The 121,896-nt window shown below is 37.2% G+C and overlaps 3 protein-coding genes and 1 long non-coding RNA gene across 16 annotated transcripts; 2 read left to right on the plus strand and 2 right to left on the minus strand.

Moving 5' to 3' along the window:
• Positions 1-20,378: 20,378 nt before the first annotated feature.
• Positions 20,379-92,311, minus strand: RPS6KB1 (ribosomal protein S6 kinase B1). Of its 6 annotated transcripts, none has more exons than XM_074320399.1 (17): positions 92,078-92,311; positions 85,210-85,259; positions 84,070-84,190; positions 82,795-82,863; positions 75,539-75,686; positions 73,453-73,510; positions 71,902-72,002; positions 70,001-70,091; positions 69,726-69,816; positions 69,128-69,235; positions 68,784-68,846; positions 68,526-68,603; positions 65,818-65,925; positions 63,268-63,380; positions 45,307-45,897; positions 43,778-43,821; positions 20,379-20,398 (listed from the first exon to the last, which is right to left on the minus strand). In XM_074320399.1, the coding sequence occupies exons 1-17, from the start codon at positions 92,216-92,218 to the stop codon at positions 20,394-20,396; spliced, it is 1,980 nt and encodes a 659-aa protein (XP_074176500.1). In that variant the 5' UTR covers positions 92,219-92,311; the 3' UTR covers positions 20,379-20,393. The 6 variants fall into 6 exon arrangements, with proteins under 6 accessions (XP_074176500.1, XP_074176497.1, XP_074176498.1 ...); XM_074320396.1 differs by lacking the exon at positions 20,379-20,398 and adding an exon at positions 20,632-20,681; XM_074320397.1 differs by lacking the exon at positions 20,379-20,398 and adding an exon at positions 22,893-22,936.
• Positions 45,321-56,020, plus strand: RNFT1 (ring finger protein, transmembrane 1). Of its 5 annotated transcripts, XM_019736365.2 has the most exons (10): positions 45,387-45,455; positions 45,775-45,868; positions 46,842-47,295; positions 47,480-47,556; positions 48,668-48,768; positions 49,661-49,814; positions 50,452-50,610; positions 51,313-51,378; positions 54,433-54,534; positions 55,158-56,020. In XM_019736365.2, the coding sequence occupies exons 3-10, from the start codon at positions 46,896-46,898 to the stop codon at positions 55,290-55,292; spliced, it is 1,194 nt and encodes a 397-aa protein (XP_019591924.1). In that variant the 5' UTR covers positions 45,387-45,455; positions 45,775-45,868; positions 46,842-46,895; the 3' UTR covers positions 55,293-56,020. The 5 variants fall into 5 exon arrangements, with proteins under 5 accessions (XP_019591922.1, XP_019591924.1, XP_019591920.1 ...); XM_019736363.2 differs by lacking the exon at positions 45,775-45,868 and having other exon boundaries at positions 45,321-45,455; XM_019736361.2 differs by lacking the exon at positions 45,775-45,868 and having other exon boundaries at positions 45,422-45,561.
• Positions 92,312-92,519: 208 nt separating the features above from the next.
• TUBD1 (tubulin delta 1) lies at positions 92,520-111,847 on the plus strand. Of its 4 annotated transcripts, none has more exons than XM_074320403.1 (9): positions 92,520-92,632; positions 93,515-93,733; positions 95,281-95,428; positions 96,199-96,415; positions 97,147-97,378; positions 100,151-100,315; positions 107,946-108,086; positions 109,387-109,570; positions 111,147-111,847. In XM_074320403.1, the coding sequence occupies exons 2-9, from the start codon at positions 93,562-93,564 to the stop codon at positions 111,247-111,249; spliced, it is 1,362 nt and encodes a 453-aa protein (XP_074176504.1). In that variant the 5' UTR covers positions 92,520-92,632; positions 93,515-93,561; the 3' UTR covers positions 111,250-111,847. The 4 variants fall into 4 exon arrangements, with proteins under 4 accessions (XP_074176504.1, XP_074176503.1, XP_019591960.2 ...); XM_074320402.1 differs by having other exon boundaries at positions 92,561-92,695; XM_019736401.2 differs by having other exon boundaries at positions 92,563-92,699.
• On the minus strand, positions 107,949-117,339 carry LOC109449787 (uncharacterized). The gene is made up of 5 exons (XR_002137752.2): positions 117,224-117,339; positions 114,906-114,974; positions 114,392-114,441; positions 108,316-108,373; positions 107,949-108,082 (listed from the first exon to the last, which is right to left on the minus strand). It is a non-coding gene; the product is annotated as an uncharacterized LOC109449787 (long non-coding RNA).
• Between the last annotated feature and the right edge of the window lie 4,557 nt (positions 117,340-121,896).

Consider the following 121,896-nt stretch of genomic DNA (forward strand, 5'->3'; position numbering starts at 1 on the left):
AGTCCTAGAAACATAGAACCTACCAAGACTGAATCATGAAGAAACAAAAAATCTAAACAGACTAATAATGAGTAAGGTGATTGAAACAGTAATCAAAAATCTCCCAACAAAGAAAAGCCCAGGCCAGATGGTCTCTCTGGTGAATTCTACCAAACACTAAAGAAGAATTAAAGCCTATCCTTTCAAACTCTTCCAAAAAACTGAAGAGGAGGAAACACTCCCAACCTCATTTTACAAGGCCACTACATTTTACAAGGACACTACATAAAGGAAACTATAGGCAAATACCCCTAATGAATATAGATGCAAAAGTTCTCAACAAAATACTGGCAAACTGAATTCAACAGCACATTAAAAGGATCATACACCATAATCAAATAGGACATCCCTGTAATAGGAAAAAGGGAAATTAAGTAACAACTAGCACTCTCTCACACACACCTTCCCTAATTATTTTTTTAACTTATGATAGTCAGAGATGGTTGCTATTTCTTCCAACAAAGAATCATGTTTGATTCAATGAGGAAACCTTGATGAAATAACTTGAGGCAGCATAATGTAGCAGGCTCTGGCATCAACATGCACCCCAGGTTTTCTGTAAAGCAGAAACCTGGGAGTCACCTGTATCTTTTTTCTCCATCCATATTTAATCAACCACCTAATACTCTTTATCCTACTCCTTTCATATTCTCAATTCCACCCCTTCCCTTCATTCCCCTATCATTGCCTTTGATCAAGCTTTTGCCATTTTTCCATCTGATCCCGCCAATTCCGCTGCTCTCATGTGGAGCGCTCTTTCTAAAATCTAAATCTGCATAATACTTCTTCAATATCCCTGCAAAATGCTTCAATTAATTCTTCTTAATAATAAAATCCAAACTCTCTTGTGTGGCATACAAGGCTGTTCACTATGTGGCACTTTCGGTCTCGTCGCTAGACATTCCCTATTGCACATAACCTATGTGCTCGGTACCTTGGATATTTCCTCATCTCTCAGGCCTGCTTTGATGAGAACCCATCTATGCTTACATGTAATATTCAGGAAATCTAGAACTACAAGTGGTTCGATGTGACAAGGAAGGAGATTGCAGGGCACCATGCTCTCCAGACAGATAAGAGACTAGTATTGTCTTTTTTTTAAGGGACATTTTGTGAATGGAAGATGTGTCATAGTGACTAGATTATTATTCATTCTCATTTCTACCCCCAGTCCTAAATACTGTGCCAGACACTGATAACAACTAAACACTAGTCAAATGACAGGTTACTAGAAATCATGGAGATGACAGTGAATGATCGTATTCTCTGATCTACATACATTTCAACATTCTTCAATAATTTAAGTCAAAGTAAGTCATCTGTATGAGCTCAAATTACTAGTATAGTCATAAATTACAGACATATACATGAAGGTTATTTCTCGTTTTGCCAAAAGCAAAAAAATGTACCATATTTTTTAAAGCACCATATACAGATATCAACTAAATAGGCAATGTAATAGCAAATCCTTACACTCTAATAAAAAAATGAAAATGAAGTTAATATATGCAAATAATATTAATGATGAATATGAAATGAAACAATATTTTCTCATCAGGATGATATTGGGTAAAATGAAAGACATTTTATGGTATGAAGACATTTATTGCATAAGTTTTAACATCAGGATGAAGTCCAATATGTAATATAAAGTCAGATGAAGTGTGATTAAACTAAAAGGCAAATACTTGAATTAGACATCATAAAGAAACTTCCATGCGGATGTAAGCTACAGCACTGGGAATATAGTCAATAAGATTGTAATAACTATGTATGGTGTCTGATGGGTACTAGACTTATTGGAGTGATCACTCCATAAGGTACATAAATGTCTAATCACTATGTTGTAGACCTGAAACTAATATAATAATTGTATGTCAACTGACACTGGAAGATAATTTTTTAAAAGAACCTTCTCATGAAAGATCATTACAGGAATGGATTACTGAGTATGTTATAGATTCTCACTGGATGGACAATTACCTGTCTAAGATGACTTAATTATGGTTCTGCCTAAAGGCATGAGGCTAAGTTGATGACTTCTACACTGGGATTTATCATTCTATTGAATAAAATATAAAACCTGCATAGTTTTAAATTTAAATTTATTATGAAACATATAATGGAATGCATCCATGTAAAGATCAGATTGTTGATTTACAGATGGAAATCTATACCCTGGATTTTGTGGAATCCAGGTTCAATGCAGTTTTTATAGAATATTTCTCTATAAAATATCTGATATTAAAAGAATAATAAATTTGATAGTTCTTATCAATCTAGTACTTATTTCACTTAAGCTATACTACATTGTATTAACATACTCGTAGTATCACACAAATTATTTATGTTAGTCTTTTACACCCAAATATAAAATTATTAATTTAGAAATCTACCCTTTCCAATAAGGCAATGAGGATATGTGGGGTAAAATCAGAATTACCCATTACTCATTCCACTTATATAATTGTTTGATGCTGGCAAGTGTGTAATTATTTGCAAGTCAGTTTCAGAAGAAAAAAATTATTCATTAATCACTACATTGAAAATAAAGAGTCAAAGATGTATGTTTAAAAATTTGTTTTATGGGCACCTATTTACAGGCATTAAAATGCTAGCACAAATGGGTCTGTTTAACAATCATAAAAATGATTTATACACAGTTCATAGAAAGAGAGACTATACTACAAATCATTCAAAATCTTTCAACTAAGAAATAGTATTGTGGTATATTTTTTCCCAGTCATAATATGTGTTTTTACTTAATATGTAGTTTATTTTATATATGAATATAATATGTATATTTATATTCATAATATGTATTTTTAAACAAACATCACACGGGACATTTTCTTCACTTTGATATAATTTCAGATTTTGGTATAATTTCAGACTTACAGGAAAGTTGCAAAAATAATACAAAGAACTCCCATCTACCCTTCTCCCAGATTTCCTGAATGTTAACATTTGACTACACTTGCTTTATCCTTCCCTCTTCCTTTCTCTCATTCACTTTCTGTCTGAACCTTTTGAGAGTAACTTAGAGATATGATGCCCCTTTACACCTCAATAGTTCATTGTGTATTTCCTAAAAACAAGGAATTCTCTTGCAATAACCATAGTACAATGATCCAATCAGGAAATTAATATTGATACAATATACCATATCTAATCTTGTTCATGTTTTGCCAATTCTCTCAACAACATCCTTTATAACAAAAATAAGTCCTCGGTCATGCTTTGCTTTTAGTTATGTCTTTTCAATTTTCAGTCTTTCTTAGTGTTTCATGACATTGACATTTCTGAAGAATAAAGACCAGTTATTTTGTATAATGTCCCTTAATTTGGAGTTGCCTGATCTTTCCTCGTGATTAGGTTCAAGTTACGCTCTCTTGGCAAAAACAACATACGAGTGATAGATGATGTTATGTTTTCAGTATATCCTGTTAGGAGGCACACGATGTCAATCTGTCCGATTATTGGTGTTGACCATGAACAGAGTTTTGCATCCTATGTTTGCATTCACAATATAAAATTCCTCATGTCTTTCAAAATTCATGGAAACATCATTTCAGTGTCTATACAAATATTTCAATTATGGATATGTCATAATTTGTTAACTGATCATATTTCTGTTTCATGTATCATTGTATTGGTAACTAGAATTATACGACAATGGAGTTTAGTAGATGCCTCATGTTAATCGAAATACTTCTAGTGTTTTGCCATTAAGTATTTAATTGGCTGTTGATTTGCAATAAAGTTTTTCAAATTGTTAGAGAAATACTCTTTTTAGGTGTGATTAAAATCAAAAGAACCAAGAAATATCTGCTTCTGCTTATTCAATTAATTCATTCATTCATGACCATATACCTATAATGGCCTGCCCCCTATACATACATAGCACAGTGTGTGTGTGTGTGCGTGAGCTATATTTGTTGATGACGCTTTATTCTCTTACCCTCTGGAAATTGTCTCTTATTTATTCCCTTGAAACCTGCCATTCATAAACTGACCCCTCAGCTTCTCCTCAGAACAAATATATTTCATCAGCAATTTCAAGTTCTACCCTCTCCACGCTGGGCTCTGTCTAGCTGCTCACCTTGACAGAGAGGTGAAAGAAAAGGACTTGGTAACTATCTCTTTTTCTGCAGCAGACAACAATGCGTAGAAACTTGTACCTGAGGTTAAAGGTTCAGCAATTCCAAGAAAGTGCAGAGCAAAAGGACAAAACTCTTTTATTAAGTACAAAGCTCTTTTATCTTCTTTTGGACAGCTCTAAGAGTTTTGGGGAGTATAAGAGAGTTTTTGACACCCTCAGACCTACATAAATGATGTTCCACTAGAGTGCCTTCGAGAGCAGGGTTCCCTAGAAAACACCAAGCTGTTGTTGCATTATAGTAATTGCTACTAATCACAATTAAACTATGGAAGTGTTTGAAAGATTTATTTACATATGCTTATGTATGTAACCAGTGTACTGAAGAGTTTCAACTCGGGGTATAAATGTAAATCTTTTTTTTTTTTTTTTTTTTCTCATGGGCCCAACTGTGCTGTGTTGAATCTCTTCCTTTAACATACTGGACAAATTCTGTAACTTTCTGATTCCTTGTGAATGTTAAACATCTAGCCCTTTAAAAATTCCTGTTATACCCTTCAAACTTAAGTGTTTCATTTAGAAACACGCAATATTTGGGACACACTTACACTAAAAAATTACTCATTGTTTATCTGAAATTCAAATTTAATTGGGTATCCTGTATTTTATTTGTTAAATCTGGCAACCCTAATTTTAACTTCATTTCTTCTTCACCCGCGTCACTTCAGAGCAGGCCTGACCCAAAGCTGGAAGGACGTGGAGTGAGGAAGAGGTGTGGTCTGCTTGCTACTCTTCCCTTCTCACCTTTCTGGTCCTGCTCCCCTGCTGTGGGTGGTGGCAGGAAGGGTGAACAAGGAAAACCTCTCTTTCTCAAACTGGGTAAGGAAGTAGGTTGTCATTATCTCTCTGGTAAATGCTAACTGGTCAAGAATACTGTGCCAGTACACTTCCTCCAAGAAGTAGACGAGACAGAGTTAGATAATAACTCAATAAATAAGAGGTTTATTGAGGAGTAATACCTGTAAAAGATAAAGGATAGGGCGAGGGAAACAGAATCTGGCAGGGAGAACCTCAGACTGTCATGCAGATCTGAGGAAGTCTCAGCTAAGCAATAGGGAGCTCTGGAGCAAAGACTGCACATTAGAGGAGTCTTGTACTGGGCAGAAGTGCCCAGGTCTTAGTACACCTTCTGTGCTCTGTCAGTGAGGAAGGGGTGGGGTATCCAGGAAAGGCACAGACCCCAGCTCAAGTGCTGCAGTTCATCCTGAAGATGATGCAGCTGGAGGCTGCAGCTAACTGCACACCCTGCAGTGAAAAGCAGTTCTTTCTTGAATGCAGATCTGGACAGCTCACCATGATGCCGGCCACAGCATCTTCTGTGTGGCAGGTGTCCAGCCACCCTCCTGAGGCTACTGTATAGGTGGGGTGGTGGGGCCTTATCACAACTCAGCTACTGGTCTTGAGAGGTCTGCTCCCATCTCCCTCAGCCTCTTACTGTGGGGGTACCTTCATCCAGGGGGTAGCTCTTTTAGACGAGTAGCTGCCTTCTGCAGCTCCCCATCCCTTGGGAAATGCTCACATCCTTGTCCTGATATCGGGAAGTGCAGGCTGCTCCATTGGTCCCTGTCTCTGTCTTTCCATTTGCTCAGATGGGCACAGGTGATATTTCAGGTGTGCTGTCTAAGCAGATGTGGCTATCTGGGATACCAAAATTCCAATCACCCCTTCTTGTAGGAACCCCCGTCAAAACAGTTTACAAGAGACCCACTATGCATCTCCCATTTTATTTGGCTTGCTATGAGTTAGGGAGGGACTCATGCTTTACCACAAACATTGCACTCCTCACCCGGCCCACAGCTCTCTTCTTCTATGGTGCTCAAGAGATCGCAGGTGTGCTTTCTTGAGTGAGTGACAAAGGAGTGGGGTTTGAGAACATGCTTCAGGATTGTATGTAACCGAGGTATAAAAACTGATATGAAAGTCCTTCTTTGTGCATATTGTAGCAGGAAAAAAAAAGAATTGAAAACCACTGCTATAGAGACAGGATATATAAATAGGCCAGAGAAAGAGATAAGATTCAGGATCTTAAGTACCCTCTTAAGCTTTGGGGGAACAAATAAATAAGCAACTAGAGTTAATCAGAATAGTGGTCATTTGTAATTTGCCTCCCAGCATTTATTATTCCTTTTCCAAGTCACACTAGGGTTACTGAGACAGCTTCATAGGTTATGTACTGCAGTACTCCAGGACAGGCACCAACCACATTGCAGACTGTGTGAACAGTGACCCTTGGAGTCGTGCAGGGTGCAGCCTGCACAGCACTCACAGTAGATCTGGCCACAGCCCTAATTTCACCCCGTCATAGTCAACATGACCTAATAGGATACTACCCTTGACCCTTGAGTTAGAGCACATGACCAGGCCTAAGGCCTCCATCCCCTGACTCCTGGGTAGTGGTGGGCACAGGAACTAAACTTGAACTAGTCCAATCAGAGTGCATCTCAGGACTCTTGATAGGAATATACATCCTTATGACATAATTTTCCAAATGAAAACCCTTTTTTTTTCACACTACCAGTACCTAAAGAAGACAGCAACTGTAAATTAAATGTGTCAGAATGAAGGACGTATGTTTTTCTTGAAGCAATGATGATGGTATCATTGTTAACTTAGTGAATCCCTTGTTTGGTCTCTCTCGTGCCTACTGGATACCACTGAGATTGGGTCTGGTAAACATGGTCTTAGAAAAAACGTTTTCTCTAACCAAAATGGAGACTGAACTGTCATTGCCACAGTCCCTAAGTAACAAGTCAAGGCTAGAACAAATAGATCATAATGTGTCAGAGACAGTGAGTTCCCATCACTGCACATGATCAAACCCAGGCTGGGTGATTGCTTATAAAGTACGTAGTAGAGGGGACTCAAACATCCACAGGGAACATAGACTATTACGTTACCCAAGTGATGTCCTCAATGTGGTCTTTTCGTAGTAAAGATATTCAAACATATGCACACAAGCAGAAACACAATATTCTAAAAATGAAATAGATTGTGCTATCAATCTACTCCAAAATTTTTTTGGAAGCACAAGAATGTGAAGATTCTTTCCTTTGCAGGGAATCATTCAACTGAATTGTGATGCCAGTATGTCAAGATTATGAACCAGGTTCTTGGGTGGTTGTCTTTAATTTTGTTGAGATGGTCTACTTCTTTGTTGTGCATTATGTTATTTGTCTGTTACTAATTTTAAGTTTTATGACGCCTCCTCCCATATATTTTCCTCATGCAGCTATCTAAAAAGTACATACACAAGAGTGACTAACTTTTCTTCTCATTTATATCTTTTGATTCACCATTTACAGATTTATGGTTCGTTGATTTTCACAGTTTGAAAATTAATGTTAAATCAATACTTTGTATAAATGTATTATTATTTTACTGTAAATTATTTGCAATAGATTGTTTGACTGATGTGGTGTAAAACTCTACTATATATAAATGAAAACATTAAGCAAGTTGAAGGCATAAAATCAGCTAGCACCCTAATATACAAGCTCATGAGTGAGAAACTATACAGCATTTTTATGTAGCATTTGGGAAAATGTGCAGCATGGAGATTTTGAGTATTAATTCTACAGCTATACTAAATCTAACATGTCAGCCTCTATCTACAACCCAGCCAGATTTAAAGTGCTAAGTTTTTGCTGCTGCACTGATTGCTGAATTATCCAAGATGGTGGTGTTCCAGGAAGCTTATCTTCATAAAGCAAGTATAGATCACAGCATTATACATGAAACATGTATATTTCCCATGTAGCAACAATATTTATTCAAATGTCTGTTTAAAATGAACTCAAAATGAATCATAGACCTAAATGTAAGAATTAAAACTATAAAATTCACAGAAGAAAATTGCTATAGACTGAATGTTTGTGTCCCCTCAAAATTCATGTTAAATCCCAACACCCAAAGTGATGGTATTGGAGGGGGAAACTTTGGGAAGTGACTAGGTCATGAAGGTGGGACCCTCATGAATGGGATTGGTGCCCTTATACAAGAAACCCCAGACAGCTTCCTTGCCCCTTCTGCCACATGAGGATACAGTGAGAGACAGCAGTATATGAACCAGAAAACAAGTCCTTACCAGACACTGCATCTGCCAGCGCCTTGATCTTGGACTTCCCAATCTCCAGAACGTGGAAAATTAATGTCTGTTGTTGATTACCCACCCATAAATATCTATTGTTGTCTATAGTATTTTGTTATAACAGCCCAAACAGATGAATTAAAAAATATAGCAGCAAATCTTTGTGCTCTTGGCTTAGGCAAAGTCTTCTTAGATATGACACCAAAATACAAGTGATAAAAGAAAAAATACATAAATCGGGCTTTATTGAAATTCAAAACTTTTATGCTTCAAAGAATACTATCAAGAAAGTAAAAGACAACTCAGAAAATGGGAAAAAATATTTGCAAATCATATACCTACAATGGATTTGTACCTAGAATATATAAAGAACACTAAAAACTCAATTTAAAAAAAAAAGAAAGAATCCAATCCAATTTAAAATTAGGTAAAAGATCTGAATAGACACATCTCCCAAGAAGACATACAAATGAGCAATAAGCACATGAAAAAATGCTCAACATCACTGGCCATCAGGAAAATACAAATCAAAACCATAATAAGATACCATATCACATTCACTAGGGTGGCTATAATTAAAAAGACAGATATGTTGAAGACAATGTGGGGAAACTGGAGCCTTCATGCATTGCTGGTTTGGAAAACATTTAACAGTTCCTCAAAAGGTTAAACATATAGTTACCACATGACCCAGCTATTCTACTTCTAGACCTATTTCCAAGAGAAATGAAAATGTATGTCCATACACATGTTCATAGCAGCATTATTCATAATGGCCAAAAAGCAGAAACTATTCAAATGCCCATGAACTGATAACTGAATAAATAAAATGTGGTCTATTCATACATGGAATATGAGGTGTGATCAAAAAATACAGTGACTGTTTAAATTTTTTAAAAATGATTATAGTAGGGGCTGGCCCGGTGGCTCAGGCGGTTAGAGTTCCATGCTCCTAACTCCAAAGGCTCCTGGTTCGATTCCCACATGGGCCAGTGGGCCCTCAACCACAAGGTGTGCCAGTTCAATTCCTCGAGTCCCGCAAGGGATGGTGGGCTCTGCCCCCTGCAACTAAAATTGAACATGGCACCTTGAGCTGAGCTGCCGCTGAGCTCCGGGATGGCTCAGTTGGTTGGAGCATGGGCTCTCAACCACAAAGTTGCCAGTTCAATTCCTCAAGTCCTGCAAAGGATGGTGGGCAACACCCCCTGCAACTAAAATTGAACATGGCACCTTGAGCTGAGCTGCCGCTGAGCTCCGGGATGGCTCAGTTGGTTGGAGCGCATCCTCTCAACTACAAGGTTGCTGGTTTCGACTCCCCCAAGGGATGGTGGGCTGTGCCCCCTGCAACTAGCAACTAGGCAACTGGACCTGGAGCTGAGCTGTGCCCTCCACAACTAAGATTGAAAGGACAACAACTTGACTTGGAAAAAAGTCCTGGAAGTACACACTGTTCCCCAATAAAAGTCCTGTTCCCCTTCCCCAATCAAATCTTTTTTAAAAAAATTATTATAGTAAAAGACACATTGCCATTAATTCCCCTCAAAATACTCCCCCTCGCTTCAAACACATTTATCCCATCGTTCTTGTCACTTTCTGAAGCAGTTCTGGAAGTCTTCTTTTGTGAGTGTCTTTAGTGGCGCTGTCATGGCTGTCTCGATGTTCTGAATCAATTCAAAATGTTTTCCTTTTATGGTCGTTTTGACTTTGGGGAAAAGCCAGAAGTTGCACAGTGCCAGATCCGATGTAAAAGGTGGTTGAGGACACACCATAATGTTTTTATTTGACAGAAATTGCCATACCAGAAGCGATGTGTGACATGGAGCATTGTCATGATGGAGGATGAAGTAAAGACACTCATGAAAGAGGACTTCCAGAACAGCTTCAGAAAGTGGCAAGAACGATGGGGTGTGTTCAAAGTGAGGGGCGCTACTTTGAGGGGGATTAATGGCAATTTGTCTTTAGTGTAATACATTTTTTTTATTTAAACATTCACTGTATATTTTGATCACCCTCGTATTATTAAACAATAAAAAAGAATGAAGTACTGACACATGCTACAACACAGATGAATGTTGAAAACATGCTAAGGAAAAGAAGCCAGTCACAAAAGATAACATTTTATGATGCCATTTCAGTCCATAGAGACAGAAAGATTACTGATTGCCTAAAGCTGGGGGATGGATGAAATTGGAGTGACTACTAATCGGTACGGGGTTTCTTTTGGGGGCGTTGATAATATGTTCTAAAATTGACTATGACAATGGTTGCACACCTCTGGGAACATACTAAAACTCACTAAATTATACACTCTAAATGGGTGAATTGTATGGTATATGATTTATACCTCAAAAAAACTGTTATATTCGAAAAACTGTTATGTGCCTGGCAATGTTCTAGGTGCTGCAAATGCAGTAGATGACATATGTCTTCCATTTTCGCCTCCCTAGAGGCTGACCTAACACTCTACATCAAAAGCGTGCTCATGCCTTGGTTGAGTTTGGCCAACAGGGAGCCCCGGCAGGAGAGCAAAGTGGGATCAGGATATTTATTCTTTTGGGTCCCTCACTGAGAGGGCAGCTTGGGCCTGCTGTATCTCTCCAGTGAAGGTCACTTACCTTCCAAGGCAGCCAATTTGCATACTATCTCTTTCAGGTTCTACCAACTACTACTATAACTATTCCTCTAGCCATTTTGGGTCGAAAGATGGTAACATCACAGCTGCTACCAGGTCCAGGATATTTCAGTAGTCTTTGTGGTTTCCTTATACTTGCATCTTTGTAAAAACCTCTTAATAAATAAATAACCATTTTGCAAATAGTTATTTACAAATAACCATTTCTGAAAATAACCTTTCTGGAATTATTTTGAGTGTGCCATCTGTTTTCTATTGAGATCTTTACTAAACCAGACAGACAAAACCCCTGTTATCTTAGAGCTTTCATTCCAATAGTCAAAGAAAATAAATAAATAAATAAATAAATAAGAACATTCCAGGCAGAGGGAACAGAAATTGCAATGGTGCTGTTTCAGGCTGATGCATGGCATGTCTGCTGTGCATATAGAAAATTGTGACCTACATGGAATGACGCAATGGGGAGTAATAAGAAATGAAGCAGCAGAGTGGTGGACAGGGCCAGATCATATAAAGTCATGCATACTATTAATTTTTTATTTGCCTGATATACTTAACTAAATATAGACAAAACACAAATAAAAACACAACTTTTAGTATCTGTAATGTAATTTGTTGTTTGTATCCTTGATTTAAAAATCCCACGCTTTGTATTATAGGATTGTCAAGTACTTTCAAGGAATGGAAAAGGCTTAATTTCCAATTCATAAAAGACAAATAAATTCAGATAATCAAATATATAGCCATGTCTTTAACTGAACATAATTTTATATATATATATATATATATATATATATATATATATATATATATATATGTCATTAAAATAGACAAATCAGAAAATGAGATTCATGATATACTTTCTTTCCCACCACCTAGCCCATTAAAGGAGAGATCTTTTTCATTCAGAGCCATGGGTTTTGTTTCATTTTTCACTTTGTTGTTGTTGTTTTTTAAGAGTTTATTATTTAAGGAAAAGAAACTCCTTTGAAAAAGTAGAAATGTGGAACTGGCCAAGTTGTATGGGATGCCCTAATGAAGCAACTCTTCCTGTGACAATGGTAGTACTTACATTGAAGAAAATTTGCCTTTAAATTTTGCCATATTCCTACTAATATGGGGGGCTGCATCTACTTTTTTTAAACATTCTTTTATTATTATTATTATTATTATTATTATTATTATTAAACTTTTATTTATTTTTAGTGTGTTTTTCCAGGACCCATCAACTCCAAGTCAAGCAGTTGTTTCAATCTAGTTGTAGAGGGCACAGCTCACAGTGGCCCATGTGGGGATCGAACCGGCAACCTTGCTGTTAAGAGCACCACGCTCTAACCAACTGAGCTAACCGGCTGCTCCGGGTATCTACATTCTATATTCTCATCATAGCATCTCGCTAATACAATTTTTGTGGATGTTTATAGGCCTTCTCTCTGGAAAATCTGCAGGCTTCCTAGTAACTCTATGTTTATATGAAAGCCAAAGAACTAGGAACATAACAGAGATGGGGAAAAGACAGGATCGTATCCAAAGAAATCAGTTAAAAATCAGCTTTAAGTATAAATAAAGCACAATTAACATTTTGTGTAGCAAAAATTTATAAAAGTAAATATTCTAACTGTTTGTTCCTACATCTTATAAATAAATTATATCACGCCACGGCTAAAGATTTTAAATAGAGTTAACAGGATGAGTCAAAATTCTCCAGGATAAATTCACTGACAAGGAACTGCTGTACAATCTTTTTAAAAATCGTAATACCCAATGTATTTACTTTAAAGAATAGGTCATATAGAGTCACAACCGCTTCGGGCCTTAATTTTTCCAGCTGTAAAAATATAGTACTGGTTTTTGACTTCTTAAGTCTAATTCCTAGCCAACAAATGTTTATGCACTTGCAGTTTCTGACTGATTAGAGCGCCCTCATGTGTGTCTTTGTTGCAATGTTTTAGATATATGAAAATAATCTCAGCAGCCATACAATGATGTCTTTATTTTCCCATTTATAATACCTTTAAGTATCACTCAGTAAATTCTAAGGAGTGTGATAATCCTACTACAGTTCACTGTCAAACATTGCATATGCCAAATTTTATTCTAAAGTTATGAAGTTACTGTGCTGGTTTAAATTTTAATGAATTAAAGGTTTTTTCCCTTAAAATTCGTAAGTTTTTCATTATAATATTATTTTATTATTATTCCTGAAAGAAAACATGTAGCCAATTAAGTCGTTAATTATATGTGATAGCTTGTCAGTACCTTTTTAGGGGTGGATAACAGCTCAAGGGGCCAATTCTAACACAGTATTTCCAAATAAAAATTGACTTGTCTAAGTCATTGCAAAGAAATTTCTTCCCACTCAAAAAGGCTAGATTGGAAGGAACCAAAAAGAATCTCATTTTTTTGAAAATGACATAAAATAAAAATTCTCAAATGCAATCATATTTTAAACGGCATTTATCCAACAAATATTTATTGAGGACCCACACTATGTTTGCCAGGAATGAGATGTCAAACTGAAGGAAACCAAAACTACTAAAGTAAAGCAAAAAAGTACTGGGTTTTTTTCCTTCTATAAAATGACTTAGTAATAACTGCCTTACCCAAGAGAGTTGCTGTCAAGATCTAATAACATGACATATGTAACCACATTTTCCAAAGAGAGAAATGTTATTAAAATGTTTACAAGAGAAACCTTGGTGATTCCAAAGACATAGTTTAGGGGTTGCTGTGTAAAATCCTTGAATGTGAGACTCTGCTCTAATTTTTTTTTTTAGTTAAAAATTTTCTTCAAATTGTCATGACAGGAGAGAAAACAGGAAGAAAGAATTATGTCTCCTAAGAAAAGAGGACTGAACAATTCTTCATTGCCTCTTACCCTCTTTTTCTTGGCAAGGCAAGGCATGGATTGGTTGGTGATGACACCAGTTAAGTCAAGAAGTCAGACTGGCTATACTAGACTAACCAGAATGGAGCAATGTTGCTACCCTGGCAGAAGCCAGAGTTTTCACCTTCCAAAAATCCCTGAAACCAAACACTAGCAATTCACGATATTCAAATGAAGGTAGCAAATGAGATGATTCTTAGTGACTCTGATTCTAGGCCCTGTGAAAAACTGAATATACTGTTTTGGTGTCCTCCCACCAATATCAACAGCCTCCCTTCCTACTGTCCTCTACCCATTCAGAATCTTCCACTGCACGCCCCCACAGTTCTCCAGGCCCCACAATTATCTCTTCTCCATGCCCCAATTTAAATTCCCATGTTTTCATATACCCTATTGTTCAACTGTTTCCAACCTTTTAAAGTTTGATGACATACTCCCTCTGGTTTTTAAACTTATTATGTAAATTATTTAACATATCAAAAGTAGATAGTGTATAATTACTCCCCCACACACCCATCACCCAGCTTTAACTACTATCAACATATGGGGAACCGCAAGCAGTGTGACTTAGTTAAAACATAGCGCTAGAGTGGGCAGTGATTAGAAAATCAAACAAAATTTCTGAAATGAAAAATATTTGAAAGTACAAAATCAATGGAAAAATTAAGCAGCTGAATAATTCAGCTGAATAATTTGTGACCTAGAAGACAGACCCAAAGAAATTACCTAGAATATAACACAGAGACAAAGAAATGGAAAGGAGGAAAGACTATGGGTCATAGATGATAAAGTGCAAAGGTCCAATGTACATCCAAGGTTCCAGAAGGAGAAAGTGGAGGAGAGGCCATATTTGAAATATTATGACCGAGAATTTTCCAGAATAAATGAAACTCAAATTCTTAGTTTGAAGGAACTAAATAAAAATAAATCTACTTCGAGACACATCATAATGAAACTACAGAAAACCAAAGACAAGAAAAAGATCCTAAAACAGCTAGAGAGAAATACAGCTTACCTACCAAAGGAACAAATGAAAATGATAGGACATTTCTCAACAGCAACAGTGGGAGCCAAAAGATAGTGGAATAATATCTTTAAAGTCTGAGAGGAAAATAATTATCAACCTAGAATTATTTCCTTGCAAAACTACCTAAGGAAAGATCTTGAAATAATGATATTTTCAGAGAGAATATGGAAAATACCAGCAGCTAGGAAGTATCAAATACCCTAAAATTTCTAATGAGAAATTCTGAGGAACTGAAGTTTGTAAAAGTTGTGATAATTCATAGTCTGAGAACACAAAAGGCTACGGGGACAATGGCTCTAACCACAATTACCACCAACACCTCCTCAACCTTTACTCTCTGGAACATTCTGGTTACACTGGAGGTACATGGATCACTTTAGCAGATTTCAGGGAGGGGAACACTTCTGCTCCATCTCCTTGTGTTGCCAACCCAAAAGGCTTTCCTGGACTGCTCAACTCTTAGGAAGAGTGGTTAACACAATTGGTCAGAGTCAAGGCATTCATTGGGCCATATTTGCTTCTTATGCCTCACTCAGGTCTCTCTTCTTTTCTGCCTCTCACTGAGGCCTCCTCTGCAGGCTGTGCCATGTTAGTTCATGGAGAAGGGAGAAAAAGTTCAACATAACAGAATTCCACAGTGGGAGTCACTGGATTCTCATTCCTTGTATATAGCTCCCTCAATCTCTAACATCAAAGGGAGGAGGGGATGCAGCCTATAGATTAATACCATAAAAATACCTCAGAACTCATCTGTGTTCTCTAACATCAAAGTTCATCCTTACCCTAAGGTGAAGATTAGTTGCTGTCCATGGGAAAAGAACAAAAGGCTTCCCTGCCATATCCAGACACATAAGAAATAACCTATCTTCTCTAGGCTCATTTCCCTTACCTCAAAATGGAAGAAAAATACTGAAGTCACAGGGACTTGAAGGTTAAACATCTTGGCGAAATCACCTAGCACTCTGAAGAGGCTAAATGTTTACTGTATTAGTATAGAAACCAGACAAATAGCAAAAACCAAATCTGGACACAGGCACACACTGAATTTAATATATGATAAAACCAGCATTCCAGATCAGTGGGAGAAAGATGGATTGTTCAATAAATGTAATGAGACAACTGGTTAGACTTTTTTTAAAGCTGAATCATTACTTTCATTACTTTATGTCAAAATAAAGTCCACATGTATCAAAATTTAAAGACAAAATATGAAACCATAAAAGTACTAAGGAGAAAAATGGGTGAATATTTTTACAATCTTGGAGTGGAAAAGGCCTTTTCAAGCATATGTTACTAAATTCAGAAGCTATAAAGGAAAATTTTTTCTAAATTTTGGCTACATAAAAATCAAACTTAGACCTTTTAAAAAAACATAAATACTTTTAAAAGAGATACATACCATCATCTTGAATAGGAAGAATTAAAATTGTCGGATGCCAGTTCTCCCCAAATTCACATATAAATGCAATTCCAATCAGAATACATTGATTTTATATCAATAATGTACTGATTGAGACATTGTTTTACTGGACAATAATTTTAACATTCTATAGAAGAATAAATGAGAATACTCAAGAATATTTGGAAAAGGAAGACCAACAAAGGGAGATTTATCTTACCTTAATTAAACTTAAAATGAAGCTACAGTAAACAAAACAGTATGATATTGGCACAGGAATAGACAAATAGATCAGTTGAAAAAATAGAGTTCAGAAATTGATTAAACTATGTATGGGAATCTAACGAAGGACGAAGATGGTTTTGTTTATTATACAGAGCTAGCATAACTGGGTACAGTAGTCCACCCTTATCGTAATTTCATTTTCCCAGGTTTCAGTTATCTGAGGTCAACCGTGGTCTAACATATTAAATGGAAAATTCCAGAAATAAACAATTCATAAGTTTTAAATTGAACACCGTTCTGAGTAGCATGATGAAATCTCATGCCACCTCTCTCTGTCCCACCAGGGATGTGAATTATCCCTTTAGCTAGCGTACCATGCTGCATACACCACCTGCCCATTAGTCACTTAGTAGCTGTCTTGGCTATCAGCAGATCAACTGTCTTGGTATCACAGTGGTTGTGTTCAAGTAACCATTATTTTACTTAATAATGGCCCCAAAGTACAGGAGTAGTGATGCTGGCTATTTGTGTATGCCAAAGAGAAGCCATAAAGTGCTTCCTTTATGTATGTATAGGAAAAACATAGTGTGTGTGTATGTGTGTGTATACATACGTATATAGGGTTTCGTATGTTCGATGGTTCTAGCATCCACTTAGGGTGTTGGAAAATATCCCCAGTGGATAACCTAGTTCTTATGGCAGATACTGCTAGTTGTCTTCCCAATTTCCATTCAGAACCCTGATCTTGTTTAGGACAGCAATGTGCCCAGTCAAAACTATTCACCTCCCTAGACTCTGTGAGCTCAATCAGACATAATTGAGCTAATGGGTAGAGCTTCCAGGAAAGCTATTGTTTTCTTGATAAAAAGGAATCTGCCTCTTGCCCTTCACCCTGACACCTTCTTCTTGACTGTAACATAAATGTGATACTTAAAGAGTACAGAAATTATCTTGCATGAGAAACAAAATCATAATCTAAGGATTGTGAAACAGAATGGAGGAGTCTGGATCCTTGATGGCATGGTGGAGCCACCACACCAGTCCTGATCTTTTACTTCTATTCCTCATGCCACAGTAAAAAACAAAAACAAAAAAACCTAACTGTTTAAGGCATTATAGTAGGGATTCTATTATGTATAGCTGATTACAAATTGTGATCGATTCAGATTCTAACTCATATCATGTACAAAAATGGATTCCAAATGAATTACATATCTAAATATAAAATAATAAAAATATGGAGGTATAGAGAGGCCTTAATTAAAAGGAATCATAAAGGAAAGTGTTTGACTATATGAAAGCTAAATTTTTCTCTATGGTGAAAGCAAAAATAAAATCAAAAGAAACAGCAGACTAGAAAAATATTTATAACAAGTTACAGTCTCTAACATAAAAAGTTTTTACAGATTAATTAGAAACAAATGACCAATAGAAAAATAGAAAAGGGGATACAAATAGACAAGTTGCAGATGAGGAAATTCAAATGGTCAATAAAAATACGAAAAGATGCTGAGCCTCACTAGTCAAAAAAATGCAAATAAAAACAAGAGTAAAATAACATTTGTCACTAATTGGTAAAAATTATAAAGAGTGTTAATATCTGCTATTGGAAAGGACGAGTAAAGGAAATTCATATGTGCTGGTGTGAAAATAAGTTGCATCAACCAATTTGGAAAATATTTGAGCTAACAGTCTGTTTGGGGGAATCTACTCGTATTCTACAGAAATAAAAGCATCAACATGCAGATAAACACTCTGAGGACAATCCGTATTACTGTGGCTATCATAGACTGTTGTAATGACGGCCTTTGTTCACACCTCATGGTACGCTTTTCCCATTTGCAATGTGATTTGCTGTTGTTCCTCCTATGGAAATGTCAAGTCTATTTTTCTACCTCTTGAATCTTGGACTTGGCCATGTGACTTTCTTTGGCTAATGGGATGACACAAACATGACTTAAGCAGAAGCTTAAAAGAACAGCACTCTGGAGCTGGTTCGCTCTTGCTGCTAGAAACCCTTCCACCACATGTGAACACAAGCCCAGACCAGCCTCCTGGAGGATGAGAGATCATGTAGAGAAGGCCCTAGTTATCCCAGCAATCCTAGCCGAGGCCCCAGATACATAAGTGAGGCCATCCTAAACCATCCAGTCCCAGGTGAACTGGCACACACTAAAACTGACCAACTAGACCTCAGAATTGTGAGAAATAATGAATGTTTGTTCTTTTAAGCCCCTGCTTAGATGACCTGTTTCACAGCAAAATATAATTGATAAAGTAGTGAAACATACAAATAAAACAAGCTACGAAAAAAATGAATGTACCCCACCTGTGTCAGTACAATCTTTGCTCTGCACAATCGGACTCTTGACACAATAAACCATCCTCTCAAAAAAAAAAAAAGAATGTAATCAATGGGGAACGGTGAATAAATTGTTTCACATTCCTACTGCAGACTGTTATGCAACTATTAAAGTGTTAGGATCTTCATCTGTTAGTTCAGGGCAGCATTGTCCAATAGAAATGTAACATGAGCCACATGTGTAACTTTAAGTTTTTAGTAGCTACATTAAAAACAGTACAAGGAAACAGATGAAATTAATTTTAATTATATATTTTGTTTAACCCAATATATCTAAAATACTATCATTGCAACATGTAATCAATAACAAATTATTTGTGAGATATTTTATATTCTCTTTTTTTGCACTAAGTCTTAGAAATCTGATGCGTATTTTACACTTACAGAACAATTAAGTTCAGACTAGCTACATTTCAAGTGCTCATTTAGCTACATGTGGCTAGTGACTACCATACTGGATGGCAAAGCTCTAGGGGACAGTCTACAATACAGATTCAAATGTATGATCCCCCCATGCACAACCCTTTCTTCTTTTTCAAGAAAAGCCATGTAAGTGTACATAAGCATGTAGAATGGGGTAGAAGGATGTAACCCAAGTTGTTAAAATTGTTTTGCCTGCTAGGCACTTGAGGTTAGGAAGAAAAGGAGATTATAGTTTTCTTTATATATTTTTGTATCAGTTAGCTTCATATAAAGGTATATTAATTTTTTAATTATTTTTGAAAGCTAATGTAAAAGCTAAAATAAAATAAATAAAATTAAAATAATAAGATAAAAAGGAGGACACATGAAAAGTTACTAACTGTGGTTACTTCTGGAGTCAGTATAAAGGAAGAATTTTACTTCTTCAAAACAGGTCTTTTTGGACTATTGCATTTCTTAAATTCTAACCACCAGTTACTTTTTTGCAATTTTAAAAAGTTACATTTTTATGTAAAATATTCATTTTAAATATGTAAGTCCACATATATTTATTAAGTGTCAACTCTGCTAGGCCCAGATTCATTAAGCCACAACGATATTTAACCAACAGAATGTGTGAAAAATATTTTTGAACATGGAAACTTTTTGGTATTCCTTCTTTTATTCTAAATAAGGCCAGTCTCCTGCTCCCAATTATTATTCCATCAGGGAATGAAATACAGCGGATCAGCTTGGCACTTAGAAACCTTATGTTGCTTAACAACCAAATATGCAATCTCTTAATCCCTTTCCCCACTTCTGTACTGTCATTTTTTTGTGGGGGATAGAACATGAATATACCAAACATCCTAAATCTTTTATCACCAGTTTATAGGACCCCTTTGGTATTATTTGCCTAGCAAATCTCCACTCCCATCCATATTGTTATTGTGAGAGCAACCATAACGCAAAATTAACCCTGCATCCCTGGCCACAATTCTGGAGGTAGGCATTTGACTCAAGCTGGGTGTGTCAGAGCACATCCAGGAATATGTGGACTTTGGACCCAAGAGTTGAGCCAGTCTCTCTCCAGTGGCTGCTGAGCTAGAAGTAAAAAATTCTGAAGCTATTGGCAGTCTTGTTCCCTTTGGGTAGAATAGGGAGGCAGAGACAGTCAATCTGCAGAGAAAGAAAGAAAAGAAAGTTGCCCAGAAAGGAAGAGAGATGGAAAAGGAGCTCTGATGACTTTTATACCTTTGGTGTCTATTTTTCCAGAAGTTGACCTATGTCTGGAGATATTTGCTACTTCATAGACCAGCATCATTGGCATCACCTGGGAGCTTGTTAGACATGCAGAATCTTGGGCTCCATCCCAAACTTACCTAAATCAGAATCTGCATTTTAACAAGATCCCCTGGTGATTGGGGTTATTCACATGCACATAAAAGTTTGAGAAGTCCTGCTGTAAAGGAAAAGAAAGTGATAAAGTTGGAGAGATCAGTAAGACTAGTTTGCTGTTTTAGTTTTCAATTCTAGTCCTTTGTAGTAAATGAACACAACTAGTGTGCATAATTTCTAGTATACAAGGTGTGACAATTAAGTTCGCAAACATGCCACCATGCGCTTATACTGGCAGCACTGTACATACAGCTCGGTAAGGTTTCATAACCTTGGTATGTCAGTGTCTCACAACTGTATTCATGTCGACATGTGGCGGTGTCTTGCTGAGTGGCGTTCATTATTGTTGTTGCATGTTTTTGTGTGCTGTTGCAAGAATGTCTGAGCTTGAATTACAGCAACAAACAAACATGAAATTTCGTGTTAAACTTAGCAAGAGTGGAAGTGAAATCAGGGACATGTTAGTCCAAGTTTATGGGGATAATGCCATGAAGAAAATGGCAGAGTACAAATGGATTAAACGTTTTTCTAAGTGGAGAGAATGTGTCACTGAAGAAGAGATGTCAGGGCAGCCAGTAACAAGCAGAATTGACAAAAACATTGCAAAAAATTCATCGAATTGTGTGTCAAAATCATCGGCTGACTTTGAGAAGCATAGCAGACCAAGTAAACATCAATAAAGAAACAGTTATGAAAATCTTAACTGAAAATCTTAGCATGAGAGAGATGTGTGCAAAAATGGTCCTGAAGGAGCACACCAATGAACAAAAGCAAAGGAGAGTCAAAGTTTGCCAAGATCTTTTGGAGAGGCAAGACAATGTTTTGGGCCGTGTTATCACTGGTGATGAAATATGGGTATACCAAGATGACCCTGAAACAATACATCAAAGTACACAATGGAAGTCAGCCAATTCTCCATGACCAAAAAAGTTCCATCAGTCCAAATCAAGAGTCAAAACAATGCTGCTAACCATTTTTGCTATCAGAGGGATTATTCATTATGAATTTGTACTAACTGGACAGAGTTAATCAAGTTTACTATTTGGAAGTGCTGAAAGGGCTGTGTGAAAAAGTTAGACGTAAATGACCTGAACTTTTTGCCAACAGTTCATGGCTCTTGCATCACAACAATGTACCAGCTCACAAGGCACTGCCTGTAAAGGAGTTTTTAGCCAGTAAACAAATAACTGCATTGGAACACCCTCCCTACTCACCTGATCTGGCCCCCAATGACTTCTTTCTTTACCCAAGGATAAAGGAAATATTGAAAGGAAGACATTTTGATGACATTCAACCTATCAAGGGCAATATGGGGAGAGCTCTGATGGCCATTCCAGAAAGAGTTCCAAATTTGTTTTGAAGTGTGGACTAGGTGCTGGCATCGGTGCACAGCTTCCCAAGGGGAGCACTTCATATTCAGCAATGAGGTATGTAGCAGTTTTTATAGGATGAGTTTGCGAACTTAATTGCCAGACTTCGTGTGCTACTTAAAGACTCTGATAAAAGTATTTATTCAATCCAGGGAGCACTTCTACATTTACAAAGCTTCCAGATTATTACTATGACAATCATAACTTTAAGGTACACAAAATCCAGTTATCTGAACTTTGTGGTGGTATAGCTAAATGGAAATTTATTTGTCAGCATGAGAATGGATAAATAAACTGTGGGGCATCCATACAATGGCTACTACTCAGCAATAAAAAGAAACTATTGATACACAATAGTATGAATGAATCACAAACAGTATGAAGGACTGAACAGTATTAATGAATATCAAAAACATTATGCTGATGAAAAGAAGCCTTCATAAGAATACAAAGTTCTATAACAACTAAATCTATAGTGAAAAAATCAGAAAAGTAACGGTTTGGGGCAAGGGTTAGGGACAGGAATTGACTGAGAAGGAACATACAGAACTTTCTGTGGTGATGAAAATATCGTTCTATATCGTGATAAGGGTTAGGGTTACACAGGTGAATGTATTTTTCAAAACTCACCAAATGTATATTCAAGATTTGTGCATTTCACTTTGTATTAAAAAGTTGTAAAAGTTGAGCCCTAGTTAATAACACATACGCTGAAGTGTTTAAATGTGAAGTGTACTGATATATGCAGTTTGCTTTGAAATGCACAATAAGATGGTTTGATGGATCGATGGACTAACTGGTTATGGTTAGGAATGGCTAGTTATATGATATAGCCAATATACCAAAACATTACCTGTAGAATATAGACCAGGTGGGGAGGAGTACATGGGTGTTTACTGCACAATTCTTTCAACTTATCTCTATATTTGAAATTTTTCATAATAAAATGCTGGGGGAGGAAAGAAAGTTGCAGAAAAACATAACATCATTGTAATTTCTTTTAAAAAACATAAAATGTTGTAGAGAACCTATTTGTATATGCACAGATAAAGATATGAAAGCTACACACAATGGCAGAAATTGTCAAGCTGATCCTAAAATTCATCTAAAAATGCAAGAGACCCAAAATAGTCAAGGCAGTTGGAGAACTGACATTTCCTGATTTCAAAACATACCACAAAGCTACAGCAATCAGGACAGTGTAGTGCTGGTATAAAAACAGACATGCAGATCAATAGAACAGAATTAGAACCCAGAAGTAAATCCTTACACTTATGGTCAACTGATTTTCAACAAAGATGTGAAGAAAATTCAATGGGAAAGAGATACACTTTCAATAAATTGCATTTCCACATGCAAAACAATTAATCTGGACTCCGATTTCACACTATATACAAAAGTTAACTCAAAATGGATCATCTTAGTAAGAGCTGAAATTATGAAACTCTTGGAAAACAAAAAGAAATTTTGTGACCTTGGGGTAAGGAATGGGTTCTTATATATGTAATTAAAAGCACAAGCAACGAAAGGAAAAAAATAGATAAATTGGACCTCATAAAAATAAAAAAAAATTTAGGTAGAAGAGGGTAAAGGGGGTCAAATATATGGTGATGGAAGGAGAACTGACTCTGGGTGGTGAGCACACAATGTGATATATAGATGATGTTATTATAGAAATGTACACTTGAAACCTATGTAATTTTACTATCTATTGTCACCCCCAATAAGTTTAATTAAAAAAAATAAATTTAAAAAAAATTTTAATAAATAAAATATTTAGTGCTCCAAAAATACCATCAACAAAAACAATCTGCAGACTGAGAGAAAATATTTGCAAATTATAGACCTAATATGGAACCTGTATCCAGAATATATAAAGAAGTCTTAAAGTCTTAAAGTCAATAAGAAGTCCAAAAAAAGCAACTGAAAAGACATTTCTCCAAAGACATACAAATGGCCAATAAGCACATGAAAAAATGCTCAACATAATTAGCCATCAGGGAAATGCAAATCCAAACCACAATGAGATACCACTTCACACTCACAAGGATGGCTACAATAAAAAAAAGACAGATAATAACAAGTGTTGGAGAGGATGTAAAGAAATTAGAACCCTCACACACGGCTGGTGGGAATGTAAAATGGTACAGCCACTTTGGATAATATTCTGACTGTTCCTCAAAAGATTAAAATAGAGTTACAATATGACCTAGCAATTCTACTCTACGTATACATTCAAGAAAAATGAAAACATATGTCTACATTAAAACTTAAACTTGAATGTTAATAGCATCATTGTTCCTAATTGTCAACAAATGCGAAACAACTCAAATGTCTATGAGCTGGTGAATCAATAAACAAATATAGCACATCCATATAATGGAATATTATTGAGCAATAAAAAGAAATGAAGTACTGAAAAATGCTTCAACATGGATAAACCTTGAAAACATTATGCTAAGTGAAAGAAGCCAGTCACAAAAGGCCATATATTGTATGATTCCATATATACGAAATGTCCAGAATACGCAAATCCACAGAGACAGAAAGAAAGTTGATTAGTGGTTGTTACTGGGTAGGAGGATGGGGAAATGAAGAGTGACTATCAATGGGCACTGAGTTTCTTTTTGGAGTGAAGAAAATGTTGTAAATTTATAATGATGATGGTAACACAACTCTGAGAATACACTAAAACCCACTGAACTGTATCCTTTAAAAGGGTGACTTTTATGTTACGTGAATAACATCTCAATAAAGCTGTTATTAAAAACACATAGCGTTTGTTGTCTGCTACACAGAGGTGACTTTCAGACTTGTTCTGGTAGCAAAGCACAGGGTTGAGGACTGCAAGTGCAGTAACTGTGGCTAAAGAAACACCAGCAGTTTCTAATTTTATGCTGTCCTATATTTTGCTATGACTTTCATAGTTTTTGATAATGGTATATGAAAGGCCAAAACAGAAATGCCTTTTATATTTTATTACAAGAGCTAAACTGGGAAATAAACTCACCAATTGCTTTTTTAAAAAGGAAATGAGCTAAAAACAACATAGATGTAAGTGGAGCTTAAATAAACCGTTGCTCAGTAAGATGAATGTGTTCACAGGGGAGGGAAGAGTTTGGTAGTAAAAACAGTTTAAAGTGTTACATTATTTTAAAAAGCATTTTGTTTCATTTACTGTCCATGGTCAAATATTTTAAAACAGATGGTGAATCTGTTGGATAGTAAAAAGAAATGAAATCTTGTTTCTAGTTTCCTATTCCTTCCAGTTTATCTCTTTATTGTAAATCATTTTCCATTGTGGGAGGATATTAAATTTAAATAAAATTGAAATGAAAAAAAGCACGTTGCTATGTTCATAAATTCATGTTTCTTAGCACTGCTACCACTTACAGCCATCTTGTGAAAAATATTTCAAATTAATCTATTCTTTCTGGATCTGAATAAATTGAGTTTCTTTTCTTGAGCAAACAGTTCTTTCTAGAAACCTATTTATAAAAAGAAATTTTAAAATTATATAATTATGATATACGTGTAAATATTTAAAATAAATTTTAATACTCTTTAATGAGAAAAGACCTAGAAATGGTAAGCTTTTGAGGAATGGTATTAAATTTAATTTGTAAAGATAAATAACAACTAAGATATACAGTACTTACCATGTTCATAGACTGTTCTAAATGCTATGTGTATATATGTGTATATATGTATGCATACATGCATATGTGTAAGAATGTTTATGTGTGTGCATGTTGCGCACAATTATGTAAATAAAATAAAAATTCCTCACAACCACCCCATTAAGATCAGACAACCGAGGGGGGTGGGGGGTGGGAGATGAGGGTAAGGGGGATCGAATATATGGTGATGGAAGGAGAACTGACTCTGGGTGATGAACACACAATGGGATTTACAGATGCTGTAACACAGAATTGTACACCTGAAATCTATGTAATTTTACTAACAATTGTCACCCCAATAAAATTAATAAAATAAAATAAAAAAATAATAAAATAAAATAAAAAAGATCAGACAACCGAGACACAGCAAGGTTAAACAATTCTTCCAAGCTGAATCCAGGGAGTTGGGCACCACAGCTCATGTTTTTCATAATTACTCTATGCACATACCAAGATATCTGAGGAGAACATTAAACAGCCATAGATCCTTCCTATCTGTTGTTCTGAACTGCCCTCCACAAAACACCAAGTGCTTCCTTTGGACATATGACACATCTAAAGTTCTTTGTAAAGTTCTTCTGTAAGAAAGGAGGGAAATAATTTCTGTTTTAGGACCCTCTTTGATCTATGACAAAACTGTCTAAATCTAATGAATCCAAACAAATTTTCAGTTTAAAGCACATTACAATCAAATGTAAATACATTTTTTAAAATGCATTGGGGATGCTACTGGGGGGTGACTAGGGCTGAAAGTGGAACCAGGAAGCCACCAAGGACCAGGAAGCAGAAAGACCAGCACCCAGGATCAGAGTGGCTGTCCGGGATGGAAGGGGAGGGGTCCCCTCTCACATGTGATGCCACCACAGTCCCCCATCCACCTCCTGAACACGGTTCTGAGAATGTGCCAAGAGTCTTCCCAGCCTTGCCCAGATGGGCCTGTATATAGGGCCCATGTGTTATTAATAGTAAATAGAGATGTCTACTACTTTTTGCTACTCCCTCCACACCCACTGTCCAGGCAGAGGGAGAAGTCCAAACAAAGCCCAAGCACCACAAATGGAAGTTGTAAAGTTGCCAAAAAATTCTTGTAAGGTTAATAAATCCATATATGTATTTTCAAGATGGCTAATATATGATAGAAATAAATTTTTATGTTAGAAATGTTATCCACTTTGATAATTTGGAAGTTTAGCTAAAAAAGCAAAGGAAAACATATTTTAAGCTTATAAAGGTATTTGAACTTCATACATCTAATTATCTTGGAACAATTCCCAAAAGACATCTTTATTTGGGGGAAGAGATAAAAATTGCCTCCCTGTACACTGACTGCAGAACCAAACTGTTTCATGACATTTTTCCTAAAAGCATTCTTTTAAAAACACGTCCACCTGTGCCAACTTCAACTGATTGATAGTGAATGCTTGGAATTCTTTGTTAAGAAAGACTCTGAAGTTGAGTCCAGGCTGAAAAACAATAAGTTTGATATCAATTGTCAGTATCTGCCATACGTGTGGGCTGGTAGAGTGGTAGTACAAGTGCTATGTATTTACATTCCCTGAATTAATGGATACTATTTCTGTAAAAAAAATAAAAAATCTATTGTTGTGTATACCCACAGCTGAATGTGAAACTTAGAATATACATATGTCAACCCAATAAAGACCACTTTTAATAAAAATAATACCATCTCATTATGCCCCCAAATGAAAAACTAACACTTCAAATGTTTAGAGAATGAACTGCGGATCAACCACACCACATAATGGTGAAAGAAGGAAAAAACAAAAATTTGTGTTCAAAGGAAGCAACTTGAGGCCAAGATTTAAAGAAAGAGATATAACCAGGCAAGAGGAGAGGAATAAACATTCTATGAGGGAAAGAGGACAGGTACAGAGGAAAAGAAAAAGCAGTTTTTTTGTCTAGGGTAAAGAGTATTAAGAAAAATATCTGAAACTTGAAAATACTGGGGTCCTTTCAATTGAATGCTGGATATAATTTAGCAGACCCTCTGGGAATTATCTGATTATGAAGATGTGTGCATCTTAATTTGACTTTCTCTTGACTAGGCTATTTTACAACTTTACAGGGGTAGTCGTTAACTTGTAGATAACGGATAACAAAGCAACTGCTCTTCCTGTCAAAGAGCAATGCAAATGATTCCTGTCCATAGCAATACAAATACAAATCTCCTGGTAGAAATTTAATTGTTTCACATCTGGTAAAAAATACAACCCCAAATATTATGTCTCTTGCCTTGTAAGAATTTGCACCTACTAACAAATTTATTTCACCACTCCTTTCACTATATAAATTCTCTGTTCCTCAACTTCTTCTATGAACCAATCTTAGTATCTTATATTTTCTCTCATTAATGAATGAGAATTAAGTCTTTGAAATATTTTCCTTTTATATTTGAAGAGTCATGTTTTTAACTTTTTTTGATACGTATTTCTTTTTATTATTATTATTTTATTAATTTCAAGTGTACAAAGCAACATAATAGTTGGACATTTCCTTTCACAAAGTAATAACCCTCCTCCCCCAAGCTACTACCCCTCTGACATCTTATATAGCTGTTACAATACCATTGACTATATTCCTTATGCTATACACCACCTCCCATGACTGTGTGTGTGTATATATATATATATATATATATATTATATGTATATGTTATATATATATTTAATTATAGTTGACATGCAATATTATTCTACTTCAGCTTCAGGTGTACAGCGCATTGGTCAGGCATCTACACAATCTATGAAGGTGAAGGGATTTGAAAGTGCAAATTAGTAGACACAATATAGTCATGGGAATATGAAATACAGTATGGGAAATATAATCAATAATGTTTAAAGATTATGTACGGTGCCAGATGGGCACTGGACTTATCAAGGGGATCACTTCATAGACTTTGTTTTTAACTTTTGAAAATTATATTCTAGCAAGAGCTTGTGTAGGAAAGTAAAAACAAGCTAGATAAGCGGGAATACAAAGAGTTGTGTAACAGGAGGACAGCAAAGGAGTACCACCATACAGTTAACAAATACCTACTCTGTTCTAGGATGACGAAATGGTGACTGAGGTTTTTACTAATTACTAAGGTTGGACTTGTGCCTATGTGGCTGACTGTGTAGGTGGGCCCTTTTCAAAAGCAATTTCTGTAAGGTTCATGAAGAGGTAGGAACTTGCTTATAAAGGAAAGCTAAAGAAGTGGGAAACCAGTAGAATAACAGTAATATGGAAGCCTAGGGAAGAAAGACTCCAGATGAGAACAAGCCATAGTGTAGAATGCTGTAAAATGTCAAGTAAGATGAGGTCTGAAAAGTATCCATTCATTCATTTATTCAATAAATATTTACTGGCTACTTAGTATACGCCAAGAACTGTATTAGGCATGGGGATACAGTAATAAACAAAACCAAAATAGTCGTTGCTGACATTGAGTAGAGTGGAAGAGACAGACATTAAATAGCTAATTTAAGAAATAAGTGTTTAGAGATTCCAGTGCCAGCCAAGGAACAGTCCACTAAAGACTGTCTTTACTGCTGATTATAATTAAACACTTTGGATGAAAAGCAAAATGCAATTATCTGAGCACTTGGAAAAGTAAACAAAGGCAATATTAGAGAGAAAAGTCTAACTTGGAGAAGGGGTCCATACAGGAGTCAATTTGTGTGTGTGTGTGTGTGTGTGTGTGTGTGTGTGTGTGTGTGTGTTACTTGAGGGTGGGTGCCCAGTGAAGCTGTGGCAGTGTTAGCACTGGCAGCTAAATCTCCTAGAGAAACCCCACTTTTGTAGACAGAGGAACTAAGAAAACGGGTCCCCGGGATTCAAAGAGTTGTGGAGGAGAAATCCCCACTTTTTTCTTCTCTCTTTCTCTCTTGCTATGACACAGGCAACTAAAACTCCTAGAGAAACTCCACCATCCTAGCTATAGGATAAAGGCAGGAAGTTAAGCAAAACCCCAGAGGAGAGAGCTGGAGAACTAGTTTTCCTAGTTTCATATACAAACCAGAATACCCCCAGAGCTCATTTCTGAGCTATACATACACAGAACACCCCAAAGCAGCACAGCAAAATCCTTGACAACTGAACAACAATATAAAGCAATGCACAAGTCTGAGACTAACCCCTAAGTAGCATGGATGTAGGACAGACCTAAAGCAACACAGCACAGGCTTTGAAAACTGTCCTGACATTGAAACCCATAGGGGAAAAAAGGCAAGATAGACCTTTCAGTCTCAATCCAATCAGGAAGATTGACTGCTGAAAACAACAACAAAAATCAATCTTCAAAGAATTTTAATAGGCCCCAAAGTATCACAAAATAATATTCAAAATATCTAGGAAAGGAAAGGGGTTCTTCCAATGGATATCAACATGTCCTACCTTAAGGTACCCCTCAAATTTCCAAAGTCATTTCCACAGAGCTGTGTCTCATATGGGCATCTCTGTAATAGGCCAGGTTTCCATTGTTCTTCATTGTCCATCATCCATGAGTTAGTAAAACACAAAATATAAAGGCTTTCATCATTATTCAATTCTTCCATCAATGCTAAGAAAATAGCATGTAATTCAGCCCACCTCACTGATTTATTTTTACCTTCTTTGATCAGTGTGGTGGCCTTTTACACAGAATGTCATCCAATTACCTTACAACCACCATCCATAAATCAAGCAGCTCTTTGTTGGTCAGTTGAGAGCTGTTTACAGGGCACTGTTCAAGTAATGACAGAATCTGGCAGGTCCTCACACAGCTTCAAAGTCAGTCCTAGGGGAAAAGAGGCTCCCTGCTTGTATGTACATCATATTTTCATTCCACAGGTAGCATGACCCTGTATAAACCTTTTCCATTTTATTACTCTTCTAGGCACTGCCCTCCCCAACAGTGCTTTCCCGATGTCATCCAAGACAGCATTTCAGGTGTCAAGATTATGTTATGTCCTTGAGTAATACGGACAGTTTTTTGTTTTTAATTTCTTTTTCCCCCCATTAGTTTCAGGTGAATAGGGGCAGTTTTAATTAATGCCTGAACAGCAAGCTAGTAATTGCCCCTCAAGTGGGAATTCTCTAGACCAAAGTCCCAGTCGTCCATGCTAGGAGATGCTCACAGGCTTTTGAGATAAGCCCCAGTCTGTGCTCCACATACAGCTACTGCACAAGGAATTTGTCCACATAAGCACTCCAGCTTCTACTCTATACTGTTTGGACTCAGGCAAACTTATTGGTTCCCATTTAGCATGTCCAATTAATATTGCTTGAAGGGCAGATTTACATGCCTTGTGTTTTACAATACTACATAAGTGAAATGTTCCCCAGTCAGATCTAATGTTCATCGCCATAATACAATCAGGTAAAAGAGATGCAACCACTTGACATAAAGCCTGTTCACACATACCAATTTGCCTCTAAATTTTAACCTTAACACCTATCAATCCTTACATTCCTAGCTATAGCCTCCGTTAGGACTTTATCAATAGGTTCTGGTTTTACAATACTAGCTAAGGGAAGCATTCCCCAGTCAGACTAATATTCATTCCCATAAAACTTTAAGATAAAGGAGACACAATTTCTTATATCAAGTCTATGTAAACATTCCAATTTCTATAATCTTCAACTCTTACATTTCTACATTTCCTCAATCTGATTATAGTCCAAGTTACGGCTTCATAAATGGGTTTCCATACCATAGTGCAGGGGGCTCTGTTGTAAAGGAGTCCCAGAATTTTTTCTGCCCTGGACCATTTTACCCACACAAGGGCATATAGCCTCGGGGGCTGGGCCAGATGAACCTGGCACCTTGGTAAATCTTTACCTTGATTAATCTACCTAACCATCACCCGAGGCAATTCTAGTTAGGGTTTCTCTTCATAATCTGTGCCTTTTGGCTTTTTAAATTACCCCAAGCTGGGGTAAATGGAGCAGACTTGTTTGGGGCCTTTTAACGTTGGGAGACTACCAAAGGGTCCCATTGGTCCACTCAACTTTGATAGTTCTGTATAAACATCTTTGTTTCAACACCATCAATGTCCACCACATTCATCCCATTTCTCAATAACCACCTAAAGACTTCCACTCTGCTGAGACAAGTCCCTTCCTTGACTCTTCCCTTTGTCTCTCCCCCATTTTCTTATCAATTACTTTAATGATCTTGGTTTGAGTAAGACCCATATTGAGAAGCTGACACCAAACAGCTTCTCAGACTGTTGTTTGATTTTGCAGCACTAATTTGCATTTCCTCACATATCTAGTAAGCCAATTCCTCAGGAATAGGGTCTACCACGATTTCTAAATTCCATTAATAATTGTTACCTTTAGTAACTGATTGAAGTGCAACTGCAGTTTCATACCGCGGGTGACTAAGTAGCCATCCAGGGATCAGACTTTCCTCATCCACCACCCTTTCATCTTTTCACAAACCACGTGTTTCCTTGAGCCAAGCACCATTTTAGCAAATCCCATTTCTCTGACATCAACTAAAGGAAAATTGTCTTCTGACACCAAGTGTGTGGGGTTTTTCCATCACACCAACTAATTTTCCAACTCTCTAGACACTAATTGGGTGACCTATAATTTAATTCAACTCCAGGTAGTTAGTGTCAACAGACTTGAGGGCTCAGTCCCACAAGATTGTCCTCAATCAAGTATCTGTCACAAGTAACAGGTCCCCAGAGTATGCACACTTTTTTGTCTGAGTTGGCTACAAAGTCAGAGATTCCCATAACCACCCCTTGAAGTTTGATAATTTGCTAGAATGGGTCATCAAACTCAGTGAAACATTTACTTACATTAACTGGTTTCTTATAAAGGATATTGTAAAAGATACAGGTGAACGGCCAAAAGAAGAGGTACACAGGGTGAAATTTAAAAGGGTCCCATGTACAGCAGCATCTGCCCCCATGAAGCAAAGACTGAGAGAACTGAAAAGCTTAATAGACAAATTTATAATTATACTTGGAGACTTCAATACTTCTCTCAGCAATGGATAGAACAAGTAGAGAGAAAATCAGCAAAGACTGGGAAGACCTGAACAACACTATTAACCAACTTGACCTAGTAAAACATTTCTAGAACACTCTACCCAAACAGCAAACACTCTTTTCAAGTGCACCTGGAACATTTATCAAAACATATGATATTCTAAGTCATAATACAAATTTTAAATAATTGAAGTCATAAAAATTATGTTTTCTGAATACATCACAATCAAGTGAGAAACCAATAATAGATATCTGAAAAAGTCACAAATATTTGGAAGTTAAACAACCCATCTAAATAATCTATGGGTCTAAGAAGTCACAGGGAATTGTAAAATATTTTGAACTGAGTTAAAATAAAAATACAACATATCAAAATTTGTGAGAATCAATCAAAGCAGTGCTTAGAGGGAAATGTATAAAATTATATGCTTACGTTAGAAAAAAATAAAGATCTCAAATCAATGATCTAAACTTTCACCTTTAAAAACCAGATAAAGAAGAGCAAATTAAATCCAAAACAAACACAAAAAGGAAATAATAAAGAGGAGAAATCAATAAGATTAAACACAGAAAAATAATAGAGTAAAAGAAATAAAACCAAGGTAAGTAAAACCAAATTTTATTGAAAAATATCAATAAAACCTATAAACTTATAACCATCCTGACCAAGGGAAAAAACGACAAAAATTACCAAAATCAGGAATGAAAGAGGTAACATCGTCACAGACATTATAGATATTTAAAAGATAATAAAGGAGTATACAAACAACTTTATGCCAATCCATTCATAGGCACAAACTATTCAAAGCTCACTCAGAAAGAAATATATCATCTGAATAATCTATTTAAAAATTAAAATTGCAGTTTAAAACCTTTCCCCAAAGAAAATTCTAGGCCAGATGGCTTCACCAAAACATTCTACCAGATCATAGAGTAAAAAGTAATACTAATTCCATACAATCTTTTCTGAAAATAGAAAAGAAGGAAACATCTCTGATTCAGGCTAGCATGACCCTGTTACCAAAGCCAGATAAAGACAGGAGAAGAAAAGCAATATCTTCCATAAACGTAAGTGAAAAAATCTACCACAAAATATTAGTATATCAAAAGCAGCATATAAAAAAGATTATACATTACAACCCAACGGGGTTTATCCTGGAAATACAAGGCAGGTTCAACATTTAAAGATTAATTGACATAATTCACCATATTAACAGATAAAACTGCATGATTTCTCAATAAAGGCAGAAAAAGCATTTTTAAAAATTCAATATCTATTAATGATAAGAAAAAAGAAACCTCAGTATAAAACTAGGAAAAGAAGAGAACTTACCAAACTTGAAAAATGACATCTACAAATGAAAAAACTATAGCTTAATAGTGAAAGACAATGCCCCTACCATAAGGAACAAGGTAAAGATGTCTACTCTCATCATGCCTAGTCAGCATGTTACTGGCAGTTCTAGCCAACACAATAAAGAAAGAAATAAAAGGCATACATATTTGAAAGGAAGAGACTGTCTCTATTTGGAGACAACATTATCTAAGTATAAAATACCAAGGAATCTACAACACAGCTCCGAAAACTGGTAAGAGAGAAATGGGTAATGTCATTCAAAGCCACAGCTTTTACTCCAAATTTTCTATCTACAGATCTTTATATCAAACTCTCAATTGGGTGTCTTCATCTCTACGTGCCAAGAACTCCTAAGACTTAGTAGTTCCAAAACTTAACTTGTTATCTCACCAAATTGGTCTTTAAAAAATATATTCCCCAGAGAGATCTCACTTCCCGCAAGGGATGATGGGCAGCGCCCCCTGCAACTAAGATTGAACACTGCACCTTGAGCGATGCTGCCTCCTGGATGGCTCAGTTGGTTGGAGCGCGGACTCTCAACCACAAGGTTGCCAGTTCTAGTCCTCGAGTCCTACAAGGGATGGTGGGCAGCACCCCCTGCAACTAAGATTGAACATGGCACTGTGAGCTGAGCTGCCGCTGAGCTCCCAGATGGCTCAGTTGGTTGGAGTGTGTCCTCTCAACCACAAGGTTGCCGGTTTGATTCCCGTAAGGGATGGTGGGTTGCGCCTCCTGCAACTAGAAATGGCAACTGGACCTGGCGCTGACCTGTGCCCTCCACAACTAAGACTGAAAGGACAACTTGAAGCTGAACAGCACCCTCCACAACTAAAATTGAAAAGACAGCAACTTGACTTGGAAAAAAGTCCTGGAAGTACACACTGTTCCCCAATAAAGTCCTGTTCCCCTTCCCCAATAAAATCTTTAAAAAAAAAAAAAAAAGATCTTTGTGCTTACCTCCTGTCATGACCACATCAAAATTACAACTAAACTACAGAACAACCATCAATTGAGAATCACCTGAAGTCTAGCTATACCAAAATCCTACAACTAAGGACATACGGAAGAAGACACCTCAAGACTGGTAGAAGGAATGGAGATGCAAAACAAGCCAGTCCCACATCTGCATGTGACCATTAAAAATCAGAAGGGATATTTCGACTGCAGTGGTCCTCTCCAGAGAAGCAAGGGGTCATAGCCCCACACTAAGCTCCCCAGCCCAGTGCAGTGGAGAGAAGTTCTCATAATTTCTGGCTGTGAAAACGAGCGGAGATTGTGGCTGAAAGAGAGAGGGCAACTGCAGTTCCAGGAGATTCTCTTACAGGGCCCATGCAAAGACTTACTCACTGATGGACCCATATTCTGAGCTCCAGTGCTGGGGCAGCAGCTCAAAAGGCACCAGGAACATATAGAGAGGAACTGACTTGTCTGGCTTCAGGGCAAGACCTGGAGGGGCAGCTTTCTCCTAGATGGAGGAGCTGGCAGATGCCATTGTTTCTTTGTTGAGCCCTCCCCTATCCCAGGGTGCAGATGCAGGCAGCTGCCATATCTGATTCCCCATCAACCTGACTAATACTATTCATTTGGCCTGAGACCCCACCCCACCCAACTTATGGGCCCATTCATGCCACTTCCAGTGGCTTTTCCACATAAACAGTTCATGTTAGCTCATGCTCATGTTAGAGACTTTCCTAAAATCTCTCAAAGGTTCACAAAACTCAAACAAGCAGCATCTGGCTTTGGCATGTCCCGTACCTCTGGCTGAGCAGTCCTAAGCCAAGCACTAGTAACAGCTGACATCGGTTGATGGCTTGGCCTCTCAAGGCACCTCCAAGCCCGACACAAGTGGCAACCATCTGTGGATTGCTTTGTGGCTCATGCCAGGTAGCCCTGGGCAGGGCACAGGCTGCGGCTGAACTTGGCTGCAGTGAGGACCCTCCTAGGAGGCTCTGGGACTGGCATGCCCGGTGGCCAGCTTTGGACCCAGCCAGAGCATAACCCAGCTGCCTCTGGGGACGAACCACACAAATAGCACACTGAACAGGCACTAGAGCCCTGCTAAAGTGAATCACGCTCTGTAGAGTCAGCCCCTACAAAATAACTCCTCCACTGTAGTCACGGACAGTCCTCAGAATCAATCAGCTCACGGATTAATCCCTCTCACTGATGTGCAAATAGCAACCAAGGCTCAACTACAACAGGACAGCACACACACACACACCCACAAGGGATACACCTAGAGTACTTGATTCAAGTGACCAGGAAGACTGTGGCACTGAGCCCCACAGCACGCCTACTACATAAGGTCACTCTACTAAGATCGGGAGACAAAATAGCCTTACCTAATATATAGAAACAAACACAAGGAGGCAGCCAAAATGGGGAGACAAAGAAACGTGTTCCAAAAAAGTAGCAGTACAAAGGTCCAGAAACAGAACTAAACCAAATGGAGAAAAGCAATCTACCAGACGCAGAGTTTAAAACACTGGTTATAAGGATGCTCAATGAACTCAGAAAGAATTCAAGAAAGAGACAGGAAACATAAAAATGGCGATAGAAAACATAACAAAGAACCAGTCAGAAACACATAATACAATAACTGAACTGAAGAATACTTTAGAGGGAATCAACAGTAGATTAGATGAAGCAGAGGCTCAATAAGCCATTTAGAAACTAAGGTCGCTGAAAACACCCAAACAGAACAGCAAATAGAAAAAAGAATCTCCCAAAATGAGGATAGTTTAAGGAGCCTCTGGGATATTAAGCATACCAACACCCACATAATAGGGGTACCAGAAGAAAAAGAGAAAGAGAGCAAAAAACTGAAAATCTATTTGAAGACATAATGACAGCAAACTTCCTTAACCCGGTGAAGGACATAAATATATAAGCCCAGACAGCACAGAGAGTCCCAAACAAGATGAACCCAAAGAAGCCCACACCAAGACACATCATAATTAAAATGTCAAAGTTTAAAGACAAAGAAAGAGGGGAGGGGGTTCACACAGTGTGAGGGATATAAATGATAAACGTCTAAGTATTACTTTGTCTTGTGTACCTGAAACTAATAAAAAACAAACAAACAAACAAAAAAAACAAAAAAGAAATCACAGCATCCACCCAGCCCAAGGTTGGCCAATAGTATCCATAACTGGAAGTGATTGCCTGGCATGACGTGGCATGGAAGTTGGAGTCCCATCTAGGCTCTGCAGGAAGGACTGCTGTGATCCATTAGCAATGTCTGCCCTGAACAGCTGCAGGAACTCCAGGTCTTTAGGGCAGCTGCTGGGAAATGCCAATCCAAAAGGAATACTAAAACATCCCGGGGATAAACTGGTTAAATATAATTTGTCCTACTCCCACCAAAGCAGACAGCATCCTGAAATGAAAAATTTAAAGCCCATCTCTGCTGAGGCCCTTTGTAACTTTTTCATGCAGTCTCACTGAGCTAAAATGCTCAATGTAAATATCTCATGATGTAGTGCCTTTTTCTCAGCAGAGTAAATTAATTTTGTTATATACATTTTTAGAGTGGACTAAAGAAACCTGAAGAGAGAACAAGAACATATGAGAAAAAAAAGGGGGGTGGGGAGTATTTCAGAGATTTTTTTCAGTGATTCTGCTTTGCCTTGTTGAAGTGAATTAACAAATACATTTTTTATTAATAATGAAAAAAAAATAAAGACAAAGAAAGAATCTTAAAAGCAGAAAGAGAAAAGCATTTAGTTATCTACAAAGGAGCTCCCCTAAGACTGACAGCTGATTTCTCAACAGAAACTTTGCAAACCAGAAGGGATTGGCACAAAAATATTCAAAGTAATGAAAAGCAAGGCTCTACAACCAAGAGTAGTACTCTACCCAGCAAAGCTATCATTTAAAATTGAAGGACAGACAAGAAAAAGCTAAAGGATTTCTCCAACATCAAACAAGTATTACAAGGAAGTTTAGAGTGACTTCTTTAAGATGAAATAAAAAATCAAAAATATGAATAATACAATGGTAATAATTACATGTCTATCAATAATTACTTTAAATGTAAATAGATTAAATGCTCCAATCAAAAGACATAGGAGGGCTGAATGGATAGACCCTTACATATGCTGCCAACAAGAGTCTCACTTCAGATTGAAAGACACACACACAGAGTGAAAGTAAAAGGATGGAAAAAGATATTTCATGAAAATGGAAAGCAATAAGCTGGATAGCAATACTTATACCAGACAAAATAGACTTTAAAATAAAGACTATAACAAGAGACAAAGGACCTAGTAATCCCTTTTCTGGGTATTTATCCAAAAAAATCCAAAACGCTACTTCAAAGGTATGTGTGCATCCACATGTTCATTGCAACATTGTTTAACAGTGGCCAAGATGTGGAGGCAGACTGGGTGTCTGTCAATGAATGAGTGGATAAAGAATAGGTGATACATACATACAATGGAATAAAGCCCACCATGGAAGGGAATGGGTTCCTGTCATCTGAGGGGACATGGGTGGACCTGGAAGATAATGTACTGAGTGGAGTATGTCCAATAGAGAAAGACAGATGCAATGTGATTTCACTTATAAGTGGAATCTAAACAGCAAAATAAACAAACAAATAAAACAGAAACAAGGGGCCGGCCCGGTGGCTCAGGCGGTTGAAGCTCCATGCTCCTAACTCCGAAGGCTGCCGGTTTGATTACCACATGGGCCAGTGGGCTCTCAACCACAAGGTTGTCAGTTCAACTCCTCGAGTCCCACAAGGGATGGTGGGCTCCGCCCCCAGCAACTAAGACTGAACACGGCACCTTGAACTGAGCTGCTGCTGAGCTCCCGGATGGCTCAGTTGGTTGGAACGTGTCCTCTCAACCACAAGGTTGCCAGTTCAACTCCCACAGGGGATGGTGGGTTGCGCCCCCTGCAACTAGCAACTGGCAACTGGACCTGGAGCTGAGCTGCGACCTCCACAACTAAGACTGAAAGGACAACAACTTGAAGCTGAGCTGCACCCTCCACAACTAAGATTGAAAGGACAACAACTTGACTTGGAAAAAAATCCTGGAAGTACACACTCTTCACCAATAAAGTCCTGTTCCCCCTCCCCAATAAAATCTTTAAAAAAAAAAAAAAAAACAGAAACAAACTCATAGATACAGAGAACATTTTGATGGTTGCCAGACAGGAGGAGGGTCACACGGTGGTGAAAAAGGGGAAGGGATTAAGAAGTATAAATTGGTTGTTACAAATCAGTCATGGGATTTAGGGTACAGCATAAGGAATATAGTCAATAATATTATGATAACTATGTATGGTGTTACTAGATGGGCACTACATTTATTGGGGTGATGGACTGGAGGGGTCTTGGACTCCAGGGTGAAACAGCTGCAGGGATCAAGCAGTACAATTTTGTAGTTACAGAATGCTCCCCTACTCTTATGGCCAAATCTGAATCTGATTTGTCTGGTGAGCTCCTCAACTCTGCCCTGCAGACTTACTGAGACCCTATCCCACCCAAATCCCCTAACGCCAGAGGCACTTTCTCCAAGAGTGACCAGGCCCATCTGCATTGCACTCTTTCTTGAAAAACTATCAGAGTCCAACAGACCCCAGGTGGGCAGCAACTGGACTCAATGTGCTCTAAGACTTTTGCTGAGTCACTTCAGGGTCAGACTGACACCAAACCAGAATCTACATTAACCTGGTATCACAATTCTTCCCATTCTAGTGACTCCCTGAGACCCTGCCTCACCCAACTTGCATACTGCACGAGGCTTTATCAGTGACTGAACCTTAAGGGAGCTGACAGGGGGCAGCAGGTCTTGGGGTGTCCTGGCATTTTGTGGAGCTACCCCAGGCCTGGTACTGGTGGCAGACATCCTTGGTTCACAGTGTGGCCTCTTCCACGCACCTCCAGGGTTAGCACAGGCAGCAAAAAACTACAGATCACTTTGTAGCTCTTATCAGGTAGTCCCCGGCGGGTCACAGGCAGTGAGTGACCTGGGCCTGCACCAGAGCCCCTCACAAGAGGCCCCAGAACTAACATACTTGGAGTCTGGCTTCAGACCACAGCAGAGCACCACCCAATTAGTCCTACAAGCGGCACACACAAAGGGTGGTTTCAACAGGCACCAGAGTCTGATGGAGCATATCCCACTCAGTGGGGTAAGGCCCCTGACAGCAGCCCATAAGCTGTGGATGTGGAAAAACCCCACAGCCAATCAGCCTGAGGGTCGTCAGTCCCACCTATTGATGTGCCAATAGCAACCAAGGCTCATCTATAACAGGAAGGCACACAAAACCCACAGAATGGAAACTCCTGGAGCACCCGGTGCAGGTCACCAGGGAGACTGTGCCACTGGGCCCCACAGGTCACCTAATACATAAGGCCATCTGGCCAAGACTGAGGGATGTAGCAGATCTACCTGATGCATAGAAAGAAATAGAGAGGCATCCAAAATTAGGAAATAAAGAAATACATCCCAAATAAAAAATTAGGAGAAATCCCCTGAAAAAGAACTAAGCAAATCGAGGCTAGCAACCTACCAGGGTTCAAAATAATGGTTATAAGAATGCTCAAGGGGCCAGCCTGGTGGCTCAGGTGGTTAGAGCTCCATTCTCCTAACTCCGAAGGCTGCCAGTTCGATTCCCACATGGGCCAGTGGGCTCTCAACCACAAGGTTGTCGGTTCAACTCCTCGAGTCCCACAAGGGATGGCGGGCTCCGCCCCCAGCAACTAAGGTTGAACATGGCACCTTGAACTGAGCTGCTGCTGAGCTCCCGGATGGCTCAGTTGGTTGGAACGTGTCCTCTCAACCACAAGGTTGCCGGTTCAACTCCCACAGGGGATGGTGGGTTGCGCCCCCTGCAACTAGCAACTGGCAACTGGACCTGGAGCTGAGCTGCGACCTCCACAACTAAGACTGAAAGGACAACAACTTGACTTGGAAAAAAATCCTGGAAGTACACACTCTTCACCAATAAAGTCCTGTTCCCCTTCCCCAATAAAATCTTTAAAAAAAAAAGGAGAAACAAACTCATAGATACAGAGAACATTTTGATGGTTGCCAGACAGGAGGAGGGTCACACGGCGGTGAAAAAGGGGAAGGAATTAAGAAGTATAAATTGGTTGTTACAAATTAGTCATGGGATTTAGGGTACAGCATAAGGAATATAGTCAATAATATTATGATAACTATGTATGGTGTTACTAGATGGGCACTACATTTATTGGGGTGATGGACGGGAGGGGATTTGGAGGGCAGGGTGAAAAAGGTGAAGGGATTAAGAAGTACAAATTGGTAGTTACAAAATAGTCATGGGGATGTAAAGTACAGCATAGGGATTATAGTCAATAACAAGATAACAACTATGTATAGTGCCACATGGGTACTAGACTAGTCAGGGGGATCACTACTTAAATTATATAAATGTCTAACCACTATGCTGTACATTTAAATTAATATAATATTGAATGTCAGATGTAATTGAAGAAGGGGAGGGGAAGGTGAGGGGGAATAAGAGGTTCAAATTTCCATATATAAAACAAGTCAAGGCAATGTAATGTACAGCATAAGAAATATAGTAAATAATATTGTGATAGTGTAGTACAGTGTCAGATGGTTGCTGGACTTATCACGGTGATCATTCTTTAGGTATATAAATATTGAATAACTATTGCGCATACCTAAACTAATATAATATTGTGTATTTTAGTAAAAATATTTTTTAAATTGTATATATATATTAATATTCCCTATTGTCTTTGGTAATGCCACCAATTTACTTGTAGTAATATTTATAGTTTTCCAATATTGATTTATCCATCCCAAGGTATAAAATGGAGATTCATCTTAGACTTCCTCTTACCCACTCCACATCTGCTTGGTCATTTAGAGTTAACTTTTGTTATGAAACAAACTGCTCCAAATCTGGAGACTTAAAAACAAAATATTATTTCCTGTGATTCTGTGGGTTTAGTTGATTCTCCTGGTCTGAAACACCTCAGCTGAAACTGGATGGTCTAGGATGGCCTCACACATATGTTTGAGGCCTCAATTGGAACGCTGAGATGGTTGGGACAGCTGGGGCCTCTCTCCAAGTAGCTCCTCATCTTCTAGGAGGCCAGTCCTGATTTGATTACATGGTGCCAGAAGGGTTACCAGCAATAAGAGGGCAAGTCCCAGTGTGCAAACATTTTTCAAGCCTCTGCTAAATTACAATTGCTTTTATCCCAATGGCCAAAGCAAGTCATACGAGAGTCACCTGACTCACATATGAAAGTCACGTGAGTTTCAGGGAGAGGACTACCCAAGTGTATGGATATAGGTAGGTTTGGAAAACTGGCTCAAGAAGGGGGCATAACTGCAACAATCTACCAGACTTAATCCTACTGATTCTATCTCTTTATAATCTCTCCAATCCCATTCTTCTTCTTGAATCCCATTTCACTGAGGTGTTGAAGATTTTTTCATCTCTTACCTCAAGTACTTGTAATAGTCTCCTAACTGAGCTTGCATTGCTGTAAGCTATCAGCATGTACATTTTCTGGAAAATACAAATCTGGTCATATAACTCTGCTGCTTAAAACTCAATAGCTTCCCTTTGACTATTAAACTATAGAATAAATTCCTACATGAGACCCAAAAAATTATTTCATATTCTAGCCCCTACTTTCTTTTACTAGTCCCTCATATGCACCCTCCTCTTTCAGAAACAAACATGAAGTCCTTCAAAGGGCCATGGAATTTCAATACCACAACTTTACACATAATGTTGTTTCTATCTGGAATGTCCTATTACTGCTTGTGTCTTGACAAATTTCATCTTATTCTTCAAGATTCATCTCAAATACCACAAATTCAATGAAGCATTTCTTGCCTGAAACAGTTAAATGCTCCCACTTCTTGCTTTTCCATTGCATCTCACACAACTTTCAATTATAGTGTTTACTCGGACATAATTATTTGTTTGGAGACCTGTCTCACCACTATTTCACTGTGGGATGGGGACTGTGTCTTTTTTAATGTATATCTCTCCAAATTCTCATACAATTCTTGACATCTAGTAACTATACAGCAAATCCTTTTTTAAATTAAAGTGTCCATTTCCAACATTCTAGATGCCAGTGGAAAGAAAACTTATCAGGTAAGTCTCAAATCTTATCATCAATTCAGTACTCTTTACTTCTTCAAACGTTACTTTCAGTCAAGTTATTTGAATGGAATGCAGTTCTAAGTGCACTAATAAACTTTCAATATGTACTAATATACCTTCAATGTGTTATGAATACATTAAAATGAGAATTTAAACATTACATTAAGGTGTGTAAATATACTAAATTTACAAATATACCAAATATGCCAAAATTATCAATGTACTAAAACATACTGAGGCTCTATTGCAACTGTAGCTGGATTATGTGAGATTGAGTCTCTTTTTTGTTTCCTGAATTCTCACACATTTTAATGTTTAAAGTAAAACACCCATGTTGCAGTTAGAATGGTAGATTATATACAAATAAATCTCCTTGAAAAGTTCACTTCAGTTGGCCCGCAGCCTTTGCTATAGACCAAATGTTTGTGTCCCCCACAAAATTCACAGGTTGAAATCCTAACCTACAATATGATGGTATTAGGAAGTAGGGGTAGGTCATGAGGGTAGTGCCTTCATGAATGAGACGACTGATAGTATCTTTATAGATATTCCAAAGAGCTCCCTCTACTCTTCCACCATATGAGGACACAGCAAAACTACATTTGTCTATGAACTAGGAAGCAAGTACTCACCAGACACCGAATCTGCTGGCGCGTTGACTTCCCAGGCTCCTGAACTGTAAGAAATAAATTTGTTCTTTTTAAGCCACCGAGTCTATAGTATTGAAGCCCAAATGGACTAAGACTGCCTTACTGACCCACAGACCTAATTTGTTGGGAAGACTTACACTAGCCAAATTCATGGAGACTTATGAATTTTAAAAACCCAGTTATCTTACTCCACAGTGAGAAACAGATCTAATACCGGTGGTGTGGGGCCAGGGTGGGGGGCTTTCCAACCAAGGGAAGTAGTTTGGTAATAGAACTAATAATGATTTAAGCACAGTCTCAAAGTGGATAACCGAGGTTAAACTGTGGATTCAGCTTTAATGTAGGAGAAATTAAGGTACACACACTTTCACGGTTCCGGAGCCTCAAAGAGCCAGCAAGCTAACTTGGGCAAAGTTATTGTGAATGGTTTTAACTCAGGTAGTGACCAATAAAAAGACAAAGTAGCACACTTTCCACCAGATATTCAACTCATAACGTGTGTATATGTACGCAAATTTATCCTCTCTAGTGAGGAAAGACTGAAGTCCTCACTCCTCGCCTAAGTTAACTAAGCCCATATGGCATGAAATATTTAATTTCAAGAATTGTAGAAAGACTATCAAGTTATTTACTTAACGTGAATTTCTATAAACTAACGGTATAAAGCTTGGGGTTCAAAATGGAAAGGCTATTGGTTGTGGGGGATGGGAGAGACTCATGGACTACATTTATCATTTAAAGAATATTTTGGCGGGAGAGGAAAGAGGCAGGGTTTACTGTTTCTTTTGCGTAAGCTTTTTCTTAATAAGCCTTTTGTTTTAGAACGGATTTCGGTTAACAGAATTATAGTGAAGACAGTACAAAGTTCCCTATATCCCGTACAAGACAAGGCTTTTAAAATCTCACTTCTACTTCCATCCCCTACCTAAACTCTCCCTCACTTCTTTATGCTTCTGAACTCCCTTCAGCGTTTGACAGGGTCTAGTGCATATAGTGCAACTTTTGGACTGGAACGAAAACGCAGTTCTGTTCAAACTTCACCGCCCAGCCACAACTAGGGCAGGAGTTAAGCTCGCGAAACCCAACGCGGAAACCCTAACGCTGTCGCTCCGCCCGGCCCCCCTTTTCCAGAGACGCGCAGAAACCCTTGCCAACGTGGCTCCTCCAACTCGGGTCACGGGAGGCGACCGCGAAGCGAGGCCGGGGAGATCCGGAGCCTCTAGAGGGGAGGAGCCCGGGACCCGTGCCCTGAATCCTGAGGAACGAGCCGGGGGCGGGACTAGGACAGTTCCCGACATCAGGCTCCTCCTTTGAGGGCAGGTTCTCGAAGTCAAAACATTTTTAACTTCAAAATGTCCAGACCGCTGAGACGTGTGGTGGATTACACATATAGACGCACATACGTGTCGGCGGTTTTGCTTACTGCTGACCTGTGCAGGCCGTCTCAGGCGCAGCCCACACCTCCCCACAGCCAATCCCCCCACGCGGTCTCGCGCCCCTCGGGCACCCACATCGCAGCCTGTCCCTCAACGCGTCGCGCAGGGGCGGACACGCGCGCGTGAGGACGTCCGGGGAGCGCGCGCGTCGCCGCCGCCGCCACCACCACCACCAGCACCAGCACCAGCACCACCATCGCCTCCGAGCTGGGCCGGAACTGCAGGTAGTGTGTTTTAGAGGTGATGGCCCTGACTGAGGGCCGAGAGGCCGCGTTTCCCGCTCCTTGTGCAATCACTGCCCCCGGCTCCGTCTGTTCATCGTCATGAGAGGTCAGGCCAGGGGGGCGCGGGCGGTGGCCGCCGAATGGGCTCTGGGGAGAATAACTGAAGCACTCGAAGCTCGAACGTGGGTGGAAAATTCTGTCCTGGGGATTCCGGAAGTGTTTTCGTTTACTTTTCTTCCTTCCTTTTTTCTTCCCCTTATTGCTCGTGCAGGCAGGAAAGTGCGAGGGTTCTATGTTTTGTTTTGTTTTGTTTTGATAGAAAAGACAGTTGCGCCCAACCTCGGTTTTCAGAGGTTTAACGAAGTAAGTAGTACCCGTGGCATCCGAGCATCGGTGAAAGCTTTTGGTGAAAGGTACTAAAAACCAAACCGCCGTACTGTAACTGAAAAAAAAAAAAAAATTTCAAACCTAGAAATGAACTAGAATGACACAGAACTTCCCCTGACATTAACCCTAGCTTCCTCCTACAGAAAAGGCAGGCTGGGATAAGGCTCTGCGTTTTGTGAGCTGGGATTCCAACTATCGACGCCTGCCCACACTGGTCATTTAGGGATCCTTCCCTGCCAGTGTCCTCTTTCCTGCAACACACATGCACACACACCCACACACCCACCACGGTAGCATTTTTATTGGGCATACTGTATAACTATCCTTATTCAAACCAAAGAGGCACCTAGCAATTACGTGGTGACTCCCCAAGTCTCCCTATTAAAAGTATTTGGGTAATACTTTTTTTTTTTTTTGGGGGGGGAGGTAATACTCTTGGTATTGATCACTGGAAGCCTTTTTAGTAACTTTGGGAAAGCTATTTCAGCATAAAACGAAATTTATAGGTCACCTAAGTGAAATGTTTATTAGTTCTCCATGATGATACTGAATAAGACATTAAGATTTAATTATTTTCCTAGCCTTTCCAAGCATTAAAACACATGATTCTTATGAAATGTAGAGATGAAACTGCTCCAGTTGGGCAGAGTGAATGTATTGAAGTATTCAAATGTGAATGAGTACTTGTACATTATTCCCATCTAATGGTCACCCATAGTTTGACTATTTTGCTGATTCCTTCTCTCATTAGAAAACTGGAGGCATTTGAAGCTCAACTCCTTTTGTAGAAGATGTTCCCTAAAGGATAGTTTGTGTAGGACAGCAGACCCTCTGCATTAAGTAAAGGAGGAGTCTAGTAACAACTGATATAGCCTGAACATAATTCATCTAGTATGATTATCAGCATCTCCTTTAGTGAATAAAAGATTGCTAGTGAGCAATATATTGCTTGTATTTAACTGTTCACATAGAATCTATTTTCTGCTCTTTGATTTTTAGGAGACAGAGCCCTGGAGCAAAGAAATCTGGATCACAAGAAATTATTCAAGGGTCATGCAAGCCAACTATAGCCAACTGCACAGTCCTCCAGGAGCTGCAGGCAGTGAAGATGCCTCAGCCTCCCAATGTGTCCATACAAGATTGACAGAAAGTTCTTGTCTTCATTCTGGAGATGTGCATATCCAGATAAACTCCATACCTAAAGAATGTGCTGAAAATCCAAGCTCCAGAAATATAAGGTCAGGGGTCCATAGCTGTACCCATGGATGTGTACATAGTCGCTCACGGATTCACTCCCACAACGAAGCAAGGCAGCCTGATGATACTGCCATGGAGTCTGGAGATCATAATAGTAGCTCCTTCTCAGAATTCCGATATCTCTTTAAGTGGCTGCAAAAAAGCCTTCCATATATTTTGATTCTGGGTGTCAAACTTGTTATGCAGCATATAACAGGTAGGTTATAATAAAATACTGAATTGTTTCATTGCTAAATTCAGTAAATTTTATTTTTTATTGGAAATCTAAACTATGTATTTCAGTTACTTATTTTCTGCTTTTAAGATTGTGTTTCCTTTAAATTCATTTCATTGTGTTGTTGTTTTTTTCTTTCAATTAATTGGAACTTATTTTCTAACAGGAATTTCTGTTGGAATTGGGCTGCTTACAACTTTTATGTATGCAAACAAAAGCATTGTAAATCAGGTTTTTCTAAGAGTAAGTATAATAAACAACTAAAAATTACTAAATGTTTCTCTGTAGATTATATACTCATTTTTGAGAGAAATAGGAATTAAGAGTTTTCTTTGGCAAATTTAAATATATTGTAACATCCATGATACATTGTTATCTAAATGACCTGGAATAAATTATCTGTCCTAATGCTGAATTATTTCACCTTATTTTCATTGTATGTTGGGTTCCTGATAGAAAACGAAAAAATAGGATTAAAAGGTTTAGAAAGCACTATTTGATCTGATTTGTCAAGCGCCTTCATGTTTTATTAGTTTAACTATAACAAGTAATATAATCATTAAAAACATTAGCTGTTTTAGTTACACTGTAAAATTTAAAAGTTAAACAAAAGGTATATTGAGTAAATGGATATTGAGGTTTTTATCTCTCATAGTTAAAGAAAATTAAGGACAAGAAGTTTTTCCATAACTTATGAGTCCTATTCATATAAATTATTGGGAAAAGTAGAATTAGTTTATAAAATTTCACCTTCAAGCAACTTTAAAGAGCAGTATCTGTGTAAAGCATCATGCATTCTGACCTGGAAATTTGTAGTTAGAAGCTATCAAACCATAAAAATTTAATTCAGAGTTTAAAACTATTATAGTAAAACTTTTAATGAAATTAGTAATTAAAACTTTATTTTAAAAAACAAATCATATTAAATTCTTATGGAATGTCTGAGAATTTAAAAAGTATACTTATAAATCCTGATAACTTAAATGCATTTTTAAAAATTCTGTTTTGTCAGGCAAAAATAGGGAACTGCAGAAGTAAAGTTTACATTCGGGTGGGTCCTTTACGTCAGCTTGTAGATTTGGCTTTTTTGAAACATAGGTAATGTTTTTATACAATGAAGAAACATGTATTTTAAAATTTGTTTAAAAATGAGTTCTATTTTGTTCACTAAAGATATATAAAATAGTGTGGTGATGTACAATTTGACAGATATTCTATTATTTTTAATAAGATTAGTCATCTTAAAACATTCTAAGCTAATAAACTAGTCATTAAAGTACAATATTTAGTTTAATGATATTTAAAATTCTGGCATAATTCAAAGTAACAAATCGTAAAATTGTTTATTTTTCAGGAAAGGTGCTCAAAGATTCAGTGTGCTTGGTTACTGGTATTCTTAGCAGGATCTTCTGTTCTTTTATATTACACCTTTCATTCTCAGTCACTTTATTACAGGTAATTAGAGGTCCAAGTACACAATCACATTTTTTATGCAATCATGTATTCCATAGCACTTTGCATATATCTTACTTGTGTATATTTATTGTTAGAGTTCAATTTTTACCTATCCATCTCCTTCCAAGATTGTAAGCTCTGAGTGACTTATTCAGATTTGTATACCCAGTGCTTTGGCTCATAGCAGGTGCTCAATAAATATTTCTGACACTTAAATTTTTACTTACATAAATTAGTAGTTATTAAGTACTTTTAGGTTGTTGTTGGTAGTCTTTGTTTTTTGATTTTTATTATTTTTTGACAAATAAAAATATATACTTCAAAGTTGTACCACATGATGTTTTGATATAGGTATACATTGTGTGGTAAGAACACTTGATCTTTGTTTCTGGAAGTAAGGATAAGACTTGCTACAGGACAGTAGTTGATAAGTTTCCATGTTAGATAGAAGTGTTCTTAATTTTTGGCTTTAATCAGATAATTTTAAGTCTTGGTTTCAGTAGAGTTGGAGAGATATGGACAATCTGTGATACAGTTTGTAGGTGGAGCCAGTACCACTCAGATTGGATTGGGAGTTGGTTGAGAAAATGGCAGATATCTAAAATTAGTGAATTTTTCAGATTATAGGCTAAAAAAGGTATCAACCATGACAAGCTAGGAAGACTGTCCTTTTTTCTATTCTATGGAGGAAAGATTTGAAATTAAAACATTTTAAAAGTCTCTTTAAAATAAGCAAAATGATCTTCCATTTTGTTTATGTGAACTCTTAACATTTTCCAAATTCATACATTTACACATCAAATTAAAATATTCAGTAGCAAATTAAAAACCCCTATGAATTCTTTATTATTGTATGTTGTTCTGGTAAGTTTTGATGTTTTTCTCTTGGTAGCTTAATTTTTTTAAATCCTGCTTTGGACCATTCAAGCTTCTGGGAAGTACTTTGGATTGTTGGAATTACAGACTTCATTCTGAAATTCCTCTTCATGGGCTTAAAATGCCTTATTTTATTGGTGCCTTCTTTCATCATGCCTTTTAAATCCAAGGTAAGAAACTAACATGTTTTATTGGAACGATGTTAACAAACCACGTTAATTCTATTTAGTCTTCATTTAAATAATTCCTTCATTTATAATTTTTCACTTTGCTAAATAACCTAATTTTAATTATCTATGTTATCTCAGACTGGCAACCATTTCCTCAGACTTGAACCTAAATATTAATCTATTCCAATAAAATCAGAATTATATTTGCTTCAGAATCACCTAAAAATCAGTCCCCACATCATACGTGGAAAAGTATTATTTAGATTTGAACTTCTGCTCTCCTTCAGGGCATTATCAATTCATAATTGATAACTGTATGCTATTATTCAGTGTTTTTACCATATTCAATAAAAACTAATATAAATTTTTCTAATCAGTAAAAACATACATAAGTTTTACTTGTATACATAAAACATTTTCACTGTCATTCTTTAAAAATTATTCGAAAACAAACCACTCAGTGATTATGTGAGAACCAGGTTGAGGTTGTGTCTTAACAACTGTCATGGAGATGAATTTTATAGGTATCTGTGATTGTGCCATATTCTCATGATGTTCAGTCCAATATGAAGTGTTTGTGATATGTATATAAGAAGCTTGGGTAGCTTAATTTGTTATATTTTTCCTCCCTTTTTAGGGTTACTGGTATATGCTTTTAGAAGAATTATGTCAGTATTACCGAACTTTTGTTCCCATACCAGTTTGGTTTCGTTACCTTATAAGCTATGGGGACTTTGGTAATGTAACTAGATGGAGTCTTGGGATATTGCTGGCTTTACTCTACCTCATACTAAAAGTAGGTAACATTATAAATCTTGTCATTGCATAATGACTCATACAATGATTACAGAGTTTACATACTACTTTTCTCTTTAACTTTTAGTTTATCGTCATATCACTAGTTTGAAGTAATAGTAGGTTCTGTATCTACTTAGAAATGGAGAAGTGGAAATACATATCTTTACCTTAATCCAGTGGTTCTCAAATTTTCTTGGCAGAGTGGACTTCCACATATAGCATGGATTTTCTAAACCAGGGGGACAGGGTGAATAGAACATACCCATCTGCAACAGTAGCATCTGTCATACACATAATTCTCAAACTAGTGGGGTATCTTATCCTGTTTCCTCTATGCCTGCTTCCCTGAACTTAATTACTTTATGAAACTTTAAAATCTAATTATGTTAAAAACATGTGAACCAGGTAGAATTGCCTTGTCTGTTACATAGTTAACTTTCTATTTGTCTTGACCAAATTGTAATTCTGGGTATTCATACATACTTTTTTTGGTTAAGAGTGGCTGAAATCTATAAATTGAGTAAAATATTCCATAATTGGATTTTAAATATATTTAGATTGAAATGATTAGCTGTGCTATGCAATGAGCATTAATTTAATATCTGTATTTGATATTATGGGACTTAAGCTTTGATCTCTGGGGTTAGCAGATAAAGCTCTTTGAATTAATGAATTACCTCTTATTTATTTCCTCTTTTAGCTTTTGGACTTTTTTGGACATCTAAGAACTTTCAGACGGGTTTTGCAAATGTTTTTTATACGACCCGTAAGTATTTTTTAATCTGTTAAGAGGAAACACTTTTAACCTTTTTTTCTTCATTATAAGAATTTAACTCAGCAGTTTCACTAGTGTGGATTTCATAATTACATTTTTGTGGGTTTTTTTTTCCTAGTACTTTGGCACTTGGGGCTATGAGAATGATTTAGGAGTTTTATCTGTTATCAATTTCTTGACCTACACATTAACAGCCACCTGATAGTTAATGCAGTGCTTATGTATTTGAATGTGCCTCTTACCCCTTAAAATCACTTGACAGTCTTAAGGTTTTATAAACATTCCCTTAAAAATCTTGTCATGAACTTTTGTTCTTCCTTTTTTAATCCACAGATGGTGGCTTTGTGTAGTTACATTAACTCCTTATTCAGCTTCTATGAAAGCACTTCCACTGTAATTCATTGTGTATATGGAAAAGTTCATTACCAAAATAATGACCCTTGAAATTTTCTTACTGGAAAAATTTCCCCACCAATGCTCAATTCTGTGTTCACAATTAAGTTCACAGCATGGAATTTAACAATAAATTGAGACTCCAATGTCAATTATAAACTTACGTTATTCTACTGATGTTACAAATTGCAGAGAAAGGATGTCATAGGCTCATTTGCTATTTACCGTATCTTTCCGTGTATAATGTGCTCCCACGTATAATGCGCGCACCCACGTTTTTGGCCCCAACTTTCAGGGAAAAAATCTTTAGTTTTAATTTTTTAATTCAAATGTTTATTTGTTTACATTTAGGTACTTGTTTTTTTGTATTATAAAGGAATTGTAGCACTTATTTTTTAACATGTTATGGTACAAGAAATTTTATGTAACAAATAATTACAAAACACAAGGACACAAGGTACAAGAAATTTTATGTACCATTAACAAATGTATGATATTTATGCATCCTATAAGGCCAAGAACTCGTTGTCGCTTACAAGTTCGTCATAAGTTAACAATACCTAGTATCATATTCCAGGGTATTATTTTGCATATGGATATCATTATTGATTTCTAGAGTTACACTTTTAACTCATACGCATAAATAAAAGAATTAAAAACATTTATATAGATATGGAGTTAGTACTACCCATGTATAATGCGCATCCTTATTTTTCCCTCACAAATTTGGGCAAAAAAGTGCACATTACACACGGCAAAATACGGTAGTAGCCTCAAAGGTTCTCAGTACTTAGATATGGTCACCAGATTTCAGAGTTTGAGCCTCAGTTTTGCAGTCAATTCATTACTTGAACAATTATTTGGTTGGGACTCGGGATCTGATTTAAAAGAATGCCAATCTAGTCAAGTATGTTGGGGAGAAAAAAGCATTATATCTACAAAGTAGACCACACTAACTGGCCAAGGCACCCTTTCCCTAAAATAAAGTTAGTAATGTAGTAACAAGTTTTGCTACATACTATTCAGAGTTGTTTATTTAGACAAGACACAATATAATTGAGAGTTCAGCTTTGATCAAGTTTATTCATTATGTATCAGCCATTTTACCATAATTTAGTAAGGCTTATGTTGCAATAGCTTGATATTCCTTCTCTGTGAGGCACAGAGAAACAATCAGTCATCGATACTCTGATTTATCCCTGAGTCACTCATGTTACTTAACTTTGCCAGGGAAATGGCAATCGCCACCAAGATAAACCTTCAGTTGAAGGGAGTCTGCAAAATGCCAGTCAAGAGTGCTATTTTAAAAGCTTGTCAGCACAACTATTTGCAGTATACTCTGCTAAATGAGAGTTTACTGAAGGGGAATTGGAACTAAGGTCATCATCCATCTGTAACTTGAAAAAATCTTAGTTTTTAAAATTTTTATCCTTTTTGAGTGTGTTTGATTTTGTTAACTCTCAATATTTAGTACAATTTCATACAAGTTAGGTCATAGCTTCAGGTTCTTGAATCAAGTCATGCCTTGCTCTCATTACCATGTTCTCACTTCTCTTCAGCCACCTTTTCCCAGTCATTTCTACAGAAAGCTGATCTCATTTGTAATATTTTGTCACATCTAGTAAGTAACTAAATTCTGCTGAATTGTGAGGAAGTTATTAAGATCTTGAAGAAATCAGAAACATTTTTAACACCTTAGAAGAAAAGGAAATTCAAAGAATTGTATTGTTCAGCCAGTTAATTTTGACAGTATCTCTACCTAAGTGACATTTTGCAATTACAGTTTTTATAAAATTTTATTCTTTCCTGAACTAAATGCTCTTTTGTGATAACTGATAATTAAAATTATTTTTAGACTTAGTGGCAGGACTTTGTTTGGTGGTCCCCACACCTTCACATTGAATTCACCTGCAGAGCTTTCAAAAATTACAGATTCCTGTTGTCACATCCCAGTATGTCTGGACCTATTGAATCAATCTCCAGCATGGAGCACAGAAATCTATTTTTAAAGCAATATCTCCACGAGTTATATTCAGTCAGCCAAGCTCTGGATTGACTTTTTTGAACCACTGCCATAAATAAGTGGGCTCAATTTGGCAATACAGGGTCACCTGATACATTAATATAGACTTAATTATAGTTCAGATTACTTAATCTCTTAAGCCAGTATTGAATCAGTGAATTTAGAGCACTGTCATTTTTGGGGAATCCAGTGAATCTAAAAATCTTTCAAGATTCTATTATGTATTAATGAGTTCACTTTGATTCAGTCCATCAAGACGTGGTTCTGCATACATAGTTGAGCTTTGAAATGTTTGTATCCTTTGGGAGAGTTTTCAAATGCCTACCGTGTTTCCCCAAAAAGAAGACCTACCTGGACCATCAGATCTAATGCGTCTTTTGGAGCAAAAATTAATATACGACCCGGTCTTATTTCACTATAAGACCAGATATAATTAATGTAATATAATATAATACCAGGTCTTACATTAATTTTTGCTCCAAAAGATGCATTAGAGCTGATGGTCCGGCTAGGTCTTCTTTTCGGGTAAACAGGGTAGTTCCAGAGAGATTTGAGAAATACAGCATCACCTCCATACTGGAAGAACAGGAAAGAAATTTGTAGATAAACAAAACTTCTTATCTTCACAGAGTTACGGAGTGACTGCCAGCAAGAGACAGTGTTCAGATGTGGATGATATTTGTTCAATATGTCAAGCTGAATTTCAAAAGCCAATTCTTCTCATCTGTCAGGTAATTATATTTTTGAGCAACTTAAATACAACACTTTTCTGTCATTTGCAAATCTCACCTATTATAAGGGAAAAAAAAATGACAGTGTTTAACAGAAAGTATTCAAGGCACATACTAGTAATTTGTGATTAGGGGTTTGGTAGATATGCTAAATCTTGCTCCTTATGTTCTAATGGTTTTCATGCAGAGAAGTGTTTATGAAGGGGAAAAATAATTCAAATGGCAAACTAGTTACCAATGTGATTGGAAAACAGGCTATTTTTAATAACTGGATACTAGTCTTTTAGAATATCAGCATTTGTTACTGAATTGTGTAAGGCCCTTTCCTATACTTTATGGCAGAGGATGAATCATTATACTTGATCTTCAAGTTATCACCTAGGGATAGCTTATGTTTGATTAAAAGTGATTAAATGGATAGTACATTCAAAAGAACTAGGCTCTGCCCCTAAGACCATTGCGTTCTTGAATGTCATCCTCTCTCATTTTCTCATTTGTAAAACGAAGGGATTAGTGCTCTCCAAAATCCCTTTTAGCTCTGAAGAGTATGATTGTTTACAAAGTGATGAATTTAAAATGAAAATGTTATCAAGAATAAAATGTAGTTCTTAATTCTCTTACAGCATATATTTTGTGAAGAGTGCATTACCTTATGGTTTAACAGAGAGAAAACATGTCCACTGTGCAGAACTGTGATTTCAGACCATATAAACAAATGGAAAGATGGAGCTACTTCATCACACCTTCAAATATATTAAGTTGTATAAACTATTAAGGCCACAAAACACTGATTGTATTTGGTTACAGTGAGTATTGATAAAGACATTAGAATGGATTTTCAGGGCTAGAAGAAAATGTTTCCAAATAGTTTTAGAATATTGTCATAAGACTTAAAATATTAAATGAAAGAACCCTATGTTTTAAAAAATATGTAAGTAATGTTCAACCTGATGCATATGAACATTTATTCTATCCTAATTATTTGACAGGTGATTGCAGTGTTAAATTGTGTGTTTTCTTGTTAATGTTACCAAAACAGCAATTGGATAACTAGAATGAGTAGATCTTAGAGGAACTCAGGTATTCTTTCCTGACAATGTTTCCAGACTAAAGAATATTTTTCATGTTTTAAGATACACATTATCTGAAAGTAGAATTTTCTTTAGCTTGACTTTTATAATTCCCATTCTAAAAATTCTTAAAATTTTCATAAAATTTGTATTTTTAAATGAAAGTTCTAAATGCTATATTTTACCTATAACAATCAGATTTTCTAAGTGAAGATTAACTGAGGATGATATATTTTAATACTGTGTTCTTCTCTGTAGTATTATTAGTAATCAGTGAGAATAGATGATTTAAATTCATTTTGTTTATGAACCTCATACATACAATCCTGCCATCAACTTTAATGTTCATGCTCTTGCTTCCTGTATAGTGCCATGTACTGTCTTGAAGTAACTATTAAAATAATTGATACAGATAATAACTGGCTTCACTGATGATTTGAATAGTGTAACAAGACAAACTCAAATCTTAGAAAATAATTCCCCTTACATAACTAGTCTTCTCCAGAAATTTTGAATCACCATTACTTAGGAGATTAAAGCATGCACCCAGAGGCAACCTAAAGCCTTAGTGTGGTTTGTTGGCCTCTGAGTATTTGTGCACTGTGGTGGGAAAGGGAATGAGGCACTTTCCCCTTGAAACCTCTAAGGGGGAAACAAGATCTATAACAGAAGTCTGAAGCGTTGCTTATATCTAAGTTTGGAGCACAGGGCCTCTACCCATTTTCTCTATTATCATCTATCAGTTTGTATACAAGGAAGACATAGTGGGAAGAAGTAGGAGGTAGAGGTAGAAAACAAACTTGTAGTGTTGATAAGACAAAGGCTAAACCAGCATATAGATTAGTAAGGAGAATGACCAACCAGCTACAGGTTAAGTCACTTTCATGCCTATATGGTCCCCAAATTGGAATTAGAATGTTAGAAAGCCTGTAACTTTTTTCCTCAGGTAAGTACTGCCAGGTTGTAAGTATACCTGTTTCTGTTCATTCAGTGATGATGTATTTAACTGTTATCTACTTGGAGAACCATTGCAAATATTGAAACAAGCTTATCTGGCCTTGTGTCACCTTCCTGACTTTGTGGTAAAGCTAATAGTTGTTATTTAGGTATACAGCAAGGGACAGGTGAGAAAGGCAATTTGGGACTCGAATTTGGGTATGAAAGACAGATGAACTGACTTCTTGTGAAAAACACAAGAACAGCATCTTACTACATGGGTTGTAATACCCACTTATTATATCTACTTACCCTATGGCTATAGGGTTAGCTTTGATTCTTAATATGATTTAATAACAAAGGAAGTCACTGGGGGATAGTGGTGTTTTTTGGGTTTTTTTAAATGAACAAGGAAGCAGTTCATATATAAATTTAATGCGGGAAAATGTAATAGAAGAGCCATGCCATCCAATAACAATGCTGATGAACTGGAAACATTACTTCTATTCCTTCACCTCAAAAACAGGAACAGGGACTCAAAAACCCATTTATTCTCTGTATATCACACCTGAAAGACTGTTTCATCAGCACTAAGAGTTGCTACTATGTTTTATTAAAAAAAGTCAAGTCAATTTGAGAACTTCTATAGAGAAATCATCTTGGCAAGTGTGATAGAACTGCCTCATAAATAAGAAGTGGCCTATACAAAACTTTACCCATCTTACGCTAGACATGAGATGTCATCAAACAATACGGTGAGTGTTTAAATAAAATTATTACAGTAAAAGACACATTGCCATTAATCTCCCTCAAAATATTCCCCCTTGTTTCAAACACTTATTCCATCGTTCTTGCCACTTTCCGAAGCAGTTCTCAAAGTCCTCTTTCATGAGTGTCTTCAGTTGCACTGTTATGGCTGCCTCAATGTCCTGAATCCTTTTGACTTTCAGGAAGAGCCAGACATCACATGGTGCCAGATCCAGTGAATAAGGTGAATGAGGACACACTGTAATGTTTTTGATAGAAATTGCCATACACCAGAAGCCATGTGTGACATGGAGCCTTTCCGTTGTGATCACAAAATACGGTGAATGCTGCTGAGTGCTATCCAACAGAAAGGCAGGGATCTTCAATATGGGAAGCAGCATGTTGAACCTTAGTATCTGTGTGACAAGTTTCAGCTTGTTTGGTGCAGTCAGTCAGGTGTGATCTATGATTGAGAGGTGTGTTGTAAAGTGTGCCGTAAATCATCCTCCATCATGACAATGCTCTGTCACACATCACTTCTGGTATACGGCAATTTCTGTCAAATAAAAATATTAGTGTGTCCTCATCCACCTTATTCACCAGCTCTGGTACCGTACACCTTCTAGCTCTTCCCGAAAGTCAAAATGATTCAGGACATCAGCAACCACAACAGCGCAACTAAAGACTCATGAAAGAGGACTTCCAGAACTGCTTCAGAAAGTGGCAAGAACGATGGGATAAGTGCGTTTGAAGTGAGGGAGAGTAGTTTGAAAGGGGTTAATGGCAATGTGTCTTTTACTGTAATAATTTTACTTAAACATTAACCATATTTTTTTAATCACATCTCCTGTAGTGAGACATTACTTGAAAATCTGCATATAACTTTTGACTCTACAGTTGGCCCTTCACATCTGCAGATATGTATTTATTGAAAAAAATTCTGTGCATAAGTGGACAAATGCAGTTCAAACCTATTTTCTTCAAGGATCAACCGTAGTTTATTAAATATGAGAACCTGAACACAACTGGCATGTTAATGAAAAAAATTATTGAAACCATTTGTGCATCTGATAGTTATCTCTTCCTATCTAATAAAAAAAAATCACTTCTATGTTCATTCAAATTTGCATTTAATTTCTATTTACAGTCATTCAATCCGAAATCAAATACTTAATACAGTAAACTAAATACAAGATGAAAAGCAGAAAAGGTGTTACCCTCATAGCACTCCTAATAAGGCAGCTGAAGAATTTATTTACTCTGATAGACGCAAAGCCAACTTGGGATAGGAAAAAAATAATAAAGAGCAAACAAACACAATGAACCCATCTTTCAGATGTACTTCAGATAATCCACTGAGATAATACTTGTGTTGCATTGGTAAATTAAGAATCACACAAGAAAAGTTTTATATCAATCAGCAATAGATCATAGGTCATGGTGCGACAAATTCTTTTATGATTGCTTTGTCTGGCTTACTAGTGTCTGCTCCTATGAAAGAAGGTAAATGTTTGGACATTGATGTTTTTATTTAAGAAGTTACCCATTTTCAAAGCCTCAAAATCCATTCTTCATAAATTCAACATTTCTCATGGGAATAATCTTAGATCTAGCCCTTGTAAGCTAGGAACCATATGACTAGTAACCAAAATAGTTAAGTTCTATATTAAATATAAAATCCAAGGCTCAGTACATCAATACTATTGAAGATACATCTTGTTTATAATCATTTATTACTTAATGAATGTTGAATTTATGGAGCATAATACATGCATTCTTCCCCCCACCCCCATTATCTTCTATCTCAAAAAATAGTATGGAAAAAATCCTTGAAGGATTCAAACTAGTTAACACCATAAAGGGGAAAAAGAAATAACAATTTTCCTAAAAATCTGGTTCAAGTTCAATAATTAATACTTTACATTGTTAATCACAGCTGGTTTATAAATCCCAGTTTATTCTGTAATGCTACAAACCTTATAAAATCAAAATTAGTAAAACTTCAGTTCTCAGTGATTATATTTTAATTAAAAAAACAGCATGTATATAAAATAAAAAAATATCCTGTAATAGCTGATTTTAAAGAAAATAATCAAGTGATGAAAGAAAAGCACTTAATCTCTTTTATACACTTACCTGGAAGAAGCATAAAGAACCCTCTTAGGAACTCAAGACTAGTAATATTGACATCATATATTTTAAACTATGCTTGGATTTTTACAAATAAATATAGGGTAAGCCATATTGCATAGGTGTGTGCTTTCTGTCTGTGACACTACAGTGGCACTTGACATGTTTTCACAGTCATAGTAGGAATATCCATTTATGAAACACAATTTCTCAATAAACTTGCCACAGCATAGGAAGTTAATTTCACTTAATGTTAAGTTTGAAAACCTGTATTTGCCTGGATGGTAGATGTGCAATTAATGCTTTTTATGCAGGAAAGTTGCAGTGTTTGCCACTATTGCTGGCAGTGCTAATTATGAAAATGGTTTAACTGGGGTGGTTATAGCCAGCCAATTACAGTGCAAATGTTAGCAAATAGGACTGAGGAGGAATATTTTGGTGTAAAAATTTTGCTGGAATTTGGTCAGGCAGTCAACACTACAGTTAGTAAACACATTTGAAAACAAGTATTAGAATAGCACAAGCCATTTACAGTCTGAAATAAAGCCTATATATATATATCACCATAGCTTTTCGGGGTCTGTTTTATTCAGACACCATAAACTGTCAGAGAACAAAGATCTGTACTTTAAATACAATTTTTGCAGTTATTTTAGCTTCTCATTTACAAAGTTCTCAGTAGGCTGCTGCAATAATGGGATAGGGGGTGAGAGGGAATGATTAAAAAAAAGTTTTCTGTCCAAAAATGAACTGTTATCAATTCTTTCATTATTGCCACAATTGAAATGGTATATTTCCAATCATTTTTCAGGATTCTGTTTTTGCTTAGTGTCATAGGATTTCATCTCATCTTACTTGAATTGCCATTTAAATAAGCAAAGCTTTGCTCTTTTCTGACTGACTTCAACATGCATAAAGAATTTTATGGCTTGGATCCTATGGCTCAGAAAGGTTTGGAGAACACAGCAAGCAGCATTTATTTAAAAAAATCATAGGGTTGCCAAATACTACAAACTGACTGCACACTCAGACTGAAGACATTAGAAAAGACAAAGAGCTGATAAGACTCAACTGCAGCTGCATGATCATCTATTATACCAGTATGCACTGAAATACATTTGTATAAAGCTCTGCAGATATTATACCTTTTCACCAGCTAAAGTCATGGAAATGCTCTCTTTAAGGCAGGAAGTATTTACGAAAGGTAAAGTTACCTTTATTTTTATTCTTTGTACCTGTAAATCACTTATGTGGATTTTTGTTACAATTTCAAAAACATAGTGTCTTGTTAACATGTTTCCTAAATTAAGCCACTAAGTTTTCTTATTCACTGTGGAAGACATTCATCAAAAGGCCATCAAATATTGTTACAATCAAAAAATGTAGCCCCAATATAGGAGAAAAAAACCTTTTTCCTTTTAAAACTTGAAGGAAATGTAAGGAAGGTAGGTAGCAAAAACAGTAAAAAGAAGTAAAACCTAAAACCTTAGCAATTTGCTGTGAAGAGATTAGATAGAGAGTGGAACATGGCAACACCCTCCTCCCCTGGATCTCCCTAACTCCCTCAATTTGCCGCCCTCAGTATGCATTTTATCCTGACTCTCTTCAGTCCTTCTTCAGCCACACGCTGAACACATTTGGCGTCTTGAACCAAATACTGGTATAAGAACAGGTGGTGATATTTTTCCAGTGCAATGCAGGCCCAGTACAAGGATGAAATGTAGGACATACAACTTATGCCCATTCCAAGGCTTCCAGTTAAGCTTAGCACATAGCAGTACTGCAAATAGAAATGATTAAATAGATTTTTTTTCCAGACAGGTATTACAGACAGGTATTGCAACTGGGTTACTGAAAATAAACCCCAGGTCTACCCCAATCCCTCAAACGAGCCACAGCTGTGGTTAACAATGATTCATTTGCATTTTTATTATTTCACCAAGAGAAGAAACAGAAGTTGTCTGACTTTCTTCATACCAACCAATAATTTTGCATTTTAAAGTTTGGGATGTTTTCCATAATGAGCTGAATCAAAAATCTATTTGAAAAATATATATTTATATAAAAAAAAGATTCAGGTTGTTTGCAAGTAAAACATCAATTGGTAAGTTTCTTTTGTCTTTGATTTCATGTTGCTGGAAAGTTTGACCAAGCTTGCATGCTAATTTGTCCTTAGTTGCAAGTTTTACAGGCAATTTCATACTTTGCCTAATGAAAGGATAACTCTTCTTCGACACAATCAGAGCTCAACAGTGATTCAGAAGCAACATCCTACCCTAATACTGTCAGTTTTGAGCCATCGACATGAAAATCCTTGATAAGGTTGAGAAGATGTCGCTAGGAATCAATTAATTGATGTGCCTAAGAGTTCTGCAATACTATTTTGCTTAAGTTTTTCTTTTTTTTTTTTTTGCACCATTGATTGATTTTTAAAAATCTGTCTTTATTTTTCCTCCGTCCAAAGTGTTCTGTGTAATGACACTGACTCTTCAAGACTGTCATTTTGAGTCCTCTTGTTTCACGCTGCAGGATGCTCACAAATCCTCTCCCCACTTTTTTTTGCCTTAAGTTAATTAAAAGCATTGCTCCGTCATAGATTCATACGCAGGTGCTCTGGTCGTTTGGATATCATGGGAAAAGCTTGTTTTTTGTATGGCCCGGAGTTCGGCTGTCGTATTGGAAGTGGGGCTGAAGCTTCCCCACTCATTGTCACATCCATCTGCTCTATTCCACTTGTTTCCATTGGGTATTCCACAGGCGTCTGAGGATTTGCTGTGCTGGCTGAAGCACCTCTTCCCCAGAAATCCCCAGGAGAAAATTTGACTGGGCTTTAAGACAAGGAAAATCTATCATTCATTTGTCTCTAAGATTATTTCAACAAGAAATATTTCCCTTACATTTAAAGGGAATGAGGTAACATGCCATTTATTTTGATTTCCGTTTATCTTGTGTGGATTAACACAAAAGCAAAAGTTGAGCCATCTCTCTCCTCTAGCCTAATTGCTAGTTTCCTAACTGCGCTCTCTCTCTAACCTCTATTCTTGCACGCATAAAATCCTCAAAGATACTTAATTAAAAAAAAAAAAAATCAGTTTACTTCCCCACTACAAAATCAGTTATCTCCCCTACTTAAAACAGCTTCCGATTATATTTAAAATATTTCTCCAAACCTTTGCCGTTCTAGTCCTTATTCACCACACTTTAGGAACATTGAGCTCCCTTTCATTTCCAAGAAAAGGCCAAGTTTTTTCCTCCCTTAAGGCTTTTGCACGAGCTATTCTTATACCTGTAACACCCCTGTACTTTCGTTTTTTTGTATGGCTCACTCTTTCTCTTCACTCTTAAATATCACATCACCAGGAAGGCCTGTCTAACCACCATGAATAGCAGCCCCCTTGTTACTCTTTACTCTCCACCACCACACTGTTTTTTTCCATATAGCAGTTGGCACTACTTGCAATTACATCTTTTTTGCATTTCTTTCTTTGTTTATTGTGACTCCCTCTCACTCGGTTGTAAGCATCACCAGGACAAGGACAATTCCTATGCGAATCATGTGTCCCCAGCACGCAGCACAGCCCCTGGTACACAATAAATGTTGAGTCACTGGGTAAAGAAGACATTTGCCAACGTAGCAGCTTACTTTTAGGAGGGAAGGTAAACTCGATAGCATAGTATCATAGATTAGTCACAGACTAGTCACTTGCAATATTAAGAAGGTATAGATGCTGTGCTTATGTCAATCAAAGAGAATATGATGACAGATCTTTCATTTATGTAACTTGGCATAAATTTCTTAAGCAGGCTCTTCTGGTTTAAAATAAATAAATAAATAATAAAGTCTAAATACCTGACAGGTGTTCGTGGGCTGCCAATAAATCTTCGAGGTGATCGGATTTTTGGTTCAAAGGAAAACTTTTCTTTCACACTTTCAAGTACAGATGGAGCCACATATGTAAAACCCTGAAAGATAGTAACAGTGGACTATAGAAGGGCACTGTGTCATATACACCAAGAAAATGTGGTTGTTCGGTCTCTGACACACCAGCACAATCATGCAAGCCTAAAATCACTAATCTCTATGCTCTCCCATCAACGCGAGCTCATTTCACACCTGTTAACTTCTTTCCAGCTATTTCTTGAGGCACAGACCTCAAGAGAGAATGCTATTGCGCTCAGACCTGCAAATAAAATTTCACTCTATTAAAAGCAGGAAAAAAACAGGTAAATGTAGGCTCCAGTATTAAAAAGTTAAATACCAAGATAAATGCAAAGAAAATTCTGGTGTTTCTAGCCATATGCAGATAAGCAACTAAGATTATGACCTGCCGTTTCTCATTATTGGGGCAAAGTAAAATAGAATTCTGTAACCTAGCACATGTGATTTTTCTGGTTTATACCAATGATTGGATAGATTTGGTATTTTCTTGATGAAGAAGTGTCAGAATTGTGAAAACCCTCAATTGCAATAGGCAATATGCAGTTTTGTTAGCTTTAGTTCTTTCTTGGACGTAGCTATTAGGCTACCAGCTGTCATCTCTTGCAGTCGATGTTCATTTCTTTAACAATCAGTCCTCCACCTTTCTCCCTTTCTATTTATTATTCTAGCCTATGAGTAGGCATTATGAGTTACAATAAAGAGACTCAATAAGGCTCTGGGAGAAGTCCTAAAGAGTGAGGTGCAATTCTGCACAGCATATGCTTTATGACAGCTACACGTAGACTTTCAGAAGCCATTTCCCCACATGTTCTTGTGGGCTAAAGCTGTAACTACCAAGAAGACCAGATTGTGCCTTAATCATCTTTGAATTTCTTTTAATTCTGTGAGAAGAAGTTAAATATTTACTGAGCTAAAGTTGCTACGACCCCAAGCTCCAGGTAAGTGGATGTAACTATTTTTTATTAATTTTTAAAGAGATCCACTTTATGTATAGAATTCTGGCTACAACCTAACAAATGAATTGTTCTTTAGGTAGCCAATTGAATTAATTATGAACAGCTCAACAATAATTTGACAATGAAAGCTTAGCTACATAACTTTTGCCACCACAATTTTGGATTTCTTTTTAGCTAGGTAAGATGTTTCTAGACTGTTTTTTATGGTGGAAAAAAATTGTTAAACTAGTTGAAATTCTGCAATGCCCAAATGAGGACAAGGTCTATATGTTAAATTAATGGTCTAAATTCTACATCAGTAGAAAACAAAATTCCACATCATAAGAGAAAAAAATAAAGCAATGCCAGAATTAAAATGAATAATGCCTATTTCCCTAACTGAACATGAGAGATTTTACTAAGGAGGATACAAGGACTTGGTATCATGTAGTTATAAACTTTACGATGTGCATTCATCTTTCATCTCATGTCATTCAAAATACTATAAAGTTTTATTTTGCGTATATGCTCTATTCTTATATCACCATATAATCATACATTTATAGTTTTTTCTATTCAATGTTTACTCAAAACCATACTGTACCACAGTGATTTAGGAGTAATTTTGACCCTACATAATTTTTGCATTCCTTGCTAACTTGAGAACTTACCCTCCACCCCAAAATATACAACATTGCTTTCTGTTATACTGTGAGCAGTATGAAAAAAAGTTTGAGAATTAAGTTAGTGACAAATCTAGTGAACTCAGAAATAGAGGAAAAAAAAGAAACAACTTCCAAATGATTACTTTCCCCATATTCCATTCTCTCTAGAGGTAGTCCAAAAACAAATGACAAAGGAAACAAAAGTTACAAAATGAGGTAGATGTTCATGTGACACATAAGTATAGTAATAAAATAAACATAAGAATACTTGTGCAAAATAATATGCAATGATGGTCATCAGATATAAATCTATCATTTCTGTTGATCAAAATCTAAGTTTTGCTTTTCTGAGGAAACAAGGTATAAATCAATACAGATACTTATATGTTGAGGATTAATTTATTAATCATCATATGTGAATAATTTGATGTCAAATATTCATAATTAACAGGCTAAAAATCCCCTACAGACTTATGTTAATAGTACCAAAATCTATAGCTCTTTCCGGACTAAAATAGTTACAGTGAGTTGTTTTCCTACTGCTATGTGGCTTTCAATTGAGATGCTGAGCCAAACATCATCTTAAGTCAGTGATCCATCCAAACAAAGGAATCATTCACTCTGAAGAATCATACACTCCTACTGTAATTGCTAAAATGGAATGTTGAATTATGAGAATTTTTTAACATCAGTCAGTTACAAGAGAATAACTTAGGAACAAAAAAAGCCCCTCAGGTTATCTACATGAAACTGCAAAGCAAGCAAATTGAATTTTCTTATTCAAAATGGCTTTTCTTATTGAAAAGGACCCATCTTCATACTTCAATTTCCCACGGCTAAACAGAAATTCTTTCACTTACCAGAAAGACCTGGTTGGCACTTTCACTGAGAGTTGAGTCATCTGGGCTGTCAACAGGTGTCTGACGTGTAAACTTTGAATCAAACTGACTCACGTCCTCTTCAGATTGCTTTATAAAAAAAATGATTACAAAATGAAGATTGTTTATATTATACATATCAAATGCATTACATGAATCAGACAAGACTCTAGGATACAGCTCTTTCACAGGGTTTGACTGTAGTATCAGACTAGTCTTAGCAGGCACAGACTGAGGAATAAATACACATGGAAAGTATGAAATTACAACATCAAATTTTAAACATGTATCAAAATAGATTTTAGTACACAGTTATCATTCCTATTAAAAATCTGAGTATTAATCTTCTCCTCTCACAAAGCCTCAGTGTGCCCAGTCCACTGACTAAATCCCTTTTTAGAGATAATTTGATCAGTTGGCCACTGAAGGTGTGTAGTAAACCTGAAAAACTACTGAAGCAGAGTTTTAAACACAAAACACATTTTTGCTCTAATTAAAGTTTCTTCCCATAACTTACTTCATTCCTTTAGAATTCTCAAGGAGCAAAAATAATATTCTACTTTGCAAGAGTATATTATCTTGTGAAAGAATATTTTTTGCCTAAATCGAACCACCAGATCTGTTCAATTCCTTCTCTCTGGTGCATCACACTAAGTGGTTGTGTCAAAAGAATTCAGGAACCAATATAATTAAGCACAAAGTGTCCAAAAATGGGAAATGCTGAACACCAATGAAAAGAAACTGCAGTGGACTGAAACACAAATGTGTTTAAAGGCATGAGTTCACAATTATACTAAAAAAAAAAAAAATCACGTAATTCATCGATCAATTTTAGAAGTTATAGAAAAGTAATTCATTATTTTGAAATTTAGGAAAGAAACAAACATATCCTGCTTTTCCTGTATGAACTGTACCTCAGGTAACCAAACAACTGATGTAAAGTTTCTCTTTATGGAAGAATTCCAGCTAATAAGTAATGAACAATAGTATTAGAATAAGATAATTTTATAAACCCCTAATGAAATCCTAGAACTATGCCAGTTTCTCAAACTCAGCACTACTGACATTTTGGGCCTGATAATTCTTGTAGGGGACTGTCTTGTGCATTACAGGATATTTAGCAGCATCTCTGGCCTCTACTCCTAGGTACCAGTAGCACCATCTTCCCAAGTTGTGACAGCTTATCTCCAGACATTGCCACATTGACCCTGGCTGAGAACCACTGGTATAGGCAATGACCAGTGACCACTAACATCACTAAAAGAAATACAAATACACATTATGTCTCTTGATCAAAACATACGACACCAAAAGTTGAATCAGATCAAGCATCGAAATCTAACCACCAGTTTTTGGAAATACAGGGAGCAGAAGAACATGGTCAATGACACCACAGGGTTAAAATCAGCAAAATCAAAATGTGAGAAACCCTGCAGGACAAATGGTTAAGTTTTTTCAGTAAGTCCATCCTCAGGGGAGGAACTGAGGAGATAGCTATAGATGGAAACAGACCCAAGAGACATTGTAACAAAAACTGTATAGGCCTTGATTGAATCCATATTGAAACCAGCCAATAGAAAAAAAAAGAAACAAGAAAATCGTCAGCTTTTTAACTGTGATGATAGCATGGTGGTTATGTTCATGTTTAAACAAGATGACCTGGTAATTTTTAAAGCTGGGCAGTTGGTACCTGAGGGTTAATTATCCTCCTTACAATTATATATGTTGAAATTTTAAAGCAAGTCACCTTGTGCTTCAAGGACCAAATCATCATCATCGTTATCTTCTTTCCCTCTACTTTCATCCCAAGAAACAGAAAAAGAAACTATATTTTCTCAAATTCTGAGGTAGGAGAAAGACAAGAACTAACAAAATAACTCATTTACTCATAAACATACTGTTATAGTCTGAAATGTGTCGCCCCAGTATTGTGTCCCTTCATATGTTGTGGTTCTAACTCCCAGTAACTCAGAATGCAAACTTATTTGGAATGAGGGTCATTGCAGATGTAACTAGTTAAGAGGTCATAGTGGAGTAGGGAGGATCCCAATTCATGGTGACTGGTGTCCTCCTGAAAAGGGCAGATTTGGACACAGACCAGCACACAGGGAGAATGCCACGTGAAATGAAGGCAGAATCAGGGTGATGAGCCTACAAGCCAAGGAACACCAAGGACTGCCAGCAAACCACCAGAAGCTAGTGGAGTGGCGTGGAACAGTCTCCTTCACAAAAGGAACCAACTCTGCCAATACCTTGATCTGGGACCGCTATCCTCCACAACTGTGACACAATAAATTTCTGTGGTTTAAGCCACCTAGGTACTTTGTGGCTGCAACTCTAGCAAACATATATTCTGTAGTTTGAAGAAAAAAAATCCCAGAAAATCAAATATAAATTAGGGTTGAATTAAGCAAAAGAAAGCAAAAAAATAAAAAAATAAAAATAAAAAATAAATAAATAAAGTCCTAAGTACTTGAAATATTTGTCTTAGGCAAGCAACCTAAAAATAATTAATATGGTCATCAATTGCTGTCAGTAGTTCTTGAAAAGACTACAGGATAAAGATTCTGTAAAGAAGAGAGGATAGACCAAAGTTTACTGAACACTTTGTTATTTCTAACTTCTCTTAGATTATCTTACTCTAAAAAAGTACCAGGTCCCTCAAATTATACACTTTCATGTATACATACCAACAGAGGTTTAAAAGGGGGCTCCACCTTCCGAGCCAGCAGTTCTTCCCAGTTAATATGTCTGAAGAATGGATGAGCCTAGAAAAAAAGAGCAGGAAGAAAAGTCAAGGGGAATAGACTTCACTGGATTGACAACTGCCTGTTTGAAGTCACCAATCATAAAATAAGCTATACTTATAAGTAACTATGTACAACCGTCACAAATACATAAAATTAGCATCATCTTCCCCTCAAACTACCAAACATGCCAATCCCTACTTGAACTTCTCCAGCATCCCCAGGACCAGCTCCAAGACGAGAAGCAGCATTTCTTTTCAGCAGCTTTAGGAGGGAAGAAAAACACTAATGAATTTTAGTCATATTTATTCTTTTTTCTTTATAGCATTTGCTTGTCTATTTTGCATTGGGAAATATGATTTATTAATAACTACTACATATTGTTTGGGAATAAGAAAATAAAATCTTTGAACAAACAAATTTGTACTTTCCCTACAAAAACCGCAGGTGCTTTTGTTCAGTATCTGTGTATGATTCTTTATTCAAAATGTTATGTTCAATTCTATGTAAATCCTAGTAGTTGAGTACCTATTTAAGAACCCTACCTTTTTAAGCAGATCTCTGGCTTCTTGTGTGAGGTAGGGAGGCAAATTGAGTTTACATTTGAGGATTTTGTCAATTGTTTTCTTTCTATTCTCCCCAGTGAACGGGGGCTAAGAGTAGAAGAGAGTGAGAAAAATTAGCATATAAATAACAGAATTATCCATTTCCTGAATTAGTTAGTTATGCATAGAGATCAGAAATGTATGTTGTGATATGGGGGCTGCTAAAAAACCTATAACTTTTAAACAACAGGAAAGAGGAAATAGCAATCCTGGGAGGAACTCAGTTTCTACCATTAAATTTTGAGATAATGGGCGAGCCATGTTGATTTTAAGCTTCATTTTCTCCATTTATAAATTAAAAGCAGTAGCTATTTTACATCTATTTCACAGGACTGCCATGACATAGATCATTTAAATAGAAATGTTTTTAAAAAAATACAGAGCCCCGCATTACTACTAATAAAGCATTTTTAGTGCTTAATATTAAAAAATAACTCCATGGGTAAAACTATCAGGAAGCACAGGAAAGGTCTCTTGCTATATTGTGATTTGGCAACACTCAGCACATAATACATGCAGCTTTTAACTGTGCACCTACTGCTCCAGTCAGCATGTCATACATTAATGCTCCCAAACTCCACCAATCCACAGCACGATTGTGGCCGCTTCTCATCAAGATTTCAGGGGCCCTACAATAATAAAAATAATATGCCTAAAAAATTCATCCATTTGCATATCATCTGAATTAGACCTTTAGAAACAAAATACGAAGCCAAATGATGCTACAGAAACTGTAGCATACTATTACTTAAACCAGGTCAAAGTTAGCTATTACCCCCACACAAATTAGATTTCTTTCAACATGCAGCTCACATGTATTCTATGGTTCCACAAAATGTGTGTGTGACTGTTCCGTCATGAATAGATTCTTTGCAGAGTCCAAAGTCTGTTAGTTTCACATGACCTACAATGAAAGATTACAGCATGGTTATTCTGAGAATTCTAGGTATGTGCAGTGTTTGAACATATCATATGAGACAATCCATCCTTCCATTTAACTGTTCCTGTCTTTTTCTTTTTTTGTGTGAAGATATCAAGAACTAGTGAGGTGCCATCCATAAAAATAGAATGTTAACTTTCTAATGTTAGGGCAGAGTCATCTTTTGCCGCTGATATTATCTATCTGGTAAAGGGAAAATAGAGAAAAGAGTGAAACAGCATATCTAAAGCTCCAGCTTTACCTATACGTATACCATCCTGAGAAAGTAAATCCTGGGAAAACTTGATGAAGTTTGGTTTAAGTACACAGACCCTAATAAAGATATTCTGCACCTTTTAAACAAAGGTGTGACACTACTTCAAATATATAGCTTTTACCACAGTGAACTGTGACTTAACAGTTCTTTCTAAAATGGTCTCAGAAAGTCACTATGATAAATTACCTTATTCTGCCAATGCTACTAGTTCAGAAAAAGAAATGAAATTACTACATGGCATGAGACCATCATCTCTGATCCAGAAAAGTGAAAAACTCACCACTTTACACAAAGAACATTCAGTTCAGGTTAAGCTGTCCTGAACTGTCATTAGCTATCCACTGGTTCAACAACCCCAGGGATCCTACTACATATTGCAGGTTTATTTCAGAAAAAAGAAAAGGCTATGCGACCTGTTGATTCAAATGTAAATGAGTGCTTTACTGACATGTTGATTCAAATGTAAATGAGTACTTTACTGACACAGAAGAAATGAGTTTATTTTCACAGAACCACCTGACACACTCAAGTTTATGAATCAAAGAAGTTAACTAGTCACTTCTCTATTCTATCCTTTGCCTTATAATTCAGAATCAGAATCCATGTTTGGGGGAATGGATGCAGAATTAGGAGGGAGGCAAATTCATATATTCCCTTTATGTACTTGGGTAAGTATAGCATTTCTCCTTAAAAGAAAGGGAGGGGGCTGGGGGGAAAGCACAATTTGAAACAATTATAAAAGCATCTGTTGTCCATACACCATTTTCTCCCCAAGAATTTAAAACTGTTAACTACCTCATGTACTATTTTGTAGACATCTAAGGATTAGCAGCTGCCTCCAGCTGCTACCCCAGGTACCCACTTTGGCTGGTTGCTCCTTTGGGGTATGAGTGAACTGCCAAGTCTGCCCAGCCTAGATTACTCTCGTATAAACTGAACTGTGTGTAGCAGCATGCAATTAAAATCAAGGCCCACTTCGCTGTACCTACAGCTATATAGAATATTAGTCTGTCTGATTTTCATGTCTGTTGTCACAAATAAACAGCAATAAACTGATGCCTACTAAACATTTATTTCCAAGACTACATCAAATATTCTAATCCTGTCCTTTTTCTATAGCATCAATAAAAATTATCATAAAAGTATTGCTTCTAATATTTATATATTTTCATCATTAAAGACAACTCAACCTGTAAAGATTCACTTTCCAACTTAAGGAATAACCCAAAATTTGTGTTTGTACTGGCTTTATGCAAGGATTTCTAGAGTGACAAGCTATAAAACGTAAGGATTAAATCAAAAAAGGTAGCTGATTGGCCAGTTATTCTCAAATCCCTTTAATCTCATCAACCATAAATACCTAAATACTTAAATCTAAGTATCATGGTGCCATAAATTCTGAGGGAGGAATTTATAATAATAGACACATGAACATGGGGCTTTAAAAATGACCATGACCTGCGTGGGAGGATTTTAAGATGATTATTTACTATAGAATTGTTTACAGTATATCTCCACCTTGGTGATTAAGCATGATATTCTCCGGCTTCAGGTCTCTGTAGATGATCCCCTTTTGATGTAAATGCCCCAAAGCCATGGAGATTTCTGCCAAGTAAAAGCTGGAAACAAAAGTGATTTAATAAAATTAAAAAGAGTAATCTACTCAAAGCAGTTTATGTATGGAGCAAAATACCCTGGAAGAAATAAACATGCACCAAAGACCAAATTAGTGGCGGGGGCAGTGTGAGGGTCGGTATGGGGGGAAAAGATAGCATAGGATGCTGCCAAAAGGCATGGAGACATTTATGTTTCACTCATTTAGTGAAACTATATGTTTTATTTCATCATTAGAACATAGTCCTAAAATTGCAAAGAAGTCCAGAATATGCCAAACTGTTACTGGTCATGTTTTGTTCAGTCAGTGTAGAAATTGGGCCAGTAGTCATTCAGATCAAAACAAATTTCTCCCACCCACCCCCAATTTTAAAATCCCATAGAATAAAAATTTTGCTATTCTCAGAGAGCAAATCTTAGTTTTCAAAAGATATCTTATAACCTGACCCTTTGAAGCCCACTCATCCCTTACTTAACACAGCTGCATATTATATACAGCTCATGCCCACGGTATCTGCCCTCCCTCTTGCCAGCCAGCCCACAACTATAAACTGTGTGACACTCAAATTTATCTACCTCAAAAGAATAAAGGGCTGAGTCAACCCTGTCTGGATTCGAAAAGCACAAGGCACTGCAATACTGGCTGCATAACAAGGTTGCAATCCTGCAGATTACTCCAGAATGGAGAGGGTGTGTCCTAGAGGGCTGAGGCAGTTTCACAGCCAGCACGACCACAAACACAGCCTCCAACAGGGCTCAGAGAGCCTCCTCCAAAAAAGGGCACTTCATCCCTAAGGCTCTTAAATGCAGCTTCTGTGTTAGAAAAGGCCTGAAATTAAACAATGGAATGCAGTTTGGTAATTAAGGTAGAAAAAACATTTAGTGTTTTCTATTCAATTCATGTGTAGGATAAACTGATTTATTGTTACCCAATACTGTTATCTCACAAAAGGATGCGTATATTTTTAATCTGAAGCAGATGCCATCTGAAGAAATAAAAGGTAGATCCCATCCTAGCCATAGACCCAATCCATAGATGATGTGCACAGGCTGATCACCTCCCTAAGACTGCACCTTGGAACTGGAAAGTCGAAAAAGAGATGATTGCTGATACTTTCCATTGTTCCCACATAAAGTTTCACTGGAATATCATACTCACCCACAGCCAAGGAAGGCAGTTTACCAATTCAAGGAAAGAAAACCCCAGTGAAAATGATTCTGCTAGGAACTGGTGTGAATGAAGAGCGTTCCACCCAAGGCCTGGGGGCAAAGGAATGATGTGACCTCCGATAGCTGCCCAGTCCCAAAGCTGCTTCTCCCCCATTAAATCCTAAGTGACTGATTGGCTCCATACCAATTTACTGAATCATCTGACTGCTCACAGTGGGACTAAGACTTTGCTTTAATTATATGAATCATTACCTGAATCCATGCAACCACAAAAATTTCACTTACCAGGCTGTATCTTCCATAAATATTCCCTCTCTTTCTAACTGCATAAATAATTCTCCTCCTGTAAAGAAAAAGACATTAGAAATGAAACAATCTTTATTTCCAACCCATTTCTAATGAGAGGGTTTGTGCTTTCCTTTTAACCATAATTAAAAGACATCAGCCCATTTAACAATAGAAAACAGATCTTAAAAACCATAGGGTTTAAAACCAAATCCTCAGGATTCTATTTTTAGTAGTGTTCTTATTATGTGAAATACACAAGTTTTGGAACTCTGGGCTTTACATCTATAAACCTCAAAACATTTATAGATTCCAGAACTGAGTTAAAAAAAAAAATCATGATTAAACCTTCTCTAACATTTTACCTGTAAGTAGAAAAATGTTAGTATATAATTATATATTTAATTAAAACCACACTTGGAAATCAGTGAATGTCCATATTCTCATAACTCTTAAACTTGGATGAACCCGGCAGCAGCCTTGTAAAAAGCATGACATGATTTGAGTATCAAAATAAATGATAATAAAGGGTTATATCCCACTGAATAATCTTAGAATCCATGAGTCCACAGTGATATAAATCAATGAATAGATAAATTAATTTTTAAAATGGAGAAGAGAAAGCTCTTCATTACAGCTGAATGCCAAATAATAAATGAAGAAAGCATGATGGAATAAGAAAAATCACTTGGCGACCACCATAATAAATTGTTTCAGGCAAGAATCAATGGATGCTAAAACCGTATGTGAAAGCTTAATGAGAGATATTTAAATAATCTCAAAATATCTCAAGAGACTTAATTATAATGGGAAAAACCTCACCAGGTAAAAAGACACCACCTTATACATGTGATCAAAGTTAATATCACAGTATGAGACAAAGGAAACAATGTCACTTCGCTGGTCCTCCCAAAAATGCATAACCTGAATCTAATCCCAAGGAAACAGCAGATAAACCCAAACTGATGCATTCTACAAAATAACTGGCCTGTCCTCTTCAAAAATGTCAAGGTCATGAAAGACAAAGAAAGACTGAGGAACTGTTCCAGATTAAAGAAAACTAAGGAGATATTGTATCAGTGTTAATTTCCTATTTTTAATAAGTTTAGTATAGTTATGTAAGATATTGTCATTGATTTAAGAAAACATAGACTACAGTATTTAGGGGTATAGGGAAATCATGTCTGCAACACTCTTACACAGTTCAGAAAAAAATTATGTATATATGTATTCATGTGTGTATATACACAATATATACACACATACATATATAGAGAGAGAGAAAGAGAAGGATGAAACAAAAAAATAATGGTAAAATGGTAACACTTGGAGAATCTAGGTGAAGGATATGTGGGAACTGTTTGTACTATACTTGCAACTTTTTAATATAAATCGGAAATTAAGTCAAAATAAAGTTACAAGAAAAAAATGGCAAGTCACAAAGAAGTTACTAAATTCTGCAGCTTTCTGTTCCATGTTATAGGCTACTGGGAAATCTGTTTTTCAGAAAAATCAAGTATGTTTTCTGGAAATAGACACCTGTGATCTAGAAATGATATAAGGAACAACTAGTTCCTAGGAGGTGGTAAATCCTGGAAAATGTGGGTGATTTCTAACACAAACTGCATAATCTAGCTATTGATAGATACATGAAACCAAAAGAGTCTTCTGTTTAAAGATACATCCCAAAAATACTCAATATCTTAAACGATACTCTCAAATAAGTTTCCCATTTCAGTTTACAAAGAAATACTTCAATGGTTTATTTGAATTATAGTATCTTACCCAAGTGGAGTCAATTTGATGGCTCTGTATCAATTAGGTGTTTGTTATTTAGTTAAGTAATTGATTATATAGGGATTAAATTTTACGGATGTGGGAAAAAAACTTAACCTTTAAAGTTTCCTTCATAGTTGTCTGCAAAAAGAAACACTCAGTTACATCTGAATTCCTTATGTCAATGTATTTGTCAATTTTAAGAACTATTTAAGCACACTGGGAAAAAGCATTTTTCCATTGGAAAAGAATGTTTTGACCCTGTTTCTGGAGCAAATGCAAATAATTACACCAAACTCTGTGTACTGACCGCTGAGATACTCAAGGATGAGGTAGAGTTTTCCACCGGTCTGAAAGGCATAAATTAAATCCACAATGAAGGGATGCTTTACTTCCTCCAGAATATTCCGTTCTGCTTTTGTATGAGCTGTATCTTTAGCATTTCTTACTATCATTGCCTAAAGGAAAAGAGATGATCTATAAGAACAAAATAGTAGACATTTTTATTCTATAGAAACTGGAAAATCTAATTTGTGCTTTTCTTTCCAATATTAAATTATTAATCATTAGTTCACACTAGAAATTGAGATGGGGTAAATGGAAGACATTTACTACTCTGCACTGTTTGGATTTTTTGCAGTGAACATATAAATAAAAACCTAAAGATACTTTTTAAAAATGTAAATAGATGAGTTTATTCATATATTCATTAACTGTTGAATATCTACCATGCTCCGGGCTCTGTAACAAGAAAGCAGAATTAACAGGAGTCTCCAGCCCAGAAGAGCCCAGAAAGTCTCATGAAAGAGAGAGAAGTCAGTGGAGGTAAGCATAAGGTGCTGGGGGTGAACGGGGGAACTGCATCTGACCTGGCGATACCTAAGCTGTACCATGGAAAGTTATCAAGATTAAATGTGGAGGACATAGAAAAGCATCCCCAGTGCAAAAGAGGCTTGACAGGACATGTCTAGGGATTCTTCAAGTAGTTCAGTATGGTTAGAAGTGGTTAGAGATTAGGCTAAAGATGTAGGTAGGGGCCTGGAAATGGAAGGCTTGGGCATCTAAGCAAAGGTGTTTGAATCTTATTTTAGAGGCAGAGGAGCAATGTTGAGGTAAGGGAAATGAGTAACACTTGGCTTTAAGAAAGACAGTTCTAGTAACAATGTGGAGTTCTAGAGAAAAAAATGAGACTAATTAGGAGGCCAGTACAGTAAACCAAACAAGAAGACCTGTAACTAATAAAATGAAGGTAAAGGAAAAGATAAAGAAAGGGTAACGGTACATCATTAGCATTTGCTGAGTAACGAGATGTGAGAAAAAAATAATATCATGGTTTCTGTTTAAGTAATAGGCTAGATAATGGAGTGATTCAATAATGGGGAATGGAAGCGAAGAAAAATGATGCATTGTTTTGGACATGGTGAGTCTAAGTTCTATGATTAAGTACTGGTGCATCTCCAGCAACATGAAGAAAAGCATATGCACAAGGTTATTAGCTACAATATTATTTGTGGAAGTGAAACATTAGAAACAACCTAAATGTCCATGCATAGGATCTTGGCTGAAAACCTATGGACTAGCTACACAATGTATAAAAAAGGTCTACAAAGAATGAGGAACATCTCTATGAAAGCAAGGTACAAAAAAGAGCATATATGGCACAACAGTATACAGTGTATGCCACCTTTTGTTTAAGAAAGGAGAAATAAGAATACACATATGTAGCTGCTTATATCTGCAATAATAAACACAAGTGAGATAAACCAAAGCTAACATCAGTGGAAAGGTAAGAAAGGGAAAGAGATATACTTTCTGAGTAAAACTTCAATGGTTTTATCATTCAATTTTTTTTTTTGCCTAAATACAGTATTACTGTGATTATAAAATGAAGATCTTGAATTGTAAACCACGTTAATGTTTTATACATTCCAAAAATAAAATTAAATCAACAAGGATGGGGGAGAGAAATAAAACTGAATACAACAGAAATATATATATTTAATTGAATGTTACACTGATAATTTTACCAACAGGAAAAAAACATATTTAAATAACTTTACACTGTACACTCTTAGTAGGTTTGTAGCTGCTAGTAGTATTGGTATTCTCAAACTATTATGCATACACTGTACAACTGAGCAAATGAGTAAATTTATCAATGTTATCAGGCTTCTCACTAGAAAAATGGAAATGCAAATATGGATTGAACGAAGAAGAACCCTATGGAACTGGACTGGAATTAGGGATAACTATATGAAGCCATGATTTAAAACAAAAACAAACTTCCTAGCTCTGTCCGCTGAAAGAGCCAGAAACAATGACACTCTAGTAGCAAGGAGCATAGCTGACACCCGTATCTTGATTTCTCTAGCAAAAGAAACCAGGCTTCCTTGGAGAAATGGGTGGTTCTGGGTCAGGGTCAGGAAAGTGCAGAGTGAACCTGGAGCATGCTCTATTGTACCAGAAAGTAAGGAAGTGCTCAAAACCCGACAGGGGTATGATAAAAGGACACAGAAGTCATCTTAGCAGAGGTCTCTGTACTATTCACTACAGGGATCACTGTACTATTCTTGCAACTCTTCGGAAAGTTTGAAAATTTTCAAAGATATTATTTTTTAACTACTCAGGAGTTTGAATTTTTTTAAATAAGTAATTTTGAGAAAGTCTGAGAAGTGAGGGACTAAGAGATAAGATGAAAAATTAGTAAAGCAGAATCATAGAAGTCAAGGAAGCAGTGTTTCAAAATGCTGTGATCAATAGCTTCAACGCAACAGAGAGGTAAATTTAGGATAAATAAATAAAGGATAAATAAAGACCATTGGAGTCAGCAATTAGGAGAGTGGTGGTGACCTAGGGGACAAGTGTTTCATTGAAACAGTAGTCATTATGCCAAAATATAATGAGTGAGAAAAAAGAATAAAACATGACTTCTCAAGAAATTCGATTATAAATGGCATAGAGGGTAAAAGCTACAGAGAGACCTTGAGTGAAGGAAGGATTTGTTTTGCTAAATAAGACAAAGACATGAATATATTTTAATTAAAAAAAAAAAAAAAAAAAAAAAAAGCCAGGACAGAGGATGGAAAAGAGAAAGAGAAGTGACAGAGAAAAGACCCTGAAGAGGCAGAAAGGGATGCGATTCAAAACCTAATGAGAGGGTTTAGCCTTGGAAAGAAGGAGGAACACTATGACTATAGAGAAGGGAGTAAAGACTGGGGAAGACGCAGATTAACAGAGTACTGGGATAGGGATCAGAACAGGAAGTCAAAGAGAATCACATCTGACAGCCTCAAACAAGGAAGAGAGGCAGTCTGCTAAAAGGAGTAGAGGGAGTGACAGTAAAGGCTCTGACAGTTGTAGAGAACGGAAGGAGTTGTCTAGGGACAAGTTGGAAAAATGGCTGGTGAGTACTGAGGGTCCAAGTAAGTTGGGGACTATGAATTTGTTCCAGCAGCAATCTACAAGTTTGTGCAATTTCTGCAAGTAATGCTCACTCAGTAGCTGAAATACAGGGGGAAAAAAAGCATTAACAACTAAACTGATTAAGATGAGGACTTTCATTAGCAGTGGGGTTAGCAAGTACTGAAGTGGCATATCATGATGAGGCTGAATTCAAAATAAAGTAAAATAAGAAAAGGGCTAAGAACTTGAGGAAAAAAACAGAAAAGTCAAAGGACTAAAGGGTTTAGGGTCAAAGACCAGGCATTATGGGAATAAAGAAGTGAGAAAGTTATTTTTCTATTTTAGCCCAATATTTCAGAGGTGGAGGATACAGCCATGGGGGCTGGTGAAAAGGAAAGGAGGACAAAGCTGATGGAACTGAAATCATCAAGGAATTAGAAAGCTAGACTACTGATTAGCTATGGAATACAAAGACAGTGAAGACATCCAGGGAAACAAGACTTGGGAGTGGGGGAAATAAAAAAGATTATTTTTTACTAAATAAAAAGGCGAGAGAGTGGTATATGCTTAAACCTCAAAGTAGAAAGGGTTTTGACCACAGGGTAGAAAAAGCAATTTTAAAAATAAGCTTATCAGTTCTTCCCTTGAATTGTACAGTAAGCAGAGTGAGAGGCAAAGACCACACTTGTTTCAAATGCTAAATCCTAGTATCTAGCATAATGCCTGCCACATTGCAGGTTCTCACTTGGTTCAGCAAAAGAAGGAATGAAAGAAGTATGACCCATCTGTGAGCTACAACCCTTTGACCAAAGGTTCTAAAATTTACAGTGCGGGCCAAACTAATGCCATGGGCAATAGTAATTTGCTTCCAGAGTACATTTTTTTGCAACTGATAGGGTAGAGAGATACTTGTTAGAAATAGTCTTTTCCTCAACATTCCACTATGAGCAAATACCCAAATGGGACCATTCCCATAAGGAGTAAACAAACCCAGGACAACTGATAAATCCAGACAGACTGTCCAGATACAAACAATTCATTTAAGAAAAGGGGACACCTGGTTCTACTCTGATTTCATCTTCAAGGCTGGAAAGAGGTATATTCTTACCTCATAGGTAAGGAGGGTTAGTACTCTCTGCTTCTAGGACAAAAACATCAGAAGGAAGAAACTCAAAGGGAACAAACAGTCATCTTACCTAAGGATTTAGGAATTAAAACCCTGGACTAAATACTAGCAACCTCTTTACTTTCATTATTTTTGCTGTGAGTTTTTTTTCAGGGACAGCAAGAAAAGAATGGGACAGTATCTGATTCTCTAGTCAGGGTTTTGGGGAAAGAACAATCCTTAAAGTGGGAAGAAGTGGTAACTAAATAAAAGGAGAGGCAAGCAAGCTAGGTCTTAGATGCATGGGTCCAAAAAGGAGGCCTGACATTTAGCAGTAATTAATCTATGGATTTCCCAATACACCAGACCCACCCACCAACAGTGGAAAAAAACAACACCTTCTTCTTTTCATTATAGATGCCTGTGCCAGGAACATACTTCACTCAATATACAATTATGACTCATTATAGTCAGCCCTGATTGTCAGGCATAAATAAGCAACATATCAAAAGGAACAGACTACTTTAAGAATCTTGATCAGTACTTCTTTCAACATTTCTAGAATAGCATTATTATAGTGTCTCCAATTCTATATTTAACACATGGTTTACAAATTAAAAATCATTAATCTCAAATGATTCCAGTGGAAAAGCCAGATAGCAGATTAATCCTGACTTGCTGATATTTGATGTTTAGAATGCCTAAATTGATGTTCAGAGTGATATTCAGAATACCTAAGTTGCTTCTTTAAAACAATCACCAATAAAGTGTGGCCATAGTATTTGTTCCTAAGCTTTTAAATTAAGAAGTTATTTAAACTTCTTAAGTGAAAATCAAGGACCAAAGTATTACAGACCCCATGATTTTTTAAAAGTCATCTGATTATCTTTTAATATAGTTTTCTACTAATACTTGTTTTAAGATAGTGTGATCTTTTTAGAAATCAATCCTAAACAAAGACAAGAAACCAAACGGACATAATCCATCTTCAATAAAACTAGGAAGCATGCATAACTCCACACTTCAGAAAGCAAGGACAGAATGGGGATAAAGCAATAGCATATGACTCACAGTGGGGTATGAGCAAAACTAAGTGCCTGCAAAGAGGAATAACTCAAAAGAAGTTGATTCCATCTACAGAACCCTAGCTGAGTTCAAAAATTAGAGGCAAAATAAAAAGAAAGAAAGGGAAAAAATTTAGTCATCAGGATTGCAGAAGGCACAAGGTGGAGGACTAAAAATGGAGGTTATCTAAGTCTGTATAAGGCACATACACACTAGTAAGGTTCCCATTCTCACACTAACCAGCCAGGGAACTACCACTGGGAGACATGTACTCTCCTGAAGAAAAAAAAAACAGAGTGAGAGCTCAGATACAGAGTGTAGGGCTAAAGTACACAGACTTCAGTGAAAGTCTGTGTTGAAAGTCTCCTCTCTCATCTAGCTCCAGAACGCTTTTCCAGGCAAAGCAACAGAGGATCTTTCTCAGCACCAGCTTATACACACCAGAAAAAAGACCTATACACTGATATCTGGAGGTTCTCAGGCAATTGCCAGGTAACCACATGACTACCCTACACACATAAAATTTCTGATCAGGTTTTCAGAGTTCCACTCTTAAATATGTCAATGAAGTACATCAGAAATCTAAAGAAGGCCTCTGACATGGAAGAAAATGACTAAATCAAAGTCAAAGAAAATAGGAACTTAGAAGAGACACAATGCATGGAACAACAGAACATTTCAAAGAATTATAATTAAAACCCTCAGAGGGACAAGAAAAGGTACTGTATTTCTAAAATAGGTTGCTATAAAGAGAGAAAAACAAAAAGAGCTCTGGGGAACCACAAATATGATATCTAAATAAAATCAGTACAGGGATTAGAAAACAAATTTCTAGAAAAATTTTAGAAAGTAAACAAAAAGACAAGAAAGTGGACAAATGGAAATGAAGAAAAATAGATGATCAGCCCAGGATGTCCAACATCCAATTAACTGCAATTTCAAGACAAGAAAATAGTAGAGGGATAAATTATCAGAGATTATAAGAAAATTTCCTAGAGCGGAAGGACTGAAACTTTTAAGATTGAAAGAGTAAAAATAAACAAAATAATGAGAACCAAAGCAAGACACATCACTGTAAAAATTTAGAACATCAGAAATAAAAAGAAAATTTTAAATATCTTCCAAGAAATACAGATCTATAAAAGACTAGGAATCAGAATGGCAAGGGACTTCTCAACAGAAACACTCATAGCTAGATGAAAATGGAGCAAATTCATGAGAGACAATTATTTTCAATTTCCAAATCTCACCCAATCAAATAAGAAAGAAGGTGTAAGGAAATTTTCACATATGCAATATTTCAAAAAAAATTTACCTTCATGCATCCTTTCTTAGGAAGCCATTAGTAGATGATCACCAAAACACGGGAACAAGGACATAAACTAAGAAAAAGGAAGATATAGGATCCAGGAAACAATGGATACAACAGTGAAGGAGCCAAGAGGATACCAAGGATTGTGGTAATGACAGCTATGCCTGCAGAGCTATCAGTACAGAAGGTTCCTATAGGATGTCTCTAGAAAAGTAAATGAACTGATCAATTATCTAGTAAGTGGGAACAAAGAACATTGGCCTGAAAAGTATTTTACAGAGTTGTTGGAAAGTATGGGAAGACAATAGTAGATTTAATGAAAACAAAGCAAAACGCGAAGATTGGAAAAAGGGAGGAAGGAGTAAAAGAGAGTAAAATACAAAGTCAATGCATAATTCTAAAACTGCTGAATTAAGTGATAGCAGAATGTTCTTATTACTTAGAAACATGGAGACCAAGAGCTAAAAGAGTTCCCTCAGAGGAGATTTGAAAGAGCACTCCTTTCCACCCTCATGAAACAGAAATAAAATAGGAATAATAATAATCAACATACCTCACATTCTAATCACATTCATAACTGTGTCAGAAACACATTTTTTTTAAACTAAAATTTTAGGCCAAAATGTGATTTTATAGCAATTGAAAAAATAGCTTGAGGGGGAAAGAGGAGGCAAGGAATCACCTTTTTAAGCACCTTCATGGCAAATATTTTCCCAGTATTTGCTCCTGTTACTTTTCGTACTTGAAAAACCTGTATAAAAAATAAAAGTGTGTGTTATTAAAGGCTGCACTATGCTAATCTCACTTCTTTAATTAACAAATGACACAGTAGTTTATATTCTTATAAAAACTAGTACCAAGAAGGGCTGTGTGCAAAAATGAGGGGTTAAAAGAGTAGACTATATTAAAGATTTAGTAGTGAAATGTTACACAACACGGGGACTTTCCTATTTGGTCTGCTGACATCTGGTGGCAAAGTTGGGCAATGACCGTCTAACGATGAGCACTCAGTGTTACTTTATACACAAAATCCAAGTTTGCTTAGAAAAAGCTATAATCAGGGTTCCTAGAAGCATACCAATATTTTACAATATTATAAAATATTTCACAAATTTCTTCCAAGGATGCCACTGTTCCTGCTTCACATAAAACTGTTTACTAATAGTTGACAGGAATTACCATTTAACTATCCTTAAAATGACTAGCTATAAAACATTTTCATGCAACAGCTAATATATTGGGAGACTCAAAGTGCATGTGTTACACATTCAAGATGATTAGAACATATAAGAATGTGTCCTTAAGCCTAAGAATAAACTACAAATATCATGCTTTGCAAAAATTAACACTAAACAAAAGGATAAATAGTTCTCAAATTTAATCCTAACTAAAATGTTATCCAAATTCTGTCTTTTCATAGAGAACGGCTAGGTGTAAATTTTCTTGGGCAGAACACACAAAGATGAGATCTTCAATTAGAAAGCCTTGGGCAAAACTATGAAACTAAGACATTCTATTCATTTTTCTTCTCCCCTCTTATATTCTTCAACTTCCCTAACTCGATTGTACTAGGTACTGCAAGTAAAAAAAAAGCCAACTCAGATTAAGGTCTCACTAACAGATAATGTGCTATGTCTCCTGAAAATAAGGAGTAGTTTGTTTGTTTTTTAAGAGGATACCTATAGAGGGTACCATTTAACCAAAGGAAGAAATGAATGCTCTAATAACAGACTCTGCCTAACACAGTTGTCTATTTATTTATTCAACAAATATTGACTGAGTGTCTATTATGTGTCAGGCTTTTACGGATATGGTGGTAGGAAGAGAATTACAGGGTAAGTGATCATATCCTTTATAGACAGCTAGCAAACAGATTGAAGAGGAATGCTGAAACCAGGGTATAAAAATCAATCTACCCAAGACAGACAACGGCTCTCATTTCAAAAGTACTTCCTACCTTTCCATAGCCCCCTTTACCAAGTACCCGAAGTAGTTCAAAACATTCTGGTCTGATTTTTTCTGGCCCTCTGTTCACACTAGTTTCTGAGATTTCAAATTTCTCACAATGTTCCATGCCACTGGGGAGAAAAGCAAAACCAAAAGTAAATTTGCAAAAAGTTAAATTACTTTCAGCATATTATTAGAAAGAGGAGAAAGAGGAATGTAATCCAATTTAGTATAAGGAAAAAAGTACATGATAGTAAATTTAGTAGTACCTGTTCTCTAAGTAAACTAATGATTCAATGACATGGCAGGTTAAGATTAGGGTGGCTTTATAAATTGTTTACTTATCTGATCGTTTATATAATTTGTTATTGATTATTTATTTTTGTAAGCATCACATACTTCCAAACTAAGATAAATTAGAACTTTATGAAGTTGACAAAGGAAAAAAGTCTTCAGTTATTCAAATTTAGTCCATTCACAATGTCTACAAGATTAGGTATTATCCAGCCTCGTCCTTCAGCAAAAACCCTGGAAGCTATCTAAAAACATCCAATTAGTACAAGTCTTTATGCTACAAAAATTCTTGCTAACAAAATATATTCACACATCCTTCTGTATCTGCTATGAGCTTGATTTGAAGACTCCAAAAAGGGTGGCAATTTTGTCTGTCACTTAAATGCTTTCTATATGTGATCTTCTCAGTCTCCCCCCAACCCAAGGGCTGGAATACAGAGCAGATTCATCACCATACTCACCTAATGGATCTTGCCTAAAATGTCAAGATTGTACAAACCTGTTTGAATGGCATATTATAAACACACCAAGAACCACTTTAACTTTTGGGGACATTTCTAAAATTTTTATTTTTCAGTAAAAGAAGGTGGTTCTCTACGTTAAACTAGTAAAAATTCCTAACCCACTCAGATTCATAATCAGTATACTCTGAATTTGAATGAATATCTTTTTCTCAAAATCCATACATGATTGCTGGGTATGTTATTATGTTGGTACCAAACTCAATAAACCAAATCTCTATATATGACTAGATATTTAACAACAGGTTATTGGAGTCACATGATGGCTATGAACTGGAGCTGATAACCTACTTTTAAGAAAGACAGCACAATGAAATCTTTTCATATAAACTTACAGTTCATATGGTCCAACTCCCCCATGGTCCATGCTTTCATTTAACTGACCCTGAAAAATATGTTAAAGTTTTTAAGATAAATAATCTCATAAATACAAAATAAAAATGTTTAATGCTTCACCCCATTACTAAAGAATAAATGAAATAAACCAGATTAAAAATTCTCTATACTTTAATAACAGGCAAATGTCATGATAAACAAAATAAGGTACACAAAAAAATACTATGGGGATTTCACTTTTAATTTTATATGACAACTAAACTACCGACACTGCTCATCAACGATCTACAAATAAAACCAGGTGATTTTTCCTTTAAAAATTACATTTATTCAAAAAATATATTTTGTATATTATGACACTGAAGGTACTATAATATATTCTAAGTATGACTTACTAAATCCGATGATTTATATAAAGTATTATTCTGACACACAAGACTAACATAATACTATAAGCCTTATGTAATTACAACCTAACTAAGCCTGAGGTAATGACAACCAGTCCAAGATATTGTAGTGTATAATGTGGTTGATCAAAGAAAAATAATAAACAAACGCTCTCAAATTGTTGGGAGTCATGTTGGTCAAGCATTTATTCTGTCCATAGTATAAATGGATGCAAAATTTAACCTTCTACACACCAGCAATGAACAATTCAAAATGAAATTAACTCCATTCACAACAGTATCAATAAGAATACTTAGAAAAAATTTAACAAATACAAAACTAGTACACTTGATAACTATAAAATATTGCTGAAAGAAATTAAAGAAGAGCTAAAAGACATTCCATGTTCATGGATCAGATGACTTAATATTAAGATGGCAATACTAACCAAACTGGTCTACAGATTCAACTCAATCCTATCCAAATCCCAGGTTCCTTTCTTGTAGAAATTGACAAGCTGATCCTAAAATTCACACAGAAAAGCAAGGGACCCATAATAGCAAAAACAATCTTGAAAAAGGAGAACAAAGTTAGTTGAGGACACTTTCTAATTTCAAAATGTACTACAAAGCAGTAGCAATCAAGATAGTATGGTATTGGCATAGCACAGATATACATATAATCAATTTAACAGAACTGAGAAGCCAGAAATTAATCCTTACACTTACAGTCAACTGATTTTTTGACAAAGCCAAGAAAATTCAATGGAAAAGAAAATAATCAAATAATCTTTCAACAAATGGTGCTGGGACAACTAGATATCCACATACAAAAAAATTACTTTGGATGGACCCTTACTTCACCACACACAAAAATAAATCACAGACCTAAATATAAGAGTTAAAATATAAAATTTTTAGAAGAAACCTAGGAGAGAGTAAATCTTCATGATCTTCAGGTAGACAAACATTTCTTAAGACATATCACCCAAGGTACAAACGACTTAAGGGAAAAAATCAGTAAGTTGAACTTATTCAAAATTTAAAACTCTTGTACTTCAAAAGACACCATCAAGAAAGTGAAAAGAAAACCAAAGAATACAAATATATAAAGAACTTCTACAAGTCAATAACAAAAATACAGGTAACACAATTTTTAAAAAATGGGTTGGGATCTAAATAGGTATAGCTCCAGAGGATATACAAATGGCCAGTAAGCACATGAAAAGATGTTTAACATCATTAGCCATTATGAAAATGCAAACCAAAATCACACCAAGATACTACTTCATACCCACTGGGATAGCTGTAATTAAAAAAAACAGAAAAATAACAAGTTTGGCAAGACTGTACATAAATTGTAACCCTCATACACTGCAGACAGGAATGTAAAATGGCACAACCACTTTGGAAAACAGTTTCTCCAAAAATTTAAACAGACTTATGATCCAGCAAATCTACTCTAAGGTATCTACCCAAGAGAAATGAAAATACGAGTATATGTTCCACAAAGATGGGGGCACAAATCGTCACAGCAGCATTATTCACAACAGCCAAAAACTGGAAACAATTCAAACAAATATCAACTGGTGAACTCATCAACTGTGGTGATCCATACAGTAAAATACCATTTGGCCATAAAAAGGAATAAAGAACTGATACATTCTGCAACACAGATGATCCTCCAGAACATATGTTAAGTGAAAGAAGCCAGACATAAAAGGCCACATATTGTATGATTCCATTTACATGGAATGTCCAGAAACTGCAAGTGTATAGAGATGGAAAGTAGACTAGTGGCTGCCTAGGGCTAAGGGTGGCAATGAGGAATGATTGTAAATGGGCCCAAAGTTTCTTTTTAGGGTGACAGAAATGTTCTAAAATTAAATTGTGGTGATGGCTGTACAACTTTATAAATATACTAAAAGTCACTGAATTGTAAAAATAATAGTAACTTGGCAGCAAAAATTGTTATATTAATATTTAAAAATATAGCTTTAAAATGATTATTGTTGAATATAGTCTGATTATGAACTTTCAACTTATACAAAAGAATATCGCTAATTGAAAATAGGCTCTATAAAATTAGAATTTTTAAAGTTTTTACTGAAAATTTTAGAATACTTCAAAAAATATGTAAGTGAACACATCTTTCAAAGGGACCAGTACACAGTCAAGATACATAAAGAAAACTGATACTATTCTTCTGAATATTCAACTGCCCAAAACAAGTTTTTAGTCATAACTTGCTCAAGGTGTGAGCAAGTTAAGACGACATCTAACACCAGAGATGTTCGTATTAGATTGAAGCTTAAGGATGGGGCAGTATCAAGGGAAAAAAATTCTCAGTTTCACCTTGATACAGTTTCTTGGGGGTGGTATAGCGGTGATTATGGCTAAAGGTTTTATTGTCTCTGATATTTCATAAAATCACCTATGAGCCATCACTTTAAAGACAAACGACTAACTTCTCTCAGCTATAATAAAACTGGTATTATATAATTGTTGTTTCTTTAATGTTAGTTTCATTTAATTCTAAATTAAAGGCTACAAAGTACTTAACACTGAACCACAACTTTGAAGCTACCTAGAAATATATGCCCCATGGCTGTGTTTCACTTCCAGAGCCGACCAGGCCTATGTTACCGCCTGCATCTGTGTTTATAACTTCCTACTGTAACCTTCTAGAGAAGAAGCATTTGAGGCACAATTCTTTTCTGCTACTCAAAGTCACTTTTAGAAAAGTATCACACCAGAAGCAATAAACTAACATTATGTAATACATACTGACAACTCTTTTTCACAGGAATCTCTTTTTTTCAGATTTTTTTGGTTGCCTTAAACCTAATGTACCAACCAATACTTTTTTTGTATGCCACTATGGCTGACAAAGTGGAATTCTGCTCATCTAAGGTACAAGATACAGTGTTTCAAACTAACCCACCAGAATGAATATTTGCAGAGTTTTAAACTAAAATTGTTTATAAATTTAAGTTAATGTGCCTCAAATCCCAATAAAAGAGCACATTTTATTTAAAAAATTAAATAAATTGTTACAGAATGGGTGAAATACTCTTAATCCAAATACTCACTAAATCTTATACCCACTTGCCTGTCTGTTCACAGACATTTCCTTATAAGATTAAGTAATTCAGATGAATTGGGAAAAAGGTAAATCTGCCCAAAATCTTGGGCTATTTCAAAATGCTTTTTGGTAAGTATTTAAGCACTGATAATGAGATTTTTTTCTGCAACTCTTCATAATCATGAATATTTGGATACATACTGTCTATATAGCACTTTGTTTTTCAGAGCACCAAAATTTTTTATACTTTTCGCTCAATAAAAATTTGATACCCCAATCTAAAACTCACGCAGTAAGCTCGCAACTATTTCAAATTTTGAATTAGTAGAGTAAAAATTGAGGATTTTTAATATTGCATTTCAATTTTCTATTACTCTTTTAACATGTCTCCACAGAAAGCAGAGGTTTCCAACATTTTCAAAATCTAATGAAAATCTCTAGAAAAAAACTTTCCCTTAGTTTCAACTCACTGTCCCCAAATTATACCATCACCAGTGAAAACAAAAACCCAAAAAAGATCCCCCAAAACACACACACACACACACACACACACACACACACACCCCCCTCTTATCCATTGGTTTTCAATAGTCCTCTGAGGTATTCAATCAGGGTCTTTTTTTGTAGTTAAGTAGCAGACATTCAACTTTAAATTACTCTCATCTTTTACTCACTGAAGAATTAACTATGCTATGTAAATACATATTACTTACTAATACAGATTGACTCAGTGTAGGCATATATCTCCAAATAGGACCAATGATTTAATTAGAAGAAAAAAAAAAGATACAAAGCTCTAATAGTGCAGCCCTTCTAGTATAACTACATTTATTAAGTCTCTAGGCATAGAGGAGAGTAAACTTGAATGATTGGTTCCTTGGCAATGCGTAGCACTGACAAGCTTTATTCCCAAGAACTAGCTAACTGCTTAATATGCCATGATATTTTGGAGTACTGTATACACTTTATCTAATGCAATCATCATTTTACAGAGAAAAAAAGTGTCAGAGATTAAGCAATTTGTTCTAGGTCACATTGTCAGTGAGCACAGCTAGAAGGATCTGAATTCACTTTGACACACCACGAAAAGGTACACTATGAACAAGACTAATAAATGCAATGAAAAAGCTGTACAGTGAAGCTTGTTGAATTGAGTCACAAGACACTACCACCAGTTACCTGTGTGGCCTTGGGCAATCATCTCTCTGGCCTATGCCTCAGTTTCCTTTCTATAAAACGAAGAAGGGAGGCTACTCTGATATGTACCAATGTTTTAAAAAGTTTGTTAAACTAAAGATTATAAATTCACAAGCAGCCAGAATATTACTTATATAATTATAAATTCACAAAAGCCCGATTTTCCAAAAATCTAAACTTCTCTCATTTTTTCTGAATGTTACAATTTTATTTTAGAGGAACCTGGATGTCATTTAATCTCCTTGGGTGGCCAGCCCAATCCCACTCCAACTCTTTTCCACCTTGAGGCACCTTAGAATAACACACTCAAAAGAAACATTTTTAACTCCAAAAGCATTGCTAAAATATAATATAATTTGACGCAAGCTCTTCCTCAAAATCCTCTTTAATTACCTTTGCTCTTTCCCCAAAGTTCCTCTCCCTAGAATAGTGGCCACATTTCTTTCTTTCCTATTTCCATCAATTTTTCTGGCCTCCTCTTCCACACCCTCTCACAATCCTATTTGCTTGTACCCAGCAAAACAAATGTCCAGGAGTAGACCCAAACCCTACGAGGCTCCAATTCATAACAGGAATCTTAATACAGTATTTTACTTCCAACTCCTTTAACTTCTCCTGATGAACCCATGGCCTGGAAATTCTATCAGTTCACCTAATGAAGATTTTATAAAGCATCCTTCCTATCAAGTTTTCTTCCCTGCCCTGTTTCAAAGCCACTGCCATATGGAGCCAATATAATTGATGAGAGGATTATATATGTAATGAAAGTAATCCCATTTTGTTTCCAATTGTAATTAGTGTATCACATGTTCAATTAAGAGGCAAACTGGAATTCCATATGCAAACATATTAAAAAATACACATCTCAATACCCACCTTCCAAACTGAGTAATTTTGATTTAGACTCATTTGATTATGAAAAGAACAACTATTTTAGCCCAGTTAGTTTCTTAAAGTTTTCAAAGTTCTGTATACATAGCATCTCAATCTTTTGTCAACAAGCAGGGCACAACTTACTTGCCAGAGGAAGAAAAATGAGTGAGGGGAAAGAAAGGGAAGCCCCTTATGTAGTAAGAACAAACATCTTACATCAGTCATCAACCCATGTGTACTCATCTGGACAATGGAATTTAGACTCTAAATTACCATGAGATTATACATGATCAATTGCCCAGAATTAGTTATTTTGTATAACAACACCATTCTTTAACTTAGGTGTAATTTGTGTTTTTTCAATAAATTTATCTTGAAATACGAGTGATATTCCATAAAGAATAACAAGCTACTAAGACAGCAAAGGTGAAACCAAGCTATGCATTAGGAAAAACAATTCTAAATTTAGCACCCTAAATTACAGCAAGAAAAGCCCTCACACCACCATTCACAAGTCTCCGTTCAAGCAATTTATTTTTGGCAAGCCAAATCACAGCTGTCAACGCTGGTTTTTTTCCACCCCAAAATTACAGAAAGTATTTTGAAAAAATGTAGACATCTTCAACTGGGGAAAATTTAAGTTACAAACACCGTGTGTCGTTATAAATGCGTTTTTTAAAAAGTCACACGGAAGGGGGTTAAAAAAAAAAAGCAAACAAACAAACCCTGGAAGATGCAGCAGAGCCCCCTTGCTCCCGAAATAAAACTCCTGGTGGCTGTAACAGCAGAGGCAGCGCTACTCCCGACAGAAGTTTTCAGCTGTCACTTCTAACAGCTGAGCGCTTCCTAGGAGAGAAGCGACAGGCCGAGAAGAGAGGTGGTTGTGGGAGGTCTGAAGATTTAATGCTTGAAATCTTACACTCGGAGGGAAACCCTTCCGCACTTCACCTGCACTTACGGGACACCCAGCAAGCGCAGTCCCCCTCCCCCAACACACGCTACACCACTCACGGCCCGCCACACTCAAGTCGAACAGCTGGAGAAATCGACCACGCGCCCTTTTTCGTTCGCTCCACAGACTGCTCCGGGCTGCGCTGATCTAGAGCTAGGGGCGCGACCTGCACCTGCGAGCCCCGCAGCGGCCTCACACCTAGGGCCAGGTCCGCCCCGCCCGCTCCCCTGCCTCGGGCCGCGCGGCGCTTCAGCTCCTCCTGGAGACTACTCGCGCCCCCTGGGTCTCTGCGCCCTCGGACGCGCCCGACTTCCAGGGCCCGCGCCGCCGCCCCAGCCCTGTCACCTCGGGCCCCCCGGGACCTCGGGCCTCACCCCCTCCTCCAGCTCATCCTCAGAGCCCGCGTCTTCTGGCTGGTCCAGGTCTATGTCAAACACTCCTGCCATGTCCTCAGCTTCCCTGTCTCGGAAGTCCGGCGCTGGGTAAAAGCCGTCCCGCCTCCGTCGTCGCCTCATGGGCCCGGACCCGCCGCAGCCACTGCCGCCGCTGCCGCCATCACCGGCTGCTTAGGCTCAGTGCGTCTGCGCCTAGGCCTTAGACTTGCTCCTCAAATTCAGCGCTAGAGCATGCGTACAGGGTTCTTTGAAGCCGAACTGTGGGCAATGAACATGCGTAGAACTATCCCCAAGAGCCAGGTACGGGCAGAAACATGCGCAGAACCCCAGCCGAAGCCTCTCTTGGAATCTAGACCATGCGCATTGTCAGCTAAAGCTTTTGATGGACAGTGAGCATGCGTAACGTGTCTGAAGTTGATAAATTGAAATTGAACATGCGTAATTAACCTTTCTGAATAGGAAAAAAAAAGCCCACAAAACTCTTCGTTTGTGGAACATGCGCATTCGTTTTCCATAGCTTTTTGGGTGTTGAAAGTGAGCATGCGCATGATGGTCCTCTGAAGTTTGAACAGGATAGAAACGGCTGGTCCTGGGGCTGTCAGTGAGTGGGCTTGATGGGGAACTCCTAGGGTTGGTGGGGAAAGGGAGTCTTGGGTTTGCTATTTACTAGTTCAGTAGCCTTGCGAAAGTCACATAACCTTTCAGAACCTCAGTTTCCTGATCTATAAAATGAGAATAATGGTACCTAGTTTGCAGGGTTGTTTGAAAATTGTAACTGCAGAGTGTGACTCACAAGCCACTGCTCTTTTCACTGCTGCATAGACCTGGTGTGAGGCGTTCACCAAAACTTGTTTTTTTTTTCATTGTTAAAAAATAATGAAGACGTGCTCTAATGTTTCATCTGGTCCAGTTTTTTCAAGCTTCATCTTCCTTGCTGTCCTACCTGAGCTAAACACAAAGTCTTTCTTATAAGTGCTACTGTAGTTACCAGGCCAGAAAGGTGATTGGTGAAGAAAGTCATGTTAAGTACATGTACTAACTTCTGAACTAACTTCTGCATTCTGTGTGTTCCTATGGTGGGAAGTGTATTTATTCCTTCAACTAGCATTCATCTTGTTTTGTTTAAATGTATACATAGGAATATAGTGACTAGACATCAGATTTTGGAAACTATTGAGCTGTGTGTGAATGGATTTGGGTACAGTAAATCCCAAATCCCAAAACCATATGGAGAAAGAGAATAATTTCCTCGAATGATTGGCATCTTAGATAACATAGCTATTTCACCTATAAAACCATATACATATATGGCATTTTAAAATTATATATGTTTTATTGATGTATATTAACATATAGCATTTTATTCTTTATGTATTAGTAATGTAGTTCTCAATGCCTATCTTTTTTCTATTACAGGTTCCTCACTTTTTTGAGGAAATAGGCCTAGTTTGTCAGGCCTCAGCATGTCAATAGTAACAGTGCAACTTGGTCAGTGTGGCAATCAGATTGGTTTTGAAGTGTTTGATGCTTTATTTAGTGACTCACACTGTCCCCAGGGACTCTGCTCTAAAAGAGAGAATGAAGCATATCAAGCGTCTTGCAAAGAAAGATTCTTCAGTGAGGAGGAAAATGGAGGTATGTGTGGTCCACAGTCCTCTCTTTTACTCTGACATAACCAACCACTTCAAGGCCAGGCCATCCACGTGGTGTCTGAACCCCATCCCTTCCCATCTTACTAGGGAATGACTTTGCTCTTGACTCTTTGTTTCTATGTTAACAACATTTGCCCCTACCATGGCATCTTCCCCTCAGCACAAGAGCATGCTCAGTCCTTGCCAATCTAAAAACAAACAAAACGTATCTCTTGTCTGTAGCTTTTTTCTTCTCTTACCTCTTTGCTTCTCATCTAAGATTCTCAAAGGAGAACCCTCTTTAACCAACTATAATCCTGCTTCTGCCCTTCACTTCTAAAGCTGCTCTGAGAAAAGTTCCCAAGGATCTCCTAATTACCAGATCCAATGACTGTTTTTGTTTTAATTCACTTAACTTTTCTACTGGATTTGATAACATTAACTATAAAACTCCTTACTGTCTGAAGTTTTCTTCTCCAGTGGTTGCACCGCAGGCTCTCCTCTGTCCTGATTTGTATAGTTCTCTCTAGGCAATTTCCATTACTTTCCTAAGTGCTACATCTATTACACTGGTGACTCTCAAATCTCTAGCCTAGCTTCTCTTCCAAGCTGCCAACTGATTAGTGGACATACTCACCTGCATCTCCCATGTGTACCTCAAACTCAACATCTCCATACCCAAGATCATTCATTATCTTTCCTTTAAAACTTGGGTTCCTACTCCACACATAACATCAGACATCTGCTTAATTTACTTCCTCCATATCTCTTGAAATTCTTCTTGCCTTTCCATCTTCACTGTCATGGACTTAGTTCTGGCTCTTGTTTTCTCTCACCTGGATTGTTTCAAGACAGTCCTTCTGAGTTTCCCTGCCTACACTCTTGTGTCTATCATAGCTATCCTCCACACTGCTGTATTAAAATTTTTTTTAAAAAATCTGACTTTTCCTCCCCTGCTTGAACATTTTCAGTGGTTTCACATTACCTAAAAGATAAATTTCAAGCTTTGATTGCATACAAGGTCTCTCAAGATCTGAGCCCTGCCTGCTTTCCATCTCCATCCATCACTTCTACCCCCTCCTTCTCCATCTTTTGCTTCAACAATCCTAAACTGCTTGTGTTCCCTGGGTATTTTGTACCTCTGAATATGCTATTTTATCAGTGTAGATTCGTCATGGGTCATATCACCTGATATAGTGATTAAGCGTCGATGTCTTTCATTTCTCCCACTAGTCCTTCTAGGGCTGGATGGATGTTGTCTTCATCTCTGTGTTCCCCGCACAGTACATGTCATTATATAAGAACGCAACAGATGTTTGTAGACCTGACCCAGTGATTATTTTATCCCACACTGATTCATCCTGCTTAGCAGAATGCTAGGCATTCTGAACCATCTGTACATACCTGCTGCTGCCCACCTCAATTTCTAAACAGTGTGGCAGATCTTTGTATCCTCAACCTTTGGGGGTTTTTTTGTACTTAGGAGTTTATGCTCTGGGTTAACCCAAATAAGACTGTGAAATAGTTTTCTTTTTTTTTCCCCCTCTCTAGTTCCAATTGCTCGAGCTGTACTTGTTGACATGGAACCTAAAGTTATCAATCAAACATTACTAAAGGCTGCCCAGTCTGGCCGATGGAAATATGGCCAGCATTCAGGCTTCTGTCAAAAACAAGGTTCTGGAAACAACTGGGCATATGGGTAAGAATAATTCATGATGATTTTCAGTTTAGGTACAGCTACATAGTCAATTAATAAATAGTGTAGTTACAAGTAAAAAGTTGATATACTGAGCAAAGAATCTTTAAATTGCTATTTTAAAATTTAGGGTGTGACTTCACTCAAAAGAAATTCTATCTTACGTATGCATATGCTTCAGGTCCAAATAATGATGAAACCAAGGATCTCTTGCAGTAGGGTTTTCCACTTCTTCGCAGTCGTTCTGCCAACTAACTTATTATCAATATAATATCTTTATCTGGCAGGTATTCCAGCTAGCAGGGGATACAGCAGGGCAGTAGTATTTCCTGGGTTCTTTGGAAAATTTCAGTGCCTAGGGCTCAATTCGAGAAATTCTGATTTAATTGGTTTGACATGAAGCCTGGATGTTGGGGTTTTTCAAAGCTTCCTTAGGTGATTGTAATGTGCAGCAAATTTGAAGAACCACTGTTTAAGGAGTATTGTTAAGAACACCGAATATTATATTGTACCATAAACTTACAGAACTACCTGGTAATTGAAGTCTACAGCTAAAGGAGTGACCTATAAAAGAGAATTTCTGTACCCAGTAAATTTACTCTCTTAACAGTCCTATCCACCTGTTAAATATCTTTAACTTGTGTATTTTAAATTTTGTGCCTTTCATGAGAGTTAGTTCACTTCCATAGGTTTAAAAAGCCTTCTCTATTCTGCATTGCATCTCTCTGGTGAAATTGAAAGGTGTTTGTATTTGTTCCTTTTGCACTGCATAGTTACTCTGTTCATGGACCCAGGCATGAAGAATCTATAATGAACCTAATCCAGAAGGAAGCGGAGAAATGTGACTCTTTGAGTGGTTTTTTCATCATAATGAGTATGGCTGGGGGTACAGGATCAGGACTAGGAGCCTTTGTTACACAGAATTTACAGGATCAGTACTCCAGCTCTTTGAAAATGAATCAGATTATATGGCCTTATGGAACTGGTGAGGTATGAACTGAATTTTTTATATTTTGTATTCCTTGCCGTTGAAATCAACGTAGGTAAAAAACTGATCTGACCCTTTCTTTGGAAATGGTAAGTTACTGTGTCAGGAGTGATTATACAATATGGTAGTTGCGTGAACAATTCATTTAAGTTTGCTTTAACTTTTCCAAACTAATGAAGTGTCCCTGTTTTTAAAATTTTCAAAGAAGACAATTGTACATTTTCTCTTAGGAATCCATTCCTGAGTTAATCCTTCTGTCTATAGTATGTAAAGCAGGGACCTTGACTTCATGTTGTGGGGCATCATGCCATTGCCAACCTTCAAAGAATTTTCATTTCTCTCCATTACAAGGAAATTTCTATATAGGCCCATTTCTTGTTGACCAGCCTAGTAGGAGAAATAATAAAACAGAGGTGAGATAAGTCACTATTGTAAATTATGTAGGAAGAAAGTGTGATAGTAATGGTCACCGTTTCTTGAACCCTTAGTATATACAAGGCACTGTTCTAAGTGCTTTCCTTGCATTCTGTCATTAACCTTCACAACTCTAGGAAGCAGGTATAAGTATTATTCCCATTTTACAAATGAGGAAACTGAGGCATAGATAGATTAAATAATTTGTTCAAGAGCATACAGCTAGACAGTGACAGAGCCAGGATTTGATCCCAGGCAGGATGCCCTTAATATCGAACCTCTTAATTGCTTTTCTTATTTCCGACCTTTTTCTCTCCAGGTTATTGTTCAGAACTACAACTCCATTTTGACTCTTTCTCACTTGTACCGATCTTCAGACGCCCTCCTTGTTCATGAGAATGATGCTGTTCATAAGATCTGTGCAAAACTGATGAATATCAAGCACATCTCCTTTAGTGATATAAATCAAGTCCTCGCCCATCAGCTGGGAAGTGTGTTCCAGCCTACTTATTCTGCGGAAGGCTCATTTCACTACAGAAGAAACCCATTAGGTATTTGTCCTTCTGTATTTTATCTGTAGGAAAGTCTTATGTTCTGAATGCCTCAAAGTTATTCTTCATTGGCTCCTCCCCTCTGCCTGAAGATACACTCAGGTCTCCCTCACCTCAAAAACCTTTTTTAAAGAGCTCCTTAGCGCTTTGAAAAGTTTTGAGAAGTTACTAAATTTCTCAAAAAAGTGGTGAATACCCACTTAACTCCATTCTTCAGGATCCTCTCCTTTTTTTTTTTTTTTTTACAAAAACTTTGAGATATAATTCACATATCCTACAATCCACCCATTTAAAGTGTTTTGTGTTTTTTTTTAAATATTCACAAAGTTGTACAACCATCATTTTAATCACTCATAAAGAAACCCATCGTTGGTTTTTCAGCTTATTTGGCAAGTGATACCTTATCAATTCAAATCATCTAGATGTAAATGACTCCATTATCTGTATCCCCCAGTTCTAATCTCTTCCAGATAGTTACCTGTCCCAGTTTTCTCAGTTGCCTTCTGCTTTTTCAAATTTAGCATATTCTGAATGGATTCATCATTTGTTTCCCTTCTTCTCTCCCTGCCGCGTCCCTCAATTCCTATCACCTGATTTCTCCCACTGTCTTCATATCTCATCAGTATGGTCAGACCTGTAGGTGCCACCTGTGCCATCTGCATTCTTCCCCTAATTCCATATCTTTCTACACTGGCTCAGGGTATCAGTATCTCTCAACTAACATTGCATACGAATACAAGGCAAACAAGCCTCTTTCTAGTCTCCTTCTATTTTGTGGCATAAAAAAAGATGCTTATATCTCCCGTGTTCCCCCAAAACTAAGACCTAGCTGGACAATCAGCTCTAATGAGTCTTTTGGAGCAAAAATTAATATAAGACCCGATCTTATAGTAAAATAAGACCGGGTATAATATAATACAATATAATATAATACCAGGTATATAACATAACATAATATAATATAATAATATAATACCAGGTCTTATATTAATTTCTGCTCCAAAAGACGCATTAGAGCTGACTGTCCGAGTAGGTCTTATTTTCGGGGAAACACGGTATAAGGACATTCCTGTCTTAAGGTGGTCCTAATCCTGCTTTCCTTCCTGTTACCTGCCTCTTCTCCCTGCAGTCCATCTCGCACACTGATCCCAAATGAGCCTCCCCAATGTTCAGATCTAATCCTTATACTCTCACACTCATTCCATGGCTCACGTATTATCTGCCAGATTTGTCAGCACTCCTTATCCTGTCATCCACATTATGCCCTGAACCCTAACTTTCTAGTGTCATTACCGATTGCCTCCTCTGCGTGGCTCCCACCTACTTTTCATCCTACCTCCACTGTTTTTTTCCAATCTGTACTTTCCTGCCCTGGTCCCTTTGCTTTGTATTCCTTCTTCTTAGAAATTGCTTCCTCCTTTCCTTCGTCACCTCTTTTGAAACCTTATTCATCCTTCAGGGTCCAATTCACGGGATATTTTTTCCATAAAGCTTTCCTACTGAGGCCTTTACCTAAAGTAACCCTCTTTTCTCTGAACTCCTGTGGTATTCTGTATCTCTTTTCTGTCTTTTTTTTTTTTTTTTTTGCCTTTATTATTTCTTTAAGTGTGTTTGCGTATCTTTAAAAATAATACACTCACACACATTTAAGGAGTACAAAAGAATATGCAATCAAAGGTGAGTCTCCCTCCCACCCTTTCCCAGATGCTACCACTGTAACTAGCACCGTTGTATTTCTTTAGAGAGGGATTCTGTCATTTGCATGTTTTGTAGTCCCCACTACTTTGCAGCTTTTTTTGGAGACATGTGTCTTGTTAATGTCTGCACTCCCCACAGTACTTACCATATTGCACATCTGTTCATTCAACTAATATTAATTAACTTCCAGCTCTGTGCCAGGCACTATGCTAAATGTTGGGGATCCAGTGGGGAGCCACTGCAGACACTGTGTTCACTGTGAAAGAGAGACATTAAACAAATAATTACACTAAGAATGTATACCTAAAAACTGAGTCAGATGCTCTGAAGGAAAGGAGTACAGTTCTAAGAAAATGTGTCATGAAAGAACCAGATTTAGGCTGAAGAGGCAGAGAAGGCTGCCCTGAGGACATAGCACTTGAGCCAAGAAGAGATGGATGAGGACTTGGAGTTGGCTAAGCAAAGGGCAGGAGAAGGGAATAGCATGTACAGAGGGTCTAGCATGTGCAAGGGCCCTATGGCTGAAGGAAGCATAGCTTATCAAGAGCAGAGGGAAACCTGTGCTCCAAATACAGGTTTCTGAAGATAGGCATATTCCTGTCTACAGGAATTACTATACCTGTGTTCTTCTGTAGAAGATTTTATGTTAACAGATTCTGATTATCATTTAACTAGATAAAATAAATACAAGATCTAGGAAAAATTTCTAAAGGAATATTTAGGGAACACAGAATGACAATTAAAAAAACATTAACGCTCATGCTTACCTTGTTTTCCTGGGGTTTAGCTAAACATTGCATTCATATTTCCAGTTACTTAGCTCATAAATTCTTGTTTCCTTTTTGGCAAAGTTTGGATTCTCCCTCATGCTAAAATAGGTGCCAAAATGAAGCAAATGCGATGTCTATAATAGACATTGTCTCTGAAATTTTATTTACATTTAAAAATTTAAGTAGTTCTGCTCTAGGAGGAGAAAACACCCAAAGACCATCAAATCATAGTTGTGTATAGGCCAACAGGAACAATGTGGAATGAAAAAATTTAGTTAAGATTTTTTTTTTTTTTTCTTTACAGGAGACTTAATGGAGAATTTAGTTCCCCATCCTGAATTCAAGATGCTGGGTATTCGTAACATTCCTCAGATGTCTGAGAACTCACTGGCATATAGCACGTTTACTTGGGCTGGCCTCCTCAAGCATTTGAGACAGATGCTTATTTCTAATGCAAAAATGGAAGAAGGTAAAGGGTATTTTAAAAATATGTAGCCCACAAGCTGGGAAAAATGCCTGTACTGGAGTTCTCAATATAAACTGGCTTGGGCCAGTTGAAATAATGGTCCCTTCTTCTGGCCACGGAAGCTCCAGCAAAAACTCACCAGGACATCCCAGTGCTTCTTAATCATTTCACAGTATCCTTTCCCCAAAAAAAATTTCAGATGAGTGTGACATTTATTTTTATTTTTATTAAAGTAATATATGAACACAGTTTTAAAAAATCAAGTAGTCAAAATTCACTTAAGTATATACCTAAATCTGTTTTAATTTTTATGGATTTGTATCCATAATATTTACAGATTTTGTTTATATACAATCTGTTATATGTATATTACATCTCAATTTTTTAGAAAAGTCAAGTAGTTGTCCTTCATGAATTTATGAGGAAAAGAGCAGTCCCCTGTCCTACGCTTCCCCATTGCCCAACTGATGCCCTACTTTCAATGTTTTCAGCTGTTTTCTTCTGGAATTTGCCTCCAATTTCTAAATATCTTGCTTTACTATTATTTGTTTTATTTTCCAGGTTTAGATATTATCAATTGCCTTCCTAATGTGAAAATTAAGTATTGAATCTTCTTATACCCCCCCCCCCCCACATACACAACACACACACACACACACACACACTCTTTTGGGTTAGATCAGTTTTCAGTGCTTGAATTACTTATGCTATGTGACTATTTTTCATAGCTGAACCATGTACTATATATACAGATTATGTTTTATTTCATGTACATTTTATATTTTCCTCCTAGAGTTGTTAATTATATTTATTTGGTCAATATTCTATGTACCTATCATTAATCTATCCCTAAACTTTTCCCTAAAAACGAATCCCTTCTCAACATGTTCAAACCCAGCAAGTAATTTCATACTCTATCTGCTTGGAGCTATCCCTCCAGGAGAACTTGGTCCTCCTGTTCCAGGCGGCACTGGTTGCTCTCCTGGCTTGATAAGCAACCAGCACTGGCAGGCCTGCTTCATTCTGTATTCTATCCCATTTCCTAGGTGTTATGTCTTCCTTTTTCCCAGTTTATATTATTAATTAATCCCGGTTTATATTATTAATAATTGTATTATTAATAGATCTATTTATATTATTAATAGATCTTACCCTCCAGGAGCTTCCTAAGGAAGAGTACAGGGAAGGTAAAAATTTTAAGGCTGCAAATGTCTTTATTCTGCCCTTTCATCACGTTGACAGTTTGACCAGGTACAGGATTTGAGGTTGGAAATCATTTTTACTTACTATTTTGAAGGCATTGCTCTATGATCTTCCAGCTTCCAGTGTTACTGTGGAGAAGTCCTGTGTCAATCTGATTCATAATCCTCTTTTGTTCTCTCTCGAATCTTTTAGGATTTTTCTCTTTGTCTCTAGCATTCTGGAATTCCTTAGTGTGGATCTTTTGTTTATCTCAGTAAGCTTTATGAGGGCAGGGGTTTTTATCTATTTTGTTTACTGCTATATCTTCAGAGCCTGGAACAGAGACGGCGGGTGTGGTGTCACTGAAGCCAGAGCCTCAGGGGTTTAGCCTTTCCTGAGCACAAGCTTAGGGTGGAGGGGTGCACTCCTCCTGCCGCAGGGAGTAGGAAGGGTCTGGGGCCCTCCTGCTTCTCATACAGATTTTTAGCTAATCTTCCTGTGTCTTCCTCTTTCGGAAGTGCCTGCTGCTTCCAGGGCCTCCACAGAAGGTGGACAGAAGTTTCAGCTTTCCCTGGTCACTAAGTTGCTAACCACTGGTTCATTTGCTTTCCACCTTCCAAATTTTGTTGCCGTTATCTCCTCCGGTTCCCTTTTTAAAAATCCCTCTATTGTCTCGTTATTGAGATCTGGGGAGAGAGTGATAATAAACTGGTATGTTCGGTCTGTCATATTGAACTAGAAATCACTACTTTATACTATCTTTGTAGCATGTTTTACCACGAATTACAATAACAGGTTTCAATGCTCTGAAGGTAGATTCACTTGTAATACCTTATTTTTACAATTTTAGATGATAGTGCCTGAGGTTTGGAGATAAGTAGATAGTTCCCATGTTATAGTAATGCTTCACCAATTTTTTGGCCACAGTACATACCTGTTTTTCTAGCGACACCTGTTAACTTCTCAAGGAACACAATGTTCCTCAGGGTAGTATAAGGCATGCCGCACTGAGCTCTCTTAGGTCAATAAACCACAGTCTGCTTAGTCATTTTACCCTGTGGGACTTTAGGGGGTTAATATTTTCAGTTACAGATAGAGCTTTGAACATACAAATTTTTATATATGTATATGAATATACGAAATCTGACAATTAAGTTCGAGAACTTGTTGCAACAATGTTGCTCATCTTTTTTGATATCAGAGGGATCGTTCATTATTAATTTGTACCAACTGAGCAAATAGTGAACCATATTTACTATTTGAAAGTGCTGAAAGGCTGCCTGAAAAAATTAGACCTGAACTTTTCGCCAACAATTCATGGCTCTTGCATCACAAAAATGCACCAGCTTACACGGTATTGTCTGTGAGGGAGTTTTTAGCCAGTAAACAAATAACTGTATTGGCACACCCTCCCTACTCACCTCAGTGACTTCTTTCTTTACCCGAAGATAAAGGAAATATTGAAAGGAAGACATTTAAATGACATCAGGACATCAAAGGTAATGCAGGGACAGCTCTGATGGCCATTCCAGAAAAAGAGTTCCAAAATGGTTTTGAAGGGTGCATAACTTCCTAAGGGGAATACTTCAAAGGTGACCATAATGATATTCAGCAATGAGGTATATAGCACTTTTTCTAGGATGAGTTCGCGAACTTAATTGTCAGACCTTGATACATCACTAACCAGGTTGAAGAACATAGTTTTAAAAGTCTTCAAATGTTATCAGGCTGCTCTATCTGAAATTTGACCCGATTAATATCACCATCAGCAGTGTAGTACCTGTTTCCACATGTCCTAACAGCAGGAGGAATGAGTGATCCAAGAGGGAGCCAGGTAGAAATTACAATGTCTTTTATGACCTAGCTTTGGAAGTCACACAGCATCATTTCTGGCACTATCCTGTGTGGGAGGGGACCACACAAGGGCCTGAATACCAGGAGGCAAGGGTCACTGGATTCACCTTGGAGGCTGACTTCCACTCTGCCCTCTGTCCCCTAATGAATCATGTCCTCCCATATGCAGAATATATTTAACCCCTCCCAAGGACCCCAAAAGCTATATCCCATTAGTACATCAGTCTAAAGTCCAGAATTCTGTCATCTAAAAGCAGGTCTGGGTGTGAATTTATACTTCCCAGGTGATATTTCTTGGGTATAGCTCTTTGAGTACAGTTCTTCCCCCCCCCCAACAGACCATGGTAGATCAAGCACAGGATAACTGGTGGACACTCTCTTTCAAAAATAGGTAAATGGAAGGCACACAGGAGTCATTGGTCCATAATCATTCATCAGGGCACATGCTGGCAGTTTCTTGATTAAAATGTAAGTCCTGGGAATAATTTTCCATGGCTTTTCGCTTGCCCGTCTGAACCAAGCTAAATTATCATTTTACTTGTTTATTTATTTTTGTTTTATTTAAAACGTTTTATTTTTAAATTTTATTAGTTGATTTATTTTTGCTAGTTTGAATTAATTTATGCATGTGAGAACTAGAGAGAGCCAGAGTTCTGAGGGTGGTCTATAAACAGACATTTTAAAAATAAAATTAGCATCACATAATATGTATTTTCTGTTCTATAACTTTTTTTTCAGTGTAATGATCTTTTTTGGCCTCCTTTCCAATTCAGTACATTTAGACTGCCTTCTAAATGCCTTCCTCTATTTAATAGCTACATAGTTTTCTACTCTATGTGCCCTAATTTATTATATGCACATAGAGAATCAAGAAATTTTACAAAGCTGGTTGTTAAAACTGTTAGCCCATAACCTTCCTCAATTTTCTCCTTCCCAGAGGAAACCATTTTTCAAAATTCTTTTGCTGGATCTGTTACTGTTTTTATCTATTCATTGTCATTTATTGGTTTTTCAATTATTTATATATTTCCTAAATACTGTTTTATCTATTCATTGGGTTAAAGCAACATCCAGCTTTTCATGATCAAGACCAAGTAAATGCTACTCACAGCTGAGCCACATGGTATCCTGTGATTACTTTTCCTTTCCTGTATAATTTTTAAAAACTTTCTTTGGAGTTAATAATTGCTTTGTTTTCTTGGTTGCTTAGTTTTTCTGTGTACTGTCAATTATTCAACCTTAAGTGTTTTTCTACTTGTCTAAATTCTTTCTTGATATTCAAGTATTGCATCAGTTTCATCTTCTGTAAGAAATCTCTCCTAGAGTCTTCTGACATGCTTCAAGGTGGAGCCTTTGCTCTCTTCAGCGAGTGTGCGTTATGATGTCATCCTGGATATTCTTTTTGCCTGTCTCCTGTGTTGGATATTCTGCTCGAAGGGTTTAGAAGAAGACCCAGTGATCTGGGGGAAAAGGAGGGAGGGGTCATGGTTTTCCTGGTTTTCACTTGATCTCTCTGGTTTCAGTATGTACCTGCCCTTAACTCTGCCTAGTGTTCTCCAGACCAGAGACGCTCAATCATATCTTCTCCAGAAAATAAACCTTTGGTTTCCTGCTAGGCTAGGGAAGAGACAGTCATCGTGATAAACAGACAAGTTTAGCAGCATTCCTTAAGCAGGAGTCAAAGGTAGATGTGCTCTACATGATAGCAAAGCCAGCTTAAGAGCCAGTAACTTAGTGTTTTCACGGATTCCCTTACAGAATGCTCTATCACCAGTGTTCTGAAGGCACAGAGAATAATGATGTGTGAAAACATGGACGTCATTAATGCTGGGTCAAAAAGTGATAAAGTCAATGAATGTGAAAACATTTTAAGAAAACTTTAACCAATATATTTAGTTATATGTTATATATATATTATGTGTGTGTGTATATATATATATATATATATATGTTAATAAAATGCATGCTCAAGAATGGTATATGATTTTTTAAAATCTAAACCAAATTTACTCTAAAAGAACTCTTTCAATAAGTATAACATTTGATAAGTGAATAATTTAATTGACAATATTTTCGTCATAATATTATCTTTGATGGAGGGAAATATATTATGGATTTATATCCATTTTGTTGCATGAATTGCAAATACTTATATCTATCATTTTTCTTTTGTACATTTTTCACCATATGGAAGTTTTACATTTTTATGTGAGCAACTCCATAAATCTTCTATCAATTCTGAGCCTTGCCTACCCCAAAGATATAAAAATATTCTCTATTACTTCCCAGTATTTTTTATAGTTTTAATATTTAAATTTTAACCCATCTGGGATTTATTTTTATTTTTGATAATGCCCTTTTTGTTACCTGCTTCCTCTACCATTTCAAATTTTATTTGCTTATCGTTTCCTTTTTTATTTTTCGAACATCAGTTTTTCAAGGGCCCAACGTTAGATCGGCTTCATTTCTTTTTCCGTTTGAATTTTTTTTTTTTAAGATTTTTTTTTTTTATTGGGGAAGGGGAACAGGACTTTATTGGGGCACAGTGAGTACTTCCAGGACTTTTTATTTTTTTTCCAGGTCAAGTTGTTGTCCTTTCAATCTTAGTTGTGGAGGGTGCCGTTCAGCTTCAAGTTGTCCTTTCAGTCTTAGTTGTGGAGGGCGCAGCTCAGCTCCAGGTCCAGTTGCCGTTGCTAGTTTCAGGGAGCGCAGCCCACCATCCCTTGCAGGATTTGAGGAGTTGAACCAGCAACCTTGTGGTTGAGAGCCCACTGGCCCATGTGGGAATCTAACCGGCAGCCTTCGGAGTTAGGAGCACGGAGCTCCAACCGTCTGAATCACCGGGCCGGCCCCTCGTATTGAAATTTTTAGATGGAGTTAATTACCTTTATTTCTGAGTAATCTAGAAGGATGAATTATTTCATAATATAGCTTTGACAGCATGTCATACTTTTTAATGGTTTTAGTGAGATATAATTCATATACCATATACTTCACCTGTAAGAGTACAATTCAGTGATTTTTTTTTTTTAGTAAATTTTACAGAGTTGTGCAACCATTATCATAATCCGTTTTAGAACATTTCCACCACTCCAAAAAAGTTCTTTTGCCCGTTTGCATTCAATCCCCATTTTTATACCTCTCCCCAAGCAACCGCTGATGTTTTTGTCTCTATAGATTTGCCTATTTTGGACATTTCATTTTAAATGGAATTTTACACTATATAGTCTTTTGTGTCAGACTTCTTTCACTTAACATAATGCTTTTGAGATTTATCCACATTGTAGCATATATCAGTAGTTCAATCCTTTGTATTGCTGAATAGTATTCCATTGAATGGATATGGCACATTTTGTTTGTATGTCCAACAGTTGAAGGACATTTAGATTGTGTTCTGTTTTTACTTTGTGGCTGTTATGAATAATGCCACTGTGAATGTTCATGGACATGTTTTCAGTCTCTTCGGTATATACCTAGGAGAGGCACTGCTAGGTTGATGGATAAATCCGTTCAACTTTTAAAAAACTGCTAAACTCTTTTCCAAAGTGGCTGCACCATTTTCCATTCCCACAAGTAGGTTAAGAGGGTCTCAGTTTTTCCACATCCTTGCCCACATCTGATACTGTCTTTTGGATCATAACCATTTTAATAGGTGTGCAGGGGTGTCTCCTTGTGGTTTCAGTTTGCATTTTCCTAATGACAGGGCTGTTGAATATATTTTCATGTACATATTAGGCATTTGTTAATCTTCTTTGGTGAAATTTCTACTCAAATATCTTTCCAAGTTTTAAATTGGCTTGTTTGCCTTATTGAATTCAGCTTGCCAAAATTTTTGATTTGTTGCATTTGATTTTGCTGAAAATCAATCTGTTACTGCACACTGAATTTTACCCTAGCCTATGTGTAATTTAAGAGTATTTTCTTAATATTTCCACATGACTAGGTCATTTGCAGTCCTATTTGGGTTTTGTGTTTCTACATCCCGTGACATTTTTGTATGTCTTTTGTTTGTTTATAATGGCATATAGAGTGAAGTTCACCCTTTTTTGGTATATAGTTCTGTAAATTCTGACAAATACAGTGTGTAACCACTACAACAATTGAGATAGAGTATTTCCATCATCCCAGAAAGTTCCCTCATACCGCTTAGTGGGCAGTTTCTTCCCTCTACCCCTAACCCCTAACAACTACTGATCTGAATTTTGTTCCTATGCTTTTGCCTTTTCCAGAATGTCCTATAATTAGAATCATGCAGTATATAATGTTTTGAGTCCAGCTTGTTTCACTCAGCGTGCTTTTGAGATTTATCCATGCCGTTACGTGTATCAGGAGTTAAGTTTCTTTTTACTGTGGAGTAGAATTCTATCATATGTACCTACCACCATCCTTTAATATTCACTGAAGAATATTTCATGCCTTTCTCAGGAATGAGTAGTTTGGATCACTTTAGGTTAACCAGATAATAATTTTGAAACTTTTTCAGAAAAGACTTTATCAAATATAAATTTATATAAAATATACATACTGTAATATATTATTCTTTTCTTGTTCAAAGCCCTTTATAATGTCTCTTGCTTTTTTTTCTTTCTTTTGGTAGGTATTGATTGGCAGGTACGGCCTCCTTTATCAGGACTTCCTAATCTTGGTAAAACGTCTCTCAACAAGGAGCTTCATTTTAACACTTCCATTGCTAACTTACTCATTCTTCGTGGGAAAGATGTGCACAGTGCAGATCTGGGTAAGCAGAAGTTAAGGTGAAAATTAAGATGTACATTTTGGACATATATATGGTACACATGGTAAAAAAAAAAGTCCCTGAATTTATTCTTAGACAAAGGAAAATAATTATGTGTTACAGTAGCAAAAATGTAACATTATCATGTGACTGAACACCAAAATAGAAGTGGTTTAAATAAGATACAAGTTTAATTCTTTCTTCCTGAATCTGATGGCTCTGTTGTCCTTACCTTGTGGGTTCCTCCTTTTGGTCCAAGACATGTATTGGAGCTTCAGCTATCAAATCACCTAGGAATGAACAAAGAAGGGCATACTTCCTCCTCCCAGAGTCACATACCACATAGTGTTTATATCTCTTTGACTGGAAGTGAATCATGTGCCACACCTAACTGCAAGGGTCTCCATGAATCCAGTTAAAATTGGGTTTTCTGTTACTAAAGAAGGGGAGAACAGGTATTGTGGGACTAGTGTTCTCTGTGCCAAGCATTTTGTTACAAAACTTTCAGGATATTGAAAGAGCAATATTCTTATTGGCAAGTTTCTAGATTTATATGATCCTTATTGGGTGATTTCAGCAGTATCAAATTGGCTATAAGGAAAACCAAACAGTCTAGTCCTTGTAATACCCCTTAGTTAAAAATCTAATAACAATTAAAAAGAGATCATTTCAAGTCAATCAGATAGTGAACTATCTTCGTAATCTTCACTTTAGTTTGTTTTTTCATTTTAGATTTTCGAATAAAAGGATATATAATCTAACTTCTAAAAATGTACCCACAGCAAATGACACAGATGCATAGAGGTGTTCTTGCAAAGATATTCACTGCAGTATCTTTCACATTAACAAAAATGTGGAAACAACCTAAATGCCCAAACAGTAGGAAATGTGTTAAATAAATTATGGTATATTCATATAAGCAGCCTTTAAATATGAGTGATATTTACTGACATGGAAAAGTGGTTCACAACATATTGGTGAATGAAAAATGCGGACTACAGAAGAGCGTGTGTGTAAAATTATATACACAAGTGGGTCAGTGAAATGTTCATGGTTGTTTTCTGCCTGGTGGCGTTTCATCTGTTCAGCTGACTTTTACATTTTCTTTGTAATACTTTTCTGAATGGTGTGAATTATTACTTTTTTTAAATGATAAATGTGAATCATTTATCCAAAAAATAATATAAAGCTAGTTTTAAAAGGCAAAACAAAAGATTATTGGTAAAATGGATAAGAAAATATTTACTGTTTCCAAAATCAATGATTTATGCTGTAGACAATGGCTTATGTTGTTTTACTCCAGGGGGATTTAAAGATCCAGCTCTCTATACTTCCTGGTTAGCGCCTGATAATGCTTTCAATGTGTGGAAAACCCAGCGAGCCTTTAGCAAATACGAGAAGTCTGCAGCGTTGGTCAGCAATAGCCAGTTCTTAGTAAAACCACTTGATGTGATTGTGGGCAAAGCATGGAATATGTTTGCTTCAAAGTAAGTAAAAGATAAATGTACAAATCTTTCTAACCTGGGGCAGATAACATAATGTTAAAAATACAAGGCAGGATTTGGAGTGTCTTCCTCTGTTTGGGCTGCTGTGACAAAAATAGCGTAGACTGGGGAGCTTATGAAGAACAGAAATTTTTTCTCATAGTTCTGGAGACTGGGAAGATGAAGGTGCTGGCAGATACAATGTCTGGTGAACACCCGCTTCCTGGTTCATAGGTGGTGTCTTTTCTCTGTCCTCAAATGGCAGAACTGGGCAAAAGAGTTTTCAAGGTCCTCTTTTATAAGGCACTAGTTCCATTCACAAGGGCTCTACCCTCAGGACCTAATCACCTCCTAAAGGCCTCACTTCCTAATACCATTCCCTTGGGGTTAGGATTTCAACATACGAATTTAGGGGGACCCAAACATTAAATCCACAGCATAGAGTAAGCATGGCTACCACTTCGTAGGTGTGAAACTTTAGGCATGTTACCTCAGGCTTCATTTCCTTGTTTGTATTATACAACGGGTACAGACCAAGAGGCTCCGTGGTGAGGATTACATGAGATAATCATGTAAAAACACCTAGTACAGTGGCTGACTAGTAAATACTTAATAATTGTTTGGTATTATTGTTGTTGCCTAAATGAGTAGTTTCTAAATGAAATGAAACCCAAGTAGAAATTTCATTATAAGGCAGGGACAATAAGCTAGTTCACCAAAATAAGATCCTTGGAAGAATGGAAGAGATCCTGATCTTGCTCAGTAAGAAATACTGCAAGTTCACCTCCACTTGATAGTAAGAAATGTCCACTTGGTACAAAGAAATGTGTCACCAGGTTTCCTGACCACTGCCATAATTACTGAATGTCAAAGCAAACTTCCTCAAATGATTGGACCAGGCTTCTGGTTAGCTAGGATTCCTATCCCCCCTGCCCCCCTCCATCGTGCACATGGCCATTCCATAACCCCCACTCCTCAGGACTGCGAACTCTGTCCTTTCCTGGTATCCTTCTCTTCCCACTCTCATTAAATGGTGGCAACCATTATTACAGCAAGCTAATTCATGTCGCCCTTGCTATTCATTCTAGTATTTCTCCTGTGTCAGAACCTTTTGGAGGGTAGAGTTATTAGGAGGAGCTGGCGTAGCTTCAAATCAAGTATTGTCTGAAAAACACTTGGGCGGCTTCACTTCATTCCTAGAGCTGGATTAATGTGTTTCTGCAGTGTCAATCCTACATAAAACTTCTCAGGCACTTTTTTTGAGTTTATATGAAATGCAGCCATCGCCTGTAGGGTGATGACTATGTGCTGGGTAGACAACCCAATGGGAACCTGCTTCTGTTTCCTATGTGCTGCTTATTGCCACTGGCTTGGACACTGAGAAGACGGGGGGCCTACATACACTTTGAAAGTTTGCTAATCTTTGGAGCAAACATTGAAGCAGATGTAAGCCTTGAAAGAGATTCTGCCATCTTCAAATGTTCATACGCTAGCCGAGATCTATTTATTGTTTGATTTTTGAAGAGTTCTTCATTTGCCTGAAATTTTTTTATTTTACATTTTCTGTTTCTTTTACCAGAGCCTACATTCATCAGTATACAAAATTTGGAATTGAAGAAGAGGACTTTTTGGACAGTTTCACATTATTAGAACAGGTTGTTGCCAGTTACTGCAATCTCTGATCTTGAACAAAGGGGAAAAAGTACCTTACGTCATTTTTGGACAAAAATATTTTCAATACTGCTTTCTCTGTAAGGTTTCAAATACCAGTCTTTTAAAAACAACAAAGTAAAATGTTGATTCCTTCTACATACTATGCCCACAGAACAGGTGGAAAACCTTTTAAATGGAGAATAGCATGTTTTCTGTGAAAACATCTACTTGGTATTTTAGTTTGTAAGTGAAAAACTGGGTGCTTCTATAAAGAATTGTGGAGACTTGGCTGACATGTTGAAACTCTGGAACCATCCAAAAAATGGATTATTCTGTTTTGTCCCTATGTTCCTAACTCTTCCCTCTTTATTCCAAAAATGATTCAGTTCACTAAATATGAACTAAACTTTCACAGCACAATTTTAAGCTGAGAAATTACAATTCTATCTTTAAATGCATTCGTCTTTGAAATGAATGCTGCGAACCACAAGAGGGAGCTGTTGTTAATGCTACAGTGAGTGACCATCTATTTTGAATATTTTATTCTGTAACAGGTAAGATTTCCCACTTTAAGCAAGTATTTAAAAATAAATGTTAGTATTTTGTTAATAAATGTATAGGTATTTAGCTGATGTGGAAGATGGTTCTACGCTTTCCAATAAAAGGGGTAAGAGCTTTCACCAAAATCACTAAGTTGAGAAAATTATCACCAAGGAACTACTGTGCTTGATGAAATTGGCATATACAGATGTGGGTTTCACTCAGAAGGACAAAACACACTTGGAAACTGGCAACTGAGTTGGAGGGGAATGGTGTATTTCAATAAAACACATCACATGCAATGTATTAACAAATGTAAAATGGGAAACAAATAGGAACATTTACCCTTTCTGCCAAATCTACCAGTGGTGACTTATTTTTATTTGGAACAATGACAGTTCACAGCTTCACTGGTTCTTCCTTTTCTTTCCATATGGAAATGATTACCTTTTTGCTGTTTTTCTTATCAACTGTTGCTATGATTTAAAATACTGACCATATCTTATTTCTAAAGAATGTTAAAAGTGGTCTGTTCAGCTAAAAGGCACGCCCCGCTACTGCATTTTGTTAACCCAAGTGTACTTGAAAATAATTAGATCACAATTTTTACAAAATAAAGTTAAAAATAATTGTTTAGCATTGAAGAGATCCAAAAGCTAAATGAAGCATTTTCCCAGACTAAACCAGAATTAATTAAGATGATTTCCCAGACTAAACCCGATTAATTAAGTGAATGATCTCACTAGGGGTTAAGCTGATTCTGAGGAAACTTGCTAAAAGTTAAGCTTAAACAAAGTCGTGAGTTGAAATCATTTTGTATTTGAGAAAGGTACCCTGAAGTACCTTGGGGACAAGTATATTTCTAATTTGGCAACTCATGGAGTCAATGGCAGGTGAATGTTAAAAGTAAACCCCAGTTAGACAGAGCTCTGGGTCCATTCACTTACATGAGTTGACCCTTTTTATGATCCACAATTGCATTATTTGATGTGTGGATACCTAAATATTTGCAAAGTTGTTTTTTTTTTGGGGGGAGGGTAAGCAGGTTTATTAAAAATGCTGGTATTCTGGGAGGATGGAGGACTCCTGTCCAAAGGCCATTCTCCCTGCAAACTTGTTTTTAACATTTACATGGAAAACTTTTTCTTGCTAATCTGAAATAATACAAATTTTTCCTATTAGAGTTTGGATTTTACCTAAAAAATTAACATAAAGAAGCTGATTCCAAACTTGAAGATAAGGGGTGGCACTGGAAATGTACTTTGTTGCACAAAATGGCTAATCAGCCAGGACAAAATTCAAATCATAACTTCCTGGGCATACAGAAGCTTCGAACATGTCATTTCTTAGATTACTGTATAACTGGAGTCCTGTTTGCACTCAGATATTATCCCACGGAGCCAGGATGCATCCCCATAGGCAGTGAGTACAGTGTAATTCAAATTGTTTTCTATTTTGAACCCTTTTCACTCTCCCCCATTTGTGTTTGTTTTAAAAGCTCTTTAAACTGTAAAACCTCTTCCTTCCCAATTATTTCCTCTTGCTTTGGGTGCTCCCCACCGAATACCATCAGTCAAGTTGGCAACGTATTTCTCCTTTATTTAACTCGTCACTTAGAACTCATTAAGTGTGCCCACAATTCCCTGTTCTCAGTCAGTTCACTCATTCAACCATTATCTTCTATTCAGTGCCAGGCACTCCACATAGTCTAAATGAAGAAGCTTCCGATTTTCTTTGGACGTCTGGTGCTACAATTCTAGCTTCCTCCTTATTGCTTATTATCTTGCCCATGTGCATATCCAGCTTTTTTACAGGAAGGATGTGGTACATGGGAAGAATAATGAGCCGGGAGCTTCAGTCTAGTCTTTAAATTTGCTGGGAAAGTTTCCTCACTGGCTCTGCAGCATCTACTCTGCAGGGTACATACCAGTGATTCTTCTCCTGACCACCACGTTTATCACACTTGAATTCCTGTCCAAAATTTTTAACAACATGCTCCATATGTTCCTACCCCATTATTCTCGCCCCATGAGCTCAAGGTTTGGCAGTCAACCCTTCCGTCCTCGTCTATCTACCTAGCTACCAAATATGGCTTTACCCACAAACTCGTCATTTTTGGCAACTGATTGGTTATTTAAGAGTTATTTACTCATCTGTATCAATCACAGTTTCCCATGAGTTTTAGGAATGTGAGCTAAAAAAAAAATGTTTCTACTTTTTAACTAAATCATTTCCTATTCCTGTACTCTTGAAATGTCTCAGACGATACAGTGTCAGCCTTATTAATCAATGGAATTCCATTTGCACTAGCATGAATGCTTGCACAAATTAAGATAAATAATGTAAATATTTCACGTTTCTGGGGAACACAGTGTGGGGTCAGTGTTGGAGAAGATATGGCATTTAAGGATGAAGAGAGAAAATCCGAATCATTTAGACTCTAGGGAGCCAGTGAGGCAGAAAGAGATAAAAAGGAGAGTAAGGGAGCTGATGATCGCTTAGAAGCATTTCCAAACAAGACTTGATGGGTTTTGAATTATGGACTTTACCCAATGATGAAAAATCTGATCGCTTACAATAGTTTAAAAGTAAACAGTAAGTTAAATTACATGTCAGCAAATTCCATCTTACCTCAATTTATCTCCATTGCCAATGATGGATATTCCTATGGCGCTCTTGTCCTATTTGAATTTAATTATTTACATGGTGAGTACACAAAAATTCAAAGGTTCTGTATCTGTGCTATCCAAGGTGGTAGTCATTAGCCACGTGCAAAATATTAAATTTTGCAGACAATATGAATAAAAGAATGTAAATACTAATATTTTGAATTAATTGTTGAAATGATATTTTGGACATATTAGGTTAAATAAATTATTCAAATTGGTATACCTGTTTCTTTTTAAATTTTAAAATGTGGCCACTAAAATTTTTTAAAATTAGATATATGGCTTGCATTATATTTCTATTGGATAGGGTTATTCCAGACATTTCAGGAGCAAAGTCCTAAGAACTGCAGAAACGAGTGGAACAAAGCTTTTCCTTACTAGGTGAGAGAGGTCATAGGAACATGATAGTGAGAATCATGACATAAGGCAAAAGATGGGTGTTTCCGTTTTGAAAAAATAAAAAGGCTGTTGCTTACGCTTGGCTCATGTGAACAGAATGAAAGAGGCAGGATGTGAGCTTAATTCAACAAACAGCCATTGAACACCTGCAAGGAAAAACACTGTGTTGGGATAGGGAGATTTAAAAAATGAGTTAAACCTGGCCTCTGTCCTTAAGTTCACAATTTTGTATATTCTTGGCTACACAGCATCTGCCTGGCTCATGGTAGAGATACCACATTTACTGAACAGATTAAAATAAATGTCCAAACACTGTAGAAGAGATGTAAAGCTGCAAAACTACAGGGACACAGTGAAGCCCTTTAAAGCTTCCATACATGCAACAGATCTCACAACTACTACATGTAACTAAGGACCTGGAAATAGAATTAAGACTACTTTGTCTCTGAAGCCAACTTACATACGTAAAAGCCACTTAAGACAATATAAATTCAAACAGTATATTAAGAGAATGAAGAACTGCCTTTGTTTGAATTCTTTGCCTAACATCTAAATTCCTTGTTCTGGAACTCCAAGCCTTCTGATGTCTGGCCACTCCCCGTCTCCCACTGTTCCCTTTATGTGTGCTATAGTAGCAGAAGCGGACAGAAAAGGCCATTACGGAATACGCACAGATTTGTCTCTATGGTAATGGTAATTTTGTTCAGTAAGGACAGGGACAGAAGAGTCTATCACTGACCTGAAGATACAGATGAGAGGCAGCCCCCAGTTATCCTGCCTGCCCGGTTTGCCCCCACTGCCAGGCCCCTAGGACCAAGAACAGGAGGCTCAGAGCAGTTTTTGAGCAGGACTGAAAAGACACACAGATATCATAGCAATTTCTTTGGGGGAGTATCCTTCTCAGATTTCCTTCTTTTTTTACATTATGCCTTTCTTTTGCTCGCATTTGTAAAACAAAGCCTTAAAAAAACCAAGGGAAGACAAATGATTTTTAAAAGGATGTTAAGGGCCGGCCCGATGGCTCAGGCGGTTAGAGCTCCATGCTCCTAACTCCAAAGTTCTGCCGGTTCGATTCCCACATGGGCCAGTGGGCTCTCAACCACAAGGTTGCCGGTTCAATTCCTTGAGTCCCGCAAGGGATGGTGGGCTCTGCCCCCTGCAGCTGGGATTGGGCACGGCACCTTGAGCTGAGCTGCCTCCCGGATGGCTCAGTTGTTTGGAGCACGGGCTCTCAACCACAAGGTTGCCAGTTCAATTCCTCAAGTCTCACAAGGGATGGTGGGCTCTGCCCCCTGCAACTAGCAATGGCAACTGGACCTGGAGCTGAGCTGCGCCCTCCACAACTAAGATTGAAAGGACAACAACTTGACTTGGAAAAGTCCTGGAAGTACACACTGTTCCCCAATAAAGTCCTGTTCCCATTCCCCAATAAAACCTTAAAAAAAAAAAAAAAAAAAGATGTTAACACTTAGAGACAGTTTTTAAAGAATGGAGGAATAAGTCAGATGAATCAGAAGGCAGTACAAGGGGTGGAAGGAGCAAGCAGCATCACTGTTTATAAACTATCACATCATGTGTAGGGACTACAGGATGCTGCAGGGTCATTCAGGGCCAGAGTTTGAGGAACGGAGAAATGAAAGACTAAGTTTGTTCTCCTATTGTCTCAACATGCTCTTCTGATCAACACTGCCTACTACAGAAAAGACTAGTGAATATCACATGCACACACCTACACACACACAGTCTGTGAGCAGCCTAAAGCCTAAAAAAGTGTATGAAGTAGGAAAGCTTTTGTGTATAACACAACTTTTTACTTCCTCCTTGCACAAACCAGGGATGTCATTTATGCTGACAGATTCTTTAGGTTTGAAGAAAATGCAGAACACCTGAAGACTTCTTTGATCTCTACATTTCTCTAAAAGCACTATTTTTCAGCTTCCCTTTTTTCCCCCTATATCTGAAATTGTACAAAGCATTCCCACACACATGCTTTTATCAGACAGGCATCCCATGGTGTCAGATTCCACCGGAAAGCCAGGTATAGTGATACCCCAATTCTCACAGGCTTCGAAAACTGTACACCCACCTGAGAATGGATAGTCAAGTTTTGTACTTCTCTTCCTCACCAAAGGATTATTACACAAGTAAATCTCTTTTTTCTGAACTCTGGTGCTCCTGGTGAGTGGTATAATTGTGGTCATATGTCATTTATTCTGAACGCCTATCCAGCCAAATTCAGTAAGGGTAACTCATTTACTGCAACATGTAAACAACCCCAGCACCAGAGTGGCCAAATGGAAAGCTGCCTTGACCACATGCGCTAGAAGGTGTAATAACTCTGTGATTCGGCCTTTTGGCTTGGCATGGCGAGCTGGGAGGATGCCCTCATACTTACTTGGGAATACTTGTGACATCTGGGTTCTAGGTGGCTGCCACTGCTGTCTAGGCTAGCACTGGAATCTTGGACTCTAGTAGAAATACACAGGAAATCACATTGCCAAACTTTTCTCCTTATAAAGACAATCTATCCAGGAATTACCATCCTCCCAGTTCTCACAGGGAGGAGCCACGGGCTTAGTAAGCAGGATACAACTGGGAAAAGGAAATTTAAAGCAGTTTCCTGTGGCCCCAAGGTCCAGTCACAGTGCCATCTCTTCAAGAATAGTGCTACATAACCATTTAAGGCTTAGATGATCATTTATGGGAAAGTACAGAGGACATAATTACTCTAGAGAGTTCTCTAGAGAAGTCCAGTTTCTCCTCTGACAGGGAGAGGTTACAGAGTGGTCTAATGGACAGCATGTTCACTGGGGGCCTGGGGTTCGGGAAACCTGAGGTACAGACCAATTAGCCCCACCAGTGGATTGGTCAGTTATCTGACCTCGGAATGTTCAAAACACAGTACATCCCCCTCCCTCAAACCTGCCCCTCCTACGTTCCTGGTTCGCTGACCCTATCCATTTTGCCATCTTCTCGGGGTTCTCTGGTTCCTTCTTCACCTGAACTCCACCCACCTCCTTTACTCTGGCTTTGCCTACTAGCCAGGATTTTACTCAGGTAGCACCTCCTGCCTGCCCTTGACTCTCCACCACGGCCTCACCTGGGCTCTTGCAATATTCACTCAGCAAATACTCACTGTGAGCCTGCCAAGGGCCAGGCCCTGTTTGGCTCTGGGCATAGAAAGGAGAGCACAACAGTGTCTGCCCTTACGGGGCTTAGGTTCTAGTGGAGAAAACAGAGCAAAAACAAGAAAACAGACAAACCAGTTATGAATTCTGTCCATATTTTAAAGGAAACAAAACGGGGCTAAGACAAAGAATAACAAAGGAAGCTCATGACTCATTGGTCTGGTCTCTTCGAGCCACCCCCCACATAGCTCTCCTACTTGTGCTTTCCTGGTGTCTCACAGGGCTTCCTCAATTAGAATACCTCCCCTCTCTCCACCCCTACCTGGCAATTCAAATGCCACATCCTCAAGAAACCTTTTCTGATCCTTCCTACTCAGCAATTCTCTTCCTCACACCATTCACTTCACTCTACATAGTTATCTGCATATATGTATACTGCCCACAAGACTGTTAAGTTCCTGGAGGGGTCGTTTTTCAACACCTTTGTCTCTTCCCTATACCTTAAACCAGTTGAAATTTAAAAAGCGAATAAAAAAATTGTTTCCCCCAGTGTGGCTAATGCCACTACTAGCCCTAACTATTTCATAGAGTTATTATAAAGATGAAATAAAATTCAAGATGTGAAAGTGCTTTGAAAAAGAAAAAAAGGTCAGTACACACAGAAATTGCTTTGTAATCATTATAGCAAGCACCACTCTGGGAACCTGCCCACACAGGATGGCTAAGAATGGAGCTGGCTTTTCCAACCCTTGGTATAAGGGAAACACAAAGGCTGCTCATCTATGTAAAGAGCACAACTTTTGAGGCTGTCACTTTGATGTTTTGTTGTCTCCCTTTCTCCATTATCTACTTATGATCACAAGATAAAAACAAGTACACCAGAAGCTTGGACTTTGGCACTGGGCTGTTCTGCAGAACTGAGTGGCTGAAAGCCAGAAGGCCTGGGTTTGAATTCTAACTGCTGCTTCCTTGCTTATTCCAGCGAATGACTGAACCTCTCTGCTTCAATTTCCTCAGGGGGTTGTAAGGATTTAATGATTAAATACATTACACGTAAAACAACACTGAAAACAATGCCTGGTACAAAGCAATCCATCAATCATTATCAAAGTTACAGTAGTCCAGTGTGCTTCCTGGTACAAGGCACCAGAGGTTCCTGGTTGCTAATCTTGATTGCTGGTAGTGTGTGGGTAGGAACAAAGGATATACCACGGAGGGGATTTAGGGGTGGGAAGAGTTGGTGCAATGGGCAGAATGGCACAGAAGTGTGGGAAGAGTCTCAAGAGTGTGACCAAACATTGAGGCCAGGCACAGAAAGTTTGGGGCTGTAAGTTTAGGGTCGTCATTCAAGTGAAAGTGACTATCCAGAGACTGAGATAAACTGAAAAATGAAACAGAGCAAGGCCTCCTCTGGTTATGTTTGGCTTTTGTCTTTTTAGCTTATGAAGAGGTTCAGAGCATGGTTCTTGGGTGACGTGGTGCGCTGGCCTTCAGCACTGCTGCCAGGGGTGGGCCTGTCACTGATTCCTACACAACCAGTGAGACAACAGTGAACTGACCAGTCTCGTCCCCCACCTTCAGGGAAAGGCGGAACCATCCCTTTTCCCATCCCCAACGGCCTCACTCCACAAAAACAATCCCTTCCGCCCCCCCCCCCCCCCTAGGAAACAGACCAGGACACAATTAAGCAGTGCTAAACGGCTGAGTTAGTCAAAAGTGGCCTGAAGGTAAAAGCTGCTCGTGCTATTCCCCAAAGAGATGTATCCCAACAAAGGGAATGTATCGCAACAAAGGGAAATGCTGCATGGGGCATTGGCTGAGGTAGAGAAAAGGAGACTAAACCAGGCTTTTTCCTCAAAGGGCTTTCGGTGCAAAGCCATCAAAGCAAGTTGCAGATATTTCTCCTTGGAAACTCAAAAGAAGGCTGTGACTGTCAGCTTAGATGGGTGGCCCAGGGGTCCCTTAGATGCCCGGAATAAGCCAGAGGCTTCCCGTCAAGAATTCAGGACTGTGCTCTTCGATACAGACGACATTGTAGAAATAGAGCTGGAGTGTGTCCAAACTCTCTCCATGTCCTTTGAGTCATTTGGAAATGGTTAACTAATGGGTTGAACACCTGGGCTGATTACTCCTGAAGGGGATTTCCACACTCTATATTGTACAATCATCTCTTCCCTTCCCAAAGCAATTCAGTTCCACCCTCTCTGGTGTGCCCTCAAGATTCCAAAATTTCTAACGCTGATTCTAGGCTTCCTAAGTTAGAGCAATAACTGCTGCTGACACAGAGAAACAAGGAGCCAAGCAACTTTGTGCTTTTTAAAGTTTGTTTTGAATTACGAGGAACAGATGTCCAATGTTTCAAAAAGCCACACATTTGTGGATTTGGCTGACAAACCCCCTAAGCTGCACTTCGTTTCTGTTCCCATAGAGTCGGCCACTTACAACTGACTCAGTCTCTCTTGGCCACAGTTTGGACCAGTATCCCAACTACAGAATTAGAATCACAGATCTCAAATGAATCCAGGGCATCTGGGTGGAGAGCGGGGGCCATCTAAAAGTTTTGTTTTTTCCTTTTAATTTAGTAGTATCAACACCCACAGAGCAAACTGCAAGGCTAGTAGGTCAAAGAGAATGAACAGTTGGCACCTGCCTATCTCAGCACCATGCCATTCTAAAGGCAATGAGTAAGCAGGTGTCCAGAACAGGTTTTCCTTATAATCCCTCTTAGGAGTACTGGTGATATATGCAAATACACGTTATTTGCTGCAATTCAAGGCCTCACCCCCAAGGCAAACGCATTACCTCAGGTGAACTCTTGGCCTTGCAGGGAAGGGAGGGACAGGAACTCAAGCCCCTGACTACCAGACATAAATGACTCAATTGCTTCTAGAATTTTAAAGTACATTATGTGCTTTCTTTTCTTGTTGTCTTTGAGAATAAAGGAACAAAACACTTCAGATGCCTGTTTGGTGCAGCATTTCATTTACCATGTTTTGTGAAAGCCGGAGTTTTGATCAATATTAGAAATGGAATGTTACTTAGCTTTCAAAAATAGCTATTAAACTCCAGCTTAGGCTGTTTTAACTTTTTGTGAATACATTAATAACTAATTACTTAGGGATAAAATAAACCAATTTTGTTTTTCTAATAGGAATGAGACTTTGAGGCCTATTGAGTAATAGCTTACATGCTACCAAATTTTTTTTTTTTTAAACTGTTTAAAACCTATTTACACCCAGCAAATCTCACTGGATAATCTAGATGGGAAGTTTCTAACAAGGAATTAAAAGTTGATAGTAAAATAACTGGAAAGTAGGCGGGGATTATTAACTGTCTTTATAATTAAGTAGGAAGTGTCAACATTTTAAGGTGGGAAGGTTAGAAAAATTATTTTCAATTATTTCAGTTTATTTTGTGTATCTGTGCTTTGTACTTTAGGCTAGCTGGAAACTTATTTTCTTATTTTAAAAGGCTTTGGTCTTATGTATGAAGTCATTAGTTCATTAATTTCTGCTTTTCTCTTTAATTTGTACCTTGGATTTAATTTCTTTAAACAGAGTATATCTACTCCAAAACAAAGGTGAATGTGCTGAGAACATTAAAATCATTTGTTTTGGGAGTAAATACAATGTTGTGAAATTCTTGCATGGGTACCAAATGCTCTTGGATGAGTTAAAAGTGGGAAACATACGAACATTATGGCAGTATTTTACATTGTATTTGATTTAACCCTTAGGACAATCTGGCTATCTGTATTTCTATTTTGGCAGTATTTTACATTGTATCTGATTTAATCCTTAGGACAATCTGGCTATCTATATTCATATCTATTTTTATAGATGAAATCTAGGCTTAAAGTAAAAAATTTCCTTAAGGTCACATGTGTTAGAAGCAGAAATCTAAACCATCATTAACAGACTACTGCACGTGGGGGAAAGTA

This window comes from Rhinolophus sinicus, linkage group LG15 (genome assembly GCF_036562045.2).
Source record: "Rhinolophus sinicus isolate RSC01 linkage group LG15, ASM3656204v1, whole genome shotgun sequence".
Classification (NCBI taxonomy): domain Eukaryota; kingdom Metazoa; phylum Chordata; class Mammalia; order Chiroptera; family Rhinolophidae; genus Rhinolophus; species Rhinolophus sinicus.

What these genes read in the sequence shown, in the direction of transcription:
- RNFT1 (XM_019736363.2), top strand. Translation starts at nt 46,896, where the DNA reads ATGCAAGCCAACTATAGCCAACTGCACAGTCCTCCAGGAGCTGCAGGC. An exon ending in AAATGTTTTTTATACGACCC is followed by an intron (nt 51,379 to 54,432) that starts GTAAGTATTTTT and finishes TTATCTTCACAG; the next exon opens with AGTTACGGAGTGACTGCCAG. An exon ending in CAATTCTTCTCATCTGTCAG is followed by an intron (nt 54,535 to 55,157) that starts GTAATTATATTT and finishes ATTCTCTTACAG; the next exon opens with CATATATTTTGTGAAGAGTG.
- RPS6KB1 (XM_074320396.1), bottom strand. Translation starts at nt 92,218, where the DNA reads ATGAGGCGACGACGGAGGCGGGACGGCTTTTACCCAGCGCCGGACTTC. An exon ending in CCATGAAGGTGCTTAAAAAG is followed by an intron (nt 75,687 to 82,794) that starts GTGATTCCTTGC and finishes CTTTTCCTTTAG; the next exon opens with GCAATGATAGTAAGAAATGC. An exon ending in AGCCCACGAACACCTGTCAG is followed by an intron (nt 45,898 to 63,267) that starts GTATTTAGACTT and finishes TTTTTTTTTCAG; the next exon opens with TTACAGTACGGCGGTTTGGT.
- TUBD1 (XM_074320403.1), top strand. Translation starts at nt 93,562, where the DNA reads ATGTCAATAGTAACAGTGCAACTTGGTCAGTGTGGCAATCAGATTGGT. An exon ending in GGCCTTATGGAACTGGTGAG is followed by an intron (nt 96,416 to 97,146) that starts GTATGAACTGAA and finishes TTTTCTCTCCAG; the next exon opens with GTTATTGTTCAGAACTACAA. An exon ending in TGTGCACAGTGCAGATCTGG is followed by an intron (nt 108,087 to 109,386) that starts GTAAGCAGAAGT and finishes GTTTTACTCCAG; the next exon opens with GGGGATTTAAAGATCCAGCT.